Source organism: Acartia tonsa, chromosome 10, assembly GCF_053477335.1.
Source record: "Acartia tonsa isolate MP-2025a chromosome 10, ASM5347733v1, whole genome shotgun sequence".
In the NCBI taxonomy this organism is placed as follows: Eukaryota; Metazoa; Arthropoda; class Copepoda; order Calanoida; family Acartiidae; genus Acartia; species Acartia tonsa.
The window spans coordinates 25,440,878-25,557,702 of record NC_137269.1 but is presented as its reverse complement, the minus strand read 5'-3'; the positions used below and the strand labels follow the sequence as shown (position 1 = coordinate 25,557,702).

The following is a 116,825-nucleotide window of genomic DNA, read 5'->3' as shown; positions in this document are numbered from 1 at the left end:
TGGGGGGGGGGTATTTTTCATTTTTTGGGGGGGTTGGGGGTGTCCCACCCCCCAAGAAAATAGCTTAAAACCATCACAGGACCAGTAGGTATATTCCCTGAAGAGTAGAGCCCAATCGGTTCAGTGGTTACTGAGATCTTAAGCTTCAGACGGACAGACAGACGGACAGACATTGTTCTACTTTGTATTATAGATAAAAACGTCTTTATGAACATAATATTACTTTGGTATAATAACAGCGACAAAGTCCGGCAGGGAAGCCTAATTTCCAGGTCCTATTTGCATTGCCTGTTTTGTCCTAGAATTTTTTGTGCTTAAACGCACAATATGCGTTTGCGCGCGAATTTGTGTGACTTACGTTCGTACATTTGAGTGTTGCCCATGGTTTAAAGACATAGCAATAGTCAAAATATTTAAAGATTAGTTTTTTTATTTATGCTGTTTTATAGATACTAACGATTTTGCCTTAATCCTAGTATGTAAGCTTTGAGGGGTTGGTTTATGGTGCAGGCTAAAATAGCCTAAAACCTTTCCCAAAACAATACAAACTAACTATACTGGATATTTCTGTGTTATTTAAGTTTTTAGCCATCTTGTAAGTTTTTACAAGCATTCTATAATCATTACTAAGGAAAATAATTAAAAGGTTAAAAACAGCTTCTAACTTTTTGAATACCTAAAACTACAAAAGACCTAATAACTAAAGACTTAGATTACATAAGACCTAATACTACAAGAGTAGGTATTTTGTAACAACGCATACACAATTGCCTAGTTAATTTTATATGCCTTTTGATTGTCCCATTTTCCTGAGATTGTCTAACATTATTGCAATCCATGGTATCTATATTGCAGTCATATTATGTACTCCTTTATCCGTGGTTTGCTTCAAACCTTTGAACCCATAACATACATTATCTATGATTGATTACTGAAAGGCTCACAGTGGTTTTCTCAGCCGTTTAATAACTCAACAATAACAATACTCTATCAGGCTAACCAAGCCTCAATTTTGCTGTAATGTAATGTATTTCATGTCTGTGAAACGTCTGAAGGCAACAAGTTTCAAAGTTAAGAGAACCATTAATAGACTTGCTTAATAAATGAGGTTAGCATTTTTGTTTTACGTATTCGCCCCTAGCGATTAAGGAATAAAACACCCAAATAACAAGGTCGTCAAAGTTTTTTATATGTAGTGGGGGGGGGGGGGGGTAAAAATGAGGGGACTCAAAAGGGGACTGCCATTTACACACCTAGCAAATTTACAGTGGATGTGTTTTCGCCAGTGCAATGGATCTATTTATTCAAAGATTATTTAAATTTTGGGGAGTAAAATGAGGGGTTTCAAAGGTTTAGGGGGGAAACCCCTCCCATTCTTTAGACAACGCTTATGAAAAAGAATTTTAAGATGGGGTTAAAAAACATACCCTTATTTCAAAGACTTTAGATTTGTAGTAAGCTTCCCTGACTAGCCGTTACATGAAGTTACTAAACATTACGTACACACAACACAAACACAAATAACTAGTTTTTCATATTGTATTTTTGAGCTTTATTTTTTTGCATTTTGTCACCCTTGTTTATCTTTACGTAGCCGATAAAGTGTTCCAAATTACCGTTTTACTGCTATTATCTACACCGCAACAACCTAATAACATATTTGATCTCGATAACATTTTCATAATTGTCCTAATATTTACTTATTGACATAGCGTTTATGTTCAGATATTTATCATTTAGACCACTTATCAAAGTTGGAATGGCAGGGGAGGGGATTCAGCGATTTTACCTTCAGAAAATCCAATAGCAATTTCTGTTTTATTCTTATTGTTATGTTTTTTCTCTTAAATTTAAATTTTTAATTATTCAAATTTAATGAAAGTATGTTTATCTTATAATTTTGTACCTTGTTATCAAGTAAAATTTATAGCCTTTTGCCCTTTTGGGGCTAACAAAATTGGTTTTAATCTTATTTTATCATTTTAATAACCGCGGAAAGCTGGAAAGAATGCGAAAAATAACTACTCCACTTAACTATCCCCATCTCCCTGGGAAGAGGTATACATGATTAATAAGTATGCCCATCAGCCGACCCAAGATTAACATCGATTAAAGCAGCTTCTAACTGTTCTAGTTATTTATAGAACAGATGTTGGCGCTAATCTTATTTTGATTTATTTTTTAAAAGCGAAGGTTTTCTATAATTAGGGTCGGTCCGTCCGTCCGTCCGTAACGGATAGCTTTTTTCGTTAATTTAGACATGTTAGAATTGTCCAATCGATTTCAAATTTTGCATGGTGATTCCTTAAGTAGTTAGGTACGATTTAGAAAGCGTAGCAACTCTATAATCATTGCCAAAATGTCCGTACGTCCATTTTAAACATGTTGATTTTTTTACTTTTTTAAATAGCTTTTTTCGTTAATTTAGGCATGTTAGAATTGTCCTATCGATTTCAAATTTTGCATGGTGATTCCTGTAATAGTTAGGTACGAGTTAGAAAGCGTAGCAACTCTATAATCATTACCAGAATGTCCGTACGTCCATTTTAAAAATGTTGATTTTTTTACATTTTTAACAACAAATTTGTATGTGACCTAATTATCCGATTAGTCTGATTTTTGGTATACTGATTCCTAGGACAACAAAGTAAAATATTATAAGCGAAGCAACTCTATAATCAAGTCCTAAAAATGTAAGTATGTCCATAATCATTATCCTGTATCAAGCAGTTTTTCAACAAATTTACTTACAATTTTGCTTTGACTCTTATACATTCGCATTCTGATTATTCAGTTCTGACATTATACAAGTGTTATTGTCCATTTGTCCTTCCATTTCAGAGCTTCGCTTTTATGGATGTTGTCATCCTTGTTTAATCAAAGATTTCCTAAAATTTTATTCCATAAATGATAGCTCTGATCGCTGATTTAAACTCTTGGCACAATGATTCCTGTAAGAGTTAGATATAATTTAAAAGGCATAGCAACTCTATTATATACCCATTACCAGACAATGTTATTCTGTCTGTTTTTCGATTAAAATATGTTTTGTTTTATAATTTTCTTTTACTTTATAAAAAGTACCTAAAACTTATATTTATTTTTGCTAACGTTTTTATTTCTCGGTTATTTCAATAGAAAAAAAGTATTTGTTTTTGTGCAAACTTTACATATATGGCTTTTCTATAGAAAATATACGTTGGACTAAAAAAGGTTTAAAAATGGCGATTGGAAAAAAGTAAGTTGTAGAATAGATAGACAAGGAGAAGCATATTCAAAACAAAGTTTTGCCAAGTTTATCATCATTAGCAGCCAAGAAATTTACATTTGTACTAAGGAAAGTATCTTCTATACAATATTATTGACTGTAATGAAAAAGAACATACTCATACAAAAAAAATACAGCTATTTATAGCAGTTTACTATACCCCTTTTTCTCGCCAGTATTAAAAACAGAAACTATTTGTAAGTCAACTCTTAGCAGGGAGGGAAGGAACAGTGGACTGTAAATAACACTGGTAAACATATAATTCAATCTAAAAACTTTGGATACAATGTAAATCCTGATCGTTCAACAAGATCCCTGTCTCAAAGAAATTAGTGTTGGGCAGTTTACAGTTACTTATTCGCTGGCTCAACAACTTTGGGGTCATTCATTAAATTTTGATTGGTTTGTTTATTAAGTAGTTGAGTGACAAAACGTTTCAACCATTATTTGTAATCTACAGAAGGGGTTATTTTGTGTATCATCATTGCGGATGTTCATCTATTTATCAGCAATTGTCTTATACTTTTAGATCCTTGTATAGAGCAAGTAAATTGTATTTCCTATCAAATATTTACTCAATTTCTTTATACTAATGTTAAACAATTTTTCAAGCAAAGGTAATTCTTTACACAAACTTAACATACAAAACCTTAAACGTTTCAAATATACTTTTGGTTTCAAAAAGTGGCACATCCGCCTTCCCCCCTGTATTTTTTCTTCTTATTTTATTAATATTTAAAATTCTGTAAAATGATTCCTTTCTTTTTGATAAGCATCCACTCTATAATGTATTTTTCTATTTTGTTTAATTTTGTATGTATAATTATATTCGTGCTACGCTATGCTTTCATCCTTTTTTTTAAGTTCTGAGCTGATTTAAATGAAATTATTTTTTTTAAGTAACCTGTGTTAAAGTATAAATCTTCAGCTTATACTAACAATAAAATTAATTAGAAAAGAATCACGAAACCTATATGTGATTTTCAGCTGTCGTTGGGGGCCACACATCGTAGAATTGACGACCTTTTTATCTGGCCCCCAAATATCATTTTAGATTTATTTGGCTTGTTGGTTATACCTTATTCCTGATAAATCTTCAAAAACTCTAAAATATACATCCAGAAACAATATAAACACATTTACAGAAAACTATTTCTACACTCAAACATTAGAAAACTAAATTAGATTAAAATCAACGAATACGTTTCCCTGGTTTAGAAAAGTATTGAAAATCAATAATCTATAAATGCTTTCAAATCCTAGATAGACCATAACAACATTTGAATCTTCATTTCTTCTTGCTTTTTTATGTTTATATGCTCTGGAAACCAAGATGATTAGGTCAAATTTCCAGTGAAGCCTTGAAAAAATATAATCAGTGACAAGACAGTCATTATTTATCTGCTTCTCACTATTCCTCTACTTAGTGGTTTACCCTCAAAGTAAGCAAAAAAACTCCTACCACCCCACCCATTATTTCAAAAAAAAAAATAAAAAATTCCGCTTGTTTGTTTATTACTTTAGGAAAGGTTTGGTTAGGTTTAGTTATGGACCAAAAAAGGGAATTAATTGAGATTATTTTCCATTGACGTATCCGTCATTCCTTGAAATATACTAAAGTAACAGGATGTCTCTGTGTGTGTGGGTATGTTCAGTAAAAATTCATAAATGGATAGACTGATCATCCCACAATTTTTAGGGAATTTGAGCTAAGGACTTTTTGCAGGAAGTGAAGAATGTCACCGCGACCAATATTTTTTTAAAGAAAAAAATATCAACCACAATTTTATGTTTTCTTTACAAAAACTTGAGATTTCCCCCTCCTCCCGTGACCCGTCTTTACTCTTTCTTAGTTCTTTACTTTAAGGGAAGGACCTAGTGTCTAGTGACGAAACAATTAGTCAAATACATTTATGATGATAGAAGAATCTTTGTTTATGACTTGCAATTATTCATTTTGCCAAAATTTTAATTGTGAAAGACCTTAAGATATTTCACATGCGAGCCGTGGTATCAAAAATATGTTCACAACATACAGATACGCTTTTTTAATAGCAAAGCTACTCTTTAAGTTCTATGTAAAAATAGTTTGATAGGTTTGTTAATCAGTAATGCATCTTTATAAATAGCTTCAAAAGAATGAAAGGATTAGAAAGGAAAATAACGAATATTATCGACAATTTAAGGGGAAAAAAACTGAACTATTTTATATCCTAACCTCGTCCTAAAAGCTTTAAACCTTATTGGAATCGATTTTCTCTTCATTTGAGTGATCCGATTTAAGATCTTATTGGATAAAATTAACACTAACATACGTGCAAACATATATCTAGCCTATTTAGTAAATTCTAACAAAGTATAAATATATCTCTGCTATAATTAGATTATTTTTACTTAAAGTTTGCTATTTTAATGATTTGCTCACTCACAAGAACTTTTAACAAATTAGTATTAAGACCTTGAAGTTGATTATTTTAATGAATATAATAAAAAGTTATCATGTTATCATCAAACATTTTTGCATGCAGCATGTAAGTACTTCATCAAGAATGAAGATGCAAGAATTGTTCTATTAATTTTAAAACTTGCAAAAGGATTCATGTAATAATGTAGGCATAACCTTTTATTTTAGCAATTTTTCTTTATTCTTTGATTCCATATCAAATTATTTTATTTTAAGAAAAATATACAATCACACAAAATAACAAAATTATTATTGAGTAGCTTAACTTCTAAAACTTTTAAAAGAGTATTTTTATCTCCCGTCCTACAGTTAGAAAAAAAACTGTCTTCGACAAGTTAACAATGGATGAAAAAATGTTTCAAAAACATGAGTTTCATACAAATTTCTGAAGGTATTGGTTTATTGATAGAAAGTTACATCAGCAAGGAAAGCAGGTGGTTTCCCTAATATCGCATATGGAGCACAAACTCTTTAAAAAGCGTATTTTTAAAAGCGAAGCTTTTCTATAATTAGGGTAGGTCCGTCCGTCACAAACGGATAGCTTTTTTTTAGTTAATTTGGGCATGTTAGAATTGTCCTATTGATTTCAAACTTTGCATGGTAATTCCTTTAGTAGTTAGGTACGATTTAGAAAGCGTAGCAACTCTATAATCATAACAGGAGTGTCCGTACGTCCATTTTAAACATGTTATTTTTTTTTACTTTTTTTAACAACTAATTTTTTATGTGATTTAATCATCGGATTGATCTGATTTTTGGTATGTTGATTCCTGGGACAACAAAGTGTAATGTTATAAGCAAAGCAACTATATAATCAAGTCCTAAAAATAAACATTATCCTGTATAAAGCAGTTTTTCAACAAATTTACAATTTTGCTCCGATTCTTATACATTTATATTCTGATTATTCAGTTCTGACACTATATAACACGTGTTAATGTCCGTTTGTCCCACCGTTTCAGTGCTTCGCTTTTATGGATGTTGTCATCCTTGTTAATATATATTTAGGTTAGATTATGGTAAATGTTAGAACATTGTACCACATAGCATTAAGGCATAGATTTTTCCGCGATTTTTTCTTTCTTTCCACACGTAACTCATTAACTTAACTTGTAACTAAACAAAGTTTTTTTAAACTGGCGGAAATGTTAGAGGCAAATACTTGTTCTTCGAGAGATATACAGTCTTGTAACTCCAAAATTTTCTAAGTTCTTTATAGTGCCTATAAGAAATTACGTCATATTATAATAGTCCATTATTATCATATGACGTCATTTTCGTTTTTTATTGGTTGGTTCAAAATATCAGAGTAAAAACCTTTTACCCTTAGTTTTGATTAGAGAAGGGGTGATTTTTTTTAACAATATTGGGGATTTACATATAATTTTCGCCAATTTTCTTATCCTTTCCCTTTAGATCCCTGGATATATTGGATTTAACCAATCAGCAAGATATATGTAAAAATATTTAAATGTATGTATCTATTTATTTTTCAATTATTTTACAGCTATGATTTTGAATTGTGAATGATAGTTAGAAAATGTTAAAATGGCAGCAGTGTCTCACGCCTTAGTTAAATTCCTAAGAAACCAGAGGTTATATTGTATTGTATAATCATTTCATTAAAATCAATTGTTTTAAATACCTTGTGTGTATGTGTGTGGGATTATATAACAGTTAGGTAAATCCAAATAATGTAAATTGCAAATAGAGCAATTTTCAAATTAAAAATTTACCTACTTAATTTAAAAATGTACCTACTTAAAATGTTTTTCATTTGTACTAAAACCTATTTTCCTCATATAAAATTTTGGATCTACTGCAGTTCACGGTAAAATATTGCTGGTAAGCAATATTTCCAAAAATCTATAAATTTTAAAGGCTGCTAGCTGTCAAACAGCTGAACATACAGATCATGCCCACACATTGTTTTAAGCGACATAAGAATGCCTACAAATAATCTGGAATAGCCATTAGGGTGGGTCGATTTTGGAATTTCACATTAGTAGACATTAGCAAGGGTTACTGGGCCAATATAAAACCCTGTGAAACTTGAAAGAGGTTTTTTAATCCAAAAACAACGGGCGCGCGGGGGGTATAAAATGTGCCCGCCCACTTATAAAACCAAAAATTGAAATTCCTTCAAACACAGGCATGTTGCACATCAAAATGACCGCATTGAAATGCTGATTACAGATCTGAAAACCGTTTTGAAAAATTTTGATTCAGTCTGAAATAATTTTCAAATTACCTACCAAAATGAACATTTTTGACTAAATCAGCTGTTTTTAGGTACTCAATGAGATCTTATTCGAATTAGGAGCAATATTTTTCAAAACGGTTTTCAGATTCGTAATCAGCATTTCAATGTGGTCATTTTGATATGCAACATGCCTGTGTTTGAAGGAATTTAAATTTTTGGTTTTATAAGGGGGTGGGCACTTTTTATACCCCTGCGCGCAGGCAGCCATAAGAGCCAAGTCACTTTTGAAACTTGAATGGGGCTTATCATACATATATATGACTTCCGCAACTTATGATAAAAGTAAAATCTAAAAACAGGGTGAAATGGGCCCACCCTAATAGCCATAAATCAATAATGCATAAATATCTCGCAGTGTAGAGAAATACGCGAAAAAAACCTATTTTACGCGTTTTTTCTTCAGTGAAGCTTTCCCTGTGCATAATTGGATCTTGGCTATTCCAGATTATTTGTAGGCCTTCTTATGCCGCATAAAATGGTGTGCGGGTATGATCTGTACGTTCAGCCGTTTGGCATCTAGCAGACTTTTTTTGCCAATTACAGAATCCTAATAAGCGAAAACAATTAATTTGTGATATTATTGTTTGCCTTGTGGATACAACCTCACTGTCATTAACCAAACTGTTATATTTATGTTTATTGTTTTCATATGTGTGTGTGTGTGGGTGTGTGTGTGTATATGTGGGAATGAGGCCTCTGGCAATTTCTTTGACCACTCCATAGTGTCTCCGTTAGGAACATTATGGCGACCAATTTTCATAACATCATATACTTTTTCCCGTTATCTTAGAACCGGGTTTAAAAAATAAGAATAAAGGCAATGAAAAAAGCAGCAATTTGATATTAACCAAAAAAAATGAAATCATTTTTAGAAAAGCGTTAATTGTAGATCAAGATTGAAAGGTTTAACACTGCTAGTTTGAGCCAACCAATGAGAAAATGTGTTTTTAAAACTTTAATATCTGTATGATTCACACTCCCTGACGAAATATTAGAAAATTAAAATAAAACAAACTTTAACTTAAGTCAAATTTATGACAGCTAAACCTTATTAAATCCTAATCGCCTCTGTAAAAGTTAAACAATAAAACTCATATAATCTATTTTTTCTATATTATGGCAGAGTAACGGATTTATGGTTGTATAGAACAAAAACTGAATTATGTTTAGGGGATTATAAATTGTTAAAAAAAAGAGGTTTCATGAAAGACAATGGCAATATTTGTTGGATGATCATACGTGGCAATATAACTTTATTAGCAGCGAAGCTTTATTGTGTATTGTTTTGTTTGTAGGCGAATCTCTCACGAAAATGAGACCGTCAACCAATGACAAGCATAAAAGATTTTAATATTTATAATAGTTATTTATCGCATCATGCTATAGACATCTTTCCGCAGGTATTGAAATAAAAACAAATAAGATTGAAACCAGCTACTTGGGGCCTTAAGCCGGTTCTAAAAAAAATTGTATGATTTTTATTTCAATATTCGTGTAAAATTTCTGTAATACGATACTTTGCATGAGAACTGGTTCTAATCCAGCGGATATTATTCGTTTTCGAAGCCATACTGGAAAACAAATTGTATATTAGAAGCCTGAATACGATAGAGACCCAATAGACCGAGAATGTACGCAAGTTTTAAAAGTATAAATGCAAGTAAACACTAAAATTATAAACTAATAAAAAGCCTTTATTGCATTACTCAAAACACATTTTTGAGATGTTAGTGAAATATTCTTAAAATAGTTATCTTATAGCATTGCTGCGCTACTTATAAATATTATTGCCCTCGTTATTGAAATGTCTTGTTTACAAGTTACAGCGAAGAAAAAACGGAACTTTTAATAATGATACATTTCTAGAGTGTGCATTAAATTCCACATATTATTGCCATATAATGAACAAAACTCGCAAAAAGACACATTGAAAATAAAAGAGTATATTATGATGCAAATGGGTATAATTACAAAGGACAGTTTGTGCTGTTGTTGTAATAATTTGCGATTATGGTAACTTAATAATGTTATTCTTGTGCGGAAATCAGTGCACACCATTTTTTATCATCCCTCTTTCTTTTATTACTCTCCGTCTTTTGTAGATAAAATCTTATTACATTATCAAAATATAAATTAAATTATTATTGTCATTGTAAAGAAATATTATAGGCCTATATTTTAAAAAAATATTAGATCCTTCGCCCCAGACTTTAGAGGTTGTGTTTCAAAAAAAAGGTTCAAACAAAAAAAGATATATCATGACCAACTGACCTTATTTGCCTGTTTTAATCACTAAATTTCGAAGATCTAAAGGAAAAAGATAAAATAATAAATTTATATACAGCATGACCCTCAAAAAAGTATTTTTAAGCATCTGCAGCCCTTATTTCTCAATGAATTATTAAAAAATGCATATGTCCTTGTTCTCCATAGTATTCCACGTAAGTAGATATAAAAATATTTTTTTTACCTCCATTAACACCGGAGATTTTTAGAGCTAAAGTTTTGAAAAAGTGACTGAGAAAAAGAATTTTTTTTTGTTTCTCTTATTTTTTGGATGGTTATATTATGTTTTTCTGGCAACTGAATAATGAGACACAAAGAAAAACAAGTTAACTAAATATTTCTTTTTTATTCCACCAAAAAATATAAATTTTTAATGGCAAAAAATACTACTGAATGAATTGATTATTTGCAAATTTTAGGTTATTTATTAACCCTTATTTATAGAAAAGGATTAATTATGACAGTTGCTCCGCCTACTTTACTGACATCTCAATTATTTAATAGGGGGTTAATTAAGCTTTTTAGACAAAAAAATCATTATGTTTTAATTTTATTTTCTTTATAACTTTTTTGTTATTAAAGTTAGGATTGTGAAACAAAAACAATTTTCCTGCTATATTCATAAAGATTTATTTGGTGTTTTAATCTTAAACAATTTTGCCTAATAAGTAAGTTTTTCAAAATATCATTAAACTAAAAAGACTCAAAAAATATGTGTAAAAAAATGCTTTTTACTCAAAAACTAAATTTTTTATTTCATTTTTGTATAAAGTTTCTGCTAGTAACAAAAATAAAAGGATTTCTAGCTTAATTTTGCTAAAAACGTCATTTCATGTTAAAAGTTACTTTTTCCTCAGTCACTTTTTCAAAACTTTAGCACTAAAAATCTCCGGTGTTAATGGAGGTAAAAAAAATATTTTTATATCTACTTACGTGGAATACTATAGAGAACAAGGACATATGCGTTTTTTAATAATTCATTGAGAAATAAGGGCTGCAGATGCTTAAAAATACTTTTTTGAGGGTCATGCTGTACATCCCCAATGATAATACACAAAATTGCCATTTCTGTAGCTAAAATTAAAACGTTTTAACACTCAACTTAACCTATCAAAATTCACTTTGATCCCCAAAATTGTTAAACTAACAAACATAAGAAAACTTAATTATAAAACTTTGGGGAATAGTGTAACAGACCTTTGTCCCCTCTTAAAACTTTGGGGACTAGTGTAATAAACAGCCAATTGTCCCCCCTCTCTCTCTCGTTAACTAAATTTTTATATATTTTCTTCTACTCATTAAAACAATTATAAAACTAGAACACATATCATCTAGCCATATTGATAACTGTAGAAGAAGAGTTAGGTACCTTTTTATGCCAGGGAGGGAGGGAACATTGGGCTGATTATTGCACTAGTCCCAAAAGTATAATGATAACGTTTGCCTATTCGTTGGTTTAACAACTTTAGGGACTTTACTGTATTTTGATTGTTTGGTACATTTAGTTGAATGCAAAACGTTTCAACCACTAATTCTAATGTACAGAAGGAATAATTTTGTGTATCATCATTGAGGATGTACAGAAATCTTTCGGTCATTGTCTTATCCCTTTAGATCTCTGTTTTTATGCACACTTGTTTTATGACAAAATTTGGAAACTTTTTGTTTATATTCATTAAAAGTTGTCAAAAGTTGTCTGACATTCATTAACGAATTTTAAGTCGAAATTAGGACATTAATTAATAATTTAGCTAAAATTTTATTTATGTCTTGTATTCTAAATTATTCCATGACGTTCAGCCCATGATAACTAGTCTTTTATTCCCGCAAAATAATCAGCAACCTTGGCGCCCAACTTGTCCAGTAAGGTATATGGGAGTTTAAATGTGCTCTGGTAATGTACTTCTATTATAATATTAATATTTTTATTTTAGGGATGCCTACAAATTATTTTTGTGCTTAATTTCTTCTATTTCCTATGCAGAATCCCTTCAGGTGTGAAGCAACTGGAATCTTATAAAGAACTTAGTCTTGTGAATTTAGTTTTGATAGAAAGGTTTTTTTTTAAATGTGAGATTAATCAAAAAAAATCTACCACTAAATAATGTTTAATAATTTTAAAAAAATGCCATTTCCAACACACTGCCATGTATTTATATACCTAACTATTGTGCAAAATTAGATATCATAGTTTGCAAAGGTCACGATTTATAAATTTTCCAACTGGATTACAAATGACTTAATACGTTGAAAATTTCAATTATAGCCCTCAGAAAAAGCATAATTGTAATAGCCAGAAAACAGTTAATTTGATTCTAGATAAATTTAAAGTTTGGTAGACAGTAAAGACTCAATATAATGAAATAATAAAGATGTTTAAAAACACGAAGAAAAAAAGCATTGACTTGAAAAAGTTGCTCCTTTTGAAAAATATCATTCTTGCTTTCTACTTAAAATAGATTTGCTGTGCTACTTAGGATAATTCAATAATTCTTAAAACCGTAGGTAGAAGAATTTTTGCCATCAAATTTTTTTAAAAATCCATATTTTCATGATTAAGATAATCTTAAATTTCTTTTTACCTGAAAATTCAATAACATGACATAAGCATAAAAAAATTAATAAAAAAATTAAAATAACATTATTGTACATATATTTATATAAAATCATATCTATCAGAATAAAAAACATACATATTTTAACATTTAAAATGTAACAGAAAAAAGACCAAAAATGGTATATAGCTTAAAACAAAATTTTATTCAATCATGAAAATAATTTCTAAACTAATATCAAACATATTATTTTTTTTTGATAAAATTAAATAATATTTTGTTAGAGGCTTTAGAACAAATTTTGAATAAAAAAGTAGGAATTTGATCACCTTATTTTATATGAGAATTGAATTTAAAATATGTTTATCATCTTTAAAATTATTTTAAAAATGGCAACAGCTAACATTTTGATCTTACCCTAAGGTGAATGGTATTTTTAAAATTCATCCTACTACAAATATTAAATTCAAGAGCAAATGATATTGATTAAAAAATGATAAACATATCTCTTTTTTTAATTTTCAACATAATTGTTTCACAAAAGTGTACATAGAGTTTCACATAATTTTTCACCAATGTATTTATTTTCAAATAAAGTATCAACCAGATATTTTAGGTAAAATTGATGTATTCGAAAAATAATTCTAATTCTGATTATAACATAGCAAATTATATTTACAAAAAAAAGTAAAAGAAAATGGGAAATATGATTAAGTAGAAAAGTAATCACAAAATTCTTCCTAAATTTCTAGACTAACTCTCACGTAGAATTTTAAATGATTACATTTTCTAGTTAAAAACTATAAAAAATTAATAATAATAATAAAATAATAAAGCCCACAGAATAATGCGTTAATGCATGAAAAAATGGCAAATTTTTGACTAAATGTAAAAAAAAACATGATTTCTTACAGCAAATGACATAGGTAACATTTTTAATGATTTTATAATGGACCAGAATAAAATTTTGATTGAGCAAAATTGTCAATAATTAAAAGTCAGTAGGTATTCAAAACAATTAAAATGTCTTTTTACCATTTTCTGTAAAAAATATTTATTTACTTCTACTAAAATTTCCCAACAGTCTGAGAGATACATGGCAAGTATTCTATTGTTATTTAATCTGAGAGTACATGGAATACTATTATAATTTAATGTGCTAAAAAGTCTTAGGTATTTGATTTTATTTTAATAAAGATAAAAAGCTAGGATAAGAGCTACCTAAAAAGTTAAAATCTGGTTTATAAAACCTAAGGATGGATGGTGGAATGTGCAGGGACATCTATACTTGACACTAGATTAGGTGGCAATGTGTCAATAATAAAGCTGTTCTTCAAAGTAATGTCAACTGGTCCCCTAGCGGCTCCCAACTCAAACAGCTCTATCTGATTCATGATTGGCAGCTCTGTCTTTTGAATTGGCTGTACAGTGGTAGGGTTTATGGCATCACGTTTTATCCTACGTCCATCCAGGACTATGGTTGACACAAGACTGGTAAATTCTCCAGGTCTGTCGCCAGACTTGAAAATGGTAAGAAGTGAGGTGGAGGGGCCGGCGGCTGGGGCTGCCACAGCTGTTGGCTGGATATTGTCAAAGAGATTCTTTTTGGGAAAGATGACACCAAGATCTTGACCTGATACAGCTTCTAAAACAGCATCTATGTCAAGGTTAGCAAGGTCTTCTTCTGTAAAGTCATCAAGATTGATTTTGGCCAACAACTGTTCATTTAGGGCCTCCTGTTCTCTGGCAATTTGCTGTGCCTGCTGCTGCTCTTGCAGCTTCTTTGCCAGCAGTGCTTCTTGTTGTTGGAGGGCTAAAACTTGTTGTTGTTGTAAAGCTTGCTGTTCTTGCTGTTGTTTCAGCAAGGGATTGCCTCCAGAGCCAAGAATAGCTGGCAGTAAACTGGCCAGCTGCTGGTTTAATCCAGGTACAACAGGAGCTTGTGTCTGCAGAATTGGAGCCAATATATTAGGGATAGTGGGTGCTACAGCAGGTGTATGAACTTGAGTTTCAGTACTGTACTCAGTGGCTGTTACTACTTTAGTAGAACTTTCAATAATTGTGGTTGTTATGGCCTTTCCTCTCAGAGTGATGGGAAGGACAGTTGACTCTTCTTCAGTAATAGTAGTTACATAGGTACTTGTGTGGGTGATAAAATTAGTTACAGGAGTTGAAGGCACAATAAGAGGGGGGGCAGCACTGTTGATAGCAGGCAGGGCAGGTGTGCTCTGGATAGGTGACTGGCTGTTGCCAAGTAAGAGGTGTTGTAAGAGGCTGTTTAGGAGCTGATTTTGATCCACAGGTTCAACTATTTGGGTGGTTACAGTCTCAACATTGTAGATGGTTGATGGAATGATGTGAGAAAATTGTGTTCTTCTGCCACGGATTAAAGTTGGTGTAAATTCTATCCGTGTTGTTTCAGTGGCTCTCAGAGCATCAAAAAGAATGTCCTGAACACCAATCTGAGGAGTGAAAGTGTGAGCATTGGCATAAATTACAGGGCTGTTGTTGATATCAGTTGACTTAAGAGCTGTGACAGCCACAACCTCAAGACTGGGGCTGGTGGACAGGATGTCACGCAGCTCTGTCCTGCCAAACTCTACAACAGGAATCTTGGTGGCAACTGGAACTTGATGGGTGACTGTAATGTAATCAGGAACCTCTTCAGATGAAGACTGTAGGTCAGTATCAGCATAATCATAATAGTCATAATCACTATAATCAATAACCTGGGGACGGCTGAACAAACTATTTCTAGTAGAGGAAGTGTCAGTTGTGCCAAACCTGCTTCTAGTGCTGTCACGATTAAATAAATTTTGATTTCTAGTTGAGCCAAAGCTGTTAATGCTGCGGCTGTCAGTTGAAAATGTCCTTGGCCTAAACCTACTGAATCTAGAGACAGCAGAAGGCGTTGTGGTTGGGGGTTGAGTAGTGGTATCCCTGTCCCTAAATCTAGTGTCCCTAAACCTAGTTCTGGTCCTGGTGAGGGCTGGGGAGGAGGTAGTCTCCTCTCTGGTGGATGGGTTTCTGGACCTAAATCTTGAGCGGGATCTGGTGTCTGTGGCTTGGCGACGGAACTGTTGTTTGGTCACATCAGAACCAGGGACCAGATTGCTAGAATATAAATCATCATTATCATTAAATATTTCATCATTATCATAATTTACAGATGTCTCGGCAGGAGAATGGCGGAAGGCAGTAAAAGGAGGATTGTCTTTGTTGAGGAAATATTGAGGTTGAGAATAGGAGGATGAGGATTGAGAGGATTGTGAGGAGGATGTGTAAGGATAGGATTGGGAACGTCTGAAAATATAGGATTGCCGTCTCTCTGTCCGAGCTCCAAAATCAGAACCATATACCTGTCTTTTTTGACGTGCATTGGTGAAGGGTCTTCTATTGGAAAACAAGGATTTTATCCTTTCCCTGGCACGCTCACGCCTTGCCTTAATTTCATCAGGAAGATCAATATTAGCTTCAGTATTAGGACGCCTAGTTATAGTCTGTCTTTGAGAGGAAACAAAAATGGGTGCATTTCCACCAGGAATGGAGGGGAAGTTAGGAATGGAAAGGGAATTTCTGTCATTGTCATCACTATCATTGTCTATCTCTTCGTCATTGTTGATTTTGTTAGCCTCCTGCAACTGCCTCAATCTATTCTGCTGCAACGCCTTTAGCCTGGCCTTGAATGGATTTGATTTATTTCTTTGAATAGGCCTGATAAAAACAGTTGGGGAGGTTGTAGACTCAACTAGCTCACTGCTAAATGTCTTGGATCCCCTCTGTAGAACAGATGATGGATTGATGCTATCTGAAGCTGCTCCAAATGCAGATGTTGAAATAGGAATGCTAGAACCTCGGAGCTGAGAGCTGCTAAATCTGCTTTGACCTCTGCTAAAAAAGTTAGCACTGGACAAGAATCTTGAGCTGGTATCAAACAGAGGACTGTTTACTGCAGCTGAGCTGGCAGGAGTTGCAATCAAAGTTGGCTTAACACTGTTCTTGGTTCTTGTTGCCACAGTTGTGCTCACCCTGGCTCTGCTTGGCTTGAATAGTCTGGGAATCTGTCTGTTGCTAAGGTTGGGACGGATTACAGGGGTAAATGTGTTGCCAGAGTTGCCTGGCCTAGAGAAGAGAAGCTTGTTCCTAACTCTTGATGGACGAACAGTGCCTCTACCTCTGTTCTCATTTCCATCATCATTTTCCTCAGAATCATCCTCTTCATCATTAGATTCAGTGGTAAGAACAAAGTCATCATCATCATCAAAACCTTGTGATGAGGTTAGTGAAAACTGAGAGCTGGTTGCAAGAGTATCAAACACAGACTTGTCTTCCTCGCCCTCACTGGACTGAAGTACAGGAACAACAGTTGAAATCTCTTCAGAGCCATCAAGATCTTCAGTGATACTGGTAGTAGGGAAGGTAAACGCTGTCTGCTCAATAAAAGAGTTGGTGGGAGGTGTAGCATTGATTTCTTCGCCAGATAAACCTGGAAGAGCTGCTTCAATGACAGATGTGTAAGCAGCAGATCCTTCCAGAATATTAGTGAGGGTTTCTTCACTACTTGTAATGATAGTTTCTGATCCATCAACGCTTGTTGTCCAGTAAGTGAAGGTAGTATAGAATGTAACACTCTCTTCAATTAGTGTTGGTTGGATGATTCCATCAGTAACAATATTTGTAACAGTCTCCAAGTTACTCATAACTGTGGTTGTGCTACCTTTAAACAATGTTGTTAGGTAGGTGTAAGTTGTATACACTGTCCTGGGTGCAACAATAATGCTTTCAGCATCAAGTTCCTGTTCGGAAGATTCAGTGGTAGCTGTGGTAGAAACTTCAGTGACCTCCTCAGTCAAGCCAGGAGTCTCGGTGGTGATAGAATCTGTATCATCTTCTCCATCATTTTTGGTAGTCTCTGTTTGAACAGTTGATACCTCAATAGCATCAATAGTAAAGACAGATTCTTCAGTTGGTCTTGTGTCAATCAGAGAGTTGGTAGTTGTTTCATCTGTTGTTTCAGGAGTAGTCAGTTCTCTTTGCAGCTGTCTGTCTTTAATTGATGAGACCTCCAGTCTTCTTACAGGGAAAGCTGAGATTGAACTTTTGGAAGGGCTATTGCTGGCATCAGTTATCAATGTGATTTTAGCTGATGATGTAGGAAGAATTTCAGTGACTGGTGTCACAACACCAATGTTAATGGCTTCAGTATTGGTGTTTGAGTAAATATCAGTGCTGGTCTGAACAGAGGCTGTACCATCAACTGTAATTGTTTTGAAATAGGTATAGGTTGTGTAAAAATAGTTGGGTATTTTGGAACCTCTAGGACGATCACCCTCAATTGTATCATCAATAATATTGAAGCTAACTGGCTTGCCATCTTGGCTTCTTGGCTGTTCAAACAGTCTGGTGTTGGGGCGGCCAACAAATCCTGAAGCATCAGAGGCAAACAGACAGCTGGAGTCAAGCTCACAAGAAATGCTAATGGCTGGCAGGTCAGTAGACTTCAAAATGTTGGTTAATGTATTAACATTTGAAATAATCTCCAATCTGCTCTTGACTCTTGTTGTGGACTCTTTGTAGAAGGTGGTGAAGTAGGTAAAGGTTGTGTAAAGAGTTTTAAATACAAGCTCAACATCGGCAGAAGGGTCAATAGAGGGTAGCAAATCCAGGGGCGATTCAGTGATTTCATACCCAACAGACTGCTGCTCAAGTTCTTCAGAAGGTGATAGAGTTGTGGACACAAAAACAGGAACAGAGCTGCTGGGTGCAATATTAAATCTTGATCTAGACACAGTGTTGTACACACTTGATCTTAAGGCAGCAGAGGATGACAGCAAAGATTTCAGAGCATTGATACCAGATGTATGTTTCCTAAATTCATCCTCATCTTCCTCTTCAAAGCTCTCCTTCTTATCATCCTGATCATCATCTACGATATTAAGTCCAGGTCTTGCATTGAAGTCAAAAGCTTTAGGAAGCTTAACCTGGCCAATGGCAGGCCTAGCACTGCTTGTGAATGATTGAGTAAACGAGCTAGTTGGTTCAATTCTTGTTGGGAAAATATTTTTAGTTGCAGTATTGTAGTCATTCTTGGGCTTGAAAATAACAACAGTATCATCAATGGTGGTTGTAAAGTCAACAAAGCCAATGTAAGTAACAGAAGCCATGGTTGATTTTTCTGGCTTGTCTTGTGGCAGAAATCTGTGCTGTCTGGCGGGTTTCTGTTTTTCAGTAATGGGATTCAACACTTCAATCTTGGGAGTTGGAATATTGAGCTGTCCATTGTGGTCAACAGTGAAGGTTGGCAGAGCCTGTACAGGTTTGGAGGGATCAATTTCAATCTCATTTGCTTCAGACTCAATTGCAACAAGATCATCAAGGTCAACCTGTCTTGGACGCTTAATGGTGCCAGGGAGGTCGTCGATTTCATTCAGAATCTCTTCCTCAAATTTAGAATCTTCATGGAAAAAAGAATGTCCAATAGTCTTGGTGACAGCAGCAATGCTAGGATTGTTTCCACCAATACCATAGCTGCTAAAGACCGAATCCTTGATTCTCTGTTCAGCCTCTTGATCATCAGTGTTGAGATAGGCATCATAACCAAAAGCTGGTGTGGGCTTGATTTGCTCAGTGTCGGTGACAACATTAGTGATGGATGAAACAAGATGAGCATAATGACCATCAACATAGGTTCTGTACTCTTCAATGGTGTAGTAAGTAGAAACAGGCCCGTGGATGTCAAGACTTGTAGAGGACCCAATGAGGCCAGTTGGCCTGGCAGGAGCATTATAATTTTGGCTCGCAGTTGGTGCAATCCTGTAATACTCCCTACTGCTGGTTGTCTGAATCTTGGCATACACATCATTGATGGCGGTGCCAATATGCTGGGTCATGTACTCGGTGGTGGTTCCGTCATTGATGAAGGTGTCAACGGTGGAGGTGAGAACGCCCTGGGGAAAGTTGAGGGGAGCTGTGGCCTCCAGGTACAAGGTTGTTGTGGCATCTCCTCCAGCTGGACGGATTATACCTGAAAAAAATAAATCTTATTAATACAATATAATTAATTATTTTAACTAGCTATCATTCTATTCTATAAAAAGATGAATATACATTTTCAAGTAGAACTTTTTCAAAAAAGGATTAAATGAAAAGAAAAGAAATCCTTGTTATAAAAGAATAATTTAATAATGAGCTTAAAAGTTGTTGTAGAGTTTCATATAATTAGATTCTTTTTACAAGCATAGCTACTACAAAATTGGGATATTATCTAAATTAAAGTATGCAAACCTGTTAGAAAAGGCTTATATTTATTAAAATCCTATCTTTATGTTCAAACAGTTAACAGTGCTTTTAAAAATCATGAAGTTAGCTTGTTATTGCTGTGCTACTGTTAACATCATCATCATTCTTGTTTCAATGTGCATATAATGATTCTAATTCTAAATTAGTTTCAGAGCAAATTAAACTTGTTTAATAAATCTTTTGTTGAATAGGATCTGTTTATAAAATTATATAATTTAATTAGATTGTATTATGTATAATATTTATTCATTAAATTATAATTGACTGTATTTTTGTCATAATTAAATATTTTTTTGATTAAAAAAATCTAACAAACCCTACCAACTTTACTTTTTGAGAAAATGTCAACATTATATGATTCAAAAAGCAGAATATAAATCCTACTTATATGTTTGTGGCTTTCATTAAATGAAAACCTGTAGGGAACATGGAAAAAGAAAGTAATGTTTTTTTTCACGCTTCAAAAGCCACACACACACTGACTTAAGTTGTAGTATTTACTAGGGAGGAAGATGATATTGGATAATAAATATTTCTGGTACAAACTCTTTTATTAGTTGGCTTAAAACTTTGGGTACTTTTATTAGATCTTGATTGGTTGGTTCAAACTAGTAGAGTCCAAACTTTTCAACCAATATTTTCGGTCTTAAGAAGTTGCTTTTTATATTATTAGTATAGATAACCATCGATTTATCGTCAATTGTCTTATCGCAAAAAAAATAAAATTATAATTCGTAGCATAATAGTTATTTTTCGCATCGTATTATAAACAGCTTTCCGCGGATATAGAATGTACAATTATGAGATTAAAACCAGTTTTTTAGCCCCGAGGTGCCGAATGCACGGGCTAAAAAAACTGGTTTTAATCTTATGATTGTACATTTTTATATTCGTAGAAAGCTGGATAAAATACGATGCTAGACATAGTTTTTTCGTATGGATGAGGTTCCTATCCACCGGATTCGAATGAATACGAGAAATAATATTACTCTTATTTTTTCTAGAGCAAATTCAGAGCCTTGGAAAGGCACACATACATCCTAATATTTAAAATAATGTAATTTTTAAATATATTGAAAAAGTTTTAAAATTCCAGAAACTAAAATGATATTCATATATAAAAGAGAGATAAAACTTTATTTCTATAGAAATATTTTTCTATTTCATGTTGTTTTCATAGAAAATATTTTCAAACACTATATTTTCACACATTTTCTATTGATATCAAAACTTTACTTTTTTCTAAATATATTATCAGTTAATTTTCATTTCTTTTATTTCAATTTTAGAAATGTTAAAAATAGAAAGGGGTCTAAATTAGCAAAATTATTTTTTTAAAGCAAATCTACTCAGTTTAAGCTCTATAAGTTATTTGACCAAAAAAACAAATGTAATGGTTAAGAAAGAAATTAATAATGATTATAAAATAGTTTAATTGCCACAAATCTTCGATTATTATTCATTTTTTTGTTGATATCCTTGAAACAAAAAAATATGTAATAAAAAGTATACATTTTGTATTAAAGTTACTCCTATTCTATAGATACTTATCCTTGTTTTTAAAATGAAACTATTGACCATAAATAACCTGGTGCTGATAATTTGCCAAGTATTATAAATTATAGAACATGAAAGTTTTAATTTGTGTGTCAGCGAAGCACATCGCTGTGTGTGATCATCTTCTATCTAATTTACAACAATGGTTATATTATTACTTGGATGTTACACCAGATTTTCATGTTCTCTAATAAAATGAAACACGCAGTGGGCTAAGATAACGATCCAATTCTAATCTCTCCCCTCCTACTTTTGGAACGAACTCACAAATAAATGAGTTCTATGTTAGCAAGTTAAATTGACGACAGTTTTTCCCCTGTCATAATATCCACGTATATTCTACAATTTACATCCATTTTTACAACTTTTTTCCTTTCTAGAAAGGAGACTTTTTAAATATTGAAGTAAACCAAAAATAGCTGTTTAAATCTAATTGCATACTTTGATATAATTTTGAATAAAATGGGAATGTGTTTTGGTAATGCAATCTACTCTAAAACTTGGAGTAATTCATCTGTCCGGTGACTATTTTTCATTAGAAGCTATAGAAGATAGAGGACTTATATTTCTTGTTAAGTTGTTTTGAATATCCTAATGTAAGCCGTTTTCATACCGTAAAATATCCACTTTTATCTCCTTCAAAGACACCAGAAGAGCTTTCAGTTTTGTTTTTTCCTTTCTATTTTTAAATTACCTCATTTCATTGCCCTGTAATTAACACTTAATCACCATCAAGTGAAAGTCAGATAAAAATCAAATTTTTAACATGATATCAAAATATTAATTGCTTATGCGTTATTTTTTCGCACGAATACATTGCAAATAAAACAAATAAGTTGACAGTTATATAGTAGCTTTGCTTCAATAGATTTACTTGACCTCTCGCTACATTTTAATGAAAATAATTGAAAAAAATACGTTTGCATTTTTATTTTGTTGCAATTTTTATATAATTTTCTTCAAATTAAGGCACTACAAAGGCCTTTTGGGTCTTTTAAATCCTTTCGAACAAAATTTAAATGTTATTTTGTGAATTTTTTGTTATTACGTTCTTTTGTTTAATTTTCTTTCTTTATCAATAGAAAAAATTATAATATAATATATAAGGTATGAGAATGAAATATTTCAATATCTGCTATGTCATTGAATATAATTCTACCCCGCGCACGTCATATATTTATTAGAGGAATTCAAATACAATAATTGATGCTTCCCCTCTTGCATCTAGGGGAGGTGAAGAATTTTAGAAAAATAGCCTAAAACCTCCCCAGGATATTTATAAAGCTTCCCTAAAAAGTACAATCAATTCGGACCAGTATTTTCGAAACCTTACTTCTTTATATTACAAATGTTTAAATATTTTCAAAAGTTATATAATTTGTAAGCACTCTAATACATATGGTATCATTCCATATATCTAAATACAAATTCATACCCCATACCTAATACTCACTCATATAACTTTTATAAAGATTGAAATTAAAGCCTCAAACCATATGTATTAAATTAGTTTAAATCATTTCCGATTCATATTGTTTACAAGAACTATTAGGAATTTTTATGTTAATAAATTTGAAAATATGTATGTTTGTCCTATAATAAAAACTATAAAGAATTAAGATTTTATTGTTTGAAGCTTAAGATCTCGCAAATTACGGGTCTTATTTTAACTTTTTAAATAATATTATTAGTTGCAGACTGTCAAAAAAACAGATATACAAACATTAGTTAAAGAGTAGCCACGCAACTTCAACCATGCTAAAATTAGGCTAAAAACTGTTTCCTTATTTAAACAAATTATTCCAAATTTTCATAAATCAAGACCAGTGTAAAGTATGAAATATTTTTGTTTAAGGTCAGCCAATGCTTAAAGGCATAATAATCAGGCTAAAATTAACTGGCATTATTCGCAGCACAGCTACTCTTTAATTAGGTTCTGTCTATACGTCGTTATATCTGTCTTTTAAATGATTAAGAAAAAGCCATTGGGTATACTTTTGTTATAGATATATTAAAGGAATTGCATTTATTAATTTTATAAGTTACATCTGCTTATGATCATATAGACATATTTGTCCTAGTGTTGTATGCCTCAAGAGTGGGCCTATTTGTTATGTTGAGATATGCTGTAAGATATAAATAGTGTAGTGTGTGGTTTGTCTCAATATCTTAATGCAATCTTAATTCTTCACTGGGATCTTAACTTACAAACACTCAAACCTAGTAAACTTTGGTGCTGTTATTATATTAACATAAGTACATGGCTTTAATGTATTTTTTTTAAATTAGATCAAGTTGTATCAATAGGTTTACAATAGAAATAAGTAATTAGCTATGTACCATTTATTCAAATGATTTATAGTCAAATTGTATGTCAATAACTTGGTACTAGGTACAACAGGGAAAGCAAAGATTGACATAGACCTCCCCCGTTTTATACAGTTGGGTATCTCATTTTAAAAGATGTAATCATAGAATATCAAATAAGTTTAATTCGGATAAAATATGCTTCGGATTATTAATACAAGTTTAACACATTTAAGAGTTAGAATAGAAAAGAAGGTTCGCTACCTTTTATAAAAATATAACCCCCATACAGAACTGTTCTAAGATGTGCAACTTTAAATATGCATAGAAAATATGTGCCGTCATTATATCAAAGTTAATCGACTGTTTAGATCCTAAATCTGTGTCTTATAATCGCAAAAAAATATATATATGAAAGTGTCAAAATAAGACATTAAATTCATTTTTTTATAAATCAAATTAAAACTAAGCTAAGATTTAAGTAGGTTTAAATTGTAAAGCATACTATTAATTAAACGTTATCAGTAAACATCAAGCTTGTCTAAAGTTTTAGATTGACGCTAAATAATCTTGAATAACTAAAATAAGCTACATGACTATTCATGTATAGTAATCCATGTTTAGACATTTATGGGGGGTGGTCAAATGAGGAGTTCATTCCCTTCTGCATATGTATCAAAGTATAAAATCTACACAACCGCATATTATTTCAACAGCAAAAAAGAACCCCTTCCCGTTTTACTTTATACCTTTATCAATTATTAAACTACTTCTAGTACTTATTTGTTGTTAATTATTTCCAAATATTAAACACCTTGCGGAAATGAATACACACCGGCAAATTGAAGGTATTAGATTAAAATGAAGACAGATAAATCAACATGTCAATATAAACCCAAAGTCATTCAATTCAACTTTCAACAACTTTATCATTGCAGTTGGTTCAATACTTGAAAAACAAGGATGACTATATCCATAAAAAACAGCATTTAAAATTAACCAGACAGACAAATAAACATGAAATATGATCAGACAATAAGTATAAACAAAAACTCGATGCTAATATATCTTAGAATTGCTTACAATGCAGGATATTTCATATGATCGAACTTTCATTTTTTAAAAACTTTTACTTTATAAAATTTAGAATAGAAAACGTGCATATTGACCTATATATCAACTTTTCTTTTCATTCGTAAACAAGCATTCTATAACATATGTGAATTTAATTACAATTTGAATTTTGTAATAGATAACACAAAGCTTTGATTATATTGTTATTTCCATAAATTATTAGCTTTCCAAACACGCAGCTTTTCTTTTATAAGGTTTTGTTTCTTAAAAGATAACTCATATCTTAATTTAGGCATGTTAGAATGATGTTTACTCTTTAGAGTCTTTATTTAGGTATATTTTCAGAAGTGTAGCAACTCTAGAGTTATTACTAGAAAGTCCGTACGTGTTTCTATTGTAAATTTCGAAAAGGAATAGAATTTAGTAAATTGACTTCTCTTGTTTAGCAATACCGAAAAAGTTAGAAAAATAGTTCGCGTACATTTTTTCATATTTAAAACACTACTATTAAACTTAATCGACCTTGTTTTTATTTAATGCATGGAGCCAAAATCGCAACTCTGACAGACACACAAATTTTGTGTGAATAATATTAACGTGTTAAGAAAACTTGCCTTTGGACAAACCAATTTGTGCTTGTAATGTAAGTAAGATTGAAAATACTATTTGACTCTCAGACTGACGGACGGACAGACAGACAGACAGTGACAGATTGACCACCGTGAAATAAGATTCTTTATGAAAGGGGTAATCATGACTGAAACTCTATGAAAAGTAAAAATAAAATAATCCTATTTTCATTCTATGTGTATTTTTTATAATTTATGCGCATATGATATCTAAAACAAATGTTGGTTCTCATAGACAACTATTCACACAATTTCTGTATATTTTCTCTTATTTATCTTTAGCAAATAATAAAGAAGAATAATTACGTTTTTTTAGAAAATAATATCTAGATGTACTTATATTTTCTTCTTTAAAAAGTGTTGATTTATAAAAGGTAGGACTGACATATAATTATTGTAGAAATGCTTTACTTTGAACATCCTAATTTTTTTGGCATTGAAATGAAGAAGTGTGTTTTGAATTTTATTATTTTACAACCCCCCTCCCTTCCTAAATAATTTTCTTTCTACAAATATTGGTTTAAGGACTTTATAAAAGGAAGAGGTTTTCTTCTGGATGATAGAAATAGATACATCAATGTTTAACTAGACAACCCCCCGCTATCTGACCATTCTTGTCATATGCCCTCCACCCCCCCCCCCCCCGCGAAAACTGACCAAAATTTTCCTGTACGCCCACGATATGTCCTGAAACGCACACACACGAACAAGTACTTTAAGACTCTTGGTAAATTTTCTGTGCTCGTGTTAAACAACTTTTTGGGCAAGTGAAAATTAAATGCACTTTAAGTGAAGATTGATAACATTTAGAAAATATATTTAGTTTTGATAATGTGCTTCTTATTGACAAATTTGTGCTTTAAAATTATGATTTTTATTCTTTTTTTGTAAAACTTGTCCCCATGACACTTGTGACCAAGCCTATATATTTATATTTGTCCTTAAAAGTTTGAAGCATGTTTCATCAACTTTTATAAGAGATTTCATACATACACAATATATACAAAAGGGAAATATAAAGGAGTGCTGTAGACTTATAGTTTTCTTATTCCCTGTAGAACTTATTCTTTTGTTGACATTATATTGCATAAGTAAAAGTGGTCATCACTGACAAAAAATAATACTTTTAGTTAAAATCATTATATTTTTATGTTGACATTATATGAACAAAAAGAGTTTAAATCAAAGACTTAAGAAGACAAGATGTATGGGGTTTAATTAAAAATAACCCTGATATATGAATAAAAAAATGGCAATGAGATACAACACGTAAAAAATTAATTTAAAATTCAACAAAATTTAATTAAGCTAATCAAATCAAAATGAAAATGGAAAGGCCCCAAAAAGCATTTCCTATTGAATTTAGTACCGACTAAATTAGATTATTTTATGTAAGATAACTTTTATTGAATAAAACGAAAGCCTTTTTTTTTAATTTAAACTTATTAAACATTTAATACAGTGAAGGTAAATAATATTTTTTTTTACAAAAGTGATTTTTTTTCAATTGCATTTTTTGAGGTAATATCTATGACCAAAACTCATAAAAATGCTGTAATATCACAAAATTTTGTAAGAATGAATAGACTACTTATCGTTTCGTCTAAAATTTTCTAAGATTTAAAAAAATTCCAAAATTCACCACACCAGTTGCCTTGAGATCATTTTTCCTTTACCTTTTTTTTCTACAAAAGTGGTACTGGGAGGGAAAAGGGCCCTTATGCCAAAAGTTATCCAAAAGCGTTTAAGAAAATTAATATTAAAAGGATATCTCGCTGTATGCTATCGCCTTCGAGTCAATTCAGGGCCCAGATAACAGGGGATTAATTCCTGTAGTTATCTAAGGAATTAAACTCATTATTTAAACAGTATTTTTTTCACAAAAATTATAAGAAAAAACTTTTTTTCCCATTGGTAGCTAAGCAACAATATTTTTATTAATAAGATTGTAATATATTAAAATAAAGATATTATATTATTTATTATGTAAATGTATGTTTAAACTATTATGAATAATGCGTTTTTAATTGTGTAACAAGTCTTTCAATTGACAATTTTGTTGGCTAAAAGTAGCTGTGTAAAACCTAAACCTAAAATAAATTCTTTCTTATTGATTATCTAGAATCCACCCCCTTACCCCTGTAGATGGTTGGCAAAGGCAACTATACCCCCCGACAGTTTGACCATGCCTTCAAGCGAAAGGAAGAAAGAAATTATCGTAGCTGGAAATCAATGACCACCTCCCCATCGCCCCCCCCCCCCCCACTATTCTCTATTCAAAATTCCTCCTTACCACTGTTTGAGATAAAACATTGAAAATGGGGGGGGGGGGGGGGGGTGGTAATTTTTTAACATGAAAAAACATGCAAGATTGTTGGTTCAGATTAAGTTTTTTTGGCTTTTATGCTTTTGATTAAATCTGGTTTATTGTTGTTTTTACAATTTTCATGATACTTTAAATCTGAAAATCTACAACAACTGAAAAAAAACACTTTATGGCTAAATTTTTAAGCAATAAAAGTTTATAATCCTGTTAGACATGGAAGTATTTTGTTGACAGACAATATCAATGCTATATTTCCTACAGCTTATTGACCGACATATCGTTATAATCCAGATATAACGTCGTTATTATAACCAACGTTTAAGTCAGCAACTTTCTTATAGACTCTATGGGTATACAATTTAGGCCTCATAAATACACAAGTGTACCTATTTATTATATGCATTTATGTATGGCTCATACCACAAATATGAAATTATAGACAAATTTCAAATCAAAGGGATAAGGCACTCGAGGAAAAAATAAATTTTATAAAATTTATTGAATGAATCTTTTTTAAACTACCATTTTAAAAAGTAAAATATTATTCTTAATTTTTAGATAAAAGTTTCATAAATAGTAATATTTTTAAAAACTAAATTGTATATCCCTAATAACCCAAACCACTGATGGGTATTAAGAATGTATATAGGGTAGATAAGGTCATTGTAATCAACAAACACGCTGCCTCTGTACTTTCTTATTTTCTTCACAGATGCATAGATGTGTATATGTATAAGATGTAATAACTGCATATATTTAGGAATAAACATCAAAATAGGATAAACATTGAGGTCAGGGCTGCAGTTAAATATCATATCCAATTAGGCTAATTGACATAATTTAATCCTACGAGCCGAAAAACCACAAAATATACCCTTTAGGACACTGTGCCTGCCGGGTTCTTCTAAACCTTACTTAACCTAACTTTAAATAACCACAAATAATTCAAGTAAATTTTTTGTTGGGTTCAATTGACGATTAGTGACAACAAAATTTGTAGGCACTTTTACAGCATTTGCTAATCCTTATACTAAAGTAACAGGATGTCTGTGTGTTTGTGTGTCTGTAACAAAGTATCTCGCTAACCACTGAACCTATCGGGTTCTTCTTAACAGGGTAGATTCTCATGAGTCCCGGGAAAGTTTATAACTATTTTGGGGGAGGGTACCACCATCCTCCCAAGAGAAATGACAAAAAAATCTATTTTTTTTTAATATTCGGGAGACTTCAACGTAACATAAAGAAGTATCGTAATATAAAGAATTATCGTAGAGACTTTAACAAACAAAAACATTTAAAGTGCCACTAGAGGCCTCTAGGGGTGTAGCCGCTAGTAAAGTTTCTATTTTAAGTTGTCAGAATTGCTTCACTACTTTTGGAAAACCTCATTTTTAATTTTTAACATATATCTTAAATGTCTTTAAGAAAAAAAATTAATTTGTTGGGTATGCAAAACTAAAATGGCCAGGCCATGAAAAATAAACCCTTAGGTAATTTTATTCATGGCTGTTTTGAATATCTACAATATCTCAATAAACATGAATTCATACAAAAGGAAAATACAACATACACAACGACGGCGCATACCTAGCTTTTTAGTAGAAGGTTTAACATTAGAAAATACGACTCATTTAGATATTTTGGGCAAAAAAAAATTATTGTCATTTTAAATATTTCTTTTTTTGTTTTGAATAAGCTTGTTAATAAGAAACTAGCAGAGAAAAACATTTTAGCCTAAACTACCAACCTCATATAAATAACTTTGAAAGGATATCTATCGTTTGCACATATTACAAACATGTATGTTGTACATTTTCTTCCCTCTCTCCTCCCCTTTAAAATCCTTTAAAGCGTTGGTGTTGTCTAAAGTAGCCCTGAAATGTTGACCTTGGTCAACTAATGCTGCTTAAGGCCTGTTTCTCCCCCCCCCCCTCCATCTCCTCCCCTCGAGCTTTCTTTGAAAACCATCCCCTTGGAGTAACAGTCCCCTTTCTTCTCACTTGACCTTCCATATTTTTTGTATTAGGCAACACTTTTCAGAGATGCCCATTTTATTTTCCACCACTCCCCGTTTTTCTTCCCTGTTATTTAAACCGTGAAACAGGCTGATTTAATTTCTTTACAGAAAGATAAAAGAAACACTTTACCAAAAAAATTGGGGGAAGGATTGAATACAATGAAAAAGAAAAAAAGAGGGTAAATAAAAGGGGGAAAAGGAAGTAAAAATAATGACTGCATTTTTTATCAGTTAACATTTAGCAATGATATCCTGTTTGCTTAACAAGCTCCATACCAGATTTATTGGAATGACATTTTTTATTTCAACTAGTTGCTTTACTTTTCCTGCTACACAAACAAATAATACTCAGAAATACAGGGATAAGACAGTGGACAATAATTAATTCTAATCCATTTTCTATTTGGTTTGTTCAGCTTTGCAAAATTGGAGCGATGTTCAATTTATCTACAATTGCCTTTTCTTCATGAATTTATTCGAAGCCTTGAAAAACAAAATTCAAAAATTAGTCAAACATTTAAAATATTAGTTGTGGCAGTAGCGATGCTTCTCTGTAAGCTTTCGGAGAACTTTTTCACTTGGACATTCTGTTTGTAGAAGTCTTGCAGGCTGACAAAATAAACGAAGATAAATTCCCCAAAAGAGGGTTTGAAATATCATATTTGCCATTTCTTACTCTGCAGAAAACATATCTTTGCTAAGTTTGGGCGTAATCGTCCTTGTTTTTGTATTGGCATGTAGAGAAAATATGCAGTAAAGAAATTGTAAAAATTGCTAAGCACGTATCCATACATTTATATTGTATACAAAAAAGCCATAATGTCCTTTTCATCTCATATGGTCTTTACTTTTTAGCCCACCCCTAACTATGGCAAATTCTTTATTGGAGCTATTATCTCAATTTTAACTAATGAACATAGGCTAACCTGCATTTCAACTATAGCTGCTATGCTTGTAATTTCGAAAAGAACTTTTTTACAAAATTGGGGAGAGGAGAAGAAGAAGTTAGGGCAGTTTTAAAAATGTAACCCACACCTTTCAGACAACTTATATGACCTTTGTTTGAAAGTGCCAATACGTGTTGTGTGTGAATATGTGTGTGTGTGTGTGTGTGAGGAGGGTGTTTACTAAATGTTTAATTTATTGCCTATTCAAACCAACGCATTTATCTCTCCTATTTGATTTATATGCCGTTGAAAGTAAGAAATGTCTTTTAAGTACTTTTTCAACAAGAAACCCTTTGTCCATTTACAACAAATCTTATGAACAGACGTCTAATGTTTTGGGATGTGATTTGCAGTTTAAAATTTGTAAAATGACCTTCAATAACAACTGCAAAAATACTTTTAATAAAAAAGGTGCCTAAAAGCCTTTTAAAAATGCTACTACTATCCTTATCTAAAAAGGTTTAAAGTACCATGGCTAAAAGAGCGTATTGTATCCTTTTTCAAAACAGATATCTCTAGTTGGTAAGACCATATATGGTTTCTATTTTTCTTTCAATTAAACTGAAAACTCACAAAAGCAGTAAGGATTACCAGCGAAAAGGGGGCAGTATCCTCCAATAAAAATAACAAAATCATTATTTTTACTTCTCCACCCAAAGATTATTGAATTAAAACCATATTAGAGCAATATAGTCTCTATTTTGAAGTCCAATTTATGTCAGACGGCAAAAAATCTACATCTAGAAGTGTCCTATTTATAAAAATTCTGCCTAATAAAGCATTTTTAAAAATGTTTTTGTGTGTGAATTGCGTCCCTGGGATCCAAATGAACAAAGAAAGAAATATAAGTTTGAATTGGTTGTGAATGTTATTTTTGTTATGGGTTTATTCCCAATTTGGACACAACCTTTTACATGCTGCATTAACTAACCTTCACATAGAATAATAACAGCATATCAAGATTGTTCTTTATATAAAAATTTTAGATAAAAACAGTCAATCATAACAAAAAATGTGACACCTTTTTTATTTGTCATAAAATAAATTCCTAATTTTGATGGAATGAAAGCAATTGCAATATTTTGTCAGTTATAGCTACCTAACTTCTGGTCTATAAAAGTAATCTATGAGATTATCCTACACAGAAGAAAATATAAAGTTTCATGTTTGAGATTTAATAAAAATCCTTTTTTTTAATTATGGACCTAAAATAAGTCGCTGTTTCGCATGGGCAGGGTGAAATATGTAATCTTTTCCATAGATCTTAAGATTCCCCCAATCGCGTATAATTTTTCCAAAAATGTCAATGATAACCGAATAAGGTAGGGGTTCATTTGTTAATTTAGAGATCATACTAAAACGTCTTTGGATTAGTGGCCTCGTTCTGCAAATAATATTTTTAATCATGGAAATGAAAAAAAAACATAAAATTTTGTAAATAATCTTTTCAAATTATATTATTTTAGAATTAATAACAAATAGAGTAAATAAATAAGTAATTTCAAAATACTTGTAGTATTTTGACACAATATCAACTAAGTCAACAAATATAGAACAACAAACAATACAAACAATGTATAGAATAATTGATTAATTACTGTTGCCGTTCAAAATGCAGGAATTTTAAGTATACATACATTTTTTAAAACTCTTTTTTATCAATACAAAATTTCTTCATAAATACCAATCCAAAATTTACTTATACGTTAACATCTTTTTACTTGCCATTGACCGAGACCTGAGTCCCTGAACAATATAGGAAAATGTCAACCCCTCCCACACGTAATGACAATGTCCGTGTGTGTCATTAAAATTACGTGATAATAGCGCAGCAAATAACTGGACAGCCTAATTAGGTAATTAAATAATAACAGCTTCTTGAAAAAAAATTGTGTGTTTCAATGAATGAAATCAAATTAAAGGTCCTAATTTGTAGAAAAATGTATATTTTTGGAGGTAATTACAGTGGCTGTTTATTTTTTTTCTGTTAACAACAGGCCTACATGCCTAATGGCTTATAAGGTTACAAGAATTTGTTAGTGCAACATGAATAAGAGAACCTTTATTTTATAAAATAAGGAGAATCATAGATAGGTTTACCCGTCTCTATATCTTTTGCATCAAATTCCTATTTAAGTTAAGATAACAAAAAATTGTAAATATTATATTAAATTATTATAAATTCTGCCTAGAAGAAAACTCTATAGCTTATACAAATGAGAATTTAAAAAGACCAAGATGAAGTTTCCGGCAAATTAAACCTTCCCTGAATCCCGTGTTAGATTGTAGGAAACTGGATTAAGAACGGGGAGAGGGGGGCTTTAGCAGGGAGTGGGGGACAGATATTTATCTGTCATTCTAGTATATATGGTAATCAGTCAAGGTCAATACTCACTCAGGGACACCGGGATAGGTAGATCAAAATAATTTAATCCCCCTACGAATATTAATAGCATAAAGGTATATTTTATGTAGTTTGAAAATATTCTGTCGCACTAATTAAAACTATAATATCTTATCCCTTATGCCTGATATCTATAAATCCACCAACATTGTTGTTGCTCTCAGGGATTCAAAGGCTAAGGAAAGTCAAAACAAAATTGCGCATCTCTTTAATTAAGTCACCAATTTTACACAATAGAAAAACGTTATATAAAAATGACATAATAAATGACTAATTCTATACAAATGTATGAAGTATCATAATTTTATTTTGTGCGCTTTGTCAAAAAAAATGCCTTTAGGAATTACAACAGTTAATTTTGTGTTCCAATTATCAATTGGCAAAATTACACAGTTCCTGTATAAAAACTAGTGTAATTACAATTTTGTCTACAAACACAACTAACCATTTTTTGTGTAAGAACCCTTTTTTGTACTCTGAACAGTTTTTGTCCAATTTCTTATGAAAAATGGCTATCAATTTGTATTAAACCAATTTTCAATATCAAGTTCAATTACGTCGCAAAGCTGTCCTAGAATTTGGAGTTTTTAATATCTATAATAGGTTTGGTTAATTAAGAGTAAGAAAAGCAACGAAGGAAAAGTATCCTTTAGGGTTAGAGCCCCCACAGTGTTATATAAATAAGTTTTTTTTCACTCATTAATTACAAATATGGTTAGGTGGTTCAATGCTAGGTTTGAGTAAAAGCCATGAATCCGAATATAAAGAAAATGACCCTGGATGATTAGTACAATTGTAGATTTCAGAAGCTTCGCTACAATAGTTTGTTATTGTCCTTGTTGCTTTAAGCTTTAAGTAAGGAAGTTATTTCAAAGTATGTTTATAACCTTACTAACTTGTAAATTTGCTTCTAACCATGTCAGCTAAAAGTACATAATCTTAAAAAATAGAAACAATGTAGGTACGTACATACAAGCAGACATTTAAATATAACATTACAATGTACGTGCATAGATATCTTACACAAGGATGACTACGTCTGAAAGCAGTGCAGCTTTTAATAACTTTTAGATTGTTTCTTAATATTTCAAACAGCTTTTTAATCTGGTTTACATTTGATGAGTGATACAACGGTAAAGGAATAAATTTTGGAATAGCAACGCTACTGAAATATGTATGTATGTATACTAAATGTATGTAATGATGTAAACAATGCACCTATGTATGTATACACAACTAGTAAAGTAGCTATGGTATGTAGGATGAGGGATAGTTGCTGTAGGCAAGGTTTTTTTACACCTTAGTTTAGTCTTTAATTCTCTCTCTCTTTTCTCCATACCCTCTTTCTTTCTTCCGCTGTTGCTTTTTAAAGCTATAGAGAGGGGGGTCTTTTTTGCTTAATATATCCTGTTTAAAGATAATCTAAATTATTGTCTTAGTGTCAAATAACTTTAAATTTTGACATTTTTGTCAACACTTAAGATGTTAGGACTTTGTTGGTTAAGGTTTTTTTTGGATCGAAGCTACTCTTTATCTAACAAATGTCTGCCCGCACTTACTTTTTTGGTTTTTTTAGTTATAATTATGTATGCTTTTCTTGAAGATAGTAACTTTTCTCCTTTTTTATGTCTTTTAAATGATGTTTCATTTTTATAATTACGCCATCTCTATGATAAAATACAAAAAAAAAAGAATTATATCTTATATTTCAGCTTTAACGATAATTTGTATAACACCAAAAGTGTAGTAACTATATGTTGGAAAATGTTCTTTTGACTTTCTGATTTGATGTATGTCATCCTTGTTTGAAAAGGTACTCAACGTCTAATGCACACTTTTAAGAAGGCTTTTATACAAGGATGACAATAAACCATTGAATCGATAAAACATAAACAAAAGCTTTGCAAAAATCTATTAATGAGCAACTCTTTGATTGAAAAAGGCAAAATGTTTTTAAGGATTATATTAAGCTGAAAGATATATGGGCTTACATTAGTTAAGCATTGTATTGTTATGTGTTGCAATCTATCTAAACATGTTTATACCCTTTTAGCAGAGAAGCTAATCTATAAGCCTGATATGTTGGTCTTTCCCATCGGTTATGTACTAACACGAAATGGTATTTGTAGTATCACCTATCACAAATTATCTGTCGTGATTTAATAAATATTATTGAGGTTTGATATTTTTGCAATTTTCAGGAAAAAGTAATTTCGTAAATTGGCCTTTCTTTGAATCTATTTTAATTTTAATATTTTTGAGCACTTTTTTTAGCAAAAAAATAAAAATAATTAGATAATAGAAATATTTAGAAGATCCTCTTACAAATCTTTTAACTAATGTAAGACCAACAATTCATTGCTTTAGAGTTGTTTGTCCCGCGACTAAAAAACAAAGAAAAAATGAGACTCGACATAATTGAATGCACAATGTTGCTAGCACAGAAAAAAAATCCCCCAATGCCCAAAAAAGGCAAAAAATTCTGGCATATTTAGCCCTGAGAAGAAATTGAGATTGAAATGGATATTTGTGTGTGTGTGAAGGCACGTTTGTGCGACAGTCACAGAATAAATCTGTTAAAATAATGAATATTCAAAATTCAGTTTTTTTCGAGTTGTTGCTTTAAATTGATTTTTTAAAGTTTAGACTTCCGTAAAACAGTTGTGAGGCTTAAAATAAGCACAAAAAATATAATTGCCAAAAAAAGTTAATTTGATATGCTTATGACAAGAGAAATTTTTCTATGAAAACAAATGTTCACCCTTTTGCCAAAAATTAGGATTAATTAGGCTTTTCAGAATGACATATAATCATTTTATGTGTTTTATCACACCACCGAGGGGAAGGAGTGATTTTCTAAAAAATATTTTGATATAAAACACAGAAAAAAAAGATTTTTATTATTGTAGATTTTAAATTTCAGCTTTAAAACTAGATATTTTAGCCTTTTTAAATATTTTATACTAAAAAAATGTTCTCGGTTCCTTTTTTGATGCTGTTTGTTCATTTTTTACGCTCTATATCATAAGAGTGAAATTGCAAAAACTAAAACTAGCTCAAGGTATCATTATAAATAAATGTACATTTTAAAGTTGGTATAAAAAATGCCAGGGCTCGGCAGTTGTGCTTCATCCGCATATTTTAGTTAACTTTGGGGCTAATTTTCATTATGGTCATTTGTGAAATATCTTTCCGAATATTTTTTTGCTTTTATGTTTTCAACTAAAATTTTTCAATTTAAAACTAGATAAATGCGCAATAATTATTTATCGTTCGCAATTAATATGATTTAATTCGCCACAATAATTTTATCTAACCCCAAATTATCTCCAAAATAAATAGATTCTATTGCCAAATTTTATCATCAGCAAAGACGCTCTCGCATTGGTTAAAATCAGAACCAAAAATTAAAATAGAAGCATGGCATTTAAAATTTGCAATGGCTGTAATTAAACAATGATTGCCGGTTTTTTTATAAAGTAGCTCAGCTACTCTGTACATGTTCTTGAAGTAAGATAGCTGCTACAAAAAAAAATAATAGGATCGTTGCTATTCTATATACATACATATACACCATTTGTTCGTTATACACAAATCAATAAAATGTCTGATTTTTGAGGTACTTAAGACTTAATGTACATCCAAATTGATGATAATCAAAATTAATCTTTCTGTAGATTAAATAATTGATTGAAACTAACCAATCATAATAAGAGCGAAGGCATAAAGGGGTCTTTAGAACGTAATCGTTCTTGCTAATCTACTATTTACGGATGGAATAAATTTCTTTGTTTGAAATGCAAATCATTTTAATCTTGAAAAAGCAAAGCAATCAGTTTTAATTATGAAAGTTTTAGAGATATCTTTGTTACCTCATTAAGAGCACTTTTTTATCAATGGTACTTTTTTGATCATGACAAATTTTTAGATAAGATACTTATGCAATAAAGGGGTAGATCTATCAAAGGGCGTTAATCAAGTTTAGTTTCCTTTTTAAAGAATTTTAAAATAAATTCATAATTATAGAAATATATCTTCAAATTTTTGAATAATTGGAAGTATTAAAATTCTAATATCAACATGAATGCGTGGGATTAAGTATACTTAACCCTTTGAATATACATATTTGTACAGAACATACAAGTATAAAACATCCCATAAAAGGATAACCAAATTGGGCTCTAATTTAAGAAGTCAAACACCAAACTTTTATTTTCTAATGAGGAAGGGGACATTGGGCTGTTCATTACACTAGTTTTTAAAGTTTGATTGTAACGTTTATTTATGCGTTGGCTTAACAACTTTGGGGACTTTTATTGAATTTGATTGGTCGGCTGATAAAGTTGAGGGCCAAAGAAGGGGTAGTTTTGTGTGTCATCATTAGGGATCAATTTATAAGCCAGTGCCCTATCCCTTTAGATCCCTGTATTTATCAAAGTACTATAAAAATTTGAAATATTTATCTCTATAAAATTCTCACCAAAATTACGTAAAAAATGTGAAAGGAAAAACCGAAATAAAAAGTAACAATAACCATACCATTGATACAAAATATTTTCTCATCAATTACATTATAAAATCATCTTTTTTAAAGTTCATTATTAAATATCAATTATGAAATCAACAAATATCTGGAAGTAGTGACCATTACATAACAAAGGAAGAGGAAAAAGTTGTTGTGGGAAAGCTTTAAATAAATTATTTAATTAAAAAATTTAAAACAAAAGAAATTTCACATCTAAATTTAGCCTTCGGTGAAAGGTCTAAAGTTTAGCTAACCCATTCAAATGAAAAAAAAGCTATAATCATAAACCAAAAGAAAGTTTAATACAAAGAAAAATTTCCCAGACAAATAATTTATTTTGAGTGTTTATTTGATAATTTTTAAGCAACTCTTTATCCCATTTACTTTGTAAATGATATGATATATCTAGTATTTTTAGCAGATAAATCATTCGGTCTCTCATAATAAAATATTCATTTATTCTTAAAAAAGCGATAACAAATATATGAATTCAATAAAAGTATTATATCACTATTTTGAAAAAGTCTCGTTCTAAGCTCTTTCAAGTGCTTATAAAAAAAGGACGTCATACAATACAAATGACCAACGATAGGCCAATACACAGACTAAATTACCAATGGCAGGCCTGTAAACATTTTAATTGACCAATGGTTGGCCAATATGACGTAATTTTGTATAGGCTTCGTCTCGTTCTTGTTAAAAATGGTCAGACAAATGCTCCTTTGTTTTTGTTAGGGTTAGAATTCAGACATCTAATTGAATAGCATACTTTAAACTTTCCCCGTACATTTGCATAACTTTTAATAGAAGATTTTTTGAAGAAAATTTGCAAAAATAATAATATTTAAAAAAAATACTTTTAGAGGTGGTTTGATACATAAAAAAGATCGTTTATAATTGAAGAGGTGTATATAAAAAAAATCAATATGAGTTGTGTATATCCTTTATTGTCTAACTTATTTCCTGTATTAGGAGGCAGATGGATATATACTTTAAATAAAAGTAATATCCTTTTTCAAACAAATTATATAACGTATTTTCAATTAATCAATTTTAAATTATATTAAACAAGAAAAATTTTATAAAAACCCGTCGGATTAATTATATTAAAGCTACTCTACTAGAATTGTTAATTAGTTTAGGGCGCTAAATATATATTTTAAGGAAATTATAGAATCCCAAAATATGGAGGCAATATATAGATAGATATTTAAGGCCTAATTTGGAAGATACATCTAAATTTAGCTGCTAAAGAACATTGATCTTAATTATAAGACAGTTAATTAGCTAACATCTCGCCTCTCCTCCCCTCTGTTTAGCTTCCTAGATAAGAAGAACAAGCAAGATAACATCCATTAATAGCAAAGGTTTTTTTGAATGTATTTTGTATATATGATTTATTTACATTATAAAATGGCTTTTTGTTAACACTTATTCAGCATTTTATAAAGTTCATATTGAAACCCTTCTTTACCTTCTTTAACCCTCCTTAACTCTGTGAAAGCAAATGTAAACCAATAGACAGTCGGACAATTGAAGAATTACAAGGAAGCTTCGCTACAAAAAAAAACTTCTATATATAAGTGTAAAGATGTCTATTCCAACAGACACACGCCCTTTTTGACTGATTGGGGTTGGGGGAAATTTAAGGGGTGGGGCAGAATGATTTTTAAATTCCTAACAAATTGAAGATTTTTGAGTTTAAATCAAGATTAATTTCATTTTTTGTTCAATAAATAGTTAACATTTTTATTATCATTCAATTTACTTTTTCAGAACTTTCAAATAAATTATAGAATAATTTGAAAAAAATGTACACAGTCATTTTTAACTTTCAAAAATCCTATTATATAAAGGAGTAAGGTCTTATCGTTAATAGCTAAAGATCCTGGAAATATAATGGATAGGTTTCAGGCTATTATCCAAAACTCCCCCGACTTGCCCTTAAGACTAGGGACGGAGCAACTAGTTTCTGTATAAAGTTGTTTAATTTAATTGATTTTGCACATATTTTTTCACCTTTTGCAATTTTCAAATAAACTTGAATTTATTTTTTTCCCATGATTTATTATCAATTTTGCCCCTGGAAAAAGGTGATGAATGAATTTTTATTACATATGTTTTTACTTTTTAACATATTATATTTTTTTCTCAAAATTCAAGCTTTGTATATATACAAAACTGTTGTAGCCATGGAAATAAAGATATAACTTTTTGCAGGTTCTCTTTTTGCTTTTTTAAACCTAAGTCAGTTTTTGAGAGAAATAAAAATTGATTAAACTGAAATCTGTTTGTAAACAATTTCTAACAAATTTCATGGTACATTAGAAATCATAATGATGAATTTAACCAAAAAAAACTGCAAACAAATTTAAATATACATACATACGTACATGTGGCCTGTAGGGGCGTGCGGGAGGGAAAGAATACACCCCCAGATAAAATAAGGGTTGGGTACACCCCATTAGTCAATATATTTTCATCATTCCAGCCCCCAAATTCTGTTTAACCCCCCCCCCCCTAAATTCTATTATTCAATATCTATTTTCATATTAGAGCAATGTAGAAATTTTATGACCACTTCAACCCCTCCCCCTCCCGTTGTACAATCCTATACACACGCCTGTATGAATGTTCTGAATATGAACTTTTTACATATGGATGTTAGATTTTAATACCAAAAGGCAAAAACAATTCTTTTGATTTTTTCCATTGAATTTGGGCGTTTGCTTTTTTATGAAGAATTGATAATGTTGAAAAGGGTATTCTATTTTATAATGATTCCTTCATATCATACACATAACAATAAACCCTTGAATATGCTTGGAGTAAGGCAGGGATTTGAAAATGGATTTCATTTCTCGTGATTCCCTTCTGTAAATTTAGATTGTTGGTTGAAACGTTTGGACACTGCTGGTATGTAACAATAAAATATTTAATAAGAATTTTTTTGCTAAAGATTGAAGGGAGTGTGTTTTTATAAAAGTTTGGGTACTAGTATGATTATATTAGTCCAATATCACTGGAGTTTAGAGATTGTATTTGTGTGTGTGTGTGTGAGTTTTTGTATGTTAGTGTGTGTGTTAATGTCTGGATTTTAGTTAGTTATATATTTTGTGGTAATATTTCTTGTTAGTGAGGAAATGTAAGATTCCTGGCATATTATGTTTTGCAAATCTAAATATTTTGCATCCTTTCCACTCACCCCTCTTCCTTTTTTTGGGAGGGGGTTCAGTACTCTCCCTTTTAAGGTATGTAATCCTTCAAACCCCTGTAAATATTTTTGCGTCAATATACACGGCATAGGGGGTGAGAAAAGGGGATCATTTTAGGTCAAGTACATATTATCTTGCGTATATACATCTTTAATACGGACTGGGAAAAAGCGTTCAACGCAAAAGCATTTTAAGCAAAGAGAGAAAAATATAATAAATTTTAGGTTAAAGTGTGTGGAATAGGGCCAAAGGGGTGAAACAGGGTTTTTTGGTTGGGATGGTGTTTGAAGGTTAATAAAAAATGAATGACCCACGTACGTACAGCTTTTTTAAAGTGATAATGCTCTTAAATATAAGCATTTGGTATAAAAATGCTTTTTCCTCGAAAAAAAACACTGTTTTTTTATGTTCAAAATTAAGAATCACCGTTTTTTCAAAATATATGAAAAACTTGTTTCGCCTAATTTAAAGACTTATAGAGTAACCACGCTGGCACCAAAAACAAAAGTGTTTCAAATTTGAAGAGGGAAAAAAATTATGCAGGGAGTTTGTAACAAGCTTTTAGGAACTCATTTATTTTTTCCAAGGAAATGCTTTATTTTGCAATTTTTGGTTTAGTTCCAGGCAAAAATTTTGCAATATACCATACACCGCCGGCTACACACGGCTAAATTTTCAATATTTGATAACTTACAGGGATATGGCACAAAAATAAAAACTATTTGGTCCTCAGGTGAAGTTTTCATGACCCTTTAAAATGAGAAAAAAATATTAAGGCAACTTAGATTTAACAAAAAAAAATCTTTTTTTCCCTCAAACTTTTACTGTTGACAATTACTTCTCATGAGCCATGCAGTATTGATCCGTTTTGGCAATAAAAACACTTTTTGTCAACTTGAATTATTTCCCCACTTGCCATTGTTCTTTTGTAACATAATAGACACAGTTTTTAAAAGTTTCTTTTGACAACATGTTTCAAATACTGAAGAAATTACTCATAATTAACGTTGCGTTGTTAATGATATCTTATTTTATAACAAAACAATTATTCTTTTAAACATTAGTTTTTTAATGTGTATGTTACATTGTAAACTTTTTTTTTAGTTATTTTGCTGTTATTTTATTGAGTTTTTGGTTAAGAAATACAATTTTCAATTCTATTGTTTGAAATACTTGAAAATCCATTGATAACATACTTAACTTGGTGGCTATTAATTTTATTTTATGCGAAAGAGTTTCAATATTTTAGAGCCCATTGAAACCAAAATTACGCAATAAACGAATATATAAACTTTTGAATAACTTTTAAATCATTACAATTAAGAATAGGGCAGTTTTATAGGTGGTTAGTTTAATTAAAAATTAATTATAAAACTTTATGTTCTATAATGACCAATAAAACAATAGATAATTCGCCATAGGTGGTTCATTAAAAATGTTTAAGCGCACTAAAGAAGTATGCCAAAAGTTATTTGCAATTAGTACATAAACAAGTACAATAACATCCTTAAGTAGCATAACAATAAAAAGATAGCAGTTTTGCATAATTGACTAAAAAGACTCATATTGATTTCTTTCATAATATAACCTTTACTTATATAAGCAAATGAACTATTTATCTAATTTAAATTATAAATGAAGTCATTCATTACGTTCAAAATTTGACCTTTTCTTGGTTCTCATTAAATTGTAATGTCTTTATTTAACTGTACAAATTACCAATCGCAATTAATTATAATTTTACACAATCTACTCTACAATTCATTAAGGTTCGTCTATTAAGAATTATTTGTTTTTACTTCTAACCAAAACGTTCACAATATACTCCTGAGATGGGTTCTTAAAAAAATTTGCCCCACTAATCGCTTATTGGGGCAAAATTGTTTTCGTGAAAAATCCACCAAAATCACATTAAAAATCTACAAAAATTAAACAAAATCATAGAAGGGTTAATAACATAAGATTTTATTTAATTTTTGTAGATTTTTTATGTGATTTTGGAGGATTTTTCACGAAAACAACTAAGCGATTAGTGGGGCAAATTTATTTAAGAATTCACCTCTGATGTCATCGATCTGTTCAAAAAGATAATAAAACCATATTCTAAGTGTTGATGCTTAAAAAGTAACGTTTTTTTATAATGTTGCTCCGGAAATTGTAATAGTTGTAAAAAGGATGTTCTTCTTTAGTATGTTGTGTATTGTATGTATAATAAATAAAGCTAATGGAATGATTCTTCCTTAATTTACTTAATACGTCGGTTGGGAAGTTTACAATTGGGGTTTGTCTTAATAATTAATCTAAATCTATAAATTATTTACTTTACTATCATTTGCTTCAAATACTTATATTTTATCTTAGCTAATAAAAACTTTAAAATATTTTCTTGGCCCTTCAGAATTTAGTCCTTTGGAAGTAATAAAATTTCAAAACATAATTGAAATTAAAATAAAAAAGAAAACATTTTAAAGGAACGAGAAAAAATTTCAGTATTCCAACTGGAGATAAAGTGTTTTATTGAGTTTTGTATATGATTTAGTTCCGGAGGGGTAGTTGAAGATTCTTTAAACAAATCATACTTAACTCCACGGTGCTTTTCCGTTCGTCGCTGTGCCAGACTTTGACTAATAATTTGACTTAGATCAGACATAATTAGTAGCGCAGCTACTTTGTAATTAGGTGTGTTTGTACATTTGTATGTAACTTTTTATGTCTGTTAGTGTACAATGTATCTTTTATATATGGACTAGTGGCTAAGCCCCTAGCATCAAGGAACTCATTGTTTGAAGTTTGAGTGACCAGAAAAACCATCACTAGACTTAAATTTTAAAAGTAGATGGCTAAAAGCATCCTAGAACCAACATGAAGCTTCTCAAAAATAGTAAACTCAATAGGTTCAAGGGTTAGCGGGATCTCAACGGACAAACTTAAAAAAAGATGATATGATTTGCTATGTAAATGATATTTATAAAATGAATTGGTACACAAAATGGTTTACATCCTGACAACAGTTTGGCAACTACCACAAACTTTTAACAACACAAAATTTTAAAGTTCAACTTGAAAATTCAGTTTTTGGAATTCTAGCCGCGTTCAAGGAACTATTAAAATATTTTCAGTAAAGGGATTCAACAATTTTAAGTATTTCAAATATTTACTTTAAAAATAATTTTCACAAAAATATAATTTTAAGCTTCACAAATAATCATTTTTTTATTAATATATAAATGCATAAATAGACACAAGAAAAAACATGTCCATGTGCATTGCAACACTAGCAAACAATTAAAAATTAGAAAAGTTTTACTGTCAAAATTGGATTTTAAAGCTTCGAAAAGTCACTGATCTTATTTTTTTGGAGCATGTATCTCGGCCCTATAATCATAATACATATCATAGTATTCTATGACAAACGTGACGAAACTAAAGATATGCCCTCATAACATAGTAGCTTCGCTACTATTAATGTTGTATAATTTTGGACAATTTGACATTTACACACAATATATACAATAATTTTATAATGTGTTTATTATAGAATTATAAACAAGTATAATAATATGTTATACATATAAGCAAGATTTTTATGAGCTGTTTTAAAGCTTTTAATTTTATTCAAAAATACTTGATAATCTTTAAAAGTGTATGAAAAAAAAAATAGTTTATTCAAGTATTTGTTTGGAATTATTATTTGTATGTAAAGTATGTAGCAAACATGGTTATATAGGCCTGTTAAAAAATTCCACCCATCTCCTTGTAACAATTTTTCTAATTCGCTTCCTTTTTGGGTTGTGTTTGGTATCCATTACCTCTCCTCCCCCTTTTTGTCTTTCCTTTCTTTATTTCCCTCCCTTACACTCTTTAAAAAAAAACTTGAACGAGCAAGATATCAGTTTAAATATTTGTCTGCCACTGACTTATTTTACAATTAGTAATGAATAATATTAAGTAGAAATGGTCATTATGACTTTAGTTATGACGAACATAAAGCATTAACTAAAGCATTGCTGACATTTTGTCTACAATTTAGTGCTGATATAATATGACAAAGGTTTTACAGGGTAAATGTCCCTGTACTTTTATATACTCGCCTGTAGAAATGGATATAGAATATACTTGGATATTATTAAGAGGAAATATTATTGGTTGCTAACATACAACTAATTTATTGGTCAGCTTGTTCATCCAGTATGAGAGAAGGGTGCGAGGTAAGTGAGGTATGGCTATTTTAACCCATTGCAAGTTGTACTGTATTAGAGAACATTAAAATCTTGTGTAACATCCAAGTAATAATATATCCATTGGTGTAGTGTATAATGTTGACATGACTGTGTGCCCCAGAATTAATGATACAGATAATGGCTTTAAATAGCAGAGTCCATATCTGTATAATATGTGTGTCATAGTCTCATGCACATAAATTATCAACAAATATCCTGTATGAGAGGTTAAAATAATACCTAATGCTGCTATGTCTGGTGAATTACATCAATATAAAGGCAAGATGGTTGCCTTGGCTCATAAACAGGCGAAACAAAATAAGAGTAAGTTGTCTGCAGGTTGTTATCTAACCAAATACCCTATAAATACCCCTGGCCTATAAATAAACATACATATATTCATAGTATAAATAGTATAAGAACCTTTATATAGATCTATTCATTTAACTAACCCCTGGGCCATTAGCTAGACGTTGCTGTTGCTTGCTTGTTGCGTGAAGGCCTTTAAGCTAAAGAATTATGGCTTTTTATAATGAAATATTTTAACTTAAAATTCCTTCTTTTAGTTTTTAAAGATTGATAGGTATGTACTCTTAAAATAAAGTAGCAACAGCTATAGATAACGAAAATTGCTGGTCCTAATTGGTTTCACTTACACTTATCAGGTAAGCTTTATGAATATCTTGGGGCGGATTTAAGCTATTAAGCTAATTTTCTAACATCCCCTGCCCTCATCTAGAGGCTTGGTAAGGAGTTATAAACAATTTTGATTATAATATTTGCTCATAACCCTTTCATAACCTTAAAGACTTTTTCGCCCTTCGATGCTAGACTTGAATAAAAAGATGATTTTTCAATCAAATTTATTGTAACGCCTATGCACTATTTTTGGCACCTCATATTCATAGGCTCTTTATATGTGTATTCATTTTTAGTTCATATCATTACATTTTTATATTCATAATCTCTACATCAATGATATTATATCAAGCTAAAAAAACATAAATTATATTGTAAGCTAAATTAGGTCCTGGCTTTATTACATTCTCATGAGGGAACTGAAGGGATAAGACAATGGCTATAAATTGATTTACATCCCCAATGATTATACACAAAATTACCCCTTGTGTAGATACAATTGGTGGTTGAAACGTTCGGGTACCTTAAATGAATACACAAACAAAAAAATTCTATGAAAGTTCAAAAAGTTGTTAACACATCGAATAAGAAAACGTTGGGGACTAGCTTTTGTCCCATTTAGGCTTCTGTTGCTTTCTTTTCCAATTAGATAAGAATGCTAATATTGAAAAAAATTGAGAGCCCAAAAAGCAACTCTGACTGACGGGCCTTATATATGTGTGTGAATATACTATGAGGCATTTGGGGAGAGGAGAGAGGGGGGTGGGGAAGAGATGGGGCAGGGGGGTTCTCACTCAAACCTTGAACTTTATCCTATTATCATCCCTCCGGCTGTATATGTGTGTGTATGTGTGTGTATATGTGTGTGTGTGTGTGAGTTGCAACGAAACCAGTAAAAATAGAACTCACATATACATATATATATACTCTAACCCACAATAATGGTACTATACTATACTATGGTTGGGGGGGGGGGGGGGGGGTAGGGTGTTGTGAGGTGAATACTCGTATTATGGCCTATATGTCTATCAGGGAATTGGGAAAAGACACTCAGCTTAAAATAATTTTAAGGACATAAAATAAAATGAAATTAGTTTAATTGATTAAATTCAAAATACTTTGAAAAGTGGTTCAAAGTAAAATAAAAGATTGATTTCAAAATACTTTTATTCCTGACAAAATATAAATTAATACATATTTACTATGCCTATACTCTAATCTGCCAACTAATTTTCAATTTAAATATACAGTGATGCACAGCATTTATTTTTAATTTGGTCAACATTTCGTTCCACATTCCTTCTAGGACCTAGGTCTCTCTTTACAAATAATAATTGATTGTTGTAAACATGTAGTAGCTAAAAAAGATTTAAAACAGTTTTTTCGACAACAAAAAGTTTGTCTCCTAAAAAAAACAATTCAAAATAATTATTATAATAAGCCTGACCTTACTTAATGAGCATTTTTAGAAGTTATTAGAGGCTATTATAATTAATAAACCCAACTATAATGCATACTACACGAGGAATCGTAAATGGTTCGGAAAAATAGAAAAAAAACACCCTTAAACGTTTATTAGGCTTTCCTAAAAAACAAACCCAATCGAACAAGCAAAATATTTAGCTTTACACGAAAAAAAACATTACTACTGGGAACATAAAATATTTGTTTACAAAGTGTCTAAAAAAATCAGCCATGTGACGTCATAAAAATGAGTGATGAGAGGAGAATTGGAAAAGAAAACCCGTAAAAAAGAGATGGATAATCCCTCATTTGTTTGACGTCACAGGGCTAATTTTTTGAGACACTTTGTAAAGCTTCTTCGTTTATTTCTAAAAAGAGTGAATCTAAAATTGTCCCAGAGTAGTTTCTAAAGCATTTTCTAAGCATAATAAAACTGTTAATTTTTAACCTTATTAAGCATTAACTGTTATGTTATATAGTAATAATATTGACAAAAGGAAAGACTTAATAATGATTGATTCTATATGGTTTATAAAACGGTTTCCAATGCTTCCTGTGTAGAGCAGGTTAAATATTCAAATACACACACACACACACAGGATGAGAATATAACAATTTTACTTTCAACTTTATTAGGATGTCAATACATTATCTATTAGCATTTGAGTCCCTAGCAATTAGAAGCACAAAATTCAAAGGGGGAAAAATAGCCTAAAACCACACAAACGCTTAAATGTAAAAATAGAATAGCCGAAAACCAATCCGGGTCTTAAGTGAAGCTTCCCTAAAAAGGCGAACTCAATCAGTTCAGTAGTTAAATGGAGCTTAAGCTTCAGACAAAAAAAAACTTACTATATACTGTTTACCTTTAATCCGAAATATCTAAAAAAATATTTTAGAGTACAAATTTTTTTACATTAAATTTTTTTTTATGAATATTGTGAGAGATAAATAGGTATTACACATAATATACTTCGTAGCTGCATATTTTATGTGGGTATGAGATATTGGATGGTGTTTAATCCCCTTCGCATATGGTCATAAATAAAGTGCTTTATATGTTTACAAGACACAAATTATAATAGCAAATAAATTGGAGGAGAAACTTAATAATAAGTTTTTGCTGTAGTAATAATTTGTGTTTCTTATAAAAGAATGAATTTAGTGGAAGTAATGGCACACTGTTATGTATATTTTGATATAATTTACATATTATAAGCCCATGGTAAACCATAATGTATCCTGAAACCAGTATAATATACTCTCACTAACATTCTACCTACACTCTTACAGTTTGGGATTTTAATACTTGGACATCAATATCTTTTCTAGTTCGGCCCTTTGGTCTAACAAAACTGTTTTTAAACCTATATTTTTTATTTTATTCCGCAGCAAGCTGTTTATATTACGATGCTATAAATAACATGTTAAAAATACCTATTTTTTAAGCCAACGAATGAGACAGCATGTTTAAAAGTTTTTGAGACCAATATTAAAACCCAAGTAAACTATGGACTGACAGACGGATAAAACCAGGTTACAGAGTAGATCCTATACTATGAACCAAGTTTTTAGAGTGTTTTTGTATGAGGACTAAATAAGATTGTTGGGTTAGATTGTATGTGCCTTATGGGTGGACTGAACTTATGTCCTTCTTTTGTACAATACGTACACAAGAATACACAAGAATAAAATTAAAACATCCATAAAACCCAAGTTTAACAAATCAAGTCATCTGACACAAACTTTTGAAGATAAAAATATTAATTACAAATATGAACCAAATAAACCACGTACTTGTAGAAATATAATTCTCATAACAGTGTACTTAATAGTCCTAGAACCCCCTGGGTCACAGATACTGTACTAAACTGAAATATTTTTGCAGTCAACCATAATGTGAGTTATGATGATGCAAGACACAAGTTTACTCAATATGGTTATAACAAATATATAACATATACATTGTATATTTCATGTCTGCAGTGTCCTATTTTTTCCGCTATTCTGGGGGGTGGTGGTCCCCCATATTAGAGTTCATTTTAAAAATGGGGGGTATTTTAAACCTAACTGAGACCTATATAACAAACTTCTATTAAGAGTAGAATTAATTCTTTATTTCAAATAAGACTAAAATTTTCAACCTATCTTCTTATATTTAAGCAACATTTTAGGCATTTATAGAGAGGGTTAAAATAAAATATATAAGATTTTGAAAATTTAAATATGGTAACATATAAGTCTGTAGAATAGGAGAGTCAGAAAGACATTTAAGGTAAACATGAAAAGGCGTCTGTATACTCGAGACTACATTCGGCCTAAAAAATATTCTTGATTAATCTTACATCTTAATTTTTCTTATGAAGTTCAGGTATTTATTAATAAAAGACAAAAAATGCGCAAAATATATTATTTCATGTGACTTGAAGATTTTTAATACCCCCCTTGGAAGTTAAACTTTACAGCAAACAACAGAACAACAAAAGAAATAATTTTAAGGAAATGTTGGAAGTATATAATATTATGCAGGCAACAATTATAAAAGCAATTAGCTTCCACAATGCTTTACCACTCTAGTAAGCCAAGGTATTAGAAATATGAGTTCTAGATTGATCATAATAGTTACATCTAAAAATTTATTAAACTTATTTATGGTGTTTGATCAAAGTTGATTCTCTTTTTCTATCTAAAAAGATATATTTGGTAACATTTTTAGGGCAAGCCATATCAACGTATCATTCTTTTTGAATGTTAAAAAGCCATATTAAAAATTTAAACGGGAAAAGAATATGTTGTGAACTTTTAAAAATAACTCTAAGACTGGTACATTTACTTGTAAACCAAATTTTAATGCATAATGGGTGTAATCCGCTCAGTTTGTCAAGCTGGTCCCGCAAATCATTAGAATAACAGCTTAATTACGGCATATTCAATCCAATTAGATTACGGTGACACTGGTAAAAAAAAGACGACTAAGGAAATCCTAGTTGCCATGTCATGCATTTCAGGAAGTTTAGGTCCCTGTGCCAATTAATACTAAATAGTTTATCTGTAACAGTTGGGTAAATGAAAAATTATATTAAATTACTTTTTCCATTTTCTAATCTTCATCGGGAATTTACATCAACTGTAACTTAAAATCCTTATGTTTTTTGGTGTATATAAAGCTATCCACATTGCCCTTTTTAATTTCAATATAGTAATTTTACTAGAAAAAGAGTAAATATATTTATCTGCCTCACTTTGTAACACACTTATTTGTGTGTATGCTGTAGGTGTTTAATTTGGCTGTTTTACTAAAATATCTATTTTCAATACTGTAACCACAGATTTAGGTTGTCAATTTACAATTTGAGTATTCATTTAAAAATTTAAAGAATCTATGATAATGTCTAACCAAACAAAATTATATAATCATTTGTAAACGCAATTAATTTATAAATTCAAAAGATGAAATTAACAAAAAGATTATCGATAATTTAACCTAATTTGTTTTTAAAAGGCTCTTTATTGATTAAATTGTTATGTAATTTGTTTAGGTTTTAAAGATTTTAAAAGGTTTTTTATTGATTAGGAATTATATAGACCTGTAAAATAATAAATATCAAGAACAGTATTAGAAATACAAATTAATTTATCCCAAATATGAAATAAGTTTAACATTTTTTAAAGTAGAAATTCATTGCTGAGAAGCTTCGCAAGAAAAGTAGATCACGCACACAAGACTTATTGTGCAATTCCAAAGCGACAAAAAATGCTTGCCCCAGAAAATTGAACGCGCGAAAAAAATGTTTGAAATCATGAAATGTTACATCCTATAATATTCCTCCATGTAAAATATGAATTCATTTTTTTTATATTAAGTTGTAAAAACAAGAGATTTATTTTTTCAAAATTTAAGGATTGCTACTATGACAACGATTACCTTTAGATCATAAAGGATTATTAAGAATATGTTTAATTTATATTGATCCATTTTTCATAAAAACTTTATAATTTGCTCTGAATCTAATCAATAGTAAAAATAAAAAAAGATAGTTTTAGCATGCATTAATAAATAATAACGTAGGTTAAAAATTTAAGATTAAGATATGGTTAATATAAGAAAACAAGATACAGTAAAGTATGGTACAGTAAGAATGCTTTGAAAATGCAATAGTTATAGGAAACAGAAGGAGTTATAGGAAAGTGTGAAGATAAGATAGGAAAGCAAGGGTGATATAGAAAAAAAGGTTCATAGCCAATCCTTAAACTATTTATATTATCTTTATAAAAAGTATTTGATAGTCATAGTTTACCTTTTTTAAAGATACAAATTAAAATTTAAGGATTGGGAAAGAAATTGAAAATTTAAAAATTTCTATGATCCTTTAAATAGGAAGAAGTTTTATACCTGTCAAAATAAATCTTCTTTTTTTGTCTTCTTCATCGTTTTGTCCAAAAAAAATTGTCATGTCTTGTCCTCAATGCTTTTTTTTCTTCGAATCTTTGCTATAAAAACTTTTTTGCTGAAATCTAAGTTTGAAATTAAACCAGTTCTGCAGAAATTAAGATTAATATGATTTATACAACTAATATACAAAAATATTAAAGTTTTAAAATTTAACATGTAAAATGAAAACTTACAAAGTTATCTGTGAAATTAAAATATTTAGAAAATGAATATAAAATTTTCAATTAAGTATGTAGTTATTAAAGAAACCTTTTAAAAAATTAATTTAGTCTAAAAGTCTTTTACATTCACAAAAGCTTTATTATCACAATCTTATTTCAATTAAATAAGTCTTCTCAGAAAGTAATTAGAATATGATTTTGAAAAAAAAGCTTACATAAAAATAATTTTTTGTACAATATTTTATTAATCTACATTTAAATCAGGATTAAATGGGGTATGGCATCTAAAAAAAGGCAATTCTCCAGCAATTCGTAGCATTTTTAAATTATGGTTATGGCAAAAGTATTTTTTCAGATGACATACCCCTGCAATCAATAAAAAAATATGCTTATTAAAAATTATGGGATGCAAATGTCATGTTATTCAATCAATTAGTCAAAAAAATATTCAATTAAAAAAAATAATATAATTAATGATTTATGTCATTTCAGAATTAAAAATGTCATTTTGGGGTAGCAAAAAAGTCTTTTGTATTATAAAAAAAAAGTAGAAATGAAGGCAAAAATTATTTAAAAACTGTAAAAAAATTTAAATAAAGTCTTACTTGATCTTCCGTCTGGTAATCTGTTAGAGTCAACGCGTGTGCAGAGTATTACTGAAAAAAAAAATATTGTTATTTTGTTTCTTTTTGTTTCAATTGTAGCTTCGAATCCGATTAATAACCGCTGGATTAGAACCAGTTCTCAGCAATACTGAAAAATCAAGTATAACATTGTGTTACAAACAATTTTCTATGAATAAAAAAAATAAATTGATTACAGTTAGCCCGGTCCTTTGCCCCCCCCCCTTTTTATTTTTTTATTTAAATGTCCTCGAAAAGCTGTCTATAATACGATGCGATAAATAACTATTATAAGATCTTAAGAAAGAAGTAATTCAGTTATAGAAAAATCATTAACATTGATGATTCATAAATCTGTTATAAGAGCTTGTTTAATATTAAAATTTTTTAAGTGTAAAATATTAAAAGTGCAAATATAAAATACGCGAAAATAATTTTGGAAATTTGCATGATCTCATATGATGTCATAATAAAAGTATCTGATATAAAATAATATTTTTACAATAAACAATCTCATAGAACATAAGAGTAATATTTTTTTCATTTATTTTTAAAAATCTTTATTTTTTTTTTAATCTAAATATTTCTTAATTTTAAAAAGAAAATTCTGGAAATCGTTATAAAATATGAACACTTGTAGAGTATTTGTGATCTTTTAAATGACTTAAGAATCTCTACCGACGTATAGACCCTAATAATATAATAGCCAAGGTATTAAAATTGCCCCTATCATATTACAGGTGGACACAGCCAATCATGTAGAACCAACAATTTTCAAGATGATTCTTGGTAAAATGTACAAAATTTTTAGGAAACAAGGATGATTATGGCCAATGATAGCAAAGCTTAATGACATTTAATTATTACAGTATTATACAATACCAATTCTTTAATTATACATTGATTATACAACCTTATTTCAGTATGGCTTCGAAACCAATTAAAATCCGCTGAATTAGAAGCGGTTCTCAGTCCAGCAGATGCGATTAACTATTCTTACTTTTATTTTAATAACCTGTATATACAAAATATAAACTACCCTCAGTTCCATTGCCCACCAACTGACCAAACAAATGTGAAACTTAAAGTGTAGCTTCGCTATCTAAAAAATGCCAAATTTTTAGAAAGCCTTTCTAATGAGTTTAAGATGCATGGCTGAACAACTGAACTGAGTGTCTTGGTGTCATTACTTTGCTATGGTGAGCCAAGGAAAATAGATAATTTCATAATTTCCCACATTTTTTGGGGTTGAACCATAGTTATCCCGCCCCCTTCAAATTCTTTATAACAAGCCTAAGCAAAATCTATTTGTTATGTTAGTAAACTCAAATAAGGCGAAGATTTTTATCCCCACAAGAGTTAGACAAGAAACATTGATTTAAGAACAAACACTAAATGTTAATTTTATTTGGGTTAAACAGAAAAAAAATCCTTCTTTTCTATCGTAGCCTACAGCGTATCCTTTTATATGGGGGTTAGGGCAGGAGGGCTTGAGGTGTCCCAGAAACACAAATCCGGGGATTTATCCATAATTTTGGTATCCCGTTATCAATCATCGTTTAAACTCAGCAGGAGTCAGTTCCTTACTTTCAAAATTTTAGGTATTTTTTTTTTTAAAATAACAATTTGCTTTTTGGATTATCATTTTAACAGCTAGTAGAAAGGCAGCATTACTGAAGAAATCAAATCATTACATTGAGACAAAAGATGTTTTAAGCCATTTTATGACGTTATAAAATTTTTAAATTTTCAAATATACAAATCAAGCGTTTCTTTAAAAAAATAATTTCAGGGGACATATTCACTTTTCTTAATAACAAAAACTAAACATTAAAATTAATCAAAATATAAACATCTAACAATAATTATTTTTATATTGTATCTAGGTAACAGGATTTCTAAACCATATCAAATGCTAAAATATATTCTCCACGATGGCTCACATATGGATGTTCCCTCATAATTTTAAAAAATACTTTTAAAAAGTCTTTATTTATTTCTTAGTAATTTGCCCTTAGAAAGGTCTTGTCATAATCCTTTGCTACCCAAAATTTTTAATCGCGCGAATAACTAAATTATGATCTATCAACCAACGTAAAAATTTTTATTGAAAACTATTTTTATTTGTTTTTTTATGTAACTTGATGGCCACACTATCAAATTAAATTTTTTGGATGCCACCATCTATAAAAGATATCTGTTCATGCTTTAATTTTTAAACCCTGTGCTAGGAGATGCTTTATTATTTAAACTGTATAAAAAATTAAGGTTATTAGAGATTGAAATAAGTAGTTAGCTGAAATTTGTTAATTAATAGCTTTAATTAGAAAGTTAGATTAAAAATAAATCAAGAGCCTTCAATAGTACAAGTTTAGATTATTTTTTTTTGAAAGTCCATACTATTTAACAATATATCTAATGTCTAAGTTTAGTTTAAGTGCGATAAACATCTTTTAAAGATAAGAAAAAGAGTTTAAGTTTAGTTATAATATTAGAATCACAATATTATTTGAACTCCTTTTAGCAATGTAGCGCACTGGTATTATCAAACAAACATTGTATACCGTAAGATGAGTATTAAAGCATAATGAAGTATACAGTTAGGCTTTTTAGTCAAAATGAGTGAAGCTTCTCTTTAATTGACATTGTACCATTGTCATACAATGCAATGTAGATGGTACATATTGACATATTATTTGATGATTTTTTTTTCTTTTAATCTTAATATTTAAAGAGTCATTACGATTGTATGATAAATTATTTACTTTCTTATTACTATGTTGATACAATTAAAGATCAACGGTCCATCACAATTAGTTTCTTGAATAAATTTTAATGACAGCTGCGCTACTTACTAAAATTTCAATCTTTCTTTATACTTTATTAAAAGTAATATCAGACTTGATGCTTTTAGCACTTTTAAAACTTTTAGAATGGTTATTGCAAAGCTTTCAGATTAAAAAGGATTAGATAGCAATGAGTTGAAAATATTTTGCTATTACAAAAGTGTTGCTTTCAATAAAGAGATTACGTTGGAAACAAAACAATATTTTAAAACGTTTTTTCAACGGGCTATAAATATATTTTAAGCTGGCAACAAATTGATTATTTAGGGTGTACCAAAATTAATATAATAGAAAAAACAGGCTGAAAGTGAAGCGAATTTTTTTGACGTGCTATTCGATGTCGTGTTTTGCACGTCATGCAGTTCAAGCCCTTGCAGAAATATACATATGCAAATTTTTATTCGCATCAAATAGGCGATAGGATACAACTTTGGTGCAATATTCATTCAGCTCTTCATGATCCATACAACGAAACCCCCAACCCAACCCCCTTTTTCAATTAAAAAAACAAATATCTTATTTTTAATTTCATGAATTTGAAATTTGGAGAAACTATTGGTCCATCAAGTTTAAGAGACAAAGAGGGAAGGATGTTCTAAATGGAAAAAAAATCGTATAGTCAAAATTGCATTCCATAATGTTAATATTTTATTCAGTGAGAAAGGGACAATGGCAGAAAAATAATTTACAACCATTTTGCTACACAACTTAGGGCATAATGTTACTCATATTTAATTTTGAGAGGTTTAGTTAACGTCCATTGTTGTGCCTTTGAATATCCTGATTATACATATAAACCCAGCTAAACAGATTTTGAGGAAGAAAAGTTCGGGGTGGGTAAGACACAGAAAATTGGATTTTTCCTTATTTTCATATTCCATGTATTTCCTATTCTTTTTGCAAAAATTTAACATCCTTTTTTGGGGAGAGTAGCTACTCTACGAAACTTGATTTAATTTGATTTGTCCGGTTGTAAGTATAATTTCTTTGTCAATAAAGAACATGAAGGGCAATAACAATGCAGACAACCAAACCTTTATGTATGTTGTTATGGACAAATTTTATTTTATTTTTTGAAATATATAACTCATAGCTAAGATAACCTATGGTCTTAATCATGCTTTTTTTCTGAATTTTTAAAATCTACGCAAAAAAAGAGCGCTATTATAGGCAAAGGTCAGAGCCTATTTTAGCTAACATGTAAAGTTAAGGCATATATAGTATATATACATTTTATATTTGTTCTGTAGTTTTATGGATTAAAAAACATAAATAAAAATTTACTAATATATTAAATTCAGCGAAGTAATTATTTTAATTAAATCAATAATTATATTTTTCCAAACAAGTTATAACTGTTGCAAAAGTGAAAAAAAAACAAGGAATATAAATTCATTAACAAGCGAAGATATTAAAATAATATTTAGGATGTTAAAAACAATAGTTAGATTTTAAATATATTATACTAGTTGTCTCGCCCCTTGACTCTTGTGGAGGGTGAGAAAATAGCCTCAAACCATTCCAAAACATTCTTAAAACTTACCTAAAAAACATAATCTATCAAGACAAGCAATTTCAAAGATTTTCAGACAAAAAACCTTACTACTTTATATTATAGGATATGGATATAGTTAGATTTTTTTAAATCCCTTCAAACAGATACAGTCAAATTTCTTGGTAATCTCTTAATAACCGTCGCTTGGACTGTCGGACGTACTGACATGCCCTCAGCATATAGTAGCTGCGCTATTAAAAACTGCTATGAAAAAAACGGTAAATCAAAATGTGTTTTGCGACCACCGAATAGCATTTTCAATTGTGTAATATGTCAGAGTTATAGGAATAGGTCAATGGACGATAAATATTAAGTTATGGGAAGGTAAAATTTAATTTACATTCTTTAAGGATGCAACGACTTACAATTCGAATGGTGGTTTATGTCTAATATATTTATTTTAAAAACATTGACGTACAATTCAATTGAATATTTTTTCATTCAATATTACAACGTCCTATCCCTGCGATCCTGGTGCTATGTGTAATTCTTTCTCCTGCAACCATAATAATAATTACGTTTCAAACAGGGATCTGAAGGGATAAGACAATGGACAATAACTTGATGATGAGCAATTTAACTTCTATAGATGATACTTTAATGTAATCAAGATTGAATAAAATTATCCAACGAATAAGAAAATGTTTGTAAAATATAGTAAACCAGTTTAATTTAAATTCCAATATCTCCTTCCCCCCTGTGTTTCCTAGGATAATTACTTCACTAATAAAGGAGTTTTTACATATATCTGTGTATGTTAAGGCGTCCTATTAAATCCGCTTAAAAACAATATAATAAAACCAGCTTTATCAGAATTTATGTAGCAATATATATGTTTCGCAAAACTCTAAAATGCAAAAATAAATGTATTGAAAAAGCTTAACATTCCATAGCTTAAAAATATTGCTTATGATTTTTTTTGTCTTGTTGAAATTTATGCGGAAATATCGGAACACCCAATGTGAATGCTTAATTCTTGGTTTTCAAACTAATATTTTTGCGAAAATTGCAATGGCCAGAGAAAATTAGAATACCGTACTGATGTTCTGTTAAAAAGTAATTTATTTTAATGTTTTGTTTTCTTTGATAACACTTTAAAGAATTATTTTATGTGATATAATATGCAAATGAATTAATAAATAAAAGCTAAGTCAAGTTTTAAAATTTTATTGATATTTAAAGAACAATCATTTACATTACTTAAGTACTTTTAGACTTAAGTTGAAGAGTTGCTACGCCTTCGTTAAATTATTGACATGGGCGCAAATTTGTAGACTGCTATTAGCAGGGAGTAAGGGAACATTATTACCTAAAACTATATTCTAACAAATAATTTTAATCTAAAGAAGGGTTAATTTGTAAATATCTTTATCATTTTCCAGTTTTCTACCCATTGTTTTATCCCTTAAGATCCAAGGTTTGGCTTTCAATGTGTATCAGGTTTTGGCTGGCAAATTATCTTGTTGTCCTTGATAGCAGTGCAAAACTAATTCAACAACATTTTAGAGTTAGACAACATATTCAAAATATAAAGTAGAACAATGTTCGTCTGTCATGCAATTAAAAGGCACTCGGAAAGTTTATAAAAAATCAAAAAGAAAAGTTAGCATTACTTGTAGTTTTGTTTAGTTTATTCTTTAACCAATAGCATGGCATATTATCAGGATTAAAGGGATAAGGCATGGAAAAAAATGTGTGAACATCCCGATTATAATAAACAAAATTAACTCCCTTTCCAGATTAAATTATTAGAAATATAGAGTATGCTAGTTTGTTGAATCAATAGCTTCCCCAAATTTGTTAAGTCAGTAAATAAGATAAATCTTTGGGGACCGGTATAATTTCCCCTTTTCTCCCTGAATATTATCGAGGATATTTTCGTATTATTGCCAACACATTTCTAAGCTTCGCACAGCCTTGAATTAGATTTAGATTTGCAACACAACTCAATACAGTATGACCCATAAAAAACTACTCAGATTTTTTAGTCAAAAATGTAACTTTTTGAGGGGAATTAAAAAACTCAAAAACTACAATTTAATGGAATATATCCAATATTTAGTTAGTTTTAAAGGTTCATTTTATTTTCAAAAGATTTTTTCAGTGTTTAGAATTATAGTTTCTATACATATTCAAATAAAAAAAAAACACTTCTGTCCATTTCAATCAATTTCAGCCTGTAAAGACTCGATTCTCTTCAAATTTCTGTAAAGAATATCAAGAAAACTGTAATTTAAATGCAAACAAAGATATATTTAAAATACTGAAATAGTTTTTTATGGGGCCATACTGTAACCAATATTTATTGTCGTGCATAATGTTTCTTTACACTGTGTGTGTGTGTGTGTGTGTGCAGATTTTGAACGAGAAATTCGAGTTTCAAATATCATTTTCATTTTTGTTTAAGTATTTGATTTCTTACTTGGGCCCTTATCAAAAGGATCCTTTGGTCTTAAAAATATAAATGATAGCCCTTTATTTAAGAACAATTAAATAACAAATCTCAGATAAACCAGTCTTAATCAGTATGGAATATAAAGACAACTTTTAATTCTTGAGTAAAAATGTATTTAGTTATAGATCTTAGATCTTGTAAAATAACTATTGAATTTTACACGTCTTTGACAAAGTATCCTTTTTAAACGTAATGGAACAACTAGAATAAGAAAGCTTAAAGAACATGGAATAAACTTAAGTGTATAAAAGTCAATTTAATGTCCTTACTATAAAAGTCTAAAGTTTGTGCATTTATTTTGGAAACATGAAAAAAAAAATATTTCTTAATCTGATGTTATTCTCTAATTTTTACAATCCTTCTGCATCAATAAATAAAACATTTTTATTAGAACAGAAAATGCATTAGAAAAACAAGAAAAATATAGTTTTATAACTTTTTCTATTGATAAAATCTAGCATTTTGTAATTCGAAGAAAAATTAAAATATCTTAAAATTTTTAAAAAGAAAATTTATCTATACTAGGGCTAGATAAAAACTGGTGGCAATCTGTCAACATGTAATAATATTGACGTTATTCTGACATTATGACTTTACTACATCATGAATCGATATATAATTATTTTTCATTTACTCTGATAAAGTGATACTCACAGTTAACTAAAATAACGATAGATAACCTCCATCTAGCCCCTTCCCTTCCTACTAAATGAATGAACTGGCCATTACATGAGAATATTAGCTTAACCTAAATTGACTTCAAATTTTCCTCAATAAATCCACGTATACTGTATCCATTATTACATGTTTATGTTAAAACATATAATTTAACAAAGTGTCTCCTAACATATCATACAACTTTTAGAGTAGTTTTGCCGGCAAACAACTTATTTGTATACTGCTGAATAAAACATAAAAATTCAACGACACAGGGTCGGGCAATTTTGACCCCCTAATCGGCAAAAACTTCCTATTTTAAATTTTAATTCACCCTCTAGAATAACCCCTAGGGATAAAATACTTTACATAAATACTTAGTAAATAGTTGGGAGGTGGGGTTTATGTTATATATATATCTTAACCAGTTTCCGCTTGATTAAAACAGGATAAAAATGCATGTATTGCATGGCTTTAAAGAAGTTTTTCATTCTGAAGATTCCCATTTGTCCCTCATTGAGATCTTACCGGTGCTTTCACTCTAAGTGCATGTCTAGCACCGAAAGGCCTTATATATTAGAAATGAAATAAGAATAAGGAAAGTTTGTGTGTTTTTTCTATGCCCAATCCCTGCGAGAAGCCTTAAACCAGTGTAACTCCATAGTACCCAATATAAATTTGTTAATATAAAAATGGGAATAAGATTTTTTTGTGTTCGATAATTCACTTTAATCGAAACCGACTGATATCTATATCAAGGAAAAAGAAAGCAATATCTTTTAAAGAGAGGAGAAGTATATTCAGCCACTCAACCGAGTATCTATAGAATGAATAAAGATGATTTAACAAGCCGACCTCACGATAAATCCGAATATAAATGGTCAATTCTTTAGCAAGAAAGACAGGAATAAAAGATTATAATTGAATCAATTTTTTTTTCGTATTAATTCATTTTAAACACAAAATATCTGTAACATAATTAGGAAAATTAAAAATTATGTCAATAAATGACAGTCTTCAATTCCATATAGTTGACAAAGTCCCATTTTGTAAAGAAAATAAAATTATTCTTGCGATGTGATATCCCTGCATACCTGTAATTATTCTGGCCAGGATAATAGGAATATAAAACCATTTGCTCATTCACCAGGATTTAACAATTAGGATTAATTTATTGGCCCCTATTGTTTTTGGTGTGCATTGACTGCCGCATTTTATCACATCCGCTTAAACTTTCATATTTGAAAATGCCACATTAAAGTAGTAAGGTTTTTTGACTGAAGCTTAAGATTTCAGCAACTACTTAAGTGATCGAGTTCTTCTTTATAGGGAAACTTAACATTGTTCACGGTACGGTTAGTAAGCTATTTTAACCTTTAAGATGGTTTAAGGCTATTTTCTGCAATCTATCTACCCCTTTTAATACAAAGCCTCTGGATGCTAAGTACACAGGCGTTAGTTCTCTATATGAATTGGTAATGTTTTTATTGTCTGTTGGGATATCGCTAATCACTGAACCGTTTGAGTTTTCCGTTTTTCGGATGCTTCAAATAGGTACCAGGATGGTTTTAGGCTATTTCATTATGTAATTAAGGTTTTGTGAGGGTTCTAAGCTATTGTACAGTCCAATCCTGCCCTAGAGGCGGGATTTTTTTTACTGTTTTAATAAAAAGTGGTTCGATTGTAATACGAAAGTGAATGTACACCTATTGTTTCATATCTCTTGATTACCTGATTGTCTTTCCTTTAATTTATTTAGGATATTCACGATAGCTGATTGAATTATAAAAGTGATATATTATTACTTGGATGTTACAACAGATTTTCATATTCCAATAAAGTGAAATTCCCATCCTACTAGAAGAACGCACTGACCAATAGATGAGTTCCATGTTAGCAACCTAAATTAGCAAATTAGCAAATTTTACCCTTGCAAAATATCCACGTATATTCAGAATCCATTATTATAAACGGAACTAATTAGGGGTAATAAAAGAATGGGATCTTGTCAGGTTTTTTAAAGATAACTGTCCGCGGATATGTAAATGAAAAGTTCCAATTGCTGTCAATAATAAAATATAAATGTAAATAATAAGTCAGCCATTCAAATTTTATCTTATTTGCGACATAAACTATTATAATTGCTTATTAACATCCCCTTAAAAATACGAAATTGATTAGACCTGCTTTTTCCAGTCTTTCACCTCTTCAAGATTAACACCCCATTGGTAAATATATGTGCACGCCACTGGTTTTAATATGATGACCTGGGCTTCAGCATTAAAACGTTTAGGAACTTCCTATCATAAGGAAACTAAAATCTGTCAAAATGATTTTAAAATTCCAAGTCGGCGACGCTTTCAAATTTTGAAATGTAGAGCATTTAATTCCTTATCTCTCTTGTGTTTTAAGATCTTGATCATGCTTGGGGCTGGGGACACTTTTTCGGTGATTCAAATCTTGTAACATTGGAAACTTTATATAGTTGTCCAATATATTTATTAGTAAACAAATTTATACAAAGGGAGAAGTTTTGTTTTTCGTAATTGGGTTCAACATCATCTCAATTTATCGTCAATCGTCTTATCCCTTCAGATCCTAGTATATTTTCTATCCCTTCTCCTAAGATAAGCAAAGCTTGAAAGACAATTTTCCTTTCGTAAGAATTATCAAGTCAACGGGCAGGGACAGTTCTTCTCAAAATTAAACAAAATCAAAATAGCCTAAAACCTGCAACTGACAAAAACTTTGAGAATTGTTGAATGATCCGTTCAGCCTTATACAAAATTTACGAGATACACATACATACATGCGGATCAGTAATATTTGACATAAAATCACTTCACATAAATTCATTTCACATAAAACGTTTCACATAAAGTATTATTTGACATAAACTCATTTGACATAAAGGTACATTTGACATAAAAACGTTTTACATAAAATCATTTCACATAAAGGTATATTTGGCATAAAGGTACATTTCACATAAAGGTACACTTGACATAAAGGTACATTTCACATAAAGGTACATTTCACATAAAGGTACACTTGAAATAAAGGTACACTTGACATAAAGGTACATTTGACATAAAGGTACATTGCATGGCAACCGGTGAACAGAATCTCAGTTCTGCACCACAAGCCTCGCACGACTGAAGTCCCCATGTCTATACAGTCATATTTATATGAAAATATTTTTAGAACATTTTTGAATTTTTTTTGAAGATTTTCAAATTTTTTTGGAAGATTTTAGAAACTTTTATTTATTATTAAAAGAAAGCAAAATTACCTCAGGGAAAATCTTCAAAAAAAAATTCAAAAATCTTCTAAAAATATTTTCATATAAATATGACTGTATAGACATGGGAACTTCAGTCGTGCGAGGCTTGTGGTGCAGAACTGAGATTCTGTTCACCGGTTGCCATGCTCGGGGTAAAAAAATGACAACCTCGGGTACACTTTGAAATGTATCTTTATGTGAAACGTTTTATGCCAAGTGTACCTTTATGTCAAATGTACCTTTATGTCAAGTGTACCTTTATGTCAAACGTACCTTTATGTCAAATGTACCTTTATATCATATGTACCTTTATGTCAAATGTATCTTTATGTGAAACGTTTTTATGTGAAGTGTACCTTTATGGCAAATGTACCTTTATGGCAAATGTTTTTATGTCAAATGTACCTTTATGTGAAGTGATTTTATGCCAAATGTTTTATGTGAAATGAATTTATGTCAAATGATATTATGTCAAATATTACTGATCCCATACATGCAGCTACTTTAGTATAATGAATTTAAACATTTCAAAGAATACCTTTCCCTGATTGTAGAGCGACGTTAGTGTGTGAGTGAGAGAAAACGAAAGTTTATTCAGTAGCGAAGCTGCTCTATACTTTGCGTGTACGTAAGTCATGTGGTTTGTAATAGCCATTGTATTATATTATATTAGTAGCATTAGAAATACAATATATACAGTTATCGTATTTTAATTATGTTGATATTAAAGTTTTCTCATAATATATCAGCATTGCCACTTTATTAGATACCATTAAGTCGATATAAAATAAACATAGAATTAACTCTACTTTTAGAATTAAAAATCTTAAAAGGTCAGCTACCACTGAACATAACCATTCTGGTTGAGAATTCTTATTGTCTTCTAAATTCCGAGTCAAATAGAGTGGAAATGTGACGTGGGTTCGAATCTTATCAAAAATAAAATCTCCCAATGTACTGTGGAGCAAATCAAAAAAGTTGTATGATTTGAATTTTAACTAACAGGCCCTATATGTTGGAAATTTAGAGTTTTTAAATCAAATAAATAAAAAAAATAAGATTTTAAAGACTCTAAGCACCTTTAAAAATCACATATTAATTAATACAAAAAGGGGGTTATATTGTATGTAACTTTAAACTCACTGTTTCTTATCTTTGCCCCTCTGTGCAATGTGTTTCTACCTTATAAACTTTTTTTTAAAAATATCCAATATTGTCGATATTCAGTTGAAGACCAATAATATCTACTTTTAGAAAAATTTGAAAAAGATTGGATGATGTAAAAATCTTATATATGCGCGTTTCATTTTTTGAAAGTTTTTAAAACACGATAAACTTGACAAGTTACTTTTTGCTATTAATTTTTTTATCTTTTTTGAATAAACTTCAGAATAGAGTTTAACGTTAGTTTGGCTTGACGTAGCGGAAGATATCAGAAGATACATCTCCACCATGGAGCTAGGGGACAAGTCCCCAAACTTTTATAATAACGTTTTCTTATTCGTTGACTTATCAACTTTGGGGACTTTTATTGAATTTAATTGGTTGGTTCATAAGTTGAGTGTTCAAACGTTTCAACTACCATTTGAAATCTACAGAAGGGGCAGCTTTGTGTATCAAAATTGGGGGTGTACATCAATTTATCGGATATTGTCTTATCTTTTTAGATCCCTGCATCAACAAATAAGATTTAGAACAGAACACAACGTTTAGAAATTCTTTTCTATATGATAAAGAAATGGTTTAAGAATCTTCAAAATCGATTTTTAAAATTGGTTATTAATCGTACTTTTGCATCATATTATTTATTACCAGCTTTTTATAGTGCCTATTAAAAATGACGTCCTACTGGCCTACCATTGGTCAATTAAAATGTATAACGGCCTGCCATTTCTAATTTAGTCTGTGTATGGGCCTATCATTGTTCATTTGTATTGACGTCATTTTTTATAAGCACTATAAAGAGCTTCGTTTATTATTTAAAAATTAACTCTGCAAATAAAAAAAATGGACATAAAATTTGTAAAATTCTCTTTCCTTTATCACTGATTTTTTTAGGATACTTGGGAGGTCAATATTTTGAAGAGGATATTTGAATAAAAATACATGTTTTTTTATGCCAACGAAATAGAAAGCTTCTTTTTCTTTCAAAAAATGAACATATTTTCTCTTTTTTACAAGAAATAATCAAACAATTTTTCTTTACTCATGTTTTATTGATAAAAATTACCAAATTTTCCTGTTAAAAACTTTCTTTAAAAGCATGCATACATATTTTTAACCAATTTTCTACCCTTTTAAACACGAACATCGTGACGAAGTTTTTGTAGTTGCGAAGCTTCTCTACAAGCAGTATGAGTTGGACGGACCGGCTAATTTACACATTAAGTTGTTCTACCCATTTAAATTAAGTTTGTAATTTACTTACAAACCAAATTAGGCTTAAAATTTTAAGGAAAAAAGTGATTTTAAAATTATATAACAAATTTCAAATTTTAAGATGTGCAACTGACAACTGACAGACAAATGACGAGAAAAATTAAAAAGATTTTATGCACATAATAAATATTTTTAAAAATAGATGCTCTCTATTACCACGAGTTATCGTCCTTGTTGATTGAAAGGAAACAGAGCTCGTAATTATTTGAGTCGACACAAGGATTGAGCCAAATAAATTTTATAGTCATCGATTTCTCCAATATTATATTGGTTCTATCCTGTTATGGAAAGTAGTAAGGTTTTTTGTCTGTAGTTTGAGATTTTGATCTACTGAACCGATTGAGTTTTACATTTTATGGAAGCATCGCATAGGTCCTGAGTTGGTTTTAGGATATTTCATTTTTATACTTATGTCTTAGGATGGTTTTAAGCTATCGTTCTGGCCTTCCTACCACTTTAAATATAGAGCCCCTTAATGCTTGTTAACTTTCTCTTGCTTCAATGGGCAAAAATAATTAAAGATTATTTTAATAAAATGATTAAAATTTTGACTATTACACTCAAAAGAAAAATATTTTCTTGTATGATATAATTTATAAGAAAAATGGTGTTTTAAATCCATAGGTTGACATCATCAAGATTTGTTAATGATTTCTACTTCCTCTTTCTTTCAACAAAACTCACCTAAAAAATTAATAATTTGTCAGTTCTAAATATTTTTTTAATAAAACGAAATGGATTACTTTATGAGTGCTCGGCAGCCGCGCGTAACCCTCAATAAAATCAACGTAGTATAATTTTAAAATTTAGCTGGATGTCTTAGCCTGTTCCTAAACAGTAATTAAATAGTTTTTTAGATAGCATCAAATTTAGTTTGCGTTTATTGGTATTCTCAAATACAATCCTCTCTTTTAGTGCAAAAAAGTAAAATGAATATACCAAAGAAAAGTAGACCAAAATTAGCATAATATTGTATTTGAGCAGAAAATTAAAATCCTTTAAGCTTAGCCATTTGTTACTGTAGGTCAAAAGAAAGTAAATTTTCTTTTTTCTTCTATTCTTTTATTAAAGAAGTGGGGCTACTCTGCAAATGTGTGTGTAGTTTGTATAAAGTTAGAGGAATTACATTCACATTAGACAATAAACAAAAGAGCCGAATAGACTAAAGGTTTTATAGACTATAGGGTAGCTTTACTATATTTCTAGTCAAATTCATGAATTTTAAGATCAAAGACATTTAAAGTTTGTGGATCAAGGTTTTTCTGCATTTTAAAAACATATTAATGCATTTTTTTCTTTCTTCAAACTCAAATGTTGTTGAGGAGTTAATCAAAACATCTTTTTTTCTTCGTTGTTTTATTTAGGCTTCTAAAAACATGTCCAAAAAAAGAAAATTGAGTACAAAAAATATTTAAAAACATTTTATAGAAACTTTATTGTGAGCTGACTCACCTCCTTCTCCTACTTTTGAATGTTTAAACCATTACAAAGCTTTTCTACAAAATTTAGTTCTGTAGTCCGTCTCTTTGTGCGCATTTGTACAACGTCTATTTTGTTCTCCTGTATTTACTTTTTTGGTTGTTGTTAAAGATAGATGTACGGATATTTGCATGTCCAATGGGTTTTAATCAGTGTTTGTTATTACAATATCCTAAACTTTTTTCCAAATATTTGAAAAGTATACATAAATGCTGGATGTACTAACCCTAATCCAGCTTATTTAATATTCCATGAATACAGAAAAATAAATTTCCACATCCCAAAAACTTTTGCAAATTTAACCAGATACAAAAAAACTAACATGGAAAAAAATCTTACTATTTTTAGATCTCATTTTTCAAGATAAAGGCTAAATTAAATCAAAATATTATTTTTAATAATGTAAAAGAGGAGTGTTTATCTGTTTATACTAAAATAACCTCACAATCGCTTTTGTGACCATTTCGATTTATCTTTTCAGGGAAGTATGAAATAAGGAATGCTGATATTTATTTTCTGTATTGGGGGGTGGATAGGTAAACCCTCCATATTTGAAAATCCCCCCCCCACAACAAAATTTTTTGTTGCCTGAAAATATATACTATTAGGAATTGAAAATAGAATTTTTTACAGCGTAGATCAACCCCTTCCAAAAAATCTGCATAACATAAGATTGAGTTAGTATAATAAAGTTTCTTTAATGGACCAATTTGATTTATCGCACACTAAGCAAAACATTCACATTTTTAGCGCATTAAAGCGTACATTTTTACTTTATGATTTTTAATGACAGCAGAAAAAATCCTCCAAATTTAAAAATAAGAAAAAGTAGCATCAAGATGTAATAATGAAAGGAAAAATAGACACTTATTTCATGTTAGGTAATAACACCATCCAAAAGAAAATAAGAAGGGGTTTCACAACTATTTGTGAAAATCTAAGGTTTAGGGGGAGGGTCTAAACTCTACATTTTGGAGAATAAAATTTCCTCTCGCTTCGCGCAAATCCCTTTAAAGATCCTGTCAACGCACCGGCACTAACATATATGTATTGTTTCACCATTGTTATGTAGACACATCATAAGAAGTTTGATATATCATCTCATTTGAATATCATAAAAACATAATAACATTTGATCTAAGATGCTTAATTTTGTGTTTATTATCCTTTTCGGCCTTTAAATTACTTTTCTTCTACCCCATTATGTCATTGGGCATGTTTTGAAAAATACCGTTTTAAAAACACAATTCTAAAACTTTGTAATCTAACTAACGTTGTACGTGTTGATTTTTTGCTAATGTTTTTTGGTCATTTCAATTCTGTGTAATTGTATTTGTGTGATGTTGCTTGTGCGTGTGTGTATGTGTTGCTCACTTTTTGGACAAAAAGATTGGTCCAATCTTTTTAGTTTTTTTTTGCAAAAAAAATGGCCCAATGCACATGCATAGCCAAATCTGTTTGGCTGAAGAAAAAATTATACCGTTTAATGACTTGACCCGTACACAATCCACGACAAAAAGCGGTATAAATTGCCATAAAAAGGACAAAAAAAGGGTTTAAATAAATGTTAACACAAAAAGATAGAATAACGCTAAAAGCATATCCTTATAGAGTAGAGTTTTATTAAGATTTATGAATATTTTTCCATTACTTCCAACAGTTAACACCTTGCGAGCATTTTTAAATTATCTGCAAAGAACTGAATGGGCAAAATTTGAAGGTTGACATGAGCGATTGTGTTCAATTGTAGCGAAGCTTTTGGAAAAAATTATATTAATTATAAAAACCTTAAGATAAGAAATTTTTTCTCGTATTCATTCGAATCCGGTGGATAGGAACCGGTTTCATTCATACAAAAAAACTATGTCTAGCATCGTATTATATCCAGCTTTCTACGAATATAAAAATGTACAATCATAAGATTAAAACTAGTTTTAATCTAATAATTGTACATTCTATATCCGCGGAAAGCCGTTTATAATACGATGCGAGAAATAACTCTTATTTAACTGCTTTTAAAGAGTAGTAAAATTAAGCAATGTCCGTCATCCTCATCCATAAGTAGAACCTTTTAGAGCAAGAGCACTTTACAGAACATATAAAAATTGTTGAATAACTTCGCTTTCAAAACCTTACATATATGGTCAAATCTAAGAATTGAGATAGCCAAAAGTGAACGAATCTTCAACTTTAAATAACCCAACAGAAAGGTCATAAAGTGTTGCCTTTTGGGTATTGGTGTAATAAACAAGAGATAACAGTTTACACAAGATTAGTTTTAATTAAAACGTATGCCTTTTCAAATCAAAATTTTTAAACTATAAGTAAAATTGAGTTAGAACGAATAAAAAATCAATATTAATGAACTAAGATATGCCAAATTTGTAGGTCAGACAGAAAGACATCCTTTTACTTTATGAATAGAATAAGACTTGAATTACAAAAGATCATATATATTTTGTGGAAAAGGTTAAAACAATATTCCTTTTTCCCAATAAACATTAAGACGGAATCCTATGTGCTAATTTATGAAGAGTCATATATTTCTAAAATAAAGCAAAAATTCAAAAAAATAACTTTAATCAGATGTAATTTCAAGTCTTTTAAAATCAAGATTATTTATAATTCATTTAGAAAGTTTAAATAATAATAAGATTTCTCATAGATTTATCATTATAATGATCGAATGTTTATAAGAATAATAAGTAATTTATCTATGTTTTATATTGCAATAATTATAGATTGAGAAACAATCTCAACTCGTTTAAAAAATATATGATAAAAAGTAAATTCATTTTATTTCAAGCTAAATACAACTTTGCAAAAGTAGCGAAAGCTTTTCAATGAAATAACAGTTATAAATGGTATTTCTGAGTTGTATTAGGTTGTACAAAATAATCTTTAATGTGAGTAATTTTATTAATCATATATCTTTATTTTCATAAAATAATAGTTATTTCTTTCATCGTATTATAAACCGCTTTCCGCGGATATAGAATGTACAATTATTAGATTAAAAACAGTTTTTTTATCCCCGAGGTGCCGAAGGCACGGGCTAAAAAAATGGTTTTAATCTTATGATTGTACATTTATATATTTGTAGAAAGCGGTTTATAATACGATGCTAGACATAGTTTTTTCGTATTGATGAGAACCGGTTCCTGTCCACCGGATTCGAATGAATACAAGAAAAATAGTGTCCCCTACTGCAAAACTGACCAATCAAAAAACATTCTAAACTATACATGAAGAGTAGTCTTGCTACTAAAAAAAGCAACATTTCTTATTATTTCTGACATTTAGCTGCAATTAATTTATTTTTAATTTATTTGGCCTTTCAAATTACAATTTTGGTGACTGTACGTAATGTTTGGCGTAAAATTGTATAGCCATATAAAGAACATAATATAAACCATAGTCGAAATGGACAGAGGGGTAATAAAATGTAATCAGGGATAGATAAATAGGCTGGAAAAGTAACATTCTTACCATTAGCACAGCTACTCTTTAATTTAGGGAATGAATGTATTGCCATACTTATATACATGAGGCGTCTGTTTAGACCCTAAATTATGTGTAAAATCATTTCCACTTATTTTCATAGATTGTTTTGGTTCTTTTTTAGTGTCTGTCGAATACTAAACTCCCCTCCCTCCTGTATATTTAAAATAAATTCAAAATTTTAAGTAATTTTTTCTTCTTATGCCTAGCCTCTGCGGGGTCAATTTATGCGCTGACCTAACCCCACGGGGCTACCGAGTACCTAAACTAACCTGACCTAAACTAATAAACAAACAAACGAAAAACTTCCCCCTTCCTCTACTATTTTTAATTTTTTCAAATTTAAAGGAAGTGGGGGAAGGTTTCGATGCTCAACAAGATACTTTGAGGGAAGACATAATTTTTTAGAAAGATTGAAATTGCGTTTCTGATGATTTAATAATGTGATGTACCTTGGAGAATTGATGACACACCACCAGCCGAGGAGTGTTAAGATTGAATTAACTGTACTCGAATGAATTGCTCTACTTTTTTATTGCCGAACTTTAAGACGTCACGTATTTCATCTTTATAAATATATTATCTTAACACGTTAGGGTGTCCCATTTTTAACAGATTTATTAACAAAATTTTATATTTTTACTGTGAAATTGTTAATATTATGTTAGATTCTGCTTTTTCTTAACCAAATAGTTTTAGGCCATTTTAAACTTGTTTTAAACATGTTTAATTGTCAGCGTCAGCGGGGGTGTTTATCAAAAGAGCATTCTGATGATTTCATTCTGTAATTCTCGTGCGGTATCGAAGTCACACCGCTAAAATGCATATATACAGAGTCAAAAGTTCAAAGAGAAAAAGTGTTTATTCGCGTAATTTTATTACCTTTCTGTATCTTGTTACTTAAGAAGAAAAAATTGGCCAATAAAACACTTTTTCTGCAAATGCTAGATCTTTGAAAAGATATTATTTTTAGAAAGTGAATTTTATGGTTTTAGACTTAGTTATAATATGAAGTAGAAGTTCGGCCGATTGAAGCTTAAGATCTAGCTAACCACTGGACCAATTTGCCTTACGGGGAATATTTCTATTGGTCATACCAAGGTCTCGAGACATCCCCCTTTCCAAAGATATTGCTTTAAAATCAATCAATTTGAGTGGACTTTTCTTAAAAATGATTTTTAATAAAAAAAAAATGGTATGTTGTTAAACAATTAATTAAATGTCATTTTGGATAAGTAATCAGTCAAAAGGGCATACATACATACGTATGTAATTAAAGAGGTGCCACGCTGATAAAATCCGTCTTTTTATCGACATTCCAAAACCAGGAAGAGAACTAAATAAACTCTCGACGCTATCTTCCAATCCAAAATATCTGGTGCGTTTTCACTACCGCATAATTTCAAATCCGCGAAAAAGAAATGAAATCAAACAAGAGAGGGAATTTAATGTCGGGAGCGGAGCAAAGGGAAGGTAAAATTTGTGTTGTTGTAATAATATGCCGTTCTGAGATAAAACATGAGCGGAAGTGAGTGCACACACAAAATATCGATGATAATACAATGAAAAAAAATTCTCACACACCCACCCAATTACAAAATAATCTAAACAACAAAAAAATTCTCGAATTTGTTTTATAACATATAATGTGTTATTGCGTAATATTAAATTTAAAATTTTATATATATTTTTGACGGATAGACAGCCATACATACGGGAAAATTGAATGAGAGAAAAAGTTGAAAATAAATTTTTTTACAAAAGTAAGGAGTTTTAAAAGTTTAAAGATAGAAGAGAGGGTTAAAGACAAAAGGAAAAGTACAAAAGATTTAGATATATAAAGAAAAAATAGAAATAAAAGGTATAGAAGAATGATACAGAAAGATAGACAGACAGATAGACAGACAGTTAGAAACAGATAGACAGAAAAACAAAAAGGTGAAAAGAGATAGAGAAAAGAAAAAAATGAAAGGAAAATCAAAAACAGATTAGAGGAAGTGAGCAAAATCAATTTAGAACACAAGATTAATACAAAATAATTAACAGAATGAAATGGGTGTAAATCTTTTAGTATTGTTTGAAAAATCATTGTCTTAATTGAAAATATCATTAAGGATAGATCAGTAGGGTACACGAAACCATGATGCTTGGTTATAAGAAACGTTACACTTTTTGATTAGGTAAGAACTATACTCACTTTAAAAGCATGTTAATTAATCTTTCGGTAAATAAGGTATTCAAAAAAAAACTATAGCCAATAATTCAACATTGTACAGTAAAAATGTCATTAGAATATCAATAATATGTCGGTTATTTGTCGACAAATATATAAGTCAATGTAAGTAGAATAATGTTAAGTCGATATTTGTCAGTCTAGACTCTCTTTATCAAAAGAACAAAAAAGTATACAAATGGTAACTTGGTTTCATGTCCCCAACTTTCAATTATTGATAAAATAAGGCCTTAGTCATTACAATCCATCAAAGACAATTAAACAAACAATAACTAAATTATTAAATTATACATTTGTTTCAAGAACATAATTATCAAAACAAAAGAATAGGTGATAAAAGGAGGAGGTATATTTGTAGGATGTAGAGATCTCGTAATAAAGGTAAGAATGATACTTTAGATTTACACTTAGCTTACAAGAGGTCGTAAGAGGCGCAATTCAAACATTGCTTTACAAGCCATCAAAAAAAGTCATATCTATTTTAATTGAAAGTTTGAACAATACTTATTGGACACATCTAATCAAAATCTAATAAAGTTCATCCAGGTTTTGAGCCAACGAATAAAACAACGTTGGCATAAAACTTCCAGTGTAATTTAAAGTCAAATGGTTAATTAAAATAAACTAAAAATCTTCAAATAATTTTGGTCATCAAATAGAAAGCTTTTGAAATGGTTAAAATTAATGTTTTTCCTAAGAAAAAGTTAAACTAATCTTTTCCTAAGTATTTAGGGATTTATTATTTTTGTTGACGGTAATTTATCTTTTTTGCTAATGTAAACAAGGAAGAGAATGTATGGATTAAAGAGAGCGCAGCGTAATTAAGAAGGTTTATCTTAGTAGTATGATATCAGGTTTTTCGTCATGGGGGAGGGGAGAGGACATTTGACTGTAAATCATACTAATAACCAAAGATTTTTTAAACATGTTCCCTCATTAGTTAGCTTTAAAACTTTGAAGACTTTTACTAAATCTTGTTTGTTTTATAAAAATTGGCAGTGTCCAAACTTTTCCACTATTGATTTTAATCTAAATAAGGGGTATTTTGTTTATCATATCTGGACATGTACAACAAAAATTCCTAGATTTTTATTTCTTGCTGGCGTTTAAGTAGAGCCTTACTATAGAGTAACTACGCTTGCAACAACACATTACTTACAAAAAAAAGTATTTGCTATTTTATTTCTTAGAGTTTACATACGTTCATCATGCTAAAAAAATGAAGAAAAAAAATACAATTTACAATATAATGTAAGTTTTAAACAAATTTTGTTTTACTATTAAAGTTTGCCTAAAGTTTTTTAAAAAGAATATAAAAACAAGAATATTTCGGCTTATATCCTCAAATTGACCTTTGAACATTAAAACCTCCACGTTTTATTTTTCACATAAATTGAAAATAAAGGGGAGGGGTGGTTTTTTTTTATTACTTTAGATTGGGTTATATCTGGTATTGGGTAGCCACGCAGGTTTGGAGTTCCAAGCAAGGGTTAGTCATAGAAAAAAAAATTAGGGAGTGTTGTTTTCAATGCTCTATAGTCATTTTGAGGGAAATCAAAAATATTTCTTTTCTATTCTATGCCAGATGGGGGAAGATTTACAAAATTAAACAGCTGATTTATCAAAATGTTTGATTAAGATTTGCAACTTTAAGATAAAAAATCTTCTAAATTGACTTAAATAAAGTATAAGTCATCCAATTCTATTTTTAAATGGCAATTTTATACTTAATTATATATAATACATATATACGTATAAAATTAGATCTTATTTGACATTTAGTTCATTTGACCTTTTTATTTAACAACAAAAGTACATTTTATACAAAAATTAAACATTTTTATTACTGTAATAAAAACGTAATAATGTATTAATGAAAAATGTATTATGGCTATGAATTTATAATAAGTATTTACATACTACAGAGTTAGACTCTTGTATAGTTAGGCCCGTCAACTTATTTATGTTTACTTATGGAGTATTTTGCTTCTAAAGAATTTAGTCCAAGTCAATAAAGGTCTGATTTTTTGTGAAGATTCCCTTAAAGTTAGAACATGTTTAATAATAATTATATTCCCTTTATTAACATAAGTTTATTTGTAATTAATTATCTTTATCAAGACAGTAGTTTTGTTAATAAAAATAAAAACTTTTAAGTTTGGGTAATAAATTTATCTATATTGTGCTAGTGGCTCAAGCAGTAGTAGATAGTTCATGAATTAATAATGTTAATTGTAAAATTTGTTTTATATTCATAAAAACGTAATTTTAATATTTTGTTGTGAAAGTAATGATTAAAAGTCATCACGAAGTAGTATAAGAGAACGAAACCTTAAAAATAAAGAGACGGTATAATATTTGAAAATATTGGAAAACTCAAAAACCCACAGAACTTGAAAAAAGCGGAAAATTATAAATTGTCAAATATAAGACTCTCTCTTTAATTTTGTATAAAGGAGCATTTTTTTAAAGAAACCCGGATTTTCTCTTCGTGGTTTACTCTTTTTCTAGGCCCCATTTTTGCAAAATATTTTTATAAAGTTTGGCAAAACAATTGGCAAATTTTAGGCTCTGCAATGCAATTAAATGAAACATTTTTTTCTTCATAATGACCACTGAACGACCTTTATTGAGACAAAAAAAATAATTAAGTATCATTTTTAAAGAAATCATAAGAAAATAATCAATTTTATTTTTTAAATGAAGCTTAATTGAAGTTTTGGGTATTAAGAAATATTTGATGGACAACCAAATCCCCTCTCCCCTATCTAAATAATTTAAAATAAAAAGCCTCAATTTTAAGCCATGCAAGATCCCACGTCTACTAAACCCGACCTTACACCAACGTCAAAAACTTTGTTTAAGAAATTGTTTGTGGTCCATATTCGGCTAAAGTGAAATCCCCACATAAATTAATAAAATGATTTACGTCGTTTTCTTTGGAAAAGCTTTTATATGTTTTAAGTTTTTTGGATGAAAATTAGGATTGACAACCATTGGCGATTCCTAAAATGTTCTGACTTTAGGTATTACATTATATTTTCATGATAAACCCTGAGGCTTTCTTGTGTAAAATAACTTATATAAACTCAAGAAAAATCTAGTAAAAATGCTGTAATGAAGATATCTTCCATCCATCTTAACTAGGGGGTCCTTCGTCTCCGCAAAAATAACATACCTACAAATAATAAAAATTAGAGTATTAAAATGTTAGGGTTTTACAAATTTTAGAAGTATAATAACATAAAATAGAACTAATTATTTTTTTTTTCTTTGCGTTAATGTTAAGAAAAGTCTTTTTCTTCAAATGATTTTTGACAACATTTCATCGGCCATATCTTGCAGCTTTTTTATAGTGCCTATAAAAAATGACGTCATACTGGCCTACTATTGGTTAATTAAAATGTATTCCGGCCTACCATTGGTTAATTAAAATGTATTCTGGCCTATCAATGGTCATTTGAATTGTATGACGTCATTTTTTATAGACACAATAAAGGGCTTCATCTAACTTATTTGTTATTTTGTGGAATGAATAGAACACTATTAACCAAACAAGAAAAAAAACTTTACAACCCTTTAGAATGAGACATCTGTAACAAGGGCAATAAACTTCTTTAGGGCGTGGCTAGTTTGCTTTTGTTTAAAAGTGCATTTTATCCATTTTATTGCATAAAAGAATGACAATAAAAGTTTTAAATGTTCTAAACAGTTTATTGTTTTGGTTTTAAAATCAATACACATTCTATTATATAAAGTAGTACACTTTTTATGTCTGTAGCAAAAGATCACTCTAACTGCTGAACCGATCTGGTTCTCCAATACAGTGAGGGTTCTTATAGGTCCTGAGATGATTTTAAGATATTTTTCTACCTTACTATATCCCTTCGAACTAAGACACTAAGGGCGCAGCATCTAGTTTTTGTTCAAATAAATTAGCATGAAAGCAGTTACCAACAGTCAAAATTATAAAAATATTGTCAGTTTGATATAATGACCATCAGACGAATGTATTAGCGTATATAAAGTAGCTGCGCTAAAAAAAATGCCAACCCAAAAATTTAGGTCAAACAGGCGGCCATATACACCGTTAAATTGGCACTCACTACACATTATGCAAAAAAAATCCAAAGTATACAGACAAAATAAATCAGACTCTGACCTTAAGATGCTTGATTTTTTGGTAGGCTTCCTTTTAAATATTCAAATTTTAAAGTTAATTTAAAAACAGACAAAAAAGATTAAAAGAATAAGTACTTTTATACAAATTTACGGTACTTAAGACGACTAAATTGAAAAAGATGAAAATCAAACAGGAGCAATTACATTCCAAAGTAGTGAATATAATTGAGACCAATACCCAAATATAATGTCAAACGTTGAAGTGAGAAAGAGAGTAAGAAGGAGGAAGAGAAAGAGAAAGAGAGATAATAAGAAGATAAGGATAGGAGAGAAAAGACAGAAGAAAGAAAGACATTGTGTATAAACGGGAGGGAAACAATTAGATTTCAGGATTACAAAAAGAGACAAGAACAGACACTCAAATTATAGAGTAGCTTCGCTACCAATAAATATTCATTGGCTTTGATGAGGTTGGGCACACAAGTGCCTGATTAAAGAAGGCAATCAAGCAATGAGGCAGGCGGGCAGGGGTGGTTACACTGCTACTGCTCTAGCAAGGGAAGGGGAGGTCCCCTGCTGTTAGAATGCATCCTTTATTAATAGATTTACTGATATAAGTACCCAATGTACCGCTTTATCTAATAATCAATTCAACCCACACACACACACACACACACACACACACACGCACACACACACATACACACACACACACTCACACACACACACACACACACACACACACACACACACACACACACACACACACACACACACACACACACACACACACACACACACACACACACACACACACACACACACACACACACACACACACCTTTCAAGTAGGTAGGCGACGGTACATTTTCAAGCTAAAAGTTAGATTAAGTTGTTTTAGGCCAAAATCCAATATTTGAAATAAGTCAAAATTGTAGTAGAAAAAAATCACAGTGTTTGTTCTTTAACCCTTAACGGTCGGTTTTTTCTATCTCATTTTCTGTGTGTGAAAGATAAAGAGCCCAAACTGCTTGACTTTTTAAGTATGGGTATGACACATAACTGAGAGTTGGAATTTTTTGATTATCTCCATCCTGGCGGGCACAGGATGCCAGCAAACCTGGCAGGGTTATCCAGGTAAAGAGCAAAAATATTTTTTTGACTAAAACAAAGCATTTTATCATACCAAAATACTAAAAAATCCTCTAGTAGTACATCCTTATATGAAATACAGGTGTTCAAGTCACTTTCAGGTTCCAGGTATGATCCTGCAGGTCCTGATCCTCCAGGTCTCCAGAAATCTTTAAAAGGCTCCTGTGGCCGCAATTTTTGACTTAGAGACTTCAAATTTTAAACTTAAGCTTTTCTTGTCTACATAACGTATTAAAATTTCATGAAGATCCGCCGCCGTTTTCCCGCCCACCGTCGACTGCGGCGGCTGGCAGCTGTCAAGTACAGCTGCTGCCGCTGAAATTTATATTTTGATATTTATAATGTAAAATTTACATAAAAATAAACATTTTCTGGAAAAAAATTTTTCTTCTAGCTTCAAAAATAAGAAAATTACAGCCGTTTGAAATTTTTAAATAAAAAAAGACCTAAAAACAAAGGTTGTTAAATAAAAGGGTGAAGGAAGCGAAAATTGACTTAGACTTATAAAAGGTCGGAAATTCATTATCAAACAGGGGACTTGCAAAAAAAAAATTTTGCCCTCTAGCTCTAATAGGAACTGAGATAATTAGGGGGGGGCGCCCCCCCCCCCCCCCGACCGATTAAGGTGCGGCAAGGGGCCCGACTGTTAAGGGTTAAAAACAAATTAATATGTTATCGTCTATGCCTATTTCTTAATTGAAAATCCGTTTTAACTGGTTATTACATGCCTTTAGGACGAATGCATGCATATATACGTGGATATATTGACCATTCGTCGTTAATTTCGGTTGCTAACATGGATTTCATTTAATGGTTAGTTTTTTATTCAGTAAGAGGGGAATGGATCGGTAAAAGGGGTGGGGTTATTTTAGCCAGTTGTGAGTATTACTTCAATAACTATTTAAATTTGAAAAATTCTCTAATCAGCACTACCTATCTATCTACATGACGTAAAGTGTATCTTTGCTACTTAAAAAAACTTGATATCCATAATCCAATAGTAGCAAACTGACTACATTGTTAAAAAGTACCGTAAAAATTCCGCTCATTGTTAAAGAACCAAGGGAGAGTAGGTGCCAGGAATTTGGGGGATAGGATAATGGACGCTATATTAATCTTCCCTATGTTGTCTATACATGAATTTTGTCTTTATTTTAGAGTTGGAAAAAGGGTTGTAAATTGCCATTATCCCCTCCCTACTTTGGAAGCACATAAAGAAATGTTTGTTATATCAAAAAAAATCTAGGAAAATGGAATATGTAAATAGTCAAAAATATTTTTTTCTGATTGGAAAGTACAAGATTTTGATTGGGACATGACCGTTTAAGCAAAAACCTTCAGAATAAAATAATTGGTGGAATAGTTTGAACAATGCTAGTATGTATCAACCATAAAAGATTTGATAAAAGTCCCCAATGTTTATAAGCTAACGACTGTGGAAATATAAAACTTTGGGTACAAATATAAATTACAGTCCAACGTTCCCTTTTTCTCTGACAAGATTGAAATTGTGACAAGTCCATTTTAGTTTAGTCCTAGGAAAAAATTTATAAAACAAAAGAAACTTAATAAAGGGAATCTGATATCATTTTTTAGTAGCAAAGCTACCCTACAAGTCACTGTAGAAACTCTCCCTCTCTCTCTCTCTCTCTCTCTCTCTCTCTCTCTCTCTCTCTCTCTCTCTCTCTCTCTCTCTCTCTCTCTCTCTCTCTCTCTCTCTCTCTCTCTCTCTCTCTCTCTCTCTCTCTCTCTCTCTCTCTCTCTGTCTTAACCTCTTTTCGAGGAAGCTTTGTGTTTATCAAGTTCGAAATTAAATTCCTTATCATTAAACCAAAAACAAAGCGCAAATGTCGTCTTTTAGGGCTTTCCTTTCATAATGTGGCGCGGCATAGAGTGTTTGTTTATTTTGAAGCGCACGTTCTTTACTTTTGAATGAGATATGAGAGTGTGAAGATTGCGGAGAACAAAATTGGGCCTATCATTGGTCTCATTGAGTGTGAACTACCCTAGTATATCAGGGATTTGAAACCATAAGAGCTTCAGGTAGAATTTGTTAATTTGATTAAGAAGTATGGTGTATAGGACGATTATATGTAGTTTTAAAAAGGCTTTAGCCAGCTAAGCGTGAAACTTAATTATGATTAATATATGTTTTAGTAATTTTTATGTGCCTTATTGTTGCATTTAACAATGATTTATTAAACCAAATGATTTTCCTTTAAAGCCAAAGTTTCCAAAGATTCTTTAACCATAAGAAAAGAAAAAGATTTTTTTTAGTGCTCAAAGTTTTAAGATAACGAATATTATTTTATTCTGTTTATTAATTGATCTTGTAATTTCAGGTCTTTTGAAATAATTTCATCAATAAATCTATATTCAAACCTGCTGTTGAAACTTGATGGTTCCTGGTATTGGGGGTTTTGTATGTTCGCCAACTGATCTCGTGAACTTCCCGCTAATTCGGAAGTCCAAGCTCAACCAAAGTGTCATGGTTGAGACAATTTCAAAATATCTGATGAATAGGCGTTAGCATTCATCAAGAGATCAATAGCATCTAGTGATTTATTGATGCAATAAACTGTGACAATTTTTCTGTGAAATAAGTACCTAGTGAATCAATATGCCACTAACCAAAAAGCAGAAAATTGAGCGAGCAATCGCTATTGGCAGTGAAAGGCTAGAAGTTTTTGATGAACAGTTAAAATTGTTTTATGACAATCTAAAAGCCTGCCAAAGTTTTAGTTCATGTGAAAATGTGAATGTAAAATCAATTCGTGACATTTTTAGTGAGGTCAAGGACCAATCTGACCTAATAAAAAGTCTAAAACCTGCCGTGGAGACTAGTGAGCTGCGCGAGTTTAAGCGTGATTTGGATGAGGCTAGTGAGCAGAAAACTGTTGCAGATAAAGTTTATGCGTCGTTGGAGCAGTGTACAAAAATTCTGTACTGGCTTGACAATGATTCAGATGACGCGAGGTCAAGCACTGTCGCCAGGAACCTCGACGTCATTGAGAAGGTGAAGATGGACATGGGAGTGCTTAAAATTTCCGTGGAGTTGCGCCAAGAAGTACGTGATATGTACCGAAGGCTTAGAGAGATGGAACGTCGTTCATCTAACCTGGATGAGAGTGGGACACCTGCCATGCTCTCCAGAAGTATGTCGGCTGTGGATATTCGGAGTTCCAACCCGCAGTATGGGCGCTGGGACAACAGTTTGTTGCCGTCGTTCGATGGTACTGACACGGATTACCCAAACTTTAAACAGGTCTTTAAGGATCTATGCTCTGGTTATGGATTTGCTGACCAGAGGTTAAGTCTGATGTTGTGTATGGAGAAGGTGATAACCAACCCGGAACTACGCAAGCAAGTGTCAGCGATTAGAGATCACAATGAACAATGGGCGTTTCTTGACCAGATGTTTTTATCAAACACTCGCCGGTTCATGAGGATTTTAACTAAGTTGAACAAGATGAAACCTGTGGATAAACCTGTGGACGTGGTTAGCGCAATTGCTACCTTCAAGAGCATGATGCAGGAGGTAGAAGCCATCGTTGGTTCTGCAGCTAAGGATTACAACCACCTAACTCTCATTCATATTTTTAAAGACAAGTGCCCTGAAAATTTGAGAGACAAAATTATGATGGAGCTAGGTAGCATGAACCAACCCAACATCCCGAAGATTGTTGAACTGCTGGAGAGGACCAGGGGTGCCATGTTGGCTGGTGATATGTCCTATGACAATGGCGCCGGCAAGAGAAATCGTGACAGAGCTGCCGCCGCGCAAGTATCTGGCCGCAGCGACAATAAGAATGGAAAGGCTGGGAAGGACAAGGCTTCCAAGTGGAACAGTGCATGTCCTGTGGAGAGCTGCAAGGAGAAGCACCCGATTTTCCGTTGCCTCACGTTTAAGAAGATGGATGTGGTTGACCGGAAGAAAGTTGTCCAGCAGAAGAAGTTATGTGAACTCTGCTTGTGTGACGGCCATACTGCTGACAAGTGTAATAAGTCTGATAAGCTTGGTGTTTGTGGTACCAATAATTGCGACAGATACCATTCCAGGTTACTCCATGAGGCTAGTGCTGGTGTGAATACAGTTTACAAGTCAAGTTCTGCACCCAGCCCCTGTACTTTCTTACTGCAGTTAGTTCCTGTTGTAGCACCTGGCGGCGGCACCTGCCACGCCACGGTAATGTTTGACTCCGGGGCAAATTTGCCACTTGTGTCTGAGAAGTTATCCAACAAGTTGAAGCTGAAATCTACTGGCAGATATACAACTATTTCTGTAGCTGATGGCAGTGAGTCTTCCTGCCGCAATGTTGTGTTTTATTTGAAGGATAGGGACGGCAATCTGAGGGAGTTTGAGGCAGCTGTCATGCCTACCCTCGGCGGGGCCAACGAGATGCGCTCGGTCCACCCCGAAACTGCCGCCGAGATATTTAAAATGCCGCCAGAAAGGTTTACATATATTAGTGGAGGCTTAGATATCATCATTGGAAATACACATCCTGACGTGTTTCCTTCAACCTACCAGAAAGTGGGCCAGTCTATGTTGTGGCGAACCATTTTTGGTAGTGGTTTTATCTGTACGAGTGCTGATGGTGGAGCTGGAGATCAAAAGTCGGCTTATAAGGCTGTCAGTGTCAGTGGAGGCACTTTGCCAGACTTTCTGACGTCTGAATCGTTTGGCATACAGCCGCAGGCACTTTGTCCAGGATGTACTGCTTGTCAAGAGTGCAAGGCTATGGCCGACGGCACTACCTGGGACCAGCGTGAGAGGCAGAGGATAATTGAGGCAGGTTTAACACTAGACTTGCAGTCCAACAAGTGGACAGGTCAATATGCTTATATTGAAGATCCTCACACTTTACCCTACAATGAGAGTTTAGCCCGCAAAATTGCTGAAAAGGATCGTGCCAGGATGGTCAAGGAAGGTACCTATGGAATGTATGTGGAGGTATTCAACGACGCCATAAGAAGAGGCGTTTTTAAAAAAGCCACGCCTGAAGAATTGCAGTATGAAGGACCTAAGTCTTGTTCATCAATAGTGGTTGCTTTCAAGGAGGATTCAAGTTCCACACCCATGCGTTTGTGTGCAAATAGTTCTCTGACGTTCAAGGGTACCAGTTTTAATAACATAATGCTGGGAGGCCCGCCGCCAATGCAGAAGATATTTTATCATTTGATGCTTTTCCGCGGTTACAAGGTTGGTATAACCGCGGATATCTCCAAGTTTTATAACTCCATCCTGGCCACAGAGTTCGACAGCCAGATGAAGAGAGTTTTATTTTCCCCGACGCCAGATGGTCCACTTGAAATTTACCTGACCAAAGTTGTAAATTTCGGCGAGTTAGCTGCGGGAAATTTGGCAGTTACAGCCCTGAAGTTGACGTCCCGCCTGTTCGGCGGAAAGAGTGAAGCAGAGGTCAAGGAGATGTATGGAGAGGGACAAATAAACGGTAGTGAAATTGTTGCCAAACCTGAATTATGGAAGGAGCCACAAATACCTACCTACCCTGATGAGGAGTTCAAGTTACCTCAGATTCCAGTTGCAGTCAAGCTTGAGAAGCACAGCTTCATAGACGACGTTATTTCGGGAGCAGGATCGAAGCCAGAAGCCAAGGAGATGATGAAAGAGGCCGACAGGATTATCGGCAAAGGTAGTTTTTCCTTCAAACAAGTCATTTATTCTGGAGATGATTGCCAGCATACCAAGGTTCTCGGGCTGATATGGAAGCCAGCCACCGATGTGTTGTCCATTGCCACAAGAGTCAACCAAGATGGTAAAGTCAAGGGAAGGAAGGTGAAAGAGGATGCTGATTTGTACAACCTCCAGGACGCCTTGGACGAGAATCTGACGAAGAAGATGGTCCACAGGTTCGCCGCCCAAACCTTCGACCCGATCGGGCTTTGCAGCCCTATTCTGTTGAGAATTAAACTTGTCCTGCGGAAAACCTGTTTGCTGAATTTGGGCTGGCAAGATTTCATTCCAAAAAGTCTACGGGATGAACTTGTTCAGTCGCTGGAGGACAGAGCTGAGGTCGCTAAATTGGAGTTTGACCGTTGTGTGGTTCCGGATGAACCAACTGGCCTTCCATCCTTGATGATGTTTTCGGATGGGTCATCAGAGGCTTATGCATCCAATGCATATTTGAGGTGGCCAACTAGACAAGGATTTGAAACGTTTCTGCTAGCCACTAAGTCAAGAGTTGCGCCGGTCAAGTGTGAGTCAATTCCACGCCTTGAGTTGATGGGGTGCCAGATGTCCACAAGGTTGGCAAAGTCCGTCAGAGATGCCCTGCCCTTTGATATTATTAGAGTGATGTATTTTACTGATTCATCGTGTGTTTTATCACAAATAGTTTCCAACAGTGCTATGTTGAACACATTTAATTCTCATCGTATTGGAGAAATTCAATCTGCGACCAACAAGGATGACTGGAGGTGGGTCCCGGGGACGCAAAACGTTGCAGATTTGGGCACCAGAAGCACCTGCAAAGTATCAGATTTGGGACCAGGTTCCAGGTACAGATTGGGCCCAGAATGGTTGCGCCAGGATGAAAGTGCGTGGCCGGTGAAAACTGCCGAAGAAGTCAAGCAGGTTTTACCCCCTGAGGAGTTGAATACCAAAATGGTTAAGTTATGTTCAATGAAAGTTGCCGGAGAAGCCGCTGAAGATGTCTTTAGGTTTAAGCACAGGAGGTCATTTGGACAGGCCAAACGTATTATGGCAGCTGTCCTGCAAGTTGCGAACACCTGGTTGAAGAAGCTAAAGAGCAGACAAGAAGGTAAGGCTACAGCCGCTGGTAGTCATGTAGCAGCCGCAGATGCTGTGTACAAGCCGTCTTTGTACAATTTTATGGCGGCGGCGGAACTTTTCATTGTGTCACGAAGCCAAGAGGATGAGTGGATAAATGACGCTAAAGGCAATTATGCGTCATTAAATCCATTAGTGCATGAAGTATCATTGACCTGGCCTGTCGTTGGTCCCGGTGGAAATTATGTGACCAGGGAGATGAGGATTCTTAAAATGGTTGGTCGAGGACAGCCAGTCATTGACGCCATGACTGGCGGCCGTAAAATGATATTTGAAGACATGCCAGGTTTAATAATTTTGGAGCCTGGTAATTGGTTAGCTGCTGTTTTTATGAGAGAAGCGCATGTTGAGCTTCACTCTGGTGTCCGTGGAACTTTAGCTGAGAGCCGCCGTTGGTGCTGGATTGTGAAGGCAAGGAGGTTGGCCATCATGGAAGTGAAGAAATGTTGGCCCTGCAGTGTTGAGAGGGCTAAGGAATGTCGTGCTACCATGAAGGAGGTGTTACCTGACAAGTTGGTCCCGAGCAGGCCTTTTGAAGCTGTGCAAGTCGACCTGATGGGTCCGCTGGTTACGAGGAGAGCTGCCGCCAAAACGAGGAGTCAGACAGCAACGAAGAAGGTGTGGGTGTTCGTGGTGGTCTGCAGATTCTCAGGGGCGTTGTGGTTAGATGCCTTGGAAAAGTATGATACCAGCAGTATCCTGTTGTCCCTGCGCAAGTTGGAAGCTGTTCATTGTTTGCCGAAGATCATAGTAAGCGACATGGGCACACAATTATCCGGTGCTCGCAAGGTTTTAGAGCAGAGGTTGGGCAGCCAGGTAGAGTTTTCTTGGTCTCAGATCCCGGCCCGAGCCCACCATTATATTGGGCAGGCTGAGAAAATGGTGGGATTAACCAAGAGATTGCTGTCCAAGAAGTTGGTGAATAGTTCTGTTAATTTCAACGAGCTCCTGGTGCTGTTGGCGGAGGTCAGTAAAATTATGAATAGCAGACCACTGACGATTGAAGCTGCGAACGACGTGGAGAATTGGCGGCTAATTACCCCTGGCCAGCTGCTGGGAAATGTTGACCGCCAGCCGTTGTGCAATGTGGCGATGAAACCGGAGGACCAAATTTCCTCCAGGTTGAAGTTGTTGGAAGATTTATCTGCCCAGTTTTGGACTGCCTACCGCCAGGAGATCCTACCGAAGATATTACGGATGTCCAAGTGGAAGGATGAGATGGCAGAGCCACTAGCTGATGGAGATGTAGTTCTGGTTACGAGTACCAATCCGCTGATGAGATGTTTGAGGATGGGCCGAGTGACGAGGATTGAGGATGGAAGAAAGACGGCAAGAGTCTTGTTCAGACTGACAGATAGATCTCCCCTAGAAGAACATGCTGTATCAGTCAGGCAGTTGTTAAAAATTATGATTAATAATTGATTCTTATTTTATGGAAATTGAGATTTTTTTTAGTAAAAAGCCACATTTTTCATATGCCTATTTTTATGCCTAAAATAAGAATCAAATGAAATGCGATTAAATATTCTTCTATTTCATATGCTCAAATTTAATTTTATTGAGTTTAATTTTTTTTCAAAGGTACAATTCATTTTAAAACTTACCTGAAAAGTTTAACAAAAAGGAATAAATGTGTCGAGGTTGCGTGATTCGATATTTATTCTAAGAAAAAAATCAAGTATTTTTTTTTAGCAAATTTTTTTTTAAAAATTATATATGAATTTCAATCAAGTAAAACATTTTTATTTAGATCAAGGAATGATTGAAAATTCATATTTAAAGTCTCATATTTTTTTTACAAAGAAAAATTGGTATTTTTTCATAATTTCAATGAAAATTCTAACGAAGATATTATTTTGCTATTCTTTAAGTATTAAAAAGTTTTATTTGTTGATTAAGATATTACAGTTCTTATTCATTAGGTTTGAAAAACTTTCTGCCCAAGGATTTTGAAAAATTTTTTCTTACTACTCTTTTTGATGCTTAACAAATTAGTTTTAAGTACCTATAAATCTTAAATTTCTTGTCTAAGATTTATTTCGTTTTATTTTTACATTATTGTTTACATTTACATTTCAACCTGATTTCGTAGGTACTTATTGATTTATTAATAATGATTTATTGCCTATTGATTATGAAATGATTATTATTTAGTATAGTTGTTATATTTACAACATCATGATTAATAGGATTATCTATTTTAGGATTGTGTATGTGATCTTGTGATTGTCATGTGCATGGAATATTGTATGGTACAAACCAATCCCCATCCTTCTATCCTAAAATGTGAGGTATTATGAGTCCTAGTGAGGAGTATAATATTGTGTATGCATTCACGGGGTTTCATTTAGTTAGGAGCAAAATTGTCACGTTTTCGGGATGTGGCCATTCTCATGTGATTATGGTGAGTTGAGTTTAGTGAGAAATGTTGCTAGTGCTCAGCGCGAAAAAAACCTTGAATCTCGTTAAGGAAGTTAATTTGACTTTCAAACGGGGGGTGTGTCTTAACCTCTTTTCGAGGAAGCTTTGTGTTTATCAAGTTCGAAATTAAATTCCTTATCATTAAACCAAAAACAAAGCGCAAATGTCGTCTTTTAGGGCTTTCCTTTCATAATGTGGCGCGGCATAGAGTGTTTGTTTATTTTGAAGCGCACGTTCTTTACTTTTGAATGAGATATGAGAGTGTGAAGATTGCGGAGAACAAAATTGGGCCTATCATTGGTCTCATTGAGTGTGAACTACCCTAGTATATCAGGGATTTGAAACCATAAGAGCTTCAGGTAGAATTTGTTAATTTGATTAAGAAGTATGGTGTATAGGACGATTATATGTAGTTTTAAAAAGGCTTTAGCCAGCTAAGCGTGAAACTTAATTATGATTAATATATGTTTTAGTAATTTTTATGTGCCTTATTGTTGCATTTAACAATGATTTATTAAACCAAATGATTTTCCTTTAAAGCCAAAGTTTCCAAAGATTCTTTAACCATAAGAAAAGAAAAAGATTTTTTTTAGTGCTCAAAGTTTTAAGATAACGAATATTATTTTATTCTGTTTATTAATTGATCTTGTAATTTCAGGTCTTTTGAAATAATTTCATCAATAAATCTATATTCAAACCTGCTGTTGAAACTTGATGGTTCCTGGTATTGGGGGTTTTGTATGTTCGCCAACTGATCTCGTGAACTTCCCGCTAATTCGGAAGTCCAAGCTCAACCAAAGTGTCATGGTTGAGACACTCTCTCTCTCTCTCTCTCTCACTCTCTATTCTCTTTCTCTCTCTGTCAGTGTTTAGTGTATTGCTTTATAAAGCTCATTATGCAATTTTAAATGTCCTTTGCTAAAAATTGTAAATTGAATAGGTAATACAAAAATGTACCAAAAGGTATCACATAAAAAAATCCAGAAAGTAACACATAAAAAAAATGCAAAAGGTATCACATAAAAAATCGTCTAAAATTTGTGAGTATTTAAAAAAAATTAACAAAAGGGACAAAACTAACGGACTAGACAAGTCAAGATAAATGGGGATATACCGGTCTTTAACCAAAACAAGAAAGACTACGTCATTCGTTAGTGTAGCCTTTTGGTTTATTTTTCTTAGAATATTTATAAAGGTATTAATTAAGAGACAGCGAGAGATAAAAAACTATCAGACAGACAGGCATACTTAAAGATGGGAAATATCATTTATATATATAAATATATTATAGCAAATGTACAAATGAAAGACTTGTAGAGTAGCCCTGCATTTAGAAAATATATGGCCTGACATACAAGTGAGGTATGTAGGTACACAGATAAAATTTTCATGGCCAATAAAGCAATAGCCAAGTAAAACTTACGGTAAAACATACATTAACCTTTTTTTTAGTAGCGTAGCTGCTCTGGAAATTAATCCGTCTGAACGTTTCTAGCATATTGTAGCTTAGCATTTTGAGTGTTTTACAACGATCTATATATTAAATTGATATACAATACATCCCTATTGATGATAAACAAAATAACTTCTGTAGGTTACAACTATTAGTTCAAGCGTTGGGACACTCAACTTATTAAATCAAACAATGAAAACATGATTATAAAACATTGGGTTTTCAGAAAATCAACCGTCCTATGTCCCATCCCCTCAATCCTAAAATGTTGAGAAAAAATCCTTGGCCTTAAATATATGGGAAAGATTTTTGTTGTTGTTTTTTTAGATGAACTTTGAAAGGAAGCTATGCTTGTTTAAGACAGGACGGGACCATCAAAAATTAATTTGGCATAACAAATACCCTCTTTCATATTTACTTTATTTAATTCACAAAATTTCGCAATTTTTATGAATATGTGTTTAAACTAGAGACCTTGAATAGTTATAATGGCATGCAAATTTTTCTTGAAAATTATCGGGAAGGAACGAATTAATTCCCGTAGCAACGCCCCTTGCATAATTATGTATTTAGTAATAATTTTATTTTTCTATTTATATCAATATACATATGTGCATAATTTAATAAATGCATATATACATAACTCTGTAAATATTTTGGATTATGGACAGAAAACGAAGTAGAGGGTTTCGTCGTATTTTCACAGTAGCTTTTCTCCTATTTCTAGCCCTAGCGGGGGGCTTTTAACCTGGACTATTTCATAACCCTGTGGGCGGCCAATCATTAACATTTACCTAACCTAATCTAAAATAACCTATTAAAAGCTACTGTGAAACTACGACGAAACCCGCTACTTCGAAACCCTGCAAAAAAATTTGATAATTTGTTTTTCACTTTTTTAACAGGGTAAATAAAAACAAAATTAGTTGAAACAACATATTGAGAGCATGCCAAATCATCATTATGTAAGTATTCAATATCTATTTACATACATATACTTAACAATGAATTTATTATTACTTGGATGTTACACCAGATTTTCATGTTATCTAATAAAGTGAAACTCGTGGCGGGCTATAAAATGACGATAACCCAATCCACCCCCTTTACACCATCCAACGAACTGGAGTACCATGTTAACAACATAAATTGACGACAATTTTTCGCCTGTCATAATATCCACGTATATTCTACATTAATTTACACAAAATAGCGGTAGTTTAGTCGTTCAATTATATTTCGGTCCAAATGATAACAATTGCATAATGTTTTTTTTTGCCATTCAGTGTAAAATCATCGTTTTGTCCGTCTGTCTGTAAAGCACTTAAGATTGGAAATAAATCTTACTATTCTTTTTAATCCTAATGTATCTATTTTGCTAATTGTACATCTAAATTGACTTAAATTTTATACTAAAAATTTTAAAAATTAAGTAAATTCGAGAATAAAAAATCATGGCAAGTTCCCAGTTGAGGAGTGAGATTCTACCCCATCTGAAAAAATAAACCCCCCCCCCCCGCCATCTATCAAATTAAACCCCCCCCCCCCCCGGCATCATGAAATTTTTACCCCATCTGATGATTTTGTCCCCATCATGTTAATTTATCCCCATCTTCATATTTTGTACCTCTCCAAGAGAAACAAAATAATGTCAGAGAAGGGATAAATTATTGAACAGGGGACAAAAATGAAGGATGGGGTCTAAATAGGAACATGGGGCCAGGATTGTAAGGTGGGGTCTGATTTGACAGATGGGGGAATGATGGGCAGAAGGGGAAATAAAATCTGGGTAGGGGGGAGGGGAGAGTCTGGAGGGGTTTGCGAGGTGAGCCTCGCGCGAAAGAATTTATATTAGGGTAGCATAAGCTACCATACTCCACTGTAGTGAAGCTATGCCTTTCACTCTTCTATATTTTCCTATATTTTGAATAAAATTTGAAAATGCCTCTATTTATTTTTTTTATTTCTCTTTTAAGACTTTTTTTATACTAAATCACCAACATATTCTAATACTTTACTTTACCTAATATTTTAAGATAAAAATTTGGCTCCATTGAAGAAAAAAAACAATAGCTTGTTTGAAATAGGAACATCTAGTGGCAGATTATTGAACTACATAATATACATTTTTCTGGATGTCAACAAACATGATGATTGGTTGAAAAATACAGATGGGGTAGCAACCAATGCTATGATATTAAAATTGAAGCAAGGGGTTAAAACTCACACATGGTGATCAAAAAATTAATATGGGGTCATTTTTTCATGATGGGGGTAGTTTCAAGTGCTTATATCTGGAGAACCGTAAGAGATAGAGGCCTAGTTGCTTGACTGTGGTAACTCAGATTTACATAAGGAAGCCATTTATGCACATGGGGGACCAAAACATGATATGGGGTATTTTTTTCATGATGGGGGTAGTTTCAAGTGCTTATATCTGGAGAACCGTAAGAGATAGAGGCCTAGTTGCTTGACTGTGGTAACTCAGATTTACATAAGGAAGCCATTTATGCACATGGGGGACCAAAATATGATATGGGGTATTTTTTTCATGATGGGGGTAGTTTCAAGTGCTTATATCTGGAGAACCGTAAGAGATAGAGGCCTAGTTGCTTGACTGTGGTAACTCAGATTTACATAAGGAAGCCATTTATGCACATGGGGGACCAAAATATGATATGGGGTATTTTTTTCATGATGGGGGTAGTTTCAAGTGCTTATATCTGGAGAACCATAAGAGATAGAGGCCTAGTTGCTTGACTGTGGTAACTCAGATTTACATAAGGAAACCATTTGTGCACATGGGGGACCAAAATATGATGTGGGGTATTTTTTTCATGATGGGGGTAGTTTCAAGTGCTTATATCTTGAGAACCGTAAGAGATAGAGGCCTAGTTGCTTGACTGTGGTAACTCAGATTTACATAAGGAAGCCATTTATGAACATGGGGGACCAAAATATCATATGGGGTATTTTTTTCATGATGGGGGTACTTACAAGTGCTTATATCTGGAGAACCGTAAGAGATAGAGGCCTAGTTGCTTGACTGTGGTAACTCAGATTTACATAAGGATGCCATTTATGTACATGGGGGACCAAAATTTGATATGGGGTATTTTTTCATGATGGGTGTAGTTTCAAGTGCTTATATCTGGAGAACGGTAAGAGATAGAGGCCTAGTTGCTTGACTGTGGTAACTCAGATTTACATAAGGAAGCCATTAATGAACATAGGGTACTAAAATTTGTTGGGGGTTTCTTTTTTCATGATGGTGGGTAAAAATTGAAAATAGGGGCCATTTGTTATGGTGGAGAGGGAATTAGGTTAAGTTAGGTTAGGTAATATTGAGGAGCCCTGCAAGGTTAGGGCCCCCCGGGGGCCCTAACCTTGCAGGGCTCCTCAATATTACCTAACCTGTGCAGGAGACCCTAACTCTGCAAGGCTACTCAATATTTCCTAATCCCTTCATGAACATAGGGTACCAAAATTTGATAGGGTTGTTTTTTTTCATGATGGTGGGTAAAAATTGAATATAGGGGCCATTTGTTATGGTGGAGAGGGAATTAGGTTAAGTTAGGTTAGGTAATATTGAGGAGCCCTGCAAGGTTAGGGCCCCCGGGGGGCCCTAACCTTGCAGGGCTCCTCAATATTACCTAACCTGTGCAGGAGACCCTAACTCTGCAGGGCTACTCAATCTTAAACTAACCTAACTTAACCAATTTTAAACTAACATGAACCAACTAAACCTAATCTAACCCATTTTAATCTAACCTAACCCATCTTAACCTAACCTAACAAACTTAACCTAACCTAACCCATCCCATTTTAACCTAACCTAACCTAACCTAACCTAACTTCACCTAACCTAACCTAATTTCAACCCCCAACCCCATCATAAAAAATTGGCCCCTATATTCAATTTTTACCCACCATCATAGAAAAATGACCCCCATATTAATTTATGTACCCCCATGTGCATAAATGGCTTCCTTACTTTAATCTGAGTTACCACAGTCAAGCAACTAGGCCTCTATCTCTTACGGTTCTCCAGATATAAGCACTTGTAAGTACCCCCATCATGAAAAAAATACCCCATATCAAATTTTGGTCACCCATGTGCATAAATGGCTTCCTTATGTAAATCTGAGTTACCACAGTCAAGCAACTAGGCCTCTATCTCTTACGGTTCTCAAGATATAAGCACTTGAAACTACCCCCATCATGAAAAAAATACCCCATATCATATTTTGGTCCCCCATGTTCATAAATGGCTTCCTTATGTAAATCTGAGTTACCACAGTCAAGCAACTAGGCCTCTATCTCTTACAGTTCTCCAGATATAAGCACTTGAAACTACCCCCATCATGAAAAAAATACCCCATATCATATTTTGGTCCCCCATGTGCATAAATGGCTTTTTTATGTAAATCTGAGTTACCACAGTCAAGCAACTAGGCCTCTATCTCTTACGGTTCTCCAGATATAAGCACTTGAAACTACCCCCATCATGAAAAAAATACCCCATATCATGTTTTGGTCCCCCATGTGCACAAATGGCTTCCTTATGTAAATCTGAGTTACCACAGTCAAGCAACTAGGCCTCTATCTCTTACGGTTCTCAAGATATAAGCACTTGAAACTACCCCCATCATGAAAAAAATACCCCATATCATGTTTTGGTCCCCCATGTGCATAAATGGCTTCCTTGTGTAAATCTGAGTTACCACAGTCAAGCAACTAGGCCTCTATCTCTTACGGTTCTCAAGATATAAGCACTTGAAACTACCCCCATCATGAAAAAAATACCCCATATCATATTTTGGTCCCCCATGTGCATAAATGGCTTCCTTATTTAAATCTGAGTTACCACAGTCAAGCAACTAGGCCTCTATCTCTTACGGTTCACCAGATATAAGCACTCAAACCTACCCCATCATGAAAAAAATACCCCATATCAAATTTTGACACCCCATCATGAAAAAAATACCCCATCTCAAATTTTGACACCCCATGTGCATAAATGGCTTTCTTATGTAAATCTGAGTTACCACAGTCAAGCAACTAGGCCTCTATCTCTTACGGTTCTCAAGATATAAGCACTTGAAGCTACCCCATCATGAAAAAATGACCCCATATTAATTTTTGGACCTCCATGTGTGATTTTTGTTCCCCATATTTTATATACTTACCCCATATGTAATATTTTACCCCTATAACTCATAGTTTATTACCACCAAGCTTTGTTTTAAACATTGAAAATTACAGGGACCAAAATTTAAGATGGGGTACAAAATCAAATGATGCCGGGGGGGGGGGTTTATTTTGACAGATGGCGGGGGGGGGGGGTTTATTTTTTCGTATGGGGTAGAATCTCACTCCTCAACTGGGATGGTGCCAAAATCATTCCCAAAAGTGCAAAATAAAATCGAAATTCTTAAGTGCATAAAAATTTAAAATGAAGGAATAGGAAAAAATTAACCAGTTTCTGATAATATGCGATGACATCTGAGAATTTAAACAGTGTGTACACAAAATTGCTAAAAATATCGTAATTTAAAAAAGTTATTGAGTAAAAGAAAGGGTTTTCTCGTATTCATTCGAATCCGGTGGATAGGAACCGGTTCTCATCCATACGAAAAAACTATGTCTACCATCGTATTATATCCAGCTTTCTACGAATATAAAAAAAAAATTTAGCCCGTGCCTTCGGGGCTAAATAAACTGGTTTCAATCTTATAATTGTACATTCTATATCCGCGGAAAGCTGTTTATAATACGATGAAAGAAATAACTATTACAATTACTGCAGTTAGCACTAAATATATGTGGTAATAAGTGACAAATTATCGACACATCGGCGTTCTTAACATTTTTGCTGGATTATTTCAAAAGAATAATTTAATGATTTGAATTTTGATCATTCTAATCGCGTGCAAAAATTACATGGAAGAAGGGTGCATTTTTTCATTGGAATCTTTCGTTGAAAGTAAATTATCAGTTTTCGCCCTCTCTCATAATTATCAATTAACATTAATAAGCGCTGATACTCTATAATTAGGATCTATGTGTCCATTCACCTATCCAACTAAAGACCAATGACTTTAACGAGTAAAAATTATCCCAAATCGTCGTTTGAATTTTTCCAAAATAGCAGATTATAGAATTTTGAGCTGATCTTTGTAAAGTTCTCGCTCCCATTACAAGTAACCTCATTTATTATTATGTTTACTGTTTTTTAAGCTTCAGTACTTATGGAAAAAAAAGTATCCTTGTTGATAATTAACGTATTTTAAGAAATAAAATAAGATACATAAATAGGTTTTAATAAAAAGAATATTTTTTGTAGGATTTCCTTTTATGAAAACATCTTTTTTACGTTCGATTTTATAATATTAACGAATCTTTGACGTTTCTTTTTAATTCTAAATGACAACTTATGAAATGATAATTAATAGACTTTTATGTATAATTTATTATGTTGAATTAATCAACAAGAATGACCACACTCATAGCAGAAGTTAAAGCTTATTTAAATTGGGTAAAAATGGTTGTATAACGATATTTGATTCCGTAATTAGGGGTAGCTTCATATTACCTAAATATATAAGAAGAGAAAAAATAAACTAAAGGACCATAATAATTATTCCCCAGTTACATTCGGTACGACGGACCTAACCTAATCAAATAAAAGCTTCGCTTTTAATAAATGAACCCTTTGATTAATGTTGCTATCTTCTAAACTTTCATGAATTGAATATTTTCATTTATGCCATGCGAAGCTATCATAGAACATTCTAGATAATTATTCGGTAGAGTATACTGCAATAATTAGCAACTACTTTAAATTATATCGTTTGAAATAAACAATAATACACCCCTGCAAATTGTATAGGCGAGTTAGCATCATACAATTGGCATTTAGACTAAATTACTTAAAGAATTAAAATCTAAAGGCGTTGTCTCAATGATATATTTCGTTTCTATTCTATATTCATTATTCTATGGAAAGCAGCCAACCAAATTAAAATTCTTAAAGCTTAAAGATGGTGGTAAGGAATATTCAAAGTAAGAAATCTTTCTATAGTCATGTCTGTATATCTCATGTCTTACACTCAGGCATTTAGGGAAAGAGCTGCATATTTTTTTTCACGGATTTTCATATGTTTTGTGTAGACTGTGTAATAGATAGATAAAGCTTAATAAGCTATTTAGCATCTTTAAGCTATACAACGCTCCTTTTAGTAAATGTTTATTTCTAATATTTATATATAATTTTTTTAAATTGTAAAATTTTACAATAAAATTATTTTCAAATTCCCAAAGTTTAGTTAAAGATCACAAACACAATCAACCAAAAAAATTTGTTAAAATAAAATATTATTCCTTTTCTAATTCCTGTAACTCTGTAGTTTAGTTGATATAGAGCCTTGAGAAGGCAGAATATTCATTAAAGCATAAATAGTTTTGTCTCTTTGAAGTAGAAACATGCATATACACAAACACAATATACAACAACATTTAAAATCATTGACGCTGAATCAAATGAAATTTGTCATTTGATGCCGTTGAGTACAAATAAAGGATGCTAACGCTATCTTAATAAGCACATATTTTTCTTTTATTACTATCTAAGTTTTTTGTTGTAATTATGAATGCACCTATACTTCCTCTAAATAGTCTAAAACTTGAGGTTGACTTATACCAAATTTTTTTAGAATCATAGATGGAATGATACAACTGTTTACAAGATATTACAAGAAATACTTTTAACTTTTCTCAAATGTGATCATTTTTCTAGAAATGCCACCTAAACGTTCATCTATAGTTTATTGTATTATTTACAAGATTGAATAAACATTATTCAGCAGACTTGAAATTAAATCTTTTTTTCTCTGTTTGAAAATAAATTTTTTACTTCCCTATTGAATTCATCGGGTTTTTAGACATACCAATTATACATACCTGGCATTCTATGCATATTTAACTATAAAACGTACTTTGAAAATCATCCATCTACCTATCAACATATTATATCAAGAGATTACTCCAAAGAAGGGGAAAGTGGGTAATATAAAATACATCCCATATTTTTTTTTGAATAAGGAAAATAATGAAAAAATGTTTTGGAGTTGAGCAATTCAGCAAGTATATTTGCTGAAAATACAATGCTTCACTGAAAAGGATATTCAAATCTTCCCAGTGGTCATTGAGATTGCATTTGTAGAAACATCCCAAATTTTTTTACAAAAACAAATCAAAAGAAGTTGTTCTAAAAAGAGACTAGTAATGTTTGGGTATTAAAAAATATAAAAACAAAGAAAGATGGTTGAAAAAAAACATTTTCTCACAATCTCCAAATCCTTCTATCCTTCACCTACTCTATTTACTTGAAACAAAATGTTAAGGAAAGCATGACTAAAATTCTTTGTAAAACTCAACACGAATTTTCTAAACTTTGAATGAACAATTGAAACTCTAAACAAGAAAGATCAAGTTAATTAAAGCGGAGCTTTTGCATCATTTGTTAAGTAGTGGAAAGAAAATCTTAAATTTGCCAGAGGTGGATTCTTAAAAAGCTTTTTGGCTCACTGGCTCACTAAAATCAGTGAGGCTCGCTAAAAATTTCTGTAAAAAATCCTCCAAAATCGCATAAAAAATCTACAAAAAATAAACAAAATCTTATGTTAATAACCCTTAATGATTTTGTTTAAATTTTTGTAGATTTATTATGCGATTTTGAAGTATTTTTCACAAAAAGTTTTTTAAGAATTCACCTCAGGTCTAATGCTGGTTCATTATTGAAAATAACATGCAACAAACTGACCAACTACAACTTCATCCTTATAATGTAGCTTCGCTACTAAGAAAGTCCACGCTACCCTTTCATTAGTTTGTGTATGTTTTCATTGTTTAAGATTTCTTAAAAGTTGCCTGCTTTTTAATTTCCCATCTTGTACTATTCCTATTGATGATTGACCAAATAACCCCATTTGAAAATTAAAATTATTGGTTTGTTTTTACTATCCAATCAAGGACTGATATAAATCGCAAAAGTGTGTAAGCCAACAAATAAGAGAATGTGTTAATAAAACTTCAAGTATCAATATAACTTACTCCAATGTCTCCTATCTTTATTACAAGCTGTTTCCGATTAATTTCATTTCGGTAAACTTTGAATATATCAATCTTATGTTTTGGTAAAGTAGAACGCCAGGTGATAAGTTTTTTCATGCAATGTAAAAATGTGTATAATTTCTCTATATACATACAACACTTACAGTTAAATAAAAACCAGCTAAAGGTGTTCATTTAGAAATTTTAAAAAATCTAAATTAGCTATATATTTGCCTACTTGTAGTTTTAACCTCCCCGCCCTTCTCATATACATATTTTTTGTTTTAAATATGAAACGAAAATCATAGAGACTTGTATCGCAATAAGTCCAGCCATTTAAGGGTTCCTACCGGGTAATATGAATTTTTAAAATTTTATTTCCGCTGTATTGATCAAATACCACAAAGTCTTAATTCCATAGACATACATACACTTACTTACCCTCCCTAACCGAAATTTAATTACTTTTCATACGGGAAAATATTTATGGAGAAAGAGAAAGGGGACAAAATATGATTTGATTTAAGTAAGGAAGTGGAAATAAGTTTACAAATAGAAATGATATTGCATCTAAGGCTTTTGTTTCTTTGTATTACATATTGTCGCATGAATTGCTGGGGTTTTTTTTCTCCAGTTTTTCATAAATTGAATTTCTTATGGATTTTTCCGCTATCATAAAAGTCTAAGACTGATTACCCCCCTCAATTTTTGAAATCCCTCATTTTACCCCTCTCAAAATAAAAAGCTTGGGCGTTCTTGTTCGCTATCAATTTGTTTATACGAATAAAGTTCGCTGTACTAGATTTTAGAAATTAGAAATATGAATTAAATCCGTGTGACACAATTTTCTTGTGAAAATTAGAATAAACTCGTCCAAAACAGGAAGGGAGAGGACATTAGGCTGTTTATTACACTAGTCCCCAAAGTTTTTGTTGTCTTAACTTTGGAAACTTTTATTAAATTTTGGTTGGTTCAATAAGTTGAGTGTCTACATAAATGTTTCAATTACTATTTTTAATATAAAGAAGGGGTAATTTTGTGTATTGGGAATGTCCACCAATTTATCGGCCATAGTCGTATCCCTTTTGATCCCTACGTCCAAAACCTTTCCTTCCTTCCTGTATTATGATGATTTAATATATTAAGGTGTGCAATAACTTCCGCAAATTATAGCAATGGCAATGCCATAAAAATTAGGTCTTTAATAAGAGTGTAGACATAAGCTGTTTGTGTCGTAATAATAATATGTGGTTCTTATGATTTGATATAAGAAATATAAATGATTGTAATTTAAAGTTTACATTCAACCAACAGCCTAGATATGTATCTTTATTAAATAAAATACTATAAGTCATTGCTATAATTCGACTAAATGACTGTCATAGTTGATATCAATTTGACTTAACTAAATATGAATATTGACTGTAAAATTAAGTGATTTTTGATGAATCTAACCTCTTAAACCCTGAACTTATTGCTAATTGATAGGAGCAATCATATAAATATGCATGTTTCAATTTTACATGTATGTGTGAGTGTGAGTTTCTGTGTGTATGTGTGTTCCGCGTGCTCAGTTAAGCATGAAACTTTCGAAAAAACTGCATGTTTTATACTTATTCCAGCAAATTTTCTTATACACACCCTCTCAGAAGCACTAATAGGTTTTAAATGATAATCTTTAGAGCCAAAAACATTACACCTCTTACATTCTATGCTGATTTAAAAATTGTCAAAATTTATGTTCTGTGAAAAAATACAAAAACATCATTCGCATTTCATGGATAAAAAAGAACATACCTAAAATAAAAATAATAAATAATGAAATATCTATAAAAACCAATCAAAAGTTATTAAATATATTGAATATTTTTTTATGCAAAATTCTGTAAAGATGAATCAAAATAGTTTTAAAACCACTATTATGACTATAAGTAAAAAACGGTGGCGTTGCACATAATATACATTTTGTTACAATAATAATCATATTTACAGAAATAAAATCTTGTGGTGCCAAATCCCTGTTAAATTTATTTATATTCTGGACTGAAACCCTTTGAGTGTCTATCTGGGCTCTACAAAAATAATTCCCAAGGGAGTTGAATGCACGGATAAAGAGGTATTTATCCTTTTTATATAAAACGATAAATTGTTACACATACCCGATTTTTTTCAACAAAATTACCCCTTTTGTAGATTAAAGTTATTATTTGAAAAGCCTGGACTCTTCTAGTTTGAACCGCCAATCCATATTTCATAAAAGTTACCAAGTTAGCCCACTGAGTGAAAGCACTTGTTTTAAAACCTTGGGTATCATTTACTATCTCGTATTCATTCGAATCCGGTGGATAGGAACCGTTTCTCATCCGTACGAAAAAACTATGTCTAGCATCGTATCATATCCAGCTTTCTACGAATATAAAAATGTACAATCATAAGATTAAAACCAGGCACCTCGGGGCTAAAAAAACTGGTTTTAATCTTATAATTGAACATTCTATATCCGCAGAAAGCTGATTATAATACGATGCGAGAAATAACTATTCCAGTATCTACACAGTGTATAAATGTTTACATGGATATTGTCCACAGAAAACAAAATAAAAGTCAAAATGATCCTATGAAGGAATTAACACTTCATTTTTTTATTATCCTATATGCATCAAAAAGGATGAAATACTATTCCTTTTTCTCATTTATAGAAACTCACTTTAAAAATTAGGTCCAATCTAATTCTAAATTTATATTTTGTATGTACATATATAGCTAAATATTTTGGTATTCATGAAGAATTTTTTATTTTCAGACATTAATTTTCTTTAAAGAAAAGTTAACCTTAATTTGCTGAGACGTTTAGATTATTTTTTGTTTTGTTTAATTCATACTTTTTTTTATATTTTATCCTTATTTGAAAAAAATATAAACAAGTTTCCAAAAGATTTAACGTGGGTTTTTCTCAAAATAATTTTTGGACAATTAAGATTTAGCTTTTAAAGCAAAATTTCGCAAAAAAAAATATTTTTTAAGTGTTGGTTTGTGCATTTTCTCTTTGATTCTGTATTGAAAATGGCAACAGATGTTAAAAAAACAATTTTTGTTAACAACAGTTTTTTTTAAAAAAGAACATTACCACTTATTAATTGTTGAAATTTTAAGGTTATAATTGCATCAATATCATAGTTTTTTTCATCTTAGAAACTACTGTTCGGCAAATGTAAAGAACAGACAAAAAAGTTGATTCTTAAAATTAGTAATAATGACATTTATCTTTAAGAAACAGGCTTAATCAATATAAACATGAAATAAAAAAATATATTTTGTTCAATAAAATTTTGAGACAACAAAATATTTCTCAAGATAAAAATCCTTCCATAAAAATGAAAAATAGGATTAAAATTGTTTTGTTAAATTCCATTTGAAATCAATTGTAAGAGTGTTCTGTTAAGATTAAATAATATTTTTAGCTCCGTTGATTTGCTATTTTTATAACAGAACAACAAATTTCGCAATCTGACAATTATATTATATTATACTGTTTTTTTATAAAGAGAACAAGGACATCGGTTTCCTATACCAGCCAAGTAATTTTAGTTTTTAAAGTATTTAAAATCATGAAACTTAGTATTGTGCTACATACTTGAATATACAAACAAAAAAACAAACAAGATTAATTTAAGATATATAGAGTAACTTTTTTACTTAAAAGAACCTTCCCAATTAACTAAGTTTAACATGTTATGCATATGGTTAACATAAGCCTACAGGGAGAGGTTAATGAAAAGTAAATTAACAATCCATCCAAACATAATATGTCTTCAAGATATTTATTAACATATTGTTGGAGTATTACATTTAAGAAGGGAGGAGAAATAATTTATATTACACTGACCTATCCCGTAACTTTTTAAAGCAAAAAACGACAGTAGAGTAAAAAAAATTGCGCAACTTTTATTTTGTGTAAAATCAAGCACTTTTGGCAAATATATCCTACAACCTTGGAACTTAAAACTGTAAAAAAAAACTAAGCAACAAGATATATTTAGTACATCTTATCAGACTATAAAATTGTACTAAAGATTATATCAAAAATAAATTTCAATATAAATTTAATAATATAAATGATTGGATTGCATGTAAAAAATTATCAACAATTTGTCTAAAAGTCAGATAGCTTTCACATGAAACCTTTCATAGCTAAAAAATGTACAAAGCTTATGTACTAATGTACTATTCAACTTGAGAGAATTAGTCTTTTCTGCTAATGTATGGTTTTTACAAGATTACTTTTAAATTTCAGATAAAAATAAAAGCGAAAGAACGTACTTCAAAGAAAAGATGTAGGATATAAAATAAAATGTTTTGAAATATGTGATAAAATGTAAAAATTAAAACCATACACCCTCAAGAATTGAATAATTCTAGCCACATAAAATCATCACCATGAACAACTTAGACTTTCCCTAAAATAACCTAATTAAACCGGGATAAAATAAAAATTAAAATGTTTTATTTCTGCCAAGAATTTAATTAAAGCATGTTTGTTTTGCTGGAGTAAAAAGTAGCCAAGCCTAAGCATACTTGAACCACTGCCTAAAAATTGCAAATCATATAAAAGGCAAAAATAAACACTTGAAATAATATTATGCACGTTATTTATAAGTTTAAAATTATTATTATAAATTTTAATAATGTAAATTCACGATAGAAGTTTTATAACATAAAGAAAAGTAAGTAGTAAATAATAATCACAAGCATAATAACAAAACATACTATTACAAGGATGACGTTATTCGAAAAGAAAAGCTCAATACCTATGTAAAGACTTCAAAAATGAAAACAGAATTGAAGAAATTAAACATTAAAATCTAAATTAGATAAAAATACTTTTTTATTAGATAAACAAAAAAAAACTCACAAAAACACCATAAATGACTTTTAGATAAGTTTATATATATTCTTATAGATGCTACGACGTGTTATACAAAATCTAACTTCATAAAAGCTTCACTTTAAAACTAAGGTCTGTTTAGTTGATGCATGAAGCCTCAACAGATAGATAAATCAATGGAATATATAATTTCTATGGTTCTCTCCCCACTACTATATATCAGGGACTTTAAGGGATAACACAATGGACGATAAATTTAAATACATTCCGAATAATGTTTGTAGATTAAAATTAAAAATATTTACCAATAAACGTTTGGTACTGTCCAATCAAAATTTAATAAAAGCACCCAAAGTTTTAAAGCCAACGTATAAGATAACGTGGTTATAAAAACTTTGGGCACAAGTGTACTTAACAGTCCAATGTCCCCTACCTCTCTGCTATATACATAAATATAGATACATTAACCATTTCTAATTTCTATTTTTACATAAACTATATTTTACATATTTTGAATTTTTTCAAGCATAAACAACTCCTAATGTATGATAATGTTGAGATACATATTTTTTAAAAAATAAGTTTTCTTATCTACGGTATATTATTACTGAAAGATTACTTTTGTCAGTGAAGCTATGTATTTGTCTTGTGGATATTTTTAAGCTATTTATCAACAAAAAAAGACATGCCCAATATACTCATATATAAAGTTAACATGATATCCGTTAGAGGAATAGTTTTAGGCTATTTTCATGCCCCATCCCTATTCCCATACAGAACTGCTAGATGCTAATAAACAAGTTTTAACCCATTTTTATGTACATCAAGTTTTGCCTTTTTGATTTTGGATACGATACAAATTACTTTACAAAACATCCATATAGTTTCATCATAAGGACTTTCTAAAACTTCTAATGATTATAAAAAGCATATCCCGTTAACAAGAAATGAAAATATTGATCATTTGATGAACCTATGACACCTTTTTGCTTTCCAAATTATAATTTGATCTTTCATCCGTGAAAGACAAATGAACTCACTTCGATAAAAATCACATTTTTCCTATTTCAAATATTTTTGAAAATGATTCATTTAATACATTTTTAAAGATAATTTTGCTTTTATGTAAAATATTGTTAAAATTTAAATATCTTGTAAATGACTGGCCCAATTCAGTTTAGATTTGTAGGGAAGCATATTTTTAATATTAAAAAACCCCTAGGTATAGAATCCCATGAACACAGTAATAGTGTCTGACTGATTATGACGTAACAAAAAAAATTAGCCAATGAGAGGCCGTTATTGACCAATGGTAAAATGTATAGTGGCCTCTCATTGGCTAATTTTTTTTGTTACGTCATAATCAGTCAGACACTATTACTGTGTTCGAATCCCATAGTTTTAATATAAAAAAACACTTTTCCATTGATTAGAAGATACACTAAAAACTATTTTTATTCTTTGGTTTTGATTACATTAAAAAATGTTTCAAAAAAACTTCTCCTTCGCAATAAAAGCCACGGTGCATGGAAGAGATCAGGTGAAACTTTTAGAGATAATAAAAAAACACTACACATATTCATCAATTATTGGCCACAAGTTTTATGTCTAGCAATTTTATTGAATCTGCTTCACCGTGAAATTTTAATCAATAATAAAAACTAGGGAGGGATGGAGCTTTGGACTCTATATCATATTGACCCCAAACTCGTTTTGCCATTCAATAGCTTCAAAACTTGGTTTTTAAGTGTAATAATCTTATTTTGGTACAACCTAACAAAGTTCAAACTTTTAAATGATAATAGTTGGTTTTAATTGAGGGTTACATCAATGTGTTGCCCGTTGTCTGGAGAGGTGTTAAAGTTTTGCAAGGCTTACGCCCCCCCCCCCCCCCCCGGCCACAAACAAAAATAATCAATCTATAAAATAAAAGCAAACACTAAAACGTAGTTCCGTACTGGAATAAAAATCTTATAAACGTTATAATAATTTGAAACATCTGTTTTATATCACAAATAAATACGACAGCTTAATTGTATTTGTCAAAGGGTTTAACCAAAAATAATGTTCGCTCCATTTAATTTTATATTATTGCATTATCTGTACAGTTACAATTATGTCAAATATTTCATTTATGAACCATTAAAATTATTTTATTAGTTTTTAAAAGCCAAATAAATGAGAGTTTGATAATACAGAGAATTCATATTATAACTAAGTTAAGAATTAGAAGTTAAGCTTCCTAGAAAGAGATTTATTAAGACCGAGTATAAAGAATAGAATAAGAAAAACATATTATTCTTGACCGACAGAATAAAACCCATCATCTTCTACATAGAATACGATATATTTACAAAAACCAACTCTACCTAACTAGATATTATGAAAGGAAGGGTAAGACAACGATTTAGGTATACCTTTATCTAAATAAGTGTACCTATCTTGAAAACAAATGTATATGACATATGTTGATAGGTATATCTGTGTATTTGATTCTTTTTACGTCTATAAGCAGAGTAGTAAAGAGTTTTTTTTAATATATCTTACTTTTTTCCTTTCTTATTGGCCTAAATTTAAACATTTGTAAAAGTAATAATGATATGCTTTAATTATTGAGAAAAAAATAGTGGATGCTTGCGCCCCAGCCTTTGATGGTTTCGACCCTTATGGGTTAGTGGTGAATAAAAAGTAGAACAAAATTTATGTCTTATCCTGTTCTTTGAGAGATCTTATGCTTTAGACAAAATTAGAATAGCGGCTTCGCTCTTTCTTCTAGGGCCTTTGCCCCAAAAGGGAAAAGTTAGAAGTAAAAACTTGATTAGAAATGTGCCTTATCAGTGTAGAGGAATTTAAAATCGAGATCTTAAGCTACAGACGAATAGACAAACATCATGATACTTTGTTTTATGTATAATCTAATATGAAAACAATATGTAAAATTAGTTCTTATTTAAATAATACAAGGGTGTGTTTTATGTTTTATTTTGAATATTTTAATAATAATATGATTTATATAAGACATAGACAGGCATCGTAACATTGTGTCGTATATTTGAAAAAAAGGGATTTTCGATAGGAAACAAACTACTATGCCTATAATTTTCTGTTAGATAACAATAACATTATGCTAACGAAATAAAAAATTAACAAAAAGTACTTTTAAATTCTAAATACAATTTTTTGCGAAGAATGGAAATGTTAAGAACAAAAATAAGTTATTAGAAGCAATGAAGACTATTTAATTTTAACAGGTCTTTTTTTCTATGGCTTGAAAAGTGGCTTTTTGCGCTGAAAACACAAAAAATGGACTTTTCACAAAGATATTTAACAAATAAAAAGGCAAATTTGCTAAATTTTATTCTCAAAATTGCAAAGCATTTCTCAAAATTATTTTCTTCCTTGTTTTTTTTATGTTAAAAGAAATTGTTTGCTACCTCCCCTTGGTTATGAAGCCTAGCATATGTCTATGTATCATATGTATATAGTATATAGGCCCTGTGTATATATGATATCAACTTTTACTTTCTTTGCACTTCCACACACACTCACACACTCACGATTTTATTTCCTTTTCATATAAAAGATTTTTAACATGGTTTTATTACAAAGTTATATTAAAATATTATAATTTCATACCTTGAAAGCTTAATACTGCTAAAAGCACATTGTTAAGTGCGCTTAACTTCATTTTAGCTGTTTATATTTATTTATATATACACAAATAATATGTTTATTAGCAAAGTCTTGCGACAGTTGAAATCACCCTCACTTGAAAAACATCACACCAGCATATATAAAAATCACATGTTTTTATTCAATCTTTTGTGTAAATTCACTTTTTATATAAAAAAGAATTTTCTAAAACTTTTTTTCTGTTATAGGAGGAGGAATAAGGGAAAGAGGAGTTGCGTGATTCGTGTTTTTGTGCGCACTCTAACAGTCTCCTCCTTAGCTCTGTGCGCCTATATCACTTGGTCCAAGCAAACTACTGCATACACATAAGAACCACTGCTGTGTGTGTGTGTGTGTGTGTGTGTAGTATATACGGCGGGCGCGCTCTGAACGCCACCGGCGCACATTCAACCAAAAATAAGGGAATTTAAAAAGAAGGGGGAGGCTGAATAAGGGGCGAGGAGGAAATGTGTGCCAAAAAGGGATAATAGAGGAAAGGGAAACTTATACATTTGGTTCACTACAGATAGATGGATAGACCAACGGATGGATAGATAGATAGTAGAGGTATATACAGGTTGCTGGTTTACAGGAAGGGGGGAAAGAATGCTGGAAGAGAGTAAATAAAATACGCGTCGTATCTTAACGCGCGACTTATCGTATAATATTCTTACCCTCTCCCTTCTCCTTCTCTCTCTCTCTCTCTCTCTTCTTTTCCTTTTTCACTCTTTCTCAGCTCGTAACTATCCATCTATCTAACTTACGATTATATGTATATATAATCCCAAGACCTAGAGCCTTAGGATATAAACTAAGCCCCCCCCCCCCCCCCCTCCTTCCACGTCGCTACCACCCCATACAGCCGCCCTATTCTCCCTACATGTCCCTCTAATATCCTTATTCATTAGACTTCTTCCGTTCTACAGCCAACCATATTGTTTTTCTAGAATATGCCTAGATGTGTACAATGTAGTAATTTGTAATAAAACATAATAAAAAAGAGTCATTGTTTTACAAAGTTGAATTGATAAACAAAAGAAAACAGGTTTTAGACTGGTTTTTGCATTTTTTTTTCTTCGTATAAAGTTTGCTCCTCAAGGTCAATAGTTGTATGACCCCCCCGCTCCCCCTCCCCTCATTTTACCCATTTCTGTCCTTTTTGCAAGGAATGCCCAGCTATTAAAAATTTGCCCCATAAGCTCCTCCCCCACCCCCATAATTTTGCCCAAAAAAGTTTTTTTTACAAAATGTTTAAGATATTGTTGTAAAAAAATGTTTGCTATAGTAAAGGACAGTTTAAATGATTTAGCTTTTTGGCTATTTTGCAAATTATAATTCTTTCCTTCCTTAGAATTGAAATTGGGAAGACCTGCCTTCCGTTTCTTCGCCCTCCTGGTCCATACCCCCTTTGCAAAACCCTGTGTACACCAAGTTTCAGGCAGGTTGTGTGATTTTATACAGTATAGTTATTCCGTTAATTCATCCTCCTTACCTCCCCTAACCCCCCCCCAAAAAAAAAAATAATTAGGTCTAACTTTATTATACCCCCTAGCAATATCCAGTGCACGCCATTTTACTTTTTGTTCTTTCTACATGTATGAATGTCTTAAAGTTTTGATTATGGATCTAAAAGGCTCCGCTATTAGAGTAAGTAATTGGTTTATTTAGATTTATATAATGTGCTAATTTTCTCTAAGTAAAATAATGTTCATATTGTATGAACACTTTAATATGTAAGGCCCCGTGTAAATGTAAATTTTAGCAACAATTTCTAGTTGGGGTTTATCTGTGCCACAGGGCTATGACAACGAAGAATAGTTAAATCTTCCAAAAATATGTGTTAAACTCTAACTTTGTGGGATTAAGTTGTAGATTAATTCATCAGTCATTGTCCTCTCCCTCCTTTAATATATGCATCTTATTTATGCCTATTACGTTATTTAAAAGAAATTTTTATATGCGTTTATAGGCTATGGTACAGTTCATTACTTAAAATTTAATTTTGTTCTAATAAAGTGATACTCACAGCGGGCTAAAATAACTATATCCACCCCTTTTACCCCCTATCCCTGCTACTGGATGAACGATTTTACCAATAAATGAGTTTCCTGTTAGCAACCTAAATTTACGATAATTTTTTCCCTGTCATAATATCCATGTATATTCCATGTCCATTATTTTTACTAGCCACTAATTTCAACAACTTAATATTTAAAGTACCTCGACTATACAACGGAAAACGAAAAATGTCAACATATTCTTCTAGGTTTGACAAAGACTTTTTCAATTAGGATATTAGAGTTAAAAAGGAAGAAAGGGTTAATTTGTTAAATAATTGTATCTCCCAATCGCAACTGCCTTGTGTAGCCTTTCTATTGGGCCATTGAAAATTAACCAATAGTGTCGCTTATATCAACACAGCTAGCAGAAAATAATTTAGAAGCAGACGAAAAGGGTCTTTAAAAAAGGAAGGGAGGTAGTCGTCAGTATATACATCTATACTATAGATCTGTTATTAGGATACATAATTCAGCTAGCTGTCCTTATAATGTAATGTATACATGGTGAGCTGTAACTTCCGTCAATGTGTCTTAACCGCAGAGTCTTTCTTATTAGCCAAACAAGGATGGCATCACCCATAAAAGCGAAGTTCAACAAAACCGCACGGACAAACAACATTGATAGGAATAGAGCGACTACACTTAATATATCAAAAACTATTATATTGCTTTGAAATCTTTTAAATTTTATGTAAATATGTTGGTAAATTATTTAAATACAGCTACTGTATAATAGAATAGATACGTTTTTAAAAGCGAAGCTTTTCTATAATTAGGGTCGGTCCGTCCGTACGTCCGTCCGTCCGTCCGAGATAGATAGCTTTTATTCGTTAATTTAGGCATGTTAGAATTGTCATATCGATTTCAAACTTTGCATGATGATTCCTGTAGTAGTTACGTAGGATTTAGAAAGCGTAGCAACTCTATAATCATTACCAGAATGTCCGTACGTCCAATTTAAACATGTTGATTTTTCTACTTTTTTAACAACAAATTTTTATGTGATCTAATTATCCGTTTGATCTGATTTTTGGTATATTGATTCCTGGGACAACAAAGATCAATAGTATAAGCGAAGCAACTCTATAATAAAGTCCTTAAAATGTACGTATGTCAATAAACCTTATCCTGTATTAAGCAGTTTTGCAACAAATTTACTTACAATTTTGCTTCGACTCTTTCGATACTTTAATATTCTGATTATTCAGTTCAGACACTATACAAGTGTTATTGTCCGTTTGTCATACCGTTTCAGTGCTTCGCTTTTATGGATGTTGTCATCCTTGTTTTATTTTAACCATAGGCGCCCAAGGGAGTGTTTACCCCCTCAAACTTAGAAACTCTTTATTTTACCCACATAAAAAAGCTTGAACGCCATTGAACTGTACCCAAATGTTTTAGGGCAGTTTGAGCTGATGCTATGATATTCGATCTTATCCTAATAATATAAAGTAATGATGTTTTTTTCTGAATCTAGATTACAGACTCAGATTGGTTGCACTTTTTAGGGTATTTTTATAAACATTTCAGGATGGTTTTAGGCTATTTTCCTAACCTTCCCCGCCCACTGCAAGTTGATTTGATAATGTGAAACATGCGTGGAAATAATTGCATACTATATAATATGTATAAACATATTTTGAAGAAGATATGAAATATTTTTCCTGGGATAGAAATTCCATAATTTGCATTTTAATCACTGAGGAATATCCGAGCTTGGAGTGCTGATACAAAATAACATATTCTATACTTATAAAAAAAAGTAACAGGATGTATGTGTTTGTATGTAACTGCTTAACCGATATTATTCTACTTTAAAGATACTGGTAAGGTTTATAACTTTTTTAACGAAGGGTTCCACCACATTTCCAAGAAAAATTAATCCTAGAAATGTACACTCCTACCGGCAGTTTTATACACTTTTTCTTTTTAAAAGCGAAGCTTTTCTATAATTAGGGTCGGTCGGTCCGTCCGTCAGTCCGTTACAAACGGATAGCTTTTTTCGTTAATTTAGGCATGTTAGAATTGTCCTATTGATTTTAAACAATAAATTTTTATGTGATCTAATCATCCGATTGATCTGATTTTTGGTATGTTGATTCCTGGGACAACAAAGTATAATGTTATAAGCAAAGCAACTCTATAATCAAGTCCTAAAAATGTAAGTATGTCCATAAACATTATTCTGTATCAAGCAGTTTTTCAACAAATTTACTTACAATTTTTTTCGTCGACTCTTATACATTTATATTCTGACACTATATAAGTGTTAATGTCCCTATGTCCTAACGTATCAGTGCTTCGCTTTTATGGATGTTGTCGTCGTTGTTAAAACTATTATTAAAAAGGGCAACTCCCAACCACGTATACTTATATTTTTCCATCTCTCTGGTGGAGCTTTATTTGTATCCTACGTAATACTTACGTATAAGACTGATGTTATAATTTTTTAGGTTTAACCTATTCTCTTTCTTAAGACATAAAAATTTGTTTCGTAACCCAACTTTTGAGTGACCGGGTACTGTTAACAAACGATAGGGATAAAAAGAAAGACATATTACCTTTAAATTGTACAATATATAAGTACTTGCGACTACGCCCCTAGAGGCCTCTAGTGGCACTTTTAATGTTTTTTTTTTATATATAAAATATGTCTATGTTGCGTTTGACGTTTATGATTGCGTTGAACTCTCTTTCTAAAATCAAGAAACGTAAAAAAAACCTTTCCGGGAATATACCTTGTTAAGAAGAACCCGATCGGTTCAGCGGTTAGCGAGATCCTTCGGTACAGACACACAGACAAACTGATTGAGTCTTTATTGTAGAGAAGCTTGGATTAGGCTGTTCTAAATTATGATTTAAGTCATGAGTTAAATTCAGGCTATTTTTACCCTTGATTTAAATACAAAGTCCCTAGAATTTAGGAGCTAGGCCACTTGTCTTTTTAGATAATGTTATGGGTATAAAGGTTCTCATGACAACTATTCTTTATATTAATTATATTAATATTATTTATAGCCTTGTAAGTTATTTATATTAGAATTTTAATTATTTAAAATTTGTTACAAACTGACATGTGAAGTAATTATAAAATATAATCATAGATACTTATTTAATACTTTTCCCCTGAAAAAATCAACATATACAAATATTAGATTTCTACAAATATATAAATGCAAGGGCGTGCTTTCGAACATAGCTAGAAGGGTAAAAAAACGTATCCAATAATCCCTTAACACCCCTTTCCTTGAAATAAATGAGGGGGTTACAGGAGGGTATAAATACGTAAAGAATCCAGAACCCCCCCCCCCCTTCCCAAGGGAATTTACCTTAACAACATCCGAAACAATTTCACTTGATAAAACTCTCTGTCCCCCCACCCCCTCATCAAAAAATAATCTTAGAGGGTTTGCAACCTTTCTACCCACCCCATATGCACGTCCTGGCATTTGTAATATAATTCTAAATAGATTCGTTTTTAAATATTCCCATTTCTTACAGAATTTGACCATTCATTTCAGATTTAAAAGTTTAAATTTATTTTTCTAGTAATTAAAATTAATGATAGAAACATGTATCATAAGAATTATGAACGAATATCAAAACAGAATTAAATCCAACTTTTTGTGGCTGTAAATACTTTAATTTTCTTAGCTGTTGACAACTGTTAAAATAAGTAAAACATTTTTCAGTGTGGCTTCTTTAACGATTTATAACCGCTGGACAAAATTATCCTTGTTAAAATACCAGTGTTCAATATAATTGTTGTTTTTTTTCTGAAAAAAATACAATCAGGCCAATTATTCTACTTTTTTCCGATAACCTATAGATTATATTTGATATTATCATACAAGAACAATAATGTCCATGGGTAGTGGGTATTAGAGTAGAGAAGCTGCAATTATAAGATAACAAGGATGACAACATCCAGAAAAACAAAGCTCTGAATGAAATCAAACGGTAGATCATACGGACATAAACACAAGAGTATCAAAACTTAATAAGCAGAATATTACTTGAAGAGTATGAACAAAATTGCATATAAACGTGTTGCAAGATTACGTAAATACAGGATTCTGTCTAAGGACATACTTACATTTTGGGACCTGATTATAAAGATTCTTCGCTTGAAATATTGTATCTTGTTGTCCTAGGAATCATTATTCCAAAAATCATATAAATATGATAATTGTATTATACTATAAATGTTGTAAAAATTCTGGTAAATATTATAGAGTTGCTACGTTTTCTAAATCTTACACAATTGTTACAGGACTCATCATCCAAAGTTTAAAATGCATAGGATAATTCTAACATGCCTAAATTAACGTCAAAAGCTAACTGTATCTTACATACGGACGTAAATACTAATGATAGAAAAGCTTCGCTTTTAAAAACCAAGCATTATAAACAAAATTACCCCTTGAATAGATTTAAAATATTAATGGTAAAATTGAACCCCTTAAAACTTAAAACAACGAATGAGTGAATGGGTTTATTCAGCTTTGTGGGTACTTATAATTATAGAGTTGCAATGCGTATATAAGGTAATCAAGATGATTCATAAGAATTGTATACAACTGTACAAATATTTATACAAATAATACAAAGGGCAGTCATAAGCAGACGTGCAATCAATTCCGTAAAAAATATTACATTATCAAAAATGTATTATATTATTACTATCGGCTACGCCCCGAAAGACATCTAGAGGTATTTTAGGTGTGGGGGGCGTCAACCCCTTTTCCGACCTTTAATCTTAATCTTTTTTTTTAATAATTTTTTTCAAGGACGGTTTTCTCTTAGGAGGTGTTTGTCGTACCCTACCTCTAAAATAGTTATAATCCTTATAGTAGAGTCTGTTTGTCCGTCCGTACGTCCATCCGTTTGTCCATTCTTAACCCTTAACGGTCGGGGGGGGGGGCGTTGAACGCCCCCCATCCGGTTTTTTATATCTCATTTTCTGTGTGTGAAAGATAAAGAGCCCAAACTGCGTGACTTTTTAAGTTTGGGTATGACACATAACTGAGAGTTGGAATTTTTTTGAATATCTCCATCCTGGCGGGCACAGGATGCCAGCAAACCTGGCAGGGTCATCCAGGTAAAGAGCAAAAATATTTTTTTGACTTAAAAAAAGCATTTTATCTTACCAAAATACTAAAATATCCTCTAGTAGTACATCCTCATATTAATACAGGTGTTCAAGTCAATTTCAGGTTCCAGATATTATCCTGCAGGTCCTGATCCTCCAGGTCTCCAGAAATCTTTAAATGGCTCCTGTGGCCGCAATTTTTGACTTAGAGACTTCAAATTTTAAACTTAAGCTTTTCTTACATGTCTACATAACGTATTAAAATTTCATTAAGATCCGCCGCCAATTTCCCGCCGACCGCCGACTGCGGCGGCTGGCAGCTGCCAAGTACAGCTGCGGCCGCTGAAATTTATATTTTGATATTTGAAATATAAAATTTACATAAAGATTAATATTTTCTGCAAAAAAAATTTTATTCTAGCTTCAAAAATAAAAAAATTACAGCCGTTTGATATTTTTAAAAAAAAAGGACCTAAAAACAAAGGTTGTTAAATAAAAGGGTGAAGGAAGCGAAAATTGACCTTGACTTACTTAAGATCGGATATTCATCATAACACAGGGGACTTACACAAAAAAATTTAGCCCTCTAGCTCTAATAGGAACTGAGATAACATAGGGGGGCGTTGAACGCCCCCCCCCCCCCCCCCCCGACTGATTAAGGTGCGGCAAGGGGCCCGACTGTAAGGGGTTAAGTGGAAATACAAATTAGCCGGTTACAATTTAAATTAAACAGAATATCTTTTTGTGAAAAATCTGCTAAGTAGCTTTGCTCATTAAAAATCCCTTGGTCCGTCGGTATTTCTGTGTTAAGCCATTGAGCATCTACTCATCAGGCTCTGTAATAGTGCTACTCTATTTAAGATGAAAATAAAAATTTCTGGATTGCCATTAAATGTAGAGGCCTCGAATTTCAGATATATCTTTCTCTAAACCATGTTTATAGATGTTGTCGTCCTTGTTGTAATACAAACACTCTGCAATTGTTACCCTTAAATTTGTTGAAACTATTGCACACCTCATATTAAGTCAGATCTATAAAGTGTAATAAAAGGTTATTGATCTTATAAATGCTTGAGAGCCAGGAATAAAAAGATATGTAATGAAACTTTTTTACAGAAGTATAGAAAATTTTAGTAAGTCAGTTTAATCAATATATTAATACTTGGATGTTGCACCAGCTTTTCATGTACTCTAATAAAGTAATACTTGCAACTGGCTAAAATAACCATTCACCCTCAATACCGAATCCCCTACCTTCAAATGGATGAACGAACTGAACAAAAATGAGGTCCATTCTATAAACCTACATTGAAGACAAATTTTCGCCTGTCAATATATCCACCTATTATATATCTATTGTTAGTTATAGAATAGACTTCAAACTTTCAACTTCAGTGCTGTTATCATATCAACATAAGATTAATTGTCAATTAGTAGAAAATGAAATGAATCTAAATAATAACGATAAATGTTGGTCGAAGTACATAATTGGTAAAAGCTTTCATTTAATTTTGCATTGGTTCTCCTTAACCAAAATATTCTATTCCTCTCCCCCTGCACATATATAGTTGATGTGATTGAATTTAAATGATTTGATAGATTGGATATAGATAAATAGGGGAGGATATGTTTAAAAGGTAGATAATATTTACCCAATGAGGAGGTTGAAATATTCCCAGGACGGAATTAATACCATAAAAAAACCTAGTTTTTACCACTTTTACGGTAAAATTTTACCAGCCTATACGATTTAAAAGGTGGTAAAATTTTACCGTAATCGTGGTAAAAACACTTTTAGTGGTACTCCGAGACGCTTTTTACCATCGATTTTTACCACAATTATCGGTAAAATTTTACCAGATTTCCGGTAAAATATTACCATTTTAGGACGCAAATTTATACCAGATTTTGACCAATTTTTACCACTTTTTTGGTAAAATTTACCAGAAATTTGCGGTAAATTTTACCAAAAAAGTGGTAAAACTGTTCAACACCTGGTAATATTTTTGCCCTAAACTGGTAAAATTTTACCAGAAATAGGGTAAATATGGTAAAAATTTACCAATAATTGTGGTAAAAACGGGTGGTAAAAATCACGAGAAAGTGGTAAAAAACGACCTTAATTATAGAAAAACATTGCTTGTACACGAATCGCAAAAATAAAAAAAAAATTGTTTTCATTATTATTTTATTGATTGAAACAACACTTAAACATATTTTTCTTGATTCTACTGCTCTGGCCGCGAAAACTGTTGCGCAACCTCCAGGATTTGCTGGGCACCGGCCCCATTCGAACTCGTATCACTGATTTTCAACCTGGAATAAAATTGCTCATTAGTTAATTAGATAATTACAGGGATATAAAGGGATAAGACAATGGCTGATAAATTGATGTTCATCTCTAATGATGATACACATCGTTACCCCTTCTGTAGATTACAATAAGTGATTGAAATGTTAGGACACTCAACTTAATGAACCAACCAATAAAAAATCAATAAAAGTACCCAAGGTTGTTAGGCCAAAGAATAAGAAAATGTTATTTGAAAACTTTGGGGGCTAGTGTAATTTACAGCCCAATGTCCCATCCCTCCCTACTAAATATCTAATCTATAATACAAAGTAGAACGATGTCTGTCCGTCCGTCCGTCCGTCCGTCCCAAAGATAAAGCCTATACTCGCTGTTTACGCAAATGTGTCAGAACTTCCCCCCCCCTTACTCTCACACCTAAATTTTTTCTTTTGAAAGCAAAAATAAAAGTGTGTAGGTTCGACTCCCCCTCTCCCCCCTCATTCATTTCCTACAGGCATCTTGACACGTGGCAAAAAAATCAGCAAACTTATCTAACTAAACATCTTTGAAAACGCAGAACGAGAAAAAATAAAGGGAAAGCTT

At 31.5% G+C, this 116,825-nt stretch overlaps 3 protein-coding genes across 5 annotated transcripts in view; 1 reads left to right on the top strand and 2 right to left on the bottom strand.

The window, feature by feature from the left end:
• Window positions 1-12,917: 12,917 nt before the first annotated feature.
• LOC145329699 (uncharacterized) lies at window positions 12,918-107,096 on the bottom strand. The gene is made up of 3 exons (XM_080174061.1): window positions 106,742-107,096; window positions 52,679-52,729; window positions 12,918-19,860 (listed from the first exon to the last, which is right to left on the bottom strand). Exons 1-3 carry the CDS (start codon window positions 106,791-106,793, stop codon window positions 14,087-14,089), a joined length of 5,877 nt encoding a protein of 1,958 aa, XP_080030187.1. The 5' UTR covers window positions 106,794-107,096; the 3' UTR covers window positions 12,918-14,086.
• Window positions 80,182-89,261, top strand: LOC145330347 (uncharacterized). The gene is made up of 3 exons (XM_080174980.1): window positions 80,182-80,461; window positions 80,761-81,651; window positions 89,248-89,261. Exons 2-3 carry the CDS (start codon window positions 81,039-81,041, stop codon window positions 89,259-89,261), a joined length of 627 nt encoding a protein of 208 aa, XP_080031106.1. The 5' UTR covers window positions 80,182-80,461; window positions 80,761-81,038.
• A 9,007-nt stretch (window positions 107,097-116,103) lies between the features above and the next one.
• The window catches only part of LOC145329695 (uncharacterized), a 7,101-nt gene continuing 6,379 nt past the window's right edge, over window positions 116,104-116,825 (bottom strand). For all 3 annotated transcript variants that reach the window (XM_080174055.1, XM_080174056.1, XM_080174057.1), the window contains one exon: window positions 116,104-116,245. The gene's annotated coding sequence lies outside the window, so the exon portion shown is untranslated. The remainder of the gene's footprint in view (window positions 116,246-116,825) is intronic.

Bases quoted from the DNA above. Each gene is read 5' to 3' on its own strand.
- LOC145330347 (XM_080174980.1), top strand. From the start codon at position 81,039: ATGCCACTAACCAAAAAGCAGAAAATTGAGCGAGCAATCGCTATTGGC.
- LOC145329699 (XM_080174061.1), bottom strand. From the start codon at position 106,793: ATGAAGTTAAGCGCACTTAACAATGTGCTTTTAGCAGTATTAAGCTTT. The intron at 52,730-106,741 runs GTATGAAATTAT...TTTTTTTTTCAG, and splicing joins AGCAGTATTAAGCTTTCAAG to TAATACTCTGCACACGCGTT. The intron at 19,861-52,678 runs GTAAGACTTTAT...TATTTTTTTCAG, and splicing joins ATTACCAGACGGAAGATCAA to GTATAATCCGTCCAGCTGGA.